Raw genomic sequence first — 130,776 nt, forward strand, 5'->3', positions numbered from 1 at the left:
CGAGGCAAAAACATAACCTCAATCAACTTCTTTGGTGGACTTAATTATCTATTTTTAACATATTTATTATAGAAAAAAGCATATTATTTTAATTTTTACATATTAACACTTTTAAAAAAAATATTAGTTGGATATAGACAATGAATGCTCTATTCTACTTATAAACAAATTAATTTAAATTGTATTATTTTGTAGATGCCTATTTTTATACTAATCTTTCTCTTATTTGTATTCGTATCGCTGATTAGTTAAATTCGAACTAGCTCGCTTTTTAAGTCGTTAAAAAATTGTTATTAATAAAGGAATAATATTTCAAAAAACACAAATAATTCACTAAGGAATATTCTGTTGTATATAAATTTATTAGTAGAATATTTATTAAATATACTTGTCCAAGTCTCCAATGTCGTAACTACGGAGAGTCATAAGAAGGCTGCGTTCGCCAAAAACGATGCTTATGCCTCCATTGAATTAAAAATATATACATAATTTAAATTTTATGTTACTAAACCTGGATTTTTTATATTACAATAATAATTTTGAATTTTGTACTTTCATAAATAGAAAAACGTTATTTAAAACTAGTCAACCAACAAAGGAAAAAATTGAATTAAAATAGTTGTGTACTCAATATGTAAAGGAGTTTAAAAAAACTTTTATTATTATAATTATTTTGATGACATAGTATATACATTTATAAAATAGAGTTTGTGTGTTTGCTTTATGGGTGCCCACATCCTTGTACCTAGGAGCCTGAAACTTTGCATGGGTGCCTTTTTTTAACCTGGGCAGGCTAAGGTATATATAGTATTGCTAAATACTATAAAGGACATGTCTTGTGTCCCTATCTGACAGGAATTCCTCCCTCAAACCCATCTTAAGAATTTCGTCATCATGAATTATACTTGTATTTATTAATAGAACAAATGGTTCCTCTGTCTTGAATAAATATTATTTTTGAGAAATATAATGTTTAAAAAAAATCAAAGTTGAGCATTTTTTCAACATTATAATTAAAAAATCCTATTATTCCTTATATTTCGTCAAAAAACCGTAGATAGTTATGTAATATATTACTGTTAAAACAACAAACTTGACTATTCTCTACTTATTAAATTGTAAGGACTCCCAAGGGCTCAAGATATGAATGATAAAATCAATTGAGAGTATACATTTTGCAAAAACTGCTAAATTAAATGTTGATCATTTACTCGATACACTCATTTTTTATTTTCATTCATGTCCTGGGGTTGAATTTAAATATAGTATGTCTGTAATCTACATATTATATTTAAGGGTGAATCAGAATTCATTTTTTGATATAAATGGCGGATAATAATTAGTTGAAAAATATAAATTTATTCCAGACTAATTTTAGAAACATATTTTTATAGTTTGTTTATTTCTTCATAAGCCTCATACTATGAAACTCATACATAAAGTTGTAAATCCTAGGCATTGTTTGAATGCAAGTTTTGGTTCTTGTTGTTCGGAATCTAAGCAGGGTTATTTTTTTATTTTTATAACCTTTTAGTATGATTCTTGGGCAGTGAAATTCCTTTTCTACTATGGAGAGTCACAATTATGGTTTGCTCGGAAGATATAGTTGTAAGGCCTTGTTGTACTACGAGTAGAATTGAGGATCAATATTTAAGTAATTATTGCCCATATTCTTGTTTTCCTCCCCCTCTTCACAGGTGTTGTATCTAAACTTCTCTCCCCAAAAACATTCTTCAATTTTCAGGATTACCATGTTGATTTTCGGTTTTTTTTTTTTTAACAGTCCCAAAATGCAACCAATTAGTAACCACCGATAATGAGTATGGCACAAAATCTTTTTTTTCCCTTGCACTTACTTTGACTCGAGTGTTAATTCATTTCTCAAATCAATAAAATAAATGAAGTAAGTTGAAACTTTGACTCCTAATATCTTACGCATTTGAGAAATTAATTTAACTTATTTTTTATTGAAATTTTACCTTTAAAAAATTATCATTTCAAAGTCATCGAATATGTATTTGTATTATTTAGTTCACTCATTTTTTATAATGAAACACATATACTTATTATAGACCATATATATTTGAAGGTGGGTTAAAAGTACGGAAAAATGGTTTATGTCCGGACTTTAGTCCGTATTCACTTTCGTCTTTACAACGGAATCTAAATTCTCAAGGAATATTCTGAAGGTTAATATCATTAGTACTAAATACTGCCATAGTTATTATTATCATGGATACCAAATGAATTAATGGATCCTAACCGAACACGTAGAAGCTCATTTGTAGAAGTAATTTTGAATTAGTCACCCTACTGAACAAATAACTTCAATGAAGTCAATGAATCGTGTAACTGCAAGTCTCTCTTTCTATTCCATCAATTCCTTTACTATTTCTTATATTAATCTTATTTACTAAATTACTTTTGTTTTACTTGAGCTCTCCCCATTGGACCCCATCTTAAAAAAGGCTATTTTTGGACAACCTAAAATTGAAAAACTTTAAGCTTTAATGTTTTAATGAGTCTATATATAAGTTATAGTTAATTTTAACGTTAAGTTACAAGAACTATTTATAATTCGGATCATTTTTTTGTCAATATTTTTTAAAGGATATATTGCCCCAAGAACATACAAGTAATTATATAAATTTGAAGTCACTTATACAGCTTAATAGCCTATAGTATTGGCTACATTTAAGTATTTAAAAGAACATTTTATGATATTTGAAAAAGAAGAATTATGAGCAAAGAACTAAAATTAACAACCTATCGTTTTATCTATAATTCAGTGTGTTTCAGGACATATGTAGCAAATGGTTCACATTTTAATATCTTTCTACCTCATTTATCTTCTTCTACGGATTCTGAAAAACTAACAATCTTATTTAATCAGGTATTGTATGCACTTCACAAACGAGTGACTGTTTTAATTTTTTTACTTAACTTTATCTAATATATATATACGATAAAACTGTCCATGAGTTGGGAAAGGATCTCTTTGGATACCTTCAAGGTTAGTATAGAAATAGTAAGCTTCTTTGAAGGGAAGAAAATCTAAATGATTAATATAAGATGAAATGTTCTAAAACACATCCTTATCGATAGCTCTTTGGTACTTTGTAAATAAACTCATGAATTATGGGTAGGCTTTGAGTTTGTTTATATTTTGTGTTTGGATACTAAATATCCATTAAGTATTTCTTATATTATTTTATCCATTAAGTATTTCTTAGTATGTCACGATGATGAGGCTCGCTCAAATTACTAGATAACTTAGTATAAATTTACCAAAATACATATATATAAAAGAACCTCAAAAAATGTCAATATCTACTTCATAGGCTGTTTATAGTGATGCGCCACAAGTAAAACTCGTAAATTGGTACACTACTTGTATGAAAAAAGATACAAAAAACTCATCTCATGGGCATAGAAAGACGAGTGTTACTCAGAACTCGTCAAACCCCCCGGAACTCATCAGAACATAGGATTTAATGTTTTTCTTTTTCGAGCCCATTATAACATATAAATCTTCCTAGACTGATTTCCATTTTGAGTTAAATTTAAAATATATGTTTTCCCCAAGGCAACACTCTAATGATGAGGAAAGTAATGGTGAAGTTGATGATGACCTTTATGACTCTCACAGCCCAATTTATCTTTTAAAATCTCTAGTTGAAATTGTCAACCTTGCACATTGCATACCGAGTTTTAATTCAAATTCTGGAAATAATTCCTCTCCATCTACTCATACTCTATCCTCTAAGAAAAAGGGAGAGGGTCAAAAAACAACCATCAAACGATGGTTTGCCGATTTCAAACGTACGGGCACCGATGATACTGAACGCCCTGGTCGGCCAAATGAGGCGATTATTCCGGAAAACATTGAAAAAATCCTGAAAATCATCATGGGCAATTGCAAAGTGAAGTTGCAAGAGATAGCTGACACTCTGAAGTTATCAAAAGGCAGTGTTTACACCATCATAAACGAACATTTGGGTATGAAAAAGCTATTTTCCAAATGGGTGCCGCGTTTGTCCACATCAGAGCAAAAGCAACAACGAGAAGATGATTGATCTATTTGGAGATGTTCACACAAAATAACAAGGAGTTTTTGCGTCGCTACATCACAATGGATGAAACATGGATTCACCACTTTACTACAGAATCTAAGCGGCAGTCTGCTGAGTAGTATGCAGAAGGAGTATGCCGTCCAAGGAGTCAAATATCTCCTGGGAAGGTCATGGCCTCTGCATTTTGGGATTCTGATGGTATTTCATTCATTAACTACTTGGAAAATGGAAAAACAATCAACAACGACTATTATATCGGTTTGTTGGATCGATTGAAGGCCGAAATTACCCAGAAAATACCTCATTTGAAGAAAGAAAAGGTGCTCTTTCACCAATACAATGCACCGTGTCACAAATCAATAAAAAGCCGCAAAATTGGTCAAATTGGGTTTCGAATTACTACCGCCCCCCACATATTCTCCAAATCTGGCCACCAGCGACTACTGGCTCTTTGCAGAGCTCAAAAAGAGCTCTGTGGAAAGAGATTTAGCTCAGATGAGAAAGTGATTGTTGAATCATAAGCATATTTTGAAGGTCTCGATAAATTGTTCTACACACGTGGTATCAAATATCTAGAGAAACGTTGGAATGATTGTATTGTTCTAAAATGAGCTTATATTGATGAATAAAAATGAATGTGGGCAAAAAAATGTTCTTTTCCTATATAGGACCGGTACTTATTGACCAATGTGTTATACTGTATTCTTCATAATGGTTTGTGAGGGATAAATAGAATTCAAAGCTCTGGCAAAAATATTTGACGGGCTATGTCAATACTTTTCTAATGTTTTTTATTCATCTGTTTACAATTATTTATCAAAAATCTTTCTTGGGAACCAATTCAAACCTCCAATCTAGCCCTAAAGCACTTACATACTTTTCGGATATACTCTTCTGACATGTTGTTCCATTTCTTTACGATGGATAACTTTAAGTTGTTGACATTATGATGAGAAGTAAGACAGGTTCTAGCTTCCACATGCTGTAATATACTGAAGTCAAGTGGATTTAGGTTTGGGCTGGATAGTGACCAAAATTTATCCGACCAAAATCCAATTGACTACAGTTTCTTCCTCGAGTAGGTTTAAACTGTGTTAGTGGGATGGTGCAGAATCACCATCTAGCAACCAAATAAAGTTACCTATACCATAGGTAGCTTCAGGGAGTGGTATCATTTTTTGGATGAGGAGATTTTTGATGTGAATGCATTTTTTCTGTGTCCTCAATAAATATGGGAGGCAAATTTTTTCCATAAAAGCCAACATAACCTAACATCATTACTCTGGCAGGTTATTATGACTTTGCACATATCTTAATTATGTTGGAGTAGCCTTGGCCGAGGCGCAGAGATAATTATCTGAGAAAATGTTGAGAACAACATCGCCATCGTCAAGCATAGACGTGACAACAGAATGGTTCCTCGTCTGTCCTAGGGGAAATCTTGGGCGACAACCTCCTTCCCTCAGGACATGGAATTGAAAAGGCCTCGTATAATGGATATTCCAGCACAACTATGGACCAAACAAAATACGGCCATGGCTGCAAAGGAGTCACTCAAGAAGTAGCACATACAGGTCATTCAGTTGCATAGCTAGTCTCTGGACCTCAATCCAATATACAATCTATATTATTTGACAAACTTTCAAAATCGTCCAGGGATCAAATACTTATTCCCTCCTCTGTTCGTCATATCTTTCTGTTTGATAAATGTTGTTATTTGACGCTCCAGATCATGAATAAGAACACTGCGGAAGCCACTCCATGCTTCGGTGACTGTTTTGTAAGACTTAGTAGGAATTTATTCTCGAAATATGGAGATGAGACTGGCTATAACCCTTCAGACCTCTATGTGCTTCTTCTTGAGCCCCTCCTTTGTAGCCATGATCGTATTTACTTGGTACATTGTCGTGCTGGAATATGGATTACACGAGCACTTTTCAAAGCCTGTTTTGAGGGAACAGTTGTGGATCAAGTATTTCCATCACTTTTTCTAGTAACTACCATTCTATGATAGCATTGCCTTGATTCCTCCATTGGTACACGTACATAGGCATTCTCTCATCATTTCTTAAATTTTATTCCACTTTATCTTTCCAGTAAATGGGTACTAGTGAAGGAGTATACAAAGAGATCTAAGGATTTAGCCTGGTTCTAATAGACTTCTATTCTGTGGACACTCAACATTCTATAAATGTTTAAGTGGATATGTTTTAAAGGTAGATATTGTATATCTGTCAATCACCTATTTTCTCATGAGAAGGAACTTTCAATTTGATTACTTAAGGTACGGCACTGAACATAAGCTATTTTTTTTTTTCCTCAAACGCAAGGTAAAATGCTGCTTTAAAGTAATTAACTAAACATATTTATGACGAGAACTAGCATCAATTACATGAGTTACATTATGGCTAAGGTTGACTTCAGCTGCCCATGACCAAGGGGGTGAATTAACAATCTGAAATCATTAAGGCTTCATTTTTACAAATTATAATACTACTGTTATTAAAAGATTCATCTTCTTCTAGAAAAATTTCAAAAACAATATTAAATAATATGTATATTTTTATAAATAGAAACAATATGTACACATAGCTCTTATGTAAAGGGAACATCTATATATCTATATTTAGGGGGGTTCCTTATTTTTCATTTCGTTGAAATGTCCAAATGGTCGGGTCAAAATCCATTCTTTTTGATAAAAAAATACAATTGGCAAAGTTAAAGCAAAATTTTACAATGTTTAGAGCATGCTCAATACCCTAAAAATTTTGAAAATTATATATTTTTTCAAAAAAAAGTGCCTTTATTCTCGATTATCGTGATAATGATTCTTGATCCGGCTTTTTATGTTGATAACTTTTTGAAGATGATCTAATTTAGTCTAAAAATATTACTGTTGTTCTGGGAAAAATGCAAAAAAATTATGGAAAACACGTTATCTTTGTATTAGTTTTATCGATTTGGCATTGTAATTTACATTATATATTGATTTTTCTCAATACAGCATAAATATTTCATGAGTCATTTAAAAAAATTTATAAGAAATAAAAATATGAATTGCCATCTATTTTCACGATAATTGAGAAAGAAGTCACCTTTTTTTTAACATGGCAATTTTCAAAACTTTGAGATAGTTGAGCAACCTCAAAATATTTTTTAATTTTTCTCAAACTTTGCCAATTGTATTTATTTACCAAAACGACCGGATTTTGAGCCAGGGATTTGGACTTTTTAACAAAATAAAAAACACCCTAAGTACATATGTATGCATAATGTTGATATGTTACATATTTCTATACATATATTATATATATCAGTGTGAATTGAAAATGTTCATTGCAATATTTCAATTGATATTCAATATACAACGCTATTACAAAACAAATTAGTTATTTTACATAGATACAAAATTTAATTTTTGTATGCAAGAAGTATGTGGAAGGAAATAAATGTCATTCTATGTGTTGGGGTATCCAAAGGATTGTATTTTGAGAGGGTTAATTTTTTTGAGAAAAAAAATCCAAACATTCAATTGTTTTTTTAAAAATCAATAGTTATTTACAGAAAATTTAAAAAAATTATGGAATAACTGTGGATTTCTGATTTTATTTTAAAATTCCGAATCAGAATTGGAAATCGATTGTGTTTTTAAGGAATCGAGACTGGCATCAGGAAAATAATGTTTTATTTGCTATTCCAATTTTATTTATTTCTCGTATTTAATTAATAATTACTTTTCTAAGTTATGAAAAAAATAACTTCCTCCAAAATTACGAAAATTTTTACTGGATAATTGTATATTTGCAATTTAATTTAATTTTTCAAATATTTTTCCAAGAAAACTAAATTTTCTTTGTATTTTTAATTTTTCTCGAAAAAATGTAAAATTTGAATTTTTTTTACAAAAAAATTTATTTATTTGATAACAGCAGTTGATTTTTGAAATTTTTTCCAATAAATTTTATTTTTTTGTGAATATATGTGGATTTTTCAATTATTTTTTTTCTTTTCCAAAAGATTTCATTTATGTAAATAGAAGTAGATTTTTGAAAAAAGTTCCAACATCAAATTGTATATTTAATTTTTTTCCAAAAATCAAAGTATTTGAAATTTTTTCTAAGAAATTTAATTTTTCAATTTTTTTCCCCGTTACTAATAAATATATAAATTAATACTATAATTTATTTCATAAATATATTTGAGTCAACTATAGACTTTGCATTCAAATTTGTGGGATGAGTTTAAATATTCAAGAATTTTAACTATAGCTTGATTTAAGAGTTAATAAGAGATTATAAAAATTATTTGTTGGTAGAAATCGACGAATATTTGCATAAGAATACAAATTTAATCCACAACCAATTTCAGAAAAAAAAAATTACAAAAATCACGAGGTATTCAAAAAAATTATAATATCAAATATTAATTATTCGGAATCATGGGGCAGGGACTGGAGGGGCTGTAGCCCCCTTCAACTATTCAGAATTCTTAGCTTTTTATTTGATTTTTTTTTTGCTCAGGATGAAAAAATTAAAAAAAAATTATCTTTAAAAAAAAATTTTGAAATATTAATTTGTGCAGAAAATAATTTCAATTATTACATTTTTGGGAGAAACAATTAAAAATCTATAGCTATAGACAGAAAATTAAATTTTTTGAGAAAAAAAAATTTGAAAAATTAAATTAAATTTATAATTTTCTAGTAAAAAGCAAAAAATCCTTAATTTGAGGGGTCTACAACCCCTACAGCTCATCCCCGCAGACGCTTCTGTGAAGTCAGAAAATCTAACAGAACACAAGTTTCTTATGAAGATAAGTCTAAACGAATTTGAAATTAATATATCTGAAGATGGAAAAAATAAGGAAATCCATTGGAAGAAGGAAAGAAAAGATTACAAAAAAATATACACTCTGTTGCATGAGTCCTCCCTGAATGGGAAGTAGAAATTGAGATATATGGAAGAAAAATTAATTGTGCTTGAATCCTCAAAATATTTTCACTATAAGAAAATTTGATGAATGGACATGTAAAAACTTTAAAATACATTTTTCACAGAAAGAAATTCATGACGGAAGGAAATTCCCTTCCACTATACAGTTCTCAAATTATATAATTAGTTTTTTTAAGACATGCAAAGAATACTGTAGAAAATATAGAATGATACAGTTTAAACTTTATAGACTTTTTCTCTCTATGGATTGTCATGAACGTATGCTAATATTAATATATTTAAAAATATGAAAAAGAAAGAAGAGACCTTAAATTTTTCTTTCATGTTTTTTTTTTTAATTTTAATTTTAACCGTCTAACGATAAAACACCATTTACAAATCTTTTAAAAAAGTATAAAGTGAAAAATTCATGGAATTGGGAGTAATAATCTGACTTATAATAATGGTAATTTCTTTTTTATAATATTTTGTGTACATTGACTATATTAGTGTTGGACCGTTTAAAAAAATTAAAAAGACTACAAGTCGTAACGTCCTGTCATAATAAAATCTGTCAGTCTTAGGTTTATGGTAACTAAAACAACTGAAATGACATAGTTAGTAGCATAGCATTGGCTACATCCAAAGAATATATTTAAAGAACTAAAAGGAAAACTTCTCTACCGAATCAAGGGAGAGAGCAACATAATGCAGAAGTGAAGTGTTAATGTATTAAAGTTTTTTTTTTTTTTTCGTTATAATTTTGGAAATAGTGCACCTATAAACATAGTTGTTATTAATTATTGTTTAGTAATTTTATACAAATAAAATTTAAATTTTTCATGTGTTTAATGAAATTATTATAATTATTGTCCTCGGATCACAATATGGGATTTAGAAGAATACATTGATGTTCTAATTATTTATATTTGTTTAATTAATACTCAAACAATCGTATTATCATTTTGAACCATTGTAACTGTTGTCTTCAATCAACTTATTATTAGCTCGTATGGGAGACATTTGGTAATTTTTTTAGTATTGATCGTAGATCATCGAGAAAGTAATATTCCAATATGTTTCCAAGCAATTTAGCTGTTTTGAAGAAGATTTCTTAAGCAATAAGTTTGGAAATTACAACGACATTCAGATATTACAGTAGAAATCCATTTAAGTTAAGAAGTCATTTATATTTATTGAAGCACATAGTCACTTAATAGTTTCCAATAACTATTTAGGAGTGAAGAAAATAAAAGATAGCTAATTCTTACCTATACCCTTGTTTATTTCTTTGCCCCCCTGGACTATTTAAAAGGGGATTTGCATCTTATTTTCATATTATACCTTTGTATGTATGAAAAAGCAAAAAAAAAAAAAAAGAAAAAGAGAATATATGTTTATTAATTATTTATGTTGTAACTATGAACGACTGGATTTAAGTCATGTATGAGTATTTTTCTATATATTTTCTTAAGATGGAGGATATATATTATTTTCTAAATATTAGGTATATTTTTATAATAAAAAATACATCAGTATATCGAAAAAATCAACAATATATTAAGAATAAGTGGACATTATGAACTAAACATGATATGATCATGTGAAAATCCTATACTAAAAATAAAATTTTAATTTGTCATTTAACTGAAATATAATAAATTTAAAGATTTTGACTATTCCCTCTAGATATACATATACATTTCATTAATACTAGAGAAATCAAATTTTTTAAAGCATTCACACTTTCATATTGCTTAGAATAGTTTGTAATATATTCCAATGATAGTTTTTCAACTAATAATAGGAATGATTATGAAATCTCTGTTCACCTGACAACAATCTTAATAATGAAATAACATTTACATGTCCAAATAAAACTGAGTGAAAATAATGGAGAACTCATAAATATGGAATTAAAATTTAAAAGAATATCATCGATGTTCTAATTATTTTTATTTGTTCAATTTATATTCAAACAATTATCAAGACCGTCCGCAGGATTTTATCTTATTTTAGAAAAAAGTCCTTATGTTTTTTTTTTTACTTCAATACCTATTTTTTTAGAAATCCTAATATTGATTTTTATTTATTTGGAGGGGGGCTAATTTTTTTCCAATGGAAGTGATTTTTTTAAATTTGGTTATTTTTCGGGGGGGGGGGGGCTATAGCCCTTACGGACATCCCTGTTCATAATTATTAATTTCTTACGTTTTTTGTTCAATCAAACAATTTATAATTATCTCATATTGCACATATTTTTTAGTTAATTTACGTAAAGATCATGGATCTTCGCAGGAGTAATATTCAAGCAATTTAGCTGTTTAAAAGAAGATTCCTGAATCAATAAGTTTTTGAATTGCTCCTTGTTAAACCTGCTTGTAGCTGATGTAATGAAATATTTTCACACCTAAGCCAGGAAACACTGAAATGAATATGGAACGATATTTTCTTTTTGGCGTGCGCTTTTTTTACTAGAGTGCATATGGAATTATCATTAATCATATTAATAAAGTAAACTGAAACTTTAACATTTAACTTTAAACTCTAACTTATGCTTTTTAAAATAGTAGAAATTTAATTTTTTTATTGAAAACTTAAAACATATTTTAATTGAACTTAATTTTATAAAGAAACAAATATAATATGTATAATATACAAATGACATTGAAGACAAAAAGGAGCTAATTCACTATTCAATCTGATTTCAGCTTTGAATTTTTTTACTATTAGAAGAATATTCGGAAGCACATTTCCTTTTTTTATTTACATGAAGATGGTTGTTTGCTTCAGAGACAACATTTTTTTACAAATTTATTTAACACTTTTGATGCAATTTGATTAAAGAAAGTGCTGATAAGAAGATGATTATTATTACTGCATGAAGATTTTTCAAACCATGCTGTAGTTTGATTAGAAGTAAGAAATCTTCGTACACCTTTTACAAAAACACTTCTTGGAGTAGCCATAGGTGAAATAACATTTCGCCTTTCTTTAATATTTATTATTTCTTTTTTAGACCACCTATATTAATTTCCTTAACAGAGGAGTCTAATTCTTGATATTTTCCCAATTCATCCATTGAGAAAGTAATATATCCATCCGAAGAAAAGAACTTGGTGTAGCACTCCCAATTTAACGGCTTTAAAATAGAATGGGTAATATAGCCACATACAAAATAAATGAGTGGCTTCAGACCTTTAAGCGAATCTAAATTCATTGCTGAAATCGAAAATATAAGATGAATAGATGTAAAAACATGTTCTTCACTTGTATAATTAGACTCTTTTGTAGCGATTAAAATTGATACAATTGATTTTAAAAGTAAGCTAACAGGAATTTCTTTTTTCAGACTAAAAAAAATTGTAAACAACTGATATAGTAATTTCCCCCAGCAGGTTGTCTATACCATCCAAAACGCATTCCTATTGGGTCCGAATTAATTTTACGAAGAAAAATAAACTTAACATTATTTTTATCCAGTAAATATATAGCTGGAGGCAAGAAATGTCTCGGAAGATAAACCCCCTCCTTGTTTTTTTTGAGAGTGTCTCCCATTTTTTATTCCATTCTGCAAACTTAATCAAGAAACCAATTTGTTCCCGCTCATTTACAGAAATCGGCTTTAATGAATTGTTTCTCTTTTGGACGTACATAGTATTAGAGTTCACATTTGTTCCATTCCAAAAGGGTTTAAGAATATCCATAACTTGTGTTGTTTGTTTAAAGTTTCTGAATTTATCATCTTTCGACACATAATGGTTAAGTGCATTCAGAGTGGACTCGTAAAAAAACCTTACAGATTAATATTATACTTTTCCATGGGTTGAAGGTAACTACTTTATGATTAAGCTTGCGAGCTATATTTTGAATTTGTGTAATTTTAAACAAATTATGAAAAAATGAATTTTGCACCGTTTGGAGGGCTTTACTGCTCTTCAAAGTCGTGTAAAAATTTATGTCTTCGCCGATTTAAACTGAATATCTAAAATAACACCAAAAATAATTTTGAGAATTATTTTATTATTAAAACAAGAATAGGCACTCGTTAGAGTGCAAAACCTCCACCTATGCTCATGTTTTAGTGTGTCTTTGACCTTGGGGGTTGACCTTGGACTTTGACCTTTCAAATTGTAATGGCCTCTTACTGTGACCATATGTAATCTTAGAATAAAGTTTTCTCAAAATCGATCCTTAACTTTTATCATAATATATTATTTTATTAAATAATAATCTCCAGTTGCTGTTACTTCTGCAGTTTTGGCTTACTTTGGCTTAGTTTCTGTCAAAAATTCAACTCTTGTCATTAATAAAAACAAGATTCACGGAGATGTATCTAAAGCTCGCGTTGAAGCTTCAAAAGCTTTTGAAGGAGTTGACATTAGAAGTATTTACTTTGATGGACGAAAAGACAAGACTCTTGAAAATGGGAAAATAGGGGACCGTATTTTCATAGCAAAAAAGTATTAGAAGATCATGTCTAATTTCATCAGAACTTGGATCATTTTATTTGGGACACACAACGCCAAGTCGTGTTACAAGGAGACCCATTTTTGCTTCGATCACAAATTTATTACAGTGACAAGGTTGGAATTTAAATGGTATAATTTCTATTGGACTTGACGGAACTGCAACTAACACCTTTTAGAAAGGTATTGTGATTCAATATTTAAAGACACCGTTACAATATTGCAGTTGTATGCTTCATGCCAATGAGTTAACCCTTCGTTATTTATTTTTGAGTTTGAATGGCTGCACTTTGGGCCCTGAAGAATATTCTGGACCAATTGGAAAACAATTGGCTAGCTTTGAAAATGAAACTGTCGTTCCTTGTTCTGTGGTGACTGGTAATTTGCCTAACTTGCAGAAAAATGTGGTCAATCAACTAAGAACAGATCAAAAATATCTGAACAAAATGTGTCAAGCCGTTTCAACTGTTTTCAGTACTCCCTTGCTGGCAAACTATAAACCTGGAAAATTGTGACAATACAAATGGTTTACTACTGCTAATAGTTTACTCAGACTTTATGCAAGTACTCATAATCTATCGAAAAACTTGCAAGTGCTTGTCAACTACGTGCTACGTGCTTTAGTGTGGCTTCTAATCAACTAAAAAACGTTTTTTAAAGATAGACTTATGCATTTGTTTTTAACTGATTGTTTGCTCTAGATTTTTACACGAAAATCTTAGGTTTGTCGTGTATTCTTTTATTGAATGAAATGCTTTTTTTTTGCACCCAGAATACCTACTTGTCATTATGCTGTTTGATGAGTGGGACCACATTCGGGAGTTGGCATTGCGAGGAATAATTAAAGCTAGGGAAAGTTAAATTAACACTAAAAGAAGAATATTTAAACCACAAAAAGTAGAATATTTAAACTACAAAAAGTAAACTTATGTGCAAGAGACTAAACTGAGATTATTGTGTGGTACGAATGTCAATTTACAGCACCCCGGGTTTTTCGAAATATTTCTAATAAGGACTTTCAAATCATGGCCATAAATAAGAAATTAGAAATTGTTGATTTTCCTTGTCACACGCAATCAGTTGAAATATGTGTTAAGCTGGTAAGAGATGTTAGCTAGTTCTAGAGATGGTTTTATAAGAAATAGACTGCAATTTCGAGCAGAAATGCCAAATTTTGGACACAAAAATAAATTTAAATTGTGAGTTTTGTCGTGGATTATAATCTTTAATTTACTTACATTATTTTTCTAAACTTTGGATAATTGATTTTAATATTGATATACCTTTCAATATTCATTTTTGTATTATTTTAGGCAATTAGTAGAAAACTTAAATGTTCACAAAACTTGAACACCGGTAAAGCCCTCCAAATGACTCAAAATTTTAGTATCATTGATTTTAATAATTAAATAAAATATAATAATACAAGTTAATGGATCGATTTTGATCAAACTTTGTACAAAGATTATCAATATATGGTCACTGTAAGAAGCCATTACATTTTGAGAGGTCAAGGTCAAACCAAAAAAAGATCCTAGGGGGAGGGTTTTTGCTTTACCAAATGCCCATTCTTGTTTTAACCATAAAAAACTGTCAAAATTGATTTTTGTAAATATTATTTTATACATACGGTTTAAATCTGGGAAGACGTAAATTTTTACAAAACTTTCAAAAGTAGTAAAGCCCTCCAAACGATGCGCATTTTTGTTTTACTATTTTCATAATCTGTGTAAAATTATGCAAATTTTGATGTCCCTTTTCTTGCATAGTTCAAAAAATACATTAACGGGACACCCTAATGTGTATCCGTAATGGTTGCAACGGATTCTAGGCCAACTTTGCCAACTACTTCAATAATAACTATCATTTAATACTGTTTTATAATGGAAAATTTAATATTTGTGATGGGGGACATAGCTACCATGTCACTGATTTTTCCAAATACACTCTTCACCATAAATCAATGTATGGTTTGAGAATAGTTTCCATTCCTATCACATCCAAAAAAAATGACACCACAAAATTCTCTGTGAGGAATAGACTTCGTCAATTATTATAGAAACACATTTTGTCTTTCTCATCCAATAATTTAAATCTAGATTTTAAATAATCAATTGTTGAGTCCTTCAATTGAGAACACACTTGTTATTTTTCTTATACGCAATTCAGATGGCAAGTAAATAATTCCGAATTCTCTAATTTGATTATATAAAGCTGGGCTTGTATTGTGCGAAAGCATTGAAATTCCTAAAAATTCAGGAGGGTATTTTCGCTTGTTTGCACTTACAGAGTGAAGGTGAAGTTGTTCTATAATAGAGCTGATATTATTTTTCGAATTAATGTCTTGATGATGTACTCCTTCTTCCAATATCTCAATGCCATACTTTCTGCTTGAAGCTTGTTTGGGTTCATTCTGTTTAATTTTTAAATATGTTGAAATGTTATTGACATCAGAATAACGGTTCAGACTCTTTGATGAACATATATGATTCACTTCGACAATAGGTATAGGAAGTCTTTTTGAAAAAATTGAGAAAGGAAAGTTCACTTTTAAACCAAACAAAATGTAAGGAACGAGATCTTGTGATGATAAGGAGAAAAAAATGACGAATTCGTCATTATATATTACATTAGTTTCTTTGAGTAAACACGATTTATGCAGGGTTTTTTTATATCCGTGAAGTTTTTTATCTCATCTTCTTGAAATAAACATTTAATTCGAGAATTAAGACGTAAATATATCTTGTTCAAATCTGACAAATAACAATAGACTTTAAACTACTTTGAAATGTTAATATGCCTTATCTAAAGTATAACCATGTTGCTGATGGTCAGAGAGTAACTTCAACTGACTCACTTGCATTGAAATTCCTTCTTTTATCTATATTTATTTCCTGTTCCTTTTGATCCGTTTTTGTTCGTTTGTTAATAATAAGCGATGTCCTCTATAATATTCTGAAAAATAAAGTAATAAATAAACCAAAATCCTTTGTATCATATCATTCGTCTTTGTCAAGAAAAGGGGTATAGCTTATGCTATTTCTCTAGAAAAAGCGGATTTTGTACAAAAGCCGCAATAAAACTTTTATTACAAGTAGATAAAGCTGTTGAAAAATTTGTTTTCTCAAGTTTTTTGGAATATCCAGAAATACTGAAGGATAGAACATCAGATTTTAATTTATATCGTTTAAGTGGAATATATATTTTTCCCCGAGTTGAATTTGTTTCCGTTTTTTCATGAATAAAATGTGATACATGGAAATACTTACTATATATATTCTTGAATATTGATTTGGCTCCTAGTTTTTTCTTGTGATTGAATTGACCCATACTTTAATAAGTTTAGGATCTTTTGCACACATAGAAAGATAATGTTTTCCCTCTAAAATTTCTTCCTCACTCTGATTTTGATGAGTTTTTTTTTCTTACGATAACTTGGACAACAGCAAATCATTTTTGTCTAAAATAATAAATGCAAAATATAACTTTATTTAATGAATTTTTAATAAATTCATTAAATAATTGCCAAATTAAAGTAGATATATAACAATTGTTGAATACAAAGATACGTTAATAACTTTAACCACGAAGTGTCTCTAAGTATACAAAAAACTAGAATAATCCTTTGGAATCCAATGAAAAATTTGCCAGAAAAGTTTAAAATAAATTAAATATTCATAATTAATATTAAATTAACATATAATATAAATATACAGATTAGAAAAATAAGTATTTCATCTCTTGCCGATTTTGTAAGTTTGCCCGCTTATAAATATTTTATATGGGATGGAGGTACGGAGACTGGGTAGGCCACTCCATGTTCTTAATGTGCTTCTTCTTTTTTAGTCACTCCATTGTTGTCATGGCCCTAAGTTTTGGGTTATTGCTGTGCTAGAAGATCCATTACACGGCCTATTTTATGTCTCTTGCTCGGAGGTAAGGAAGTTGTTGCCCAAGTTTTCCCTCAGGATGGTCCATCCTTCCGTCGATGTGATGAAGTCGTCCTCTCCGCTTGGCAGATAAACACTTCCAATACATAATGTTTCCATGCCATGCTTCACGGTTGAGAATTTGAATGGTGTTTTTGGGGTTATGGCCAGCATTTTTCTTCCTCCAAACACTCGTTTTCTTAATATCATCAAATATCCCTCACTCTTAAAATAAGCCTACTATTAAAATTATAAAACATTCTTTGCCTTATTAGTAGGCAAACTTACAAAATAGGCAAGCCATCCTATACTTATTTTCTCCTCTGTAGGTCGTTTTTTAATTATTATCATAATTTAAAATTGATTATAAATTGTAATACTTCATAGAGACGGACTATCGTCAATACCGTAGTATTTTACTTTCAAAGCCAATTGGATCTTGTTTGGGACTGCGTCCAGATTATGATAATGATCTATCCATGAGGATGCCAATGAATGTGATATTGTATTATTTTTAGAATTACACTATATTATTATATAATATTCCTATAAAATCAACTTTAGAACCCAAGGGATTAATTAAATATAACTTTGGAATATTTATATTATCATAAAGCGTCTCACCATCTTTTGAAATCATCGGAAACCAACTATTAATGGATAATAATGTGGATATGAATAATAGTTATATGACTATTGAAATTCTATGATTTATATCGAACTTATATACGAAATTAACTAAAAAAATTAGATTGTTTACAACTTTACTTGATATACTTATCAATTTATAAATAGGAACTCAATCGAAATTTATAAATGTAATGATCGAAGATTATTAATTTGTTTTTCAGACTTACTTTTATCTGATAAATTCTTTCTTTTCCGAGCAGAATGATTTTGGCTGTTCATTTCATAACAATATTTTTTCACAAACAAATTCTCCATTTTAAAAGATATCTTATACTAAAACATATTAAATTTGCTATTATTTTTTACGTTCCGCTCTCATTTTCCCAGACAAATGTCCTTCTTTTTTAATCAAAATAATTATAGTAATAGCAAATAAATGTCTTGGATTCTTAAATGTACATAATGTGCTTCTTATAGCATCTAATTGAAAAACGTTATCAATTATTGTTTAAAAATGAATTGTAGTCAAGTATATGACATTTGTTAGGCTTTTGAGCTCACCTCTATCCATAGTATCCAAAAATGAATGAAATATATCCCATTTTCTTTGACATAAATTATAATATCATTGTCTAATGAACAGACCAATTCAACGCAAAAATTTTGTTGTAAACATTTCATTATGCTAACGTTATAAATTACATTTTCTACTCTGGTAATTTCATTTAAGTATGTTACATCTGGATATATCAGAAATCATTGACAAAAATGTTTTTGCATCATCATTTTGTAAAGAGGATTGGAGGGGAACATTTCTTTTAATGAACTAAATGACCTAAAGTTTATTTTCAATAATGACTTCATTTGATTTTTTTTCTCTCTCTCTCACTAAAACTTGTCCACAACTCAAAAACTAATTACTACCACCATGTTGACGATATTTTCCGAATCTCCTTTCAAAAAGTAAGACTTTATTATCCTGAGAAATATAAACTTAACGTATTCTATATGTAGGAGATAAGTCCTCGGCCAATCCTTTAACTTTATAAATTGCAGTTTGAAATGTTCAATTTGATAAAATGTTGCACTTACAAAATATCTCCGAATGAAATTAGATACTATATTTGTGTTCTTTGATAGTTAAAAATTGGGCTTCCACTGTCTTTCCTTAATGTTACATGAGATATGGTTGAGTCAACATTAACATTATTCCAAAATCTTTTTTTTTATTATTATTATAAATTTCACAGTTTCGATGTAGCCATATAATAATTCTCCATAATTTTTACCATCATGATTTAAAACCTCTATTATTGATTCATCAAAAATTTTTATTGATAAGTTAACTTTTTTTTATAGGAAGTGGACATATTAATAAAGTCAAATAGAAAATTAAAACTTTAACAGTTCATATTTTAGGCATGTCAAAAATGGGTGCATCTACTTTTATTGACTTTTTAACCATTAAACAATTATCATTTCAATGATAATGAATGTATATTATATATTTTTAATTTAAAGTGCAATATACCCTGGCGTTAAAATGGGACTAATTCACAATTAAATCAAACTTTTTGAAAATAATTATGAACTGAAGAATTTTTTGATACACTTATTCTTCTTTATTTGTATCACATTAGATGTTCCCTTGTGAATCACATATGTTTGTGTAGACATAGAAGAATTTTAATGTATTTTATTAGAAATTGATTTACTCTCACTTATTTGCAGGCTTTTTGATTGGAGTTTTTTCTGATGGGAAATCAATTGTGATATGGCGATATTATATCACTGACCGTAGTATCGCAATCGGTTTTGAACTTTATATCGCTATATCGTAACAGAAATAGAAAAAAAAATCCGATCAGTTTGTACGAAATTACATATCAGCTTATCTCTCTCAATTCAATGTAGCCTTTATTACTCAGGAGACTCAAGAAAATGCAAAAAAATTATTTAAAGATCCGCCATTATGCAAGTTATCTCAAGATGTGCAGAAAGAGAATAATTTCTTCTCCAAACTTCCCGAAAAGATGGATACGGCCAAGTAGACTCTGAAGGTCTGGAAATAATCTTGGCTTACCTAGTAGTGCCAACAGTGAGTGTTTGTTCTCCCAGGACAACCAGATCCTGAGAAGGACTAAACAGAGGCTGAGAAACGATAAACTCGTGAAGCAACTCCTGTTAATGTCAAATAAAAACCTTTATAATTTATGTGGATATAACATTTAATTATTCGCCAGCAAGCAATATTTTAGTTTTTTTTACACAAATTATATTTTTTTTTATGATAGTAAAATATTGTAAATAAATACATTTGAAAAAGGCGCATAAATCGTTTATTTAAGTTAAAAAGGTATACATATATATTTATACACATTTATAGGTTTAAAGAAATGGTATATTTGAATGTGATCGTAATTAAATTGATCGGATCACTGATCGTGTTGAACCTGATCGTTATATCACAGTTAGTTTCTGATTGCAATTTTTGATCGGATCGCTATTGTATTCCTGATTGCTCACAAGCCTGCTTATTTGCAGCAATATGATTGGATACATATTTTGTAAGAGTGTATAATACTGTACTTAATATATGTTACTCATTTCAGTATTCCCTGCATTAGGTTTTGGCTATTATGATATAGGTAGAGAAAATAAATCAAAATTCTTGTAACTTTGTTTCAAGTATTTATTAGCATACATGAACAGAAGTAGTTTGAATTCATTTTAACAAATAACAAAATATGAAAGAGGTTCAAACATGTTTAATCATGAATACGAACTCAATGGTAACTGCGAATGACAGAAAGAGATAAAGAGATAAATATGTATTTATGTAGAGGTAAAAAGAGCTAATTGGAATGTCTCAAAGAATACAATATAATAATATATAATATAAGATGGAGTAGAGTGGTCAGATATGCAGAATTTGGTTAACGATAAATTTGTTTAAAGCATTAATAGTAAATATTGATTCATATTTTAGGTATATAAAATGGAGAACGTATTAAAACATGACGTTGAACCAATAAAATGATATAGTATGGCTTAAAAGAAGTGTATGTCTCAATTAGTAGAGCATAAAAATAGACAGAATCATTTATCAAAAGTTTGTTAAATAATAAATAATCAAAACAATTATGAATAAGGCTTTTGAGTTTCACATGTTTTTTTGTTTTGTTTTTGTTTTACTTTACTCTTCTAATAAGATGTTTATTATGTATTAATCTTACTGTTTGATAATTAATCAAATTGTCAATTAAAAAACAAAAATCATTCTACTCATTAACTCAGATACTATAAGAATAAAAAACAATAAAGCAAAGCTAGATGGTTAGAAAAAATTTCCAAAAGCTTTTCCTGCCATTCCACCGAGTCCTTTGGTCATCATTCCTCCTAATTTCACAGCAGATTGTTTTCCCATATCTGCCACCTTGTCCACACCTCCAGTTGCGAGTGCATCTTTCACAGCTCCAGCAGCAGCAATGGGATTTGGTGGTACCTTTCCAGAGTCGGATTCATCATCGTTGAAATCCCTACAAAAAATAAATGGTAGATATAGTGATGTATTAAGACATGAAAGCCTCTACTTGTACCTAGATTGTGGTAAATGTTGAAATACCCTTGTACAATCTAAAATTTATGTAACTACATACGTGGAAGCTCTTATTTTACATTTACAAACATATCTAGATTTGTTACTATTGTTATGAAAGTAATATATGAATGCATATTATAAGAATGAAAGTATATACCTAGGATGTGCGTTATACAACTCATAAGTTAGGAGTGCATCATAAATGAGTCATGCTACAAAGTGATTATGCACGCCTTGCTAATGTAATCAACTAAAGAAATTAAACTATGAAATTAACTAGTAGGTACATGCAAACTACATAATACAGCTAACTAATAATTAATTTAATGATTAAGCATTCATTCTAAGAATATATATAAGATACAAATATTACAGGTATGAAAAACATCATAGAATGATGTTACTTATGATGGACTTGGAGAGTAAAGGCTTGAATTTCTTCCGAAACAATAGTCATATTGTTCAAAAAGGTCAATATTATAATAATAGAGCGTTTTTACTGATTTAATATATAGGATCCTACGACATCCAGGGGCTCATAGTTAATATTTTTATAAAATAAAAGTGATAAATTGAGAAAATTCTCTAAATTCCTTTAATATTTAAAAAAGACTTAAAATCTTTATTGAATAGTACAAGTTGATGCCAATGATAAAAAGGGATATTTGAATGACATATAATTAATATGTACTAAAAATCTATATAAAATGGCTAGAATTTTTTTAGAACGTTTTACGACGAGGAAAGTAGAATAATTAGATAAACATATCTTATTATCGCCACTCTAATATTTCATTTATTATCTAAGTCTAAACTATGGAAGTAAGATTGTATAACAATGAAATAACATCTTCTACATACAAATTAAGATCTGATATGTAATAAAATTAACCATTAGAGAGATAGTTTTTTGATAGAAAGTAAAGGTGTAAGTCTTTCTATTTTTCAGTCCTACTTTGACACCTATATATATACAGAAATAGGTAATTATTTCACAAAGTACTAATGAAAAAAAAAAGAGATTTTATCCTTATAAAACTTGGTTGTTTAGGTCCCTAACATAGCTGACATTAACATTGCTGAATGTCAAATGAAAACGCTCTATAGATATGTAATACTTTATGAAATATACTTTATCGTCTTCCCTTCTTTTTTAATTCCAATCTTGTGGGGTTCAATTATGATATATATTTATGCAGTAGGTTATTACGTATGTGCATAAGTAAATAATGAAACACTTTCAACAAACAGAGTAATGATTTACATTTAAAAGTACTTTCAAAAAGCAAATGTTCATTTCATTCATATATGATGATGCAATTACATATTTCTAAAAATAAGCATAAGTCGGTTTGTTTTTTTCAAAGTGTGTCCTAATTCAAAATATAAATAATATATGATTTCAAGACTTCTACGATTTATTTATTGTATGTATGTGTTGAAATTCACAAACATGTTGTTAGGATACGTTTTATTATGCATGATTGTACTTTATCAAAAACAGAATAAAATAAAAGATGGAGGATGTCTACCTACATTTGACCAAATCTTACCCAGGATTTTGAGAGTTAGCCTGCTCTCCACTAGCCCCTTTAGTCGATGGCTGATTTCGAGACTCGTTGTCACTTAAAAAAATATAATTACCGTTCTTTTTTTGTTACATATTTTTTTTTCAAATTCGCAATTAAAAGGAAACTTTTTTGGGTGATTTTTGGATGGAAGGTTAATGGGAATATTTAAAAGTGCAGCTTGGGTGATGAACAACATAGCATACTAACAATAGTTCCTATTTTCCAAAAGGCCTAACACGTAAACATTGACCGGATTGAGAAAGAGAGAGGCGGAACTCATTGTTATATATGTAAATAATCATTGTTTACAAAACAATGTCATGTGTATATAACAATCAATTCAAAAAGGAATTGTTGGGTGCTCAAATTCATACAAATTTTTTGGGGATTTATGAGTGAAAAAAAAAAAAAAAAAAAAGATAACAGGACACAATCAAATTATTAGAAAAAACTCGTTCTTACCCATTATTTTCTTCCGCTTCAGCTCCTGTAAGCACACAGGCTGCTTCTTCTGTTGTCATTCTTTGAGTGATGGCTTGCCAATGTTGAGAATTAAGTTTATCTTCTTCGACTCCTTGGAGCTCGTATTCGTTGTATATTTTCTAAGTGTATAAGAAAGTGAGAAATACTTTAACGTCATTCGTAAATAGACTTTTAAAGTAGGTAATAATTATTAAACAGTTCAACCAACTACTGACTTCTTAGTTGAACAAAAGAAAAACAGAGTATGTATATAAGAATGGAAGAAAAATATGAAAAAAATAAACGAATATAACTCACTACAGTTTAAAAATTAAAGTAATATAAATCTATATTTGTTACTAAGGAGAAAGGAAACTACTGATGCACAGGAGTGGATACGGTCGTAATGGTGGTTGATCCAGAGGAAGTAGATGAGTTTGTGTTTTGAGGTCCACCATAGTGAAGGGGATTTGCAAGCTCTATTTTTCCTTTTTTTGCTAATTGGTGGTACTCTGTTGTGAGTCGCTCCACAACAGATTGATATAGACGAGTTTTAAGGTTATTCTTGCATACACCAATAGCTTCGGATTCTCCTCGAATAGTCTGAGAACGTTTAATCACATTTTAATCACATGCACATATATTTTTAAGAAAAACAAATTATGACGAAATGACATGCAAGTAAATAAAAAAGAAAAGTTACCATACGATGCAAAAAATGATGGAGATTGCAATATTTTAAGTAGGATATTTGTTTAATGATAAAAAAATAAGTGTTTTGACTACAGGTATTTAGTACTTATTTCGTGCTTCTATAATTAGATTATGTGCATACCCACAAGAGTAGTAGTAGGTAATAAATTAGCACATGCTAAAAAAATGTTTATTAAATGAACAAGATATAGCTACGAATGTTAAATGTATTAAACATTAAAGGTATAACAGTTTATACATATTCCATAATATTCATAATTATTGAAACACATACCTTGACAATATGAGCAAGGCAAGTACATTGATAGGGATGAAGTGAGCGATCGAGTCTATCAGTCAACCACGTACAAAGCATTTGAACCTGCTCTCCATGCCATCTTTCCATGACATTCAGAACCCAAAGATCATCGGATATTTTCTTTGCTATTTGATCCATATTTGCACGGATGAAGGACATGTACTGCTTACCAAGGTCTGAGCCAGTACCCGTTACATTATGCTTATTCTATTAATTTGTATTCATTTTATAAAAATAAGAAGTATGAATTCAATCATATACCGTAAATGATAGAATGGATCCAATCACACTCCCTTCATCATAGCGTCCCAATTTGGACAAAACACTCTCTAGAACGGAAACTAATTTTGAAACTAAACCAACTTTCATACTCGACAATGTTCTTTCGATGATTTCGTCTATTTTTGTATGATATTTGTGCTGCAAAAAAAAAATGAGATCTCATCAAATCGTGAGTATTAAATATGCAATTTTTTTCTTCAAAATATCATCAGAGTATTTATTGTGTATACTATTGACAACATGGTCCATTTCTTCAACATATGGATTATCTTTTATACATAATTATGTACATATTTGTAAATATTGTACAGTTCTACAGATTATGAAAAAAAAAGTATCACTAAAATTTTACACCAATGTCATGTTGTTCAGGTATAAAATTTTAATCAAATTCTACTTTGTAATGCGTCTCATATATGTATGTAGGCTTGTATGATAAATCCGCACTTCAATAATATGTACATTAATGTAATAAGTAATTCAAAATGATGTAACATGGTGATAGCGCTTCACTAACACAAAAATATACGGAGTATGTTCATGTGATCAGACGATTTTTTTTCTTCCTTTTCCTTAATCAGTATTCTAAACGTTGACTGGTAGAATTTTAATTAATTCTTGCAAAGCTTTGACACTTATCAATAATGATTCCATACTTGGGACAAGTTGGCTAACTACATAACATATGACTAACTCCCAACTCATTTAGGACCTTTCCACCTGTTTCCATAAGTATGAAAGGTTGTCTAGAGATACATACACATCATTACATTAATATTTATCACTTTATGCAATTTACTACAAAATCATAATGGCAAAACAAATATTCAATTTCTAAACTAATAGAAAATAATTTAATTTTCAATTAAATATAACAAGGAAACATTATACTTTTGAGATACCAAAAAGTAACTTTATTACAAAATAAAATACATATTTATGTCTAATTAATTAAGCATTGCTTTTTGAATTAAAATTTTGCAAATTAATAATATTTTAATAAATACATTAACGTGTAGATGGTAAGGGAATGTAAATGTCTTCCTTAATTTAAGTAATCAGGGGCGTACTCAGGGGGAAGCCTGGAATATTTTATTCTTACAAGCATGTTACATATTTTTTTTTTTTTTTCAAAAATTTAATATTTGAAATTAATTGATATTTTTCATTTTTTTCCAAAAATTTTAATCGTCTGTAAATAAGTATAGATTTTTGAAATTTTTCTCCAAGAATTTTAATATTTGAAATTTGTTTTCAAAAAAATTTAAACATGAAATTTTTTCTCTAAAAAATTCATTTTTTGTTAACAACTCTGGAATTTGAAAAAAAAATTCAAGAAATTTTATATTTGTGATTGAATTTTAGAAATTTATATCCTAAAATTTTATTATTTTTTAAATAGCTGTGGATTTCAAAAAAAAATAATATTGAATTTTTTTTTTCCTGAAAAATTTTCAAATTTAATTCCAAAAAATTATAATTTTTTGATTTTATTTTGCAAAAAAGTCGAAAAACTATGCCTTTCCACCCCTTCCCCCCCCAAAAAAAATGCCCAGATGTAATATTTAATCTAGGACATGGTTTTAGATTTGACCCCAATTTCAATGTCAAAAGGTGGAAAAACTATTTATGGTAGAAAATAAACATTGAGAATTGTTTAATAAGTCTTTTCTAGGGTAAAAATGTTTGTAGATTTTGATTTGTAGTTTCAATCCATTATTTTGTGTTGTTTAGCCAAGTTGTGACAAATTTTCCTACAAAAATGTCAGTTTTTGCGTGATAAAAATTTAGTATACCTATAGAATCTACAATGTACAATAAAATAACCATTATTTATGTTCAAATGTTAGATAAAGGCCAGAACTTTAAAATAAAACTGGTTGTTTAGTTGTTTCTTTCATAACTTTTGTGCAATGGCCGTTTAAAAAATAAGTCTCAAGTGACAAACAGAAGCATAAATACACACTTTTAGATAAATCCTATTTAAAATAAGTACTATTTAATTCGAGAACAACTTACTGATGCTTAAAAAAATCTATTGCAAATGACTTCAATAATTCAGAAGTTATTCCTAAACAGTTTTCTTGTTCATATATGAATAGCTTCAAGGCCTCACACGAAACTGATTAAATCATTCAGAAGTGATAATCTGATTCCAAATAATTATTCTATGAATATCAAAATATGTACTAGTTAATTGTAAGGAATGGTCAAAACCAAAATCTGCTTCTTTTTTTCAAGAATTTAAGAATTGTTTGGTAAAATAGTCTTCATTGCCTCATTTTTTTTTTTTTTTTTGAGGGTTGGGGTGTTTCGATTTTTTTTTTTAAATTCTAAAAAAGAAAACTTTTCACAGAAAATAAACTTTTATTGAAAAATATTTCAAATATTAAATTTTTGAAAAAAAATCCAAAAATCTAAAACGATTCACAGAAAATTAATAAAGTACCATAATGAATTAAGAATTGAATATGAAGTTATTTATTAATTGACATATTCAATTTTAATCAATTCAACCTTTATAGGGTGGATATGGTTCAATGCGTCTAATTTTCATCAAATGCTTCGATGATAACTTTTAAACTACATTTAGCGAAGCAAGGGTTCCAAAGACGTAACAAGAGATATAAGATAAAATACTTCATACATCTGTTGGATTTGCCCAGCGATTTTCTTGTCGCCTAACCTTGTTCTAATAAAATTACTATTATTGATCTATGACTATGTACTAGCTAGATATGATATATTTGTATCACGTATGTACATATTAAAGTAATATTATCATTGATGAAAATAATAATATCCACCGCTATGTAAAGAAATAAAACATAAAAAATTAAGATGTCACCCTGACAATTTGAAAAATATTTTGGAAGTAGTGTTGGATTGACTTTTACAAGAATAAAAAGTCTGTAGTCTTGTCCTAATAAAATTTGTAAGTCCTAGAACCGGTCCTTATTGGTCTTTTGTAGAAACTACAACAGCTGAAATTACGTAGTTACGAATAACTACGTCATTTGAGTCGCTAAAGTTACATCATAATTCATAACCTCTTTCAAAGAGACAAGGTACTTGTAGGAGATATGTGACTACAACGTTTTCATTATTGTATTAGCTCTAATATTCTTCAATCTTAGCTATGAGTAAATAAAATAAAAAGATAGTTAGGACTGAAGGACCAACTTATCAGTTATTAGGACTCTTAAATGGTAAAAAAGATTAGACTGATAAAAAAAAAAAAAAAAAAAAAAAAAAGACTGAAAGGGGCAAAAAAAGACCGATAAGGCGATCATTCTTATGTGGATTCAATACTATATGGAAGAGACTAGATTGGCTGTGATGGTGTTTCGTAGAATTAGCTCTGAAGAGCTATTAGATAATGACCCTTCCCACTCCGTATAAAGAAAAATGAAAACAGCTTAAGAAAAAAAAAAAAAAAAAAAAAAAAAAAATATATTCAGTTAGCAACTACAAAAAGTCCATTAAAATAATATTTTCATCAATGAATATAATATCTAATGCAGTGTCGTCCCTATGGAAGCGTAAATTATAACTTTGAAATAAGATACATGTTTGTCCTGAATTAAAACTAAAGCTTCAAATCACATATGTACAGAAAAAATATGTCCATTCATATTTCCTTAGTCATGCATTTTGTATGCTTTTGTACAATGTTCATCTACATACGAAAATAAAGATACTTGAAAACAAAAAAAATAAACACAAAAGCAACGGCTTTCTTTTGAACATCTTTGCAAAAAGAAAGAGAATTTAAAAAATAAAACCTTTCGTTTATCTCCGGAGTCATCATTAGATTTATCCTAAAACAGTGTAATGACAATGGGATTAGCAATGTAAAAAAAAAAAAAAAAAAATGTTATGAGTAATGATGGAGACATTCAAAGACATTCATTTCCTTATTCGTTCTTATTGTCAAACTTACCCCCATTCCATCCACAGAGCATAATTTGTAGGATTGGTTTTTTGCATCAATAACTACATTGACCATAGCACATATTTCGGAAGGAAGAATATAATCCGTTGGATTCAATAGTATGCCTTTCTTCAGATGATTTTGGAATGAGGCATCCGTCCTATTCAATAAAGAGTTTAGTTATAGTTAAAAAAAGAAGCAGTAAAGTGTTTGTAAGTCTAAAGCAAAAGTCTATTAAGACAATGATAATTTTGCCTCACATTAATAAATTATTAAAGTTGCAAGGGAAGAATAATCCCCTTGTCAGGCCACCACTGACTTTAATTTCTATCTTTTGCTACAGGTCATTGAAATGATGTAAAGTAAATGAGCTCTGTTTGGAACTTCCAAAAAAACAACGTTTATATTTTCATTATCTCAGCATCTTAATCGGTTCTATGTGTGGAAATGTATTCCTATGCCCAAAAAATAATGTAACAATTCTGTAACACTCAGGCGTGACCTTTGAGTTCTTAAACTTTCGACTCAAATTTTTTCACATTTTTATTAATAAAAAAAAAATGAAACGTAGAATAAATGTAAATTTATTCACTACACAGAAGAGAAGAGTACAACAAATAATGGATAGCTTTGTAGATAAAGTACCCTGTAGTCTTTTCGAGTTTCTATAAAAAAAACCAAAAAAATATTCAAGGAATTTCGAGTTTTACTCGTTACTCCCCCAACACCGATTGATCGCTAACAAACTTGTCAGTCAAAAATCATGTTTTTGAATGAATTATTGAAAACCTCTCATTTAATTTTTTCCCTTTGTATTTTAGGTTTAACTTAAAAATTAGCTTAACTTACTATAATTGTAGTCGGGTTTTAACCAATATATTTTTATTGACACATTTGCTTATTAATATTTAATAAAAAATGATTGTAGACAAATAATATATTTGAAGCGGCAATGGAATTCTAGACACATAGAATAATCATGCATGTACACAACCTTGTGTTCTATATTTCCCATCTTGAAGGAGTGGAATAAAAAATGACGTTGAGTCTTTCTTTCAACCAATAACTCCTTTTATATTGCCCTCATATGGAAATAAAAAGTATGCGTGATTATTCCAGGTCTCTATAATTCTATGAAACGACTAACTTTTATTATTTGAAATATTCATTCTTAAGGTTAAGAAATTGATTTAAAAAACCCTACTTTAATAAGTAACAATAAAGATTGTCATTAGATACATCAAAATTCTCGTGGAGTCGAAACTTTTTAAATATGAATCAAAGAAAAAACAGAAGCGTTTTGAAAACGTTGCCGGATGGACGGGGCCTTAGAGAACACATTGCTCAATAATCAACATATTATTGTCTGTGAAAAACCTAAATTTATCAGAGAAAGATTTACATGCCATAATGTGTTCAAAAAGGAAAACAGGGAAGTCCAAAGTTTGGAGACGAGACAAGTAAACACTCGCCGTTTAGGAACACGAGCCGAGTTTTTGGTGTACCCTTTTTAGTTTAATTCACGTTACTCGAGCACCAATTGACGAGTTTTCCTCGTGGTACATCACTATGTAAAGATAGTAGCACAAAATTGATGTATATTTACTGGAAAAGCAGGTATTGTAACTTTGATATATATAAAAAAAAATGGAGATATCGATTTTTTCAATTTAGGGTCAAAGAACTTAAGAAGTGAGGCTACCATGAGATGTTAATTAAAGTCAAGAACATATATTGATTGTACAGTGAGGTTTTATTATGAAAGGAACAAAAAGGAAGGTGGAAAAAAGTCAAAGTAAAAAAAATAATTGATTTTTAAGGGGCAACATAGTACTATAAAGCAAAGAAATGACTCACCTTTGAATACAGGATTCTATCATATCACAGGCCATTAGTTTTAAACGAGAATTAAGATGTGATGCAAACTCCGGATCAGGCCAATGAAGATCACGAATAAAGGATTGTAAAGCATCCAATTTCCAAAAAAGATCCTCAGATGTAGCACAACCATTGCTAGAGAATAGGTATTTAAATCAATTATTAATTAATTGAGTGTCATGGATTTAAAATCATTCAATTTATATGTACATATGTTTGTATTTTAGAATAAAAAACCTAATGTATCTAATTACTCGTATTATGTGATTTTTTATAATCCGCCATATATTACAATCGGAATAAAAGAGATCGTTATTCGATGTCATAGTATCTATTAAAGGATAATTTCAGGAGCGTCCGTAGGAAATAGGTTGGAAAAGACGTAGTCCCTCCCCCCACCCCAAAATGTTCTTTACTACAATTTTATTTCGTCATTGAGGGAAATTATAAAGTAGGGCAAAAAATTACATATTTGAAATATTTTTCCAGAAATTTAATTTTCTACTAATACCTATGGATTTTTTAATTTTGTTTACCAAAATATATTTTTTGAAATTAAATTATTGATGATTTTTTTTCGAAAAAGTTTAATTTTTCAAAAACAAAATTTCAAAAAAAGGGATTTTCTACGAATAGCTATAGTTTTTGAATTTTTTTCAAAATGCATTATTTTTTGTGAATAGCTGTGGGCTTTTGAAATTTTTTTCTATGAATTAAATATTTGAATTTTTTTTTTTAAATTAAATTTTCTGTGAAGAAACTATAGATATAAGAACTTTTTTGAAAAAAATTTAATATTTGACATTATTTTAAAATAAATTAAATTTTCTGTGAGAAACTATAGATATAAGTAATTTTTTGAAAAAAATTTAATAATTGAAATTTTATTCTTGGAATTTTTTCCAAAAATTTAATTTTTTAAATTTTTATCCTAAATATTTTTATTTTTTATGCGAATGGCTATGGAAATTTGAATTTTTGAAAAGAAAATTTAATTTTTGGATTTTTTTCCAAAAATTATCAAAAACCAAGCCCTCCCCAAATTATAATCCTGTGGACGCCCATGAATTAATATAATATATATATCTTAATGAAGCTATGATTAACTTATTTAAATTATAAGTGAGACTCGAGTAAAACTTTTTTAAATTGAAATAAATATTTAAACAGAAGGATGTAAATGATGAACACTAAACAGAAACATAAATTCAATTAGTCATTGTATGAAACATAAGCATATTATGTGCGTGCATAGACCAAAGCTATTCAATTACAAATGGAGTTGGGCTAAATTTCCAAACCAAGGCCTTAAGTTGGGCCTCAAAAGGGAATAATAATTCCTAAGGAGGAAACATTTACAGTTACAGACTAATAATACAATCTTTGACTGAATTCTAGACCACTAAAATGTAGTTGTCGGATTGCCCTTGAATAACCCTTTAGATGGTGGAGGGCGTCCGCAGGTTTATATATATAAAATTTCAAATATTAATTTTTTTGCTCTCCTACATAATTGCCTACCATCCCCTCCAGGACATCCCCAGCAGACCCCCCTGATATACGTAATTAGATATTTTATTCACTTTATACAGGAACTAATTTTAGTATCGTAACAAAGAAAAATTTAATAGAGGTCTCATCAAAATTCAGAACATGCATGAAACTATCCCCTACGTAGGGCCCGACCGATGTATAGGTGAGGTGATTAAATCATCGGAATTTAGGAAATTTTTGAATAATTGAAAATGGACCGAATTTGTCGCTCATTACTGATGTTTGATTTCGTTTTTCCATTTTAAAAAATAGGATCTTTTTTATTAGTGAAATAATACATTTTTTTCAGAGAAAATAATGAAATTATTAAAAGAGTTAATTTCTTAAAAATTTTAGCAAATGATCAGGTTTGCCACAGTCATGAGGAAATTTATATAGTTGCTGAAAAAGTAATTTTTAGGCTTAAATGGGATTATTTTTAGAGGAATCTAAAAGGCAAATATGGGGAAATATCAGCTTATTATTGGGTTATCTGTTTTTAACCTACAATCGGTCCTTACAAATCCATATCGGCAAGACCCTGGTCCATAATATTAACTCAAATACAATTATTTTTGAATGCTAGACATGAAAATGATTCCTTTTAAATAGTATTTGTATATTAGATACAAAATATCCGTCAAGTATAGAATACTTAGAAAACTATATAATGATATTTATCTTTTAAAAATCATTTGGTAGGTTTGATTGATAATTAATTAATGAAATGTCTGTAAATGAAACCCTACACTTATGTCCTATGCTAAGTGTTCGTACAAAATAGCTCGCGAGAGAGTTAAAAACTATTTATTTATCTATATATCACAGTAACAGTAACCTTGAATTGAATTTTTTAAATATAGGAAAAAGGCAAGAATGAAGTCACTACGAATTACCTATAAACTTCAGGTAATAGAATCTAAATCTATGAATTAACTAATCAAAAGCTATAATATCAATTATGTTGCAGAAAAAATAATATACACTCCATATATATATATATATATATAAATACGTATCGCTACTTTAGGATAAAAATGTCCGATCTCGATCAAATTTCAAATATGGAGGAGTAACAACTACTTACTTAACCTCATTCTGAGCAGTATGTAAAAATAATTTCTACATTATTATTATTGATATGGTTTTTATATATGGATTAATCTGGCAAATATTACAGCTATATTACTAAATTTAGCCATGGAGTACTTAAACACTTTACTAATCCCTACTGCATAGTGTTGGATCGGTCTAAAAAAAACTATAAACTACGTGTCCTAATTAAATTTGTCAGTCCTGGGACAGGTCCTGACGGAGTTTTTTAGAAACTACAACAGCTGAAATGACGAAGTTACAACTAACTACGTCATTTGAGTCGCTCAAGTTACATCATAATTCATTAAATCTTTCAAAGAGACAAGATATCTATAGGAGATGTGTGACTAGAACGTATTATTATATGTTCTAGATATCATTCATTTTTTTCTTAGTTCAAATATTCTTCAATCTTAGCTAAGAGTTTAAGGAAATAAAAATATAGCTAGGAAATTCGGATTGAAAGACCGATTCATCAGTCCTTAGGAGCATTGAATGGTAAAAATATGGGACTGATAAAAAAAAGATTGAATGAGGCGGAGGAAAAAGACATTTAGTTCTAGGACTGATCCAACACTAATTCTATGCCTTACATTTTAGTAGGGATGTATTGGCCCAAATATTTTGACGTTGGAACAATCTTTGGTTCTCATGACGTCATCATCAATCAACATTCACCAATGTTTATAAAGATTATTTGCATAATTTGACCTAAATTAAGAATAATGACAAACTATCATTTGCAAAAATGATGCCTAGTAAAGGTAGTTCTAAAATTAAGAAAGTGTTTAAAGGAGCAAAAATAATGACGTTATGTTATTGTCCCGTGACTGTTATAAAGTCCATACTAAGAAACGATACAGTCCTATTTTTTGTGAGATTTTTTAAAATACTGTTTTTCCTGAACAATTTAGAAATGTTTAAACATTACTTTTTTATTCTAAAGAAGCGATAAATGTACAAAAATAACATTAAAACTAAAACAAGAACAAAAATGCAATGATGCTACATCCCTCTAGCATTTCAACAATGCTGGTCAATATCTTAAATTAAGGGCCTTATTATGAACATAAATGACTTGTTACATCTGCAAATGCATAATGTTAGACCAAAATTAAAAGTGTATTATTTTTGAAAGACCTTGATGTAGCGGACAATTGTGTCAATAAGTCTGACAATCAGGGTATGTTTTATTCTTAAAACGTTCAAGGTTTTAGTAAAACGTCTCCACACCAAGGGATTCCAGAATTGAATATTGAGTTTAGAAATACTAATACTAAATAATATGACTAAATTATGTAGAAAGGTAAGTGATGAGAAATAGCATATCAGACAGCGTTCTAAGACTATGATTCGAAATTATTTTGAACGATTTTGCTTCTTTTTAATTAAATGGTTTACCTTGGCTTGCCAACACAGGGCCTGGGCACTTTTCTAAAGAAAATTTACAAATAAAAAAAAATGTAATGAATACGTGTGTGTAACATTTCAGGGGTGTCCGCAAGGGGTAGGCAAATGAAGGAATCTCTTTTCTAAAAAGGTCATTCAAACAAATTATGCAATGGAGCAAATTTTTAATTTTCGAAATTTTTTCAAAAAATTCAAAAGAACAAAAATATATAATCCTGTGGACGCCCCTGCAATTGTTTCATTGTTTTTTACTCGATATAAATTATATTAAATATAAATTTTAAAAATATACCCTTTGATCTCCCATCGTTCCTTTTCAAATCCTTTATGAATGGATTGTGCGATGGAGGACTCCATCAAATCAACATATCGTACAACTTGAGGCGCAAAGGTGTCTCGAATATGCTTATGAAACTTTCCATTCTTTAAATTATCATCTTCCTTAAGGTAATCGTTCAGGATTTGAAAAAGAGGGAATGAGTCCCATCTGTAACAAGGGATTAACATAGTTAATGAAATAAAAAAACCTTACATATTCAGATAACTAATTATACTCACGTATCCGGGGGTTGCTCAGCCAGAATTGTATCCATATCCACTCCAAAGAGAGACCAAAATATTTCTGAATGCTCAACCAATAAATCAGAGAACCAAGCAAAAGCCTAGAATAATTAATACATGAGAGAGACTACTTTAGAGATGATTTGAACAAGAATTAAAAAGTTGTTCAACTAATTGAATCACATATACGTAGTAGTACTTTATATGTATGTGTATTTATGTTTTCAATTCGTTTTGGGTAGGGAGAGTTTCTCACACATCAAAAATTGATTTGAATCAATCTATTTTTGTATTTTTTTTTGAGACAATTAATAAGAGAGTGTTATTTTTAAAGGAAAGGGGAAACGGATCATGGTTTGGAAGGCAAATTGTACCAGGGGCTGACTGCAGGGGGTGGGGTGGAGGTTTCCCCCCTAAATTATGGAATTTGCCGAAATAGAGAAATGTTTTTTTCGGGCAAATTATACAGTAGAGGAAAAAATTTGATATTTGAAATTTTTTCTTAAAAAAATTTGTAATTTTAATCTTTTATCAAAAAATTTAATTTTTAAAATTTTTTTTCCAAAAAATTTAATTTTCTATAGATTTTTGAGATTTTTTTGCAAAAAAAATTAATTTTCTGTGAAAGACTATAGTTTTATGAGATTTTTTTCAAAAAAATTAGGAAAAAAATTAATATTTGAAATGTTTTCTGAAAAAATGTATTGTTTTAAATGTTTAATTTTATGTGAAAGCTATGGGTTTTAGAAATTATTTTCCAAAAAATTCAATTTTTTATGAAGAACTATGGATTCTTGAATTTGAATTTTTTTTTAAATTAATATTTGATTTTTTTTTTAATGTAATAGTCGAAATTTAATTTTTGAGCTTTTTTGTAAAAAATTTAAAAACTGAATGTATTGGTCAAATTACATATAAATGAATCAAAAAGAACCCTCATGTTATATTGTCTAATTTGTAAATAATATAATGAATGGATTTGAAGTGAATGGATTTAAAGAATCAAATTTGAAATTCATCTGATCAAAAAACTACAAACATAAAATTTATATTGTAAGTAACTCCGTCCTACTCTGAAACTTACAAATCAAACAAATTTGTTAAAAGAAAGTATGTAGGGCAGTGATTTTTTTACACTGTGTTTGTTTATTGATAATTGAGGTAGTTATGTCAACATAAGAGCAAGCTAGGATTATTTTTCTGAAAAATGAATCAGGATTGATTTGTATCAACTCAATATCAAAAGTTGATTAATTATTTTTAGTTATTTCCTTTTTCCATCAATTAATTACATCATTTATTCGGATTAACACAGCTAAAGTACACTTCCAGATTACAAAAATTACCGAGCATAATAAAATAATATATGTCATATTGGAGACAAAACAAATGAAGGCTCTAGGCAAGATCTATTTAATTAGCGGCCAAACAAAAAAAACTCTTACTAGCCCAGTAATTTCTTGTATTTACCGGGCCGTGCAAAATTATTTACCGATGATGTAAATATACTTTTTAAGAGGTTTTGTGGCAACCAATCTGATTGTTTCGTATTTTTAATGTTAAAATAAACAAAAATACTTCCTGTGAGAGAGTAACAACTTCCAACCGTGAGACCATGTCCAATCAGGAAACAAAGAGGATCGAAATTGCAGCCCTCCTCCGAGCGGGAGTGCCTCATAACAACATTAAGGAACAGGTTGGGGCCTCGTTGAAGACAATTTACAACGTTTCCAAGTGCTTGGAGGCTGGGGGTGATCTCAACCATTCCCCTGGGGCTGGCAGGAAGCCCACTGTCTCAACAAGGCAAGTAAAGGCAATGTTTAAGAGGACTCCCAACAGGTCCATTGCCGACATGGCCAGAAAGATGGGAACGTCGAGATCAACTGTTTCAAGGGCATTGAAAAGGGCTGGATGAAAGTCCATGAGGCGTACTGAACACCCTCTGCTAACTGAACGTCAGCGAGAAGGCAGATTTGAGCGTGCCAAGAAAATCTTGAATGATATCAAGAGCTCATCTGGACGCATCATCATTTTTTCCGGTGAGAAAACTTTTACGGTCGATCCTGTTTTCAACAGGCAAAATGACTGTGTTGTGATCTTTGAAGATGTCCAAGATAAACACGGCCCTGTGGTAACAACAAAGTACCCTGCTTCGGTGATGATGTTGGGTCTCGTGGCCTCCAACGGGAAGGCCATGAAGCCGCTATGGTTCCCCACTGGCTACATATTAACAGCAGAGTATTATGTGAAGATTCTGGCGTCCAAGGTCCTTCCGTGGATCAAATCCAAATGCATTGATTAAATTTGATCAAAAACTATTTTATTATTCTAAAAATGTATGAATAAATTGTTTCTCAAGTCATTCGAAATGTCATTATTGTCCACGATATGTTCAGAACAAAAATCGGTAAATAATTCTGCACGGCCCGGTAATTCCTACTGATGAATTATTTTTTCGAAAAATTTGGCCCTACTCCGTTTGTAATTAACACACTGAGGTATCTCAAAAAAATTACCTATTCTGACATTTAATTATTTTTAAATTGCCATTGGGAAAATCTTATCTTCTCGTCTGACAAATTGCGTAGCTTCTGATTTAAACTCAGATTAATTCGGACATTCCTTTATGAAACAAGAATATGTATTTAGTAATTAATATTTAGAGTTTGTATAAGGGTGCTCTTTTCATGACTATTCAGTCTTGAGTGTGTCTGCAGTGTGTGGCTTGAAGAGACTATAGCACCCAAATTATGAATTGTTTGCTTTTTACTAGATTTGTTTTTGGTATGAATGAAAAAAAAATATGGGAAAATAGAGGGAATTTCTTGTTTTGTTTTTTTTAGATTTCATTTTGTTACAAAAAAAGATAATTCAGCAGAGCATTTTTAAACATTTTTTTCCTAAAAATTTAATTTTTGAATTTTTTTTCTATTTTTTAACTCTAAATAGCTATGGATTTTTGTACATAGCCAAGAATTTTTGAAATTTTTTTCCAATATTTGAAATTTTTGTTTAAATTTATTTACTCAACTTTTTTTTACAAAAAAGTCAATTATTTGCAAAAAAATTTAATATATCAATCTTTTTTTCTCTAAATAGCTATAGATTTTAATTTTGTTTTAGAACAAATTTTAGTTTTTGTAAATAGCTATAAATTTTAGAAAATTTATAGCTATTTTTTTAAAATTTGTTTACTTAAAAGTTTGAAATGTTTCTTTTTAAGGAAGAAGTTAGAACATTACTGCTCTTAACTTTGTAAAGCTATATATCAAATCCCGATGGGAAAGTCTTGGTTTTAATTGATCCAAATGAAATCTCCATGAAATATAGGAAAAAATAGTCAGATATGGGTAATTCTCATCAATTTGTGATGATGATTGCTTTAATGTTGAACCACCACATAATGTCTGTAGTACACTTAGAGGTATACAAAAAGGGTGTAAAGTTGCAACATGGTGCAAAAAGAGAGAGACAGAATTTGGGAGAGATGTGGAGGGTTAGAATTCTCAAAAGAGTGTTTTGATATATATGTATACTACTCTGATGGAAAAGAAAACATTTTTTTTCTTCTTCCGAATTCAATTCTCATTCGATTTTCAAATTAATTTTTTACAAGCCCAGAGGGAATATAAACAATATAAGCCATTTTTCATTCTTAGTTGGTAAGGTTCAAGGGCGTTTGCAGGGGGTGAACGAGATGGGTTTTAGCCAAATTAAGGAATTTTTGCTTCTTACTAGAAAATTTAAAGTTTGATTTTTTTTAAATGTAATTTTCTGTGAAAAGCTGTAGATTTTTGAAATTTTTCTCCAAAGCATGTAAAATTTGCAATTTAAGTTTTGAAATTTTTTTCCAAAAAATTTAACTTTTTGTGAATAGCTGTGGATTTTTGAAATTTTTGTCGGACAAATTTAGTATTTGATTTTTTTTTTTTTCAAGCAAAAATTATATTTATATTTTAAGTTGTGAAATTTTTTACAAACAACTTAATTTTTTTGTGAACAACTGTGAATTTTTTAATTTGATTTTCCAAAAATTAAAAAAAATAAACCAAGCCCGAAATATAATCCTGTGGATGCCTCTGAGGTTAAACTAAATTTCCATGTGCTCTACATTTTTCTATTATTGAGAAAGAAAAGAATCAATTTAGGGGGAAATTCATTCAAAACATTGAAAAGATTCTTTATTTTTTAGAAAATGCTAAATTTTGAAGAGTATGCAGTCTTTCAAAAGTTTTAAAAGAATTTCCCCCTAAATTGATTCTTTATTTCCATTTTTCTCAATAATAGAAAATTGCGGAGGAAAGCAAAAAAGGGTTTTACATTTTAGATGTAAAAAATGTAAGCATTGTGTGGGGTTGGTTACCAGTATAATAATAATAAAATAAATAGTAGAATCGATATAACATTGATTTCGAAATTAGATTATAGCTGTATCTACTTGATCAGATCTCGTCGATATTTTCAAAAAACGATCAGATAATAAAATAGTACATATTATGTATTCCGAAGAGAATATGTCAAATGTTGGTTTATTAACTCTTTGAGCCTCGATATACACAACAACTATGAAGATAGGAATCATGCAGGAAAATATTTTAATAAAAGACATAGATAGCGGGAGGACAAAATATACATACATACATATATAATTTAACTAGTAACACAAATACATAAAGCGTCATCACTTACCGGTTCCTTGAATTGATAATGAGTGTAAATTCATTATCATTATTTTTTTAAATTATTTATTGAAGAAGTCGGGTGATGATGGATATATACAATCGTGCACAAACAAGCAGTAGCAGAGCAGAAGAGTAGGTGTTGAGTTGGTTGTAGTAAAAAAATTAATAGGATGGGAATAAAAAAGAATAATTTACTTAAATGTAAATAAGCTTATCGTAGTGTTTGAATTATTTTTTTATGAAATTGCAAATACCTAAAAATCATTGTTTTTAAATGTTACATTTATTTTTTTGTATTTTACGAAATTAGAAGTAAGAGGAATATGAAAAAAAAAAGAGAATTAAAATGAAATATTAATTCACTTACATTTTGAAACTGAAGGGATTCAAAATCCAATTAGAGTTGAGTATTGAAGGTGATTATAGAATTACCAAAAGACAAATGAGAAAAAGAAAAATACCAGCATTAGAAACCAATAGACTAATGACTTAATGATTGTTTAGGCGTGTGTTCTTGTATAATAGAAAAGGGTCAAAAAGGTCGTTTAGAAGAGTAAGGATCAATTACATAATGAATATTATAAATATGTTAAGCTTAACTTAAAAAAAACCTTTTTCCTCTCATATATATATATATATATATGCATTGAGGATGCGCTAAAATGCGTATAAGGGATCAGAACTAAAGTAGTTATTTATAGTGGGGCGAATAAGTTTTCGATACCTTGTCAATTTTGTGAGTTTGCTCACTGACAAAATAAGGAACGGTCTATAAATTCAGTAGTAGATGTTTGGAAGAAGAAAAATACTGAGTACAATCCCAAGAAAATGATCCCCATCGTCAAGTATGGGGATGTGGCTTTTAGGAGGGGTTTCTCTCCTAAGGGGAAAGGATGACTTCCCTGCATCAAAGAGAAAATGGAAGGATCCCTATCCTAGGAAATCTTGGGCTGTAACCTCCTTTCATCAGGGCAGGGCACTCAAAATGGGTAACGTAATGGGTCTTACAGCACGAAAAGGACCCAGAAAATATGCCCATAGTAACTAAGGAGTGGCGTAATATGCAGCACCATGAGGTCGTGCACTGTAATGTCAGTCATTATTTATTCGGTGCATCCCAGGCTTAGGACCATTCCAATCAGGTCATTCGGACTGTTAGTACCAGAGCTGATTAAAAAAAAAAAAATAAAGTTGAGTTACGTCATCAAGAAACAAACTTTATCAGTTTTAGGACTAAACTGGACCAGACAGAGACCAAGACTGAACTGGACTGAAGTTTTCAGTACTAATTAAGGATCAGCACAACACTAAGCCATTGGCCTAGCCAGTCTCCGGATATCCATTCCATTGTACACACTTATCAGTGGGCAGACTTACACAACATTGGCAAGGTATCAAATACTTATTTCCTCCATTGTATGTGGTAATACCAAGAGGGAGGCGCATAGCTTTAATCTAAAAGAGTTTTTATCATGAAGGGTGTCTATCTAAATGGGGTATTTTTAGTAAAAAAATAACAAATATAACTTGTTAATTAATTCATTTAACACTGTAAATGTTCTTTTTTTTTTAATTTCTAATCTTATGCAATTTTTTGAAACCATTATATTAATAATATTAATCAATTAATTTTGAAACAAAATAAGACGTAGAACTCCAAACATCTTATTTAGTTCCATAATCTGTCACCATTAATTGATGCTATCATATCTTTTTGATTAATTTAAATTACTAAGTTATTTCTGTATTTACGAGCTACATAACTAGGATATTCCAGCTTTATAATGTACGTAAAACACAAAATGATGTATGTTGAAACATTGAACAAATTGAATTCCATTTTCCATCTACACATATTACCAGGTTAATATGCATGCAGATATCATCAAGTAGCATAAGTCCTATTTTTTTTTTTTTTTATTTAAAACTTGAGTGTTTCCTATTGATTTATAACTCACATTTACTGTAGAATAATTCTTATTCACTCTCTCCAGAGCTCAATGTGGAGGCAAAGTGTTTAAAAAAGGTTGGAGTAGAAATAAAGGAAATGTCATCAAATAGAATGACACAGTTTTTCGATCAAACTCTCCCAATCATAAATATAAAATTTTACTTTATTAAAAAGTAGGTAGGGAGTACGATACATTCTTGTTCCCTCAAGGTCTACCGTGCATGGTCATACCTTGGACTATCAAATACTATATTTGATATTTCTTTGATAGTCTTAATTATCACTTGGCTCTAATTAAATTTCAGGGTTTTGCTCTTGAAGATCCTCCAATCATATGTATTGTAATGTTTGACATGGTAAATTTTTTCAGGATATTAATTTTCACAATTTTTGTTCTAGTTGGTGTCTAAAATTCTTATAATATAAGCTGTTCTAGAATAATAACAAGATAATTTGAAATTTAACTTCAAATTGATGTTCAATTCTAGATCCGAATGCTTCAATTTGAAAGTTAAATTCCCATTTGTCTTTTACACTCCAAAATGAAATATAATTGGAGGCTCTCCAGGAATATCCTCTGTTTACGTGGAAGAAAAAATAGACTTTTAATGGAAGCCCCTTTTAATTTGTCTAAAGAAATGATAGTATACAAGTAGACCTCGTGTTATTTGCATACAATAGCAAATCAAATAACACTTAGACTTGGCATTTAGCCAATACTTATCAAACTGAGGGATATATCCCATTATAAGGAGTGCGCAAAAGGATTTATAGCAAACATGTTATTAAAAATAGTACATCCAAAATTATATTATGATATTTAGAATGAGGGAATCCTAAATGCTGCCTTGGGATGGGAGTGCACAACTTTCAAAGTTTGAAAAGAACGGCTTCTATCTAGAAGTTCTTTAAATATACATATGATGGTATTATTTTAATTGATTAGCATAGGCAAAGAGATAAAAAGGTTTTTCTTTTTCAAACTAATACATTTTTAAGAAGGGAGTAAGGAAAAATATTAAAATAAAAAGGGAAAACTCGCATTTTAAAAAAAAGAGACAGTGAAAGGGTAAAACTTGAACACCATTAAAATAAAAGGCAAAACAAGACCAAATTATAACTATTGTTAGAATAAAGGAAGAAAGAGAGAGAGAGAGAGAGAAAGGAAAAGGGGGAATATATATATAATAGCATAAAACATTAGGTATCGAGGCCAATACATGAGAGAAAATACCTAAAGTTATTATTATAGTGTATTATATATTAAAAATGAATATATAAAAAAAACTATCTATATTTAAATAAAATGCAACTGAACTTGGATAGAAAATACAGAGAAATATATGTCGTACATATAAGTTACACGAACCCGCTTTCAAAACTTACCCAAGTTCAGAGTTCATTTAAAAATAAAGATACACTTTGTCAGATAAATACTTAACATTTATTCAAGGGTCATCATCAGAACGGATTGAAATAAAAACAAACAAAAATCAATTACCTCCGCATAAAATTCCTCGTTTTGCCTCAGCAAATCAACACAATGCTCCGTAAGGCGAATGAGATCCTCTAATTTTTTACTAGGAGGAATAATGATCTCTCCAATGAGCTCTTCTTGATTACTATTCAAGTCAGCTGAAAGTTTAATTGGTAGTTATGCTAAGTTTTAAAAAATTAAACAATTATTCAAAGTTGACTATTACCCTCAATCCTTGCTTCCTCTGAGAGTCTTTCATAATTGACCAAAGCCGCATTTTCCAAACATGTTTTAATCACACCTCTTACCTCAGCCTGGGGTACAGGAGTTGCAATGTCTTTCATGAGTACTCTTTCAAGTAAAGAAAGCGTTGCTTTCAGAGCTCCTTCGGGTCGTCCAAAAGGGAAACAAAAGCGGAAATTTGTGATTTGATGCTCTAGTAAGACTCGAAGTCTCTCTTTGATTTCATTAAAAGTTTCCTTCTCCTCCTGAGTCACAGTTCCAACTCCATCAGATCTATAAGCAGATCAAGGACAGAGTTTTAGAGTTAATGTCCCACCAATCAATAAAAAAGAGGGATACACCATTGCAATGAGTTAAGGGATCATTTCCTTGTAGGAGAGACTTAGAAAAAGGTCATGCAATGCTGATTCTAAGTCAATGCTATTCACAAACAAGTTATTCTGAACACCGTTATTCAAAGATACAAAATAAAATTATTGTTGTAAGTAAAAAGAGCCGATTGATCAGAGTTTTAACAATCAGGATGAGAAAACAAGGAATCCTTAATTATAAATTGAGACATTACCTAGTAGATACAAAATATGTTTCAAAAATCAAATATGAATATTTGTACAATATCCATTTGCTCATTCTGGCAATACCTACTACTTGGTATATCAGTAAAAGGGGTTTAGAGAAAATTAAATGTAAATAATGAAAATATAGATATACGCCTTTCAAAAAAAGACTTGCTAGTTCCAAGAGAATTATGTGTCATTCTTATTGAACGAAAATGGTATTTATTCTAATCATGTAGGATTCATTATAATATATAAAAACGAATTAAACGTATGAAACTATTTTGGTCTTAATTCTATTCAAACATAAATTCTTATTTATGTACTAATAGATAATTAATCAACATGCAATCATATGTAAAACTAAATAATTATTTATCAATTTATTAGGGAAAATTATAATTATGTAAACATGAGGAATAAAACAATGGATTTTTTAAATTCTAAGTACTTAAAGAACAATCCATAACCATGCATGATTTGTCACCCCAAGCTAGAGGGACAAGAAATAATAGAATATTCAATCAAATAGTAGTATTTTTTTAATATTGAGTCATCAGAAGTCCCTCAAATCAGGCCTTCTTTCCTTCCAAATAATATAATTTTTATTACACCCCTATGAATATAAATATCCGGTGTTTTTTAGACTATATAAAAGTAAAATACTGATAAATTTATCTATATAAAAAAGAAAGAAAAAAGAACTACATATACATCTATTTAGACATCTCCAAAATGTATTTTCTATAGCAAAGATTTTGATTCATATGAATGTTCGAATGATGTATTTTTTGAATTTAGTATGCGTCTTCACTTTGTATAAAGGCATATGTTTCCTCAGTACATATTGAGAAGAATGCTTTGTATGACAAACGAGTATATTAGATACTAAGAACATAATATATTGAAAAGTTCAGAAGCGTTTGAAAATAATGGGACAGTTTTTTGAATCTACAAAAATATTGTAATGGAGGTAACGAATTTTATACACTATATATGTTCAAATCGGAGAATGTCTCCCTCTAAATCTAGTATCTTAATTAATTACACTATTAATTATTAAAAGTATATATATAGTAATATAGAACCTCAATACATTTATTCATATATAAGATCCTAATCAAAACATTCAGAGCGTCATCATATTGATTGAACGCGATAAAATGAGTTTGGACTCACAATTTATATATTAAAAAATTACACTGAAACAGTAGTTTTGTTATTTGAATTAATTGCAGTTTCGATTGTAATGTAAATGACCAATAATCATAATATAAATATAAGTAAAGCTCTTTGAAAAAAATTCCATGAATATAAGCAAGAAAATGCTGCAGCAGTCGGATAAAATAAGCAAACGAAGCAACAAAATATTCAGCAGCTAGAAAAATAGCAAATTAAAATCAATATTGAAAAAAAGTATTAATCTCATTGAGTCAGTATTTGAGATATATATATTATTGCACCCCCAAATAATTCTGTTAAATATAATATTTATAATTGTTATGGCCTAGAAGAGTTCAACACGAAAAAATTCATGTTTTTCGGAACTTTTTATTCTTTTCACTCAACCTTGATACTTTCTTTCAACAAGGAATTCAAAATGCCTTTCAAAACTTCAGTATATTATTTAAATATTACTAAGCATTGAATCTGACGAGCTTGTAATTAAAAAAAGTTGAAAATGAAACCCAATCTTAGTCCGTGTGTAAAATTAATTAATTAAAATGTAAAATACTTAATAATAAAAAAAACCACTCGATACAAATATTACAAAAAAAGAAGTTGTTTTTTTTTTTGTAAAAAGAAATATTGAAAAAATAGTTGAAATAAGATAAACTGTCTAAGCTACCAACTCATACTCAAAAGGAATAAGAATATATTTAAAAAAATATGCAGAAAAAATAGTAGAAAAACTCTTCAGATTCGTCTTAATTGATTTCTTTTGTTTTGATTTTTACCTGTTTGGCTCAAGTGATTGTGGGTTGCTCACAAGAGCTTGAGATATATCCCCCATGGGATTACTCGGAACACTGTAATATAATTTTTAAAACATATATGAATATCATTCCTCGTAGATTAAATACAGATGCGAAGATTATTTTATAAACAAATTATATATGTACTAGATCTAAATCTATGAGCAGTGTACATAATTATCATGTCCCTACTATAAAATAATTAATTAATATCGATGTCTCCACTCGATTTTTAAATCTAAAAGAATAAATAACTAAATATAGGATGTCTTCATTAATGATATGATAACCATGAATTAAAGAACTGCTTAGAGAGTGAAACCTTCTTAAGAAAGACGTAAAAGCTGATAAACATTTATGAACATCTTTAATTGGTTATTTAATAGGGTATAGAGTTATGATCTTTGTTTAAAGTGAATCTATCTACGACGGATTTTCGATATAGTGGATGAATATTTGAGGATCGTGGCAAATCGCAAAGCACCAAAATTCAGGCTTTGGAACGTTTGCCGATTAAAACCCACATTTACTATTATTATTTAAGCGGTAGAATACAAAAATTACTGTTAAAACCTTCAAATGCAATATGCTTTAGAGCCTTTCAAAACAACAACAAGTTTTTTTAGAGTATACTTTAGATTTAGAGACATTTATTTTGACGTGACATAAGTATATATATATATATAAATTAAAGCTAAAAATATTTTTTGATGTATTATTCATTAGTTTAATAAATTATCTAAAACTAAATAAGTAACCTTATGCCCATTACAACTTTAAAAGATTTGTCGTATAAAAAAGTGGGATTTTGATTGATTTTTTCACTTTAATTTTCCTACGGAATATTTAATAAATAAGCCATAAAAAAGGTTGCATGAAAGTTCAAAAAATTAATAATAAAAATGCTGATCAGATGACTTATATTTATTAATTTTCCCTCTAAAAGTCATCGAAATAAAATAAATACAAGATACAATCTTGCTTGTCTAATAAACTCTTCCAAACTGCAACATATTACTTTTTTTTGTATTTTTTATGTTAAAAACACTGATATTTGAATTAAATTAAAGGAATATGTACTAAAAATGTCGAAATTTGTGAAGAAACATATATCGATTTGGGACGTGAAGGGTAGTATCTTATTATTTCCATTTTGTATAACAATGTCAATCAAAAACTTGGAAATTTTTGAAAAAACAAATTATTCACAAAAATTGAATTTCTAATATAAAATTTTTCGAAAAAAGAATCAAAAATTGATAGCTATTCTCAAAAAATAAATTTTGCATAAATCCAAAGCTATTCACAGAATATTAAATTGATTGCTCTGCTCGATAGTTTGGCTTAATGACGATAAAAAAATGTATAGTTAAAAGGACAAATCCTTAATTGGGGTGAGGGGCTACAGCCCCTCCAGACCACCCCTGCGGACGCCCCTTGCTATTTAATAAAACTAGGTAATAGTAGGAACCTATTTCCTTTAATGTTCATAAAAAAAGGAACTGTTATACAATAAAACTTACTGTTTAGGCCTACAACATCCTTGACATCAACAGTGCTGATGACACGTGAAAAGGCTCTCTAGTGAATTTATTTTATAACAGATTAGGCCGGTTTTTCGGATTCTGGCTTAAGCGGGTTTCACTCTATGTATACCTATGTAAATAACGGAGTCCAATACGTATTTTTTTAGGGTATTGAATATGTCTCATTTAATGTACCTATGTACATGGTAAAATTGATTTTTTATAAAACATGACCATCATTTTAAATTTGTAATCAATGTATAAATATATATATTATAACAAAGAGAATGAATAATGTAAGCGTTGATATTTTGCTGTAAAATGAAAAAAAATAAAATAAAATTTAAAAACCAATCAAGGATTATATGATGTTCCCAAAATAAATTAATAAAAGCACATAGAATTGAAGCAGGATATTGACATACTCATGTAAAATAGAAACAAAAGTACCGAGAACTTTATTTTAAGAGAGGGTTCAGAAGAGTTTAAAAGGAATTGTTTAAAGGCTTGACTTTTTTAAAGGAACAAAGATTGGATTTAATTCGAATCATAAGGAAAGGAGGGTTTTTTTTTACGTTGAATAGATTTGAAAGCAGATTAAATAAATTTTGAATTGTGAGTTTGGGAGATAAAATGTAGTGAACGGGAAGGAGTTAAAAACGCAAGGGCGTCCGCAGGACGAGATATATTTTTTTTAAGGGGGCTTGGTTGAAATACTTTTTTTGGAAAAAATATTTCAAAAATCCACGGGTATTCATTAAAAATTACCTTTTTCGTTCTGTTGCATAATTTAACTTAATTCCCTTTTTTCTAAAAAGATTAATCGTTAAAAAAATTAACCCCTATTTTTGCGTAAAATTTTTGCATCTTGACCATAAAAAAGTCTAGTAAAAATGTTTTAATTTCGGGAGGGTATCTACAGCCCCTTCGCCCCACCCCTGCAGACGCCCCTAAAATAAGATACAACGAATGAAGGATACATATTCAGAGGTCTTTAAGTTTAAAATGGAAAAAAGTTTTAAAATAATAAGTTTAGGAAACGAATAGAGGTTTGTTGTTCTTTTCTGCTTCTGTTGAATAATTTATACGTACCTATCCTTCGAACTATCATCCAAATATATAATATATATAATTAGAGTATATTTAATATGTACTATTCAAACTGAGACATCGAAATACATTTCAGAGTTAAATGATAATATAATTATCATTATTTTAATGTAATATAGAAACTGAATCCTTTACTTATAGGAAACTTTTGAATAAACAATAATAAAAAAATCAGCATCATGTAATATAAATCATGTTGAATACATCTTCTGGATTCAACATAATTCTCTTTACTAAGTTCATAAGAAACTTACCTATTTCCATGAACATGGCTAGCACAAAAGGCGTAGCTAAAATGTATCAGATTAGGATCAATTAAAATATTTTTCTCAGAGCGGTCAAGTAAATCAGTGATATATTTCAAATGTCGAAAGCACCCACGAACTCCATAACGAGCACAATATTCATCTAGTACAAATATTTGTCCAGGTGTGAACCAACCCTATAAAAAAGGGAGTTAATCTCGTAATTAATTACAACTCCTTGAAAAATCAAAAGACAAGGACCATCGTCCCTAGACACCTATTTGCTATACTTTTTATAAGATGCTGCCTGAATTGTCACATCTCAAACTTTGGGCATTTAAATACGGATTTTCAAAGGATAAATATAGTGTCATGAAGTTGATAAAGGAGCAAATAGATAAAGTAATGACTTTATCCCGACTGTATTCATCAATACATATTGTTACATTAAATTATCCTCCAAATAGTTGACACTAAAAATTGTAAGTGTTTATCTTCAACTTTTACAAAAGTTTTTGATGATAAACTACTGGAACTTATTGTCAGCTATTTGTACTATGATAAATAATTGGATTTTACTCAGAAATGACAAAGCAATACCGAAAATGAATGGATATTTATGCACTCCTCCATGCATGATTGCCTTGAAAGAGTATTACTTAGCAGACTTTAGACTCAATTTAAGCTAAGAATAGAGTGCATTAAAGCATTAAATAAATGAAGAAAAAAAACAATTAATATTTTGCAATGGAGCAGATAAATTATGTTTTGTTGGTAATAGGTATTTTAGGGTGGTCAATGACCCCTTTGATTAAAAAAATGTAGTATTTTTCCATAGTTAACTATAGATATCTTAAAGGCGCTGTCGTCGCAGTATTTCATGTCGGCTATTGTCGGGAGCAGTAAATTAATCAAATTTATTATTATAAGGAAAAAAACAATATGAAGTGATCATACAATACTTTATACTTTTATAATAATGCAATAACTTTATGTATGACCTACCTATGAGTTATAAAGTATTATAATTTGGAGTGAAGAGGTCTTGGAGGTAATTATCATTTATGTTTACTAATATTATCTATTCACTTATTTAATTTTGTATTGCCCAGATATTATAAAATAAGTCCTTTATCTATCCGTGATTGAATTAAATAATTCAAATTAGTGTCCAAATGGTTCATAGTTTACCATCTATGCGATATTTAAACATTTTAGTTGTTACTCATAACTAATAAGCGATACGTATTAATAGCTCTCAAGATTCAATTCATAACATAACTTTGCCCCCGACAACAGCTGACTTATAATCCACTACATCAGTGCAATCAACTTAAACTTTGTAACTCTATAGATTTTTACGACTGTTTTTTTTTAAAGACGCCCTGTAATATTTTAACTACTAGTAGTAGAGATGTCTTGAGATCTGGTCCTTGTTCAAACTGAATTAAACTCCTAACCAGTGATGCAAAAGGATCTAATAACCTCCAATCTAAGGCTTTAGCTTGTAGATATGAAAAGTGTTTATCATGGTCATATGTAATTGGCTCTGCTGCGATATATTCTTCCATTCCGTGTTTTCGTGCCCGATCAGCATCCGCTATTTCCAAAAAAGAAAGAGAGAATGAAATATTATTAATTCATGTCTAAAAAGAGCCTTACCCCCTTGAGCCTTAGCAGCTGGAGATATAGATTTCCCAGTTGAAACGGGTGGCGTGGGCTTATGAGCTTGACCTGTTGCTCTGTAGAAGGCCATAACCCAGTTATGCGCGTCAGACTCGTCCTCAGTTGCGAAAAGAACAGAGTCTCCCTCTCTCACCGTGTTGAAGAAAAACTTTCCACCTTCCAAATCTTGAGTGAAATAATAAGTCAAAAGGTATTAAATGGAGTTATGAGTAAGTAGACAAACTGGATATGTGAGACTTAAAGACTCCCTTTCCTTTCTTTTTTGTACATCAATCTTTAAGTCTCTTTTTGATAGGACTAAATAATATATGGATGGTATGTATGTATGAGTATCTGAGCATATGACTAATATGACGACTAAATGTAAGATATTTTCTTTCCTTATGAATTGTATGTTAAGTATATATGAAAAAAATAATGAAGAAAGGATGTAAGGAAGGTAGAAATTGAAGGAGTAGTGGAGAAGTTGTTGCCATACAACCCCCATCCCCACCACTACAGACTACAAATGTTACATTAAGAATCTAATGAGTAGCGTATAGGAAAAGTTTAAGCGAATAAATGAATAAAATGCTAAATTTTGTTGCCTTTTGCAAGTCATAGTTAAAAAAACAACATGCAAGCCTCGATTCACTATATGTAAATATTAGTATTTTTGTCTGCCAACTAAAGATTATTCTACAAAATATACCATTACATTTCAAATCCTGAAGACACAAAAAATGAAAATACTTTCATTACATCCTGTCATTGGAATGACTACTACTCATTAACGCAAAAAATATACTATGTATTTTGTTATCAGCTGCTGATGTTCCTGCTTCTGTTTACTTAGTCAGTGTAATGAACGTTGATTGGTTGAATCAGTTCTTGTTAAGTTCTGAACACTTCTCAACAGTTATAGAATAATAATTGGGAATAATTGCTCCACATTTCTCTGGGATTTCCCCCTTGTTTTCTTTTCCGAGGAGAAGTTTCGTGATACAATAAAGGTGAAGTATACCATATCCTTACTTTTGTTGTATCTTGCAACCTTTTGTTCCCAAGAAGAGACAGGAAAAAAAACCCCCAAAATCAGTCAGTAGTTATCCAATTCGTCGCCAATATAAAGTTATTATTATTCAATATTTGTTGGGAATGGTTTCTCAGCTGAACAAGAGCTAATACTAAAACAACCAGTCAATTTTGTTAGAACACTAAACAGTAGTGATGTGAATTGTCTTATTTTTTTTACTACTTTATTTTCTCTAGCAGATGTCATTATTATTTAATTCCTGACTAGTGAAATTACTATCTTAAAAAGATTCAATTATATTAAAAACCTAACTAGACCTTCTTGTAAAAACTCATAAAAGACGGAGCTCAACCCTGAGGACTTGTTTCGGAGTTATAATTGTAAGTCCCTGTTGAACTCAAAGTAGAATTGGGGATCGATATTGGAATAAATTGTTTCAATATTGTTGTTTTCTTCCTTCTCCTACTTCTCCATTGTCACAGCTGATCTCCTCCAAAATATTCTTCAAATTCTCAGGGTGAACACGTTGGCTTTAGGCTTTATTATTATTTTAAAGGCCCATTATACACACTTCTAATCAGAGTAAAATAAGAATAAACATCAATAGCTGATAAAAAATACAATGTACACTTTTGAGTTAATGATGTAACGCTGTGATCTGCGCATGTTGTATATCCCAAAGTTAATAGAAATACAAGGTGATATCATAGCACATGTACGACTGATATTTAATATCCACCACGCCTTTTAATATTGACGGCATAGTGTATGAGTGGTTGTGTGTTTTGTCAAAATATGTTTTTCTTGCCCAGCAGTCGGTACGATCCATTAAATTGAAAATTTTAGCAATAGTGACGTTATAGACTATGAGTGGGTTCGTGCTTTGTCAAAATCTATGTGTCTTCACCAGAAGTCGGTACGATAGATCAAATTGAAAATTCTAGCAACCCCAATTACATGATGGTCTAACCTTGTATGTCTATTAACCTTGGTATATCCTATCCAAGGAATACTCTATACATGGAGCGTGCACTCTTTTTTATTTCCCTTTTGTTTAAAGCAGCAAAGAGCTATTTTTCAGAAAATCAAGGAAAAAATTGAACTATAACGATTATTTAATGAATATCTGAAGGAAGTAAAATATTTTTTTATTTTATATTACCAGAATAATAATCTATAAATAAAGTTCTTTTTATTCCTTAATATTTTCAATCACACGATTGATTAATTTGAATTTTTCATTCCATAACAATTTTACTAATAGGAAGAAAAAAGAATACACCTTTAGTTTAAAAAAAAAATGAAAATAAAAACTCTAATTACATATAAAGTATGACTTGGTATGTTGAAAAAGTATGTAAGTAAGTAAAATTCACGTATGTGCCATCATCATTTGTAATTACTTTGTTCTGTCTCAAGGAATTTATTAAACTAAAAAAATATATTTTAAAGACGTATTTTTCAGACAATTATATATGTGTACAAGAGGCCAGATCTTTGGCATACATATATTTATAATTTGTCGTAGGCTTACAATATAAAACTGACCTATGGACAAAAACATTTTCGACCGAAAACAGAAAAAATTAAGTCAAAAAATTCCTTTGCTGCCGTAAAGATTTTTCATAACAATTGAATTAAACTTTTATTTTAGTTAACTATGAAAACGATGGTTTCATATCCGTTTAATTAAAAAAATTGCATTTTAAACTAATTTTTCACAAAAAGATGATATTGCTGCATTGGAATAAAAATTTAATTTTTAGATTTTCAAAATTGTTTAAGAGATACAAAATATTTTCTCGCTATTTAAAATTTATTTTATAGCAGATAAAGAAAGTTTTTGCCAGAAGGGACATTATCACATTTATAAAAACCACAATAATAAGAGTATTGAAAAAAAATCTTTTACATACTCTTTTAGACAAGCTGAACAAAAACAGAGTAGTGACAATCAATTTTTGAAATTTGAACAGATAGGCCATTTATATAATAAAGGATTTTTTTTTACAAATATTTCTACCCTAGGTCAGTTTTATGTTGAATCTTGAGGTATGTGTTTACTCCATATTTTTAATCATTTTGTTTGTATTATGCTTGGATGGGCTCTTCATCGTCTGGACATGAGGATCACCATATTTTACAAATAAAAAGAAATGAGCAAATTACATCTGTCAAAGTGCCTTTCAATCTATTTAGAAATACATTGATTATTATTTTTTTAAATATACAGATCCATGTTTATCAATAACTGCTTAAACACAAATGAAGAATCTAGGACATATTTTTTGGAAGTACAAAGTTATACTTGGGAATTGTTCCTGTTATGGAGTAAACCCAATTCATGTACTTATATCTATGGGTATATCCTTTTTTTTATTTAGTGTGTCACTGTAAGTATAGACAGGATCGTCCTCAAATTAAGGCTGCCTATTTGATGTGAAGTGTCAACAGTTCAAAGGGGGGGAGGAATATTAATTTACTGATAATAAATGTTTGATGCTTCTTACTCAAAGCTCCGTTTGAATTGAGTAGAATATAGAATATACTAAGTAGGTAAGGACTAAAGAGGTGCTAAAAAGTAGACTTGCTAGGTATTTTATTTTAATTCAGTTAGTATCTCATTTTTCAAGGCTTACTTATTTTTTCCTTCAGCTTCTAATTATAAATTGATTTCCAGAGTGGATAGTTGATAAAGAGTACTGATAACACTAGCCAAGAAGATTTTACTCATGGATTCAGATGGTGTGCTCCTGAATAATTTTCCATGAAGAAACTTGAATTTGAATTATAGAAAGTTTTCCTTACATTTTTCATCATTTTTCGTACTTGGAAGTTATTTTATTGAATTTAAAAAAAGATACAGAAATAGTTGGAGTACTTTTTTGCATGTAGAAACATGTTTGTACATGCAATGATTTTCTATTTCTTTTAAATCCTTTAAATTCAAGGAAGAAATAGTACATGCGCGCTCGGTAGAGCCCACCTCTCTGGGTATCCCCATTTTTTCTTCATTTAATTTTTTGATATATGAGCATCTCTATCAAGCCTACATAAGGACATATGTATCTCTGTATGTTCCAAAAGTATAGACGATTATGTATTTTAACGTTATGTGCACCCTTGACTTTCACTCCTCAAATTTCAATTGCATTTTAATGTGACTAGATATAACTTTTGTAGCAAGTTAGATCAAAATCGGTCAGTTACTTTAGCTTTAATATTTGGGACCAACATACAGACAAATAAACAGAGGCAAAGCCATATAATACAAATTTGTTGGCGAAGGTAGTTTTTTTTAAACACTCTGTAGGACATAGAAGCAAAAAAAAAAAAAAATCGCAAAATGAGTTATTTTCTTGAGATAAAGGAATAAGAGGCACATCATCTGAATCCAAAGGCAAAAGAAAAAAAAAATTGAAATTTTCTTGACTAGTTATGGATAAATAATGACTAGTAATATGGATATATAATACACATTGACATAAAATATTATCACAACAATTATATTGTTGACTGGATAAAACATGTATTGTTACGTCATTATATTCATTCCAATGTCTTAAATCAAGACACACAAGGAGTGAAGAAGGATACAAAAAAGTAGTAAATACCCGTATTACATTTGAACTTCATAATATAAAAGTGAGAAAACAATTTTTTGATCTCTTGCCGATCCATTGACTTGATTTAATTTTAATGGTATGTTTATTTTGAAAGTGATATGCATTATAAAAACATACAGAAAAAGGTTTGGAGGAAGAAAATGCTGAGATAACCCCTAGAACATCATCCCCGCCGTAAAGCATGGGAACATAAATCATATGTTTTAAGAGTGTTTCTCTTCTAAAGGGGAAAGGACGATTTCGCCACTGAAAGAGAGGATGAACGGGACATTGTACTCTAGAAATCTTTGGGGACAGCTCCTTACCTTTGGGAAGGGCACAGAAAATGGGTCTTTTTATAGGTCCTCCAGTACGACAATCTTCCCAGACGTACGACTATGACAACAAAGAAGTGGGTCAAGGATATTATTATGGCCTAGGTCGTCTCTGGACATCCATCTCATAAACAATACTTATCAGGGGGCAGACTTACAAAATCGGCAAGGGATCAATTACATATTCACTCCACTCTCATAGTATCTGCATATAATATGTAAATGATTGTAAGTAGCAAAAAATAGCTATCTATTTTTTAGGATAAAATCGACGTCTCTAGGTTGGGTGAGCAATGATGAATTAGATTACATTTGAGTGGTTTTGGATCTATGTAGGGAAACCTGAATACATTAATTGATCTTAGTAGAGGAAGAGAGATGATATATCATATTATGATGTACTAAGTTAATAATTAATAAGATGGAGAAGATTAAACATATCTACAAAATAAATGATAAAATCTATTATAATCTAATGATGATAAAAATAATTATATAGTTATTATTATTATTATTGATGGCCTAAATATGATTACAACTTTGAAATTCTATGTATGAACTATATTTGAATTTACCCGCGATTTTTTTTGTCTTCCCAGCACCTATTATTTGTTTTGGATATTTTATCAACAAAAAGAGAAAAAGAAATGAAAATCGTATTAACCAAAAAAATATCACTGAAGGATCATTCATTCTTAAAAGAATGTATGTTAATAAAAATTTGTATCTAATGGCAGGGCATACTTCAAAGCAATATTATAATTGCCAGGGGCGCAGATATGATTTTTAAACTGAAAGAGGTGGGCATTTGGAACATGAGTAGTTTGACTTTTATCAAGGAGAAAGGGCATGTGTAATTGGTACTTATTCTTGATTGCAGACTTACAAAATTAATTCTCCCTGTACAATATTTTAAAGAAAAAAATATCCCAATTTGCCAACCCCTTAAAATATAACGGCAAATAAAAGTATTCTGGGCGAATGAAGGGGAGCCACGGCTGACTGCCACTACTAGAGAAACCACTTAATCGAAGTTTCATAAATATATTAAATCTGAGGGAGACATGTCCCTCTGCATTCTCCCTGCCAACTGCGCCCATGAACTATGTATATCCCTTGTATGCATGTTTGAAGAATCAAATGTTTGCATGGAGTAAAAAAAGTATTCAGAAATATATGAGAAAATACTCACTCATGTGAAAAAACATGGCTGAAATAAAAAAATAAAAAAGTATTAAAATGGGCAACTCTTTCTAAAAAGGTCTGAAGAGAGAGAGAGAGAGAGATAAAAGAAGAAAGAAAGAGGTGAAACTCACCTCCGGCAGGCTCAATATAATCAACAGTGTATCCATCCAACTGCATCCTTTCCCCTGGATCCGACTTCTTTGGTTTATACGAACAGATTGCAAATGTGTATTGTGACACTTGAATTAAAACAAAATAACGTTTTTTCCATTTTTTCCAAACGGACTTTCCCATGGCATACATGTATCCACAATGCTTCATGTTCATAGGTTTATCCATTCTCACAGCCACTTTGATTTTCATTTCCTTATCTGGAGAATTTTTTCCAGTTTCGAGCTTATACCACTCTGGGGCCTACATATGCAAGTCAGATAAAGTATGCATATGCAGAGTTTCAAGGAACGTATCTATTGGATCCTTACCTTGGAACTAAGGGGCGTTGGATGTATGATTACACGTCCCATTTCCTTATCATCGAGGGATAGCATACCCGGATTCACAGTGTTCAATTTGACCTACAACATAGATACATATTCACAGGAAATGAGAGAACGTATTTCCAAGAAAATATTATAAGTGTGGTATAGGATTTTCTTTACTTTAACTATTGGTAAGGGATGGGTTGTTGTAAAGTCTCCTTGAGTGTCCCACATGGGTTTGCTCACTTCAACTTGATCTGTAGCAAGTTTGGAAGAACCATCGACTTCCATTGTGCAATAAATAACGCGTGTGGAGGGCAACGATTTAAGATTTCTAACTTCGAGCACTACGACCTATGTAATTAGAGAGATAGATGATAAATTATTAATTGATGGCCTAAGTTATGTAAAGTAATCTATCATTACCTCAATTTGAAATGAAAGAACAACATCAGATTTGGAAAGCGAGGAAATGACAGGTTCGTCTTCATCATTGCGAGATATCGATGTAGACGATCGACTGTAAAAATAAATTGTATCATCCATCAAATTTGTTATTTGAAGGGAGTTAAGACAATAATACCATAACACAAACAGAGCAAAGAGTCTCTCTACAGAGATAGAAATTTAAAAAATATATAAGTATAAATATGTGTATTATTGCTTTAACTTTAGAATGCGAAAAACAATAACATCAGAGATGAATGGTTGACAAATAAAAAATATAATAAACTTTTACCTTAGTACGGATGATCTCCTAGAAGAAGAAGAAACGCGATGAGGATGGAAGAGTTGTTTAAAAAAAGCAAATAGAAATAAAGGAAGGGAAAATAGATACAAAATATGAAATAAACAAGGAAAGAGAAAGAATCAAGGAGAGAAAAATTACGACACCAATCTATCAAAGACAACCAAAATTCCACTAATTAACAAAACCTCTCCCTCTCTCTCTCCTTAATACTCCTCATCAAGGACTCCCAAATTATTCCTATCACCATCTACATACATATATAATTTAGACACAAAGATCTCCTTCAATTAATACATCAATGTGCAGAAAGTTCACCATGCTCAGTTCATCGCCGGACATGTCACCGTGGAAAAGATTCACTGCAAATAAATTTCATCGCAGGAGAAACTGATATTTTGGAATATGGTTTTTTAATATAAATATATGGTTATTTTCCTATGTACTAGTAACATAGTGCTCTTTATCATAATTAAGTAAGATTGAGGAATACTCAATTTAAATATCATACTTAATCATATTTACTGACTTTATTAAAAAGTAGTGTTCTTCTAATGCATTTATGTAAGAATATGAGAAAGAAAAGAGGCTTTTATACTTAGTAAATCAACTTAAATTTCCCTACCAATCTATTATATGATAGGTACATACCTTATAAGTCGATATAATTATTAATAAACTGTTTAATTATTATTCTTTATTATTACGAGAATCACAATAAATTTATGAACAGGGAGGAAGACGTTTTCTAATGGGTGAGGTTTTCGAATGTGATTTGAGCGTAGCGAACTTTCACTCTAACCAAATGAGTTTCTCATTATGATATTGGACAAAAAAAAAAGAAAAAGGAAAACACATTAATGGAAATATGTCACGTATAATGTAAATACTACTGTGACTACAAGTTTCAGTATATTTCTTCCCTACTAACCAGCAAAATAAGTATAATATTTCACTATCAATAAAATATTCTGCAGGAACATATCTTTTAAGAAATCGATTCGTTTTAGTGACACTCGGATTGGAAGAAACGTGTCTACAAACAGAGCCCAATCTATAAAAAAATAAAACACACATCGTTATAACGATAATTACATACTTATTGGCATAAATATTTGAACTACATTTATTTACCAAGCAATCTATTTAATTGTACTAGAACTGGGCTGAGAATCAGGGAAAATATCCAATATCTGGGCCACATTAGAGAAAATACTTTAGATTTTCGATATTTGCTCCAATATTGATTATGATACAATTATAAAAAAAAAAGGAGTGATTGGGAAAAAAAAAAAGCAATTTTTGTAGACATGGATTGTTTAATATACTCACACTTGGATAAATGAATTAATGTATCGGCTAGGGATGTGAACATTGTCTAAATCCCCGTGAGTATAAATCAAAAAGAAAAGTGTCTTTTGGGAACTTTTAATTTGATAGAGAAGATATCTGCTATATAAAAACTATAGTGATCCTTGCTTTCTAATACGTCAAAATAGAGGGACATAAAATTAAAAAAGCACAAATATCTTGCAGGTTAGCAAATTATACTTTTTTTTAAAATGTATTCTCATATTTAATTTCGACAATTTTCACATCTGAATGTTCATCTAAAAAAGTTTGCAACGGAAAGTTTGCCTCCCCAGGCTAGGCAAAAAAAAAAAAAAAAATAAGGTAAGGCTTGTAAAAATTCTCTTCATTTAAAATTTACTTTTTTTTTTTTTTAAATGTTTATTTTTGCTAACAAATGGATGAATCCGTACTTTATTATTCAAATATTTTTTATTCAAATAAATATGCCTTTCACAAGTCAGCCTTTTTGATAAATTAATTGAAACATTGCATATTTTCATTGCTGAAATTGTATAAATATATGTATGTCTCTCTTCGGCTAGATATGTTTTGTCACTGAGAGGCTACTTATAAATATATAGCTTGATTTTTTTTAGTGCATTCTTAGGATATCTCTTTTGGTTTTTGATTTTCGGAACAAGGGACATCTAATAATTTGTTAAATATTAAATTAGATTGGAATATTGACTTAAAATTTCGTTGATGTTGTACCTTTATGCGTACATACATACATAAAAACATTATATTTTCATTTTAGAAAGCATCTTTTGTTTAGAATAGTGCATTTCTTTGTTATTTATTAATAGAGTAGTTTAGTTTCTCTATATTTATAATGGTGGTTGTTTAAAAAATGAAGACGAGTGTGCGTAACTAAAGCTCAACATGTTATATTAGATAAAAAAAAGGTAGTAGGTTATATACTCAATTTCCGTTTTAATATTATAACTATAGATGGAAATTCTAAAATCCACCGTATATTAAAAAAGAAAGAAACAGATAATTAACAGGCTCACGTCTTACAGTTTCAATAATGTTGCGTAGGAGAGTAACTTAGCCTTCATTACGTTTTATTGGATCAGCTACTAGCAGTCGTGAGAGGAAGGAAATAAACACAAATCCAACTCCTGATATAGATAAAACACATAGGTTATAATTAATCCGATATTGATCCTCGATTCTACTCCGAGTCTAACAAGGACTTACAATTTATCAGCGCTACTCGGCGAAATTCATGTAAAAACACATTCGTGGTTAAACTTTATAGTTTATACGTATAATATGTTCCCTCCTCAATTAGTAAAGAATAATAAGAACAGCTTTAGAAAATAACAATAAAAATATATTCAGGTAACAGCTAAAGAAAGCTGATCCTACTTTTATGAAAATAATATTTTAATCTATAATTATAGTACTTTCAACTAAAAGATAGTGCTTCTAGAATGTTCCTAAATTAAGTTTAAAAAAAGATTTGTTGTCATAAAAATAATCATTGAATAAGACTCGAGTTGTCTCACTTCCACATAATTTTTTTTTATCCATCAAGCATTATATATTTATAGTATACATTTGAATTAGGTAATTAATCTAATCGTTCAACTTTTTATCATGTTATGGATAGTGAAGGAAAATTGATAATTTACTTACATATATCAAATAAATAATAATGAATGTGACTTAAAATGAGGTTTAGAAATGAGTGCATGCAGTTAAAGCTCATTCAGGGAGTGTTCTAGAGAATAAAGTACGCCCTGGCGTAATCATCGTCATCACATTATATTAAAAAAAAAAAAAAAAATGAGAGAATATATAGTAAAGATTGTAAATAGTAAGCATTTTTAGTTTTTTTATTTTATCAATTTGATATTTTCATTCTCAAGGAGAGAATATCTAAGTATTGAGTATGCCCATAAAAAATGGAGACTAACACAAAGGATATGGGGGAGTTATCATTTATATTAATACAGCAATTTTTTTCTGTTCATCAACACCTGATTACTCTGTGCAATAACACTAGGTCAGTAGTTATAAATAAATTTCCAGCAACTCTCCTAGTACAATAATTTTTGTACATATATCTAGTTATATGTATCTATAAAATATTACTCGAACTATTAAAGAGAAATCCCTTTATTAATTATGGTATAAATGCAACTGTATTGTACTTTAACTAATTTCCAACGAATTGACTCCTTCAAACCTTTTTAAAAATTGAAATATCTATCCGGTTTTACAAATGTATATGATAAATATTTTTATTAAGAAAATCAATTCCTAACAAATGGAATCATATATTTTCATAACGTTTTCTTACAAAATGTTGACGATGATTTAGTAATTTAAATTTGTGAATGTTTAGGATAAAATTATACCAATAAGAGAAAATTCAAAAGGAATAAAGTTGATTTGTCTATTTATAGCAATTTTTGACATTAGAAATGAATGAAAAACATTGTAGAACCCCCAAAATTTTGAATATATATTTAAAAAAATCAAATATTAAATTATTTGATCTGCTATATAATTTGCCCGAATGACTTTTTTTAAGAAAATACTAGCCCTTCCAGCCGCCCCTGTAGACCCAGCTAATTTTGTTGAAAAGTGTTATGATATTCATACATTTTGTACTTTTTTTCATAGCGTATTTTGAAAAAAAAAATCCTTAAACGTTCCTTTCTTGAACTGAGATATTATACACGCAAAATTTATAAAAATTATTCTATTATCTTGAATCTACATTTTATCTCCATTACTCCCAAAAATATTAAATCAGATAATATAGTATTTATCTTCATAATCTCTTGTTTTAATCGAGGATTAGTGAATTTAATTAACTGTTTTGTTCAGAAGCAGTTTCTTTAGTTTTCCTTTTGATTTCTTGAAATATTTAAGGACTGAGGCATAGAATAGTTTCTACAAAATGTAATATACTGTAATTATTATTTGATATAATACATGCAACCTCGTCAAAACGGACTAATTTTATTCCACAAATTGGCATAAAGTAATGAATATTTCAATGAAATTTGTATGGATAATAATTTTTTACTAAAAAAACCCCAAACTGAGGTTGTAAAGAATATTTGAAAACGAATAATTTTTTTATCGATGTCTTTAATTAGAGGGGGGTTTATATTTAGCAATATGAGAAAATTAATTTTTAAACCAATTTTTCGAATATGTGAGCATCTTTTATGCACACTAAAAAAAATCTGGCCAATGAAAAAACCCTACCCTAAAAATTGCTTTTATACACACAAATGCGAATTTTTTAAATCTCCTTTCAAAGTTATAAGAACAAATTCGGGAATGTTATGATCATTAAAGCCTTTATATGCTTAAAGCAATCGTTATATAACATTTAAAGTTGATAAAGCACAGTGTTAAGGCCATATAAGAAATTAAACGTCACAAACAAGCTCAATTTCTTTTAAATTTTTATTTTTACGTGTACTAGGCTGTCCAATTTTTAGAATTACCTTTTAATTCGAACTTTTGTTGTATTTTAATAAAAAAATTATGTCTTTAAGGGCGTTTTTTGAACTCTACAGACTGTCATTTGGAAATAACTTTTTTTTAGTGACATTCTCTATTTGTAAAAGGATTCAAAAGTTTGAATTTTAAAGTTATGTTGTTGAATTTAAAAAGCTTCATTAAAGTTTTTTTTTTTTTCGATTGATACATAAGAATATAATCCTTATTTTTCATTTTGAAGGAAAGCAAATTGGAGCCCAACGAAATACTTGAATTAATATAAGACATATAAGTTATATAGCTTATATTTGTACAAGTATTTTAATTATATTTATGTGTGTAATAAGACTGGAATGGTAAAAAAAAAAATGATACAAAAGTTTAACAACGTAATTATTATTACCGTTCAACTGTTTATCATTTTACTGGCTTCATTGTTTCACTTGTTTACCCAGTTCACTAACTGAGTTTTAAGAATGATGTTCATTAAAAAAGGGTAATATGGGGGAGGGAGGGGGGAGGTCGGTTAGGCCAATACGTCATGCATAAAATTAGGATTTTGAGAATGAGATTGATTTTCTTAAATAATTTTTGTAGTTGATATATACAAGAAACTAATTGATTAATCTATAGTCTCTTTACACATGCACAAGTATATAGGTAATAGTATCCTTTGATAGCGAAATATACTCAAATATAATATTTATTGAGTCTAAATGTGTTTATAGTGATGATATCACAGCACGTAGCAAACGTTTCACATTTAAAAATAAAAAGTTATCTATTCGAATTTGAAAATGCACGGGGAAGAATTTATTAAAAAGGGGAAATTAATTATTAAATTGTATATAGTTTTGACCTCAATATTCGATCCAGAGAAAATCCTTCTCATGGTTTGATATGTCAATAACTTTGAGCAATTTATTCAAGTAGTATGTTCTTCAAAAATGTCCATCAATGTCAGTTCCACTTTACATCTTATAAAAAAATTATTTAAACACAAAATCCACATACTCGTTAGAATATATTGAAGGAGTGGACCCGGATAATACTTCTACTATGCTGTGGATTTTTGATTTTTTTTTTTTAATTTTAATTTTTTTGGAAGTAGCTATTGGAGACCGAGCAAACGAACGTTGTTTTTTCTGCAACATCAGCATAATCAAGCAGCTGTTCCATTTTACTTCTCTATTAAAAAAGTGGTGTTTTGGCAATACATTTGCCTGGCTCTAGGGCGTTGCTAGCTTCATCATGGGGGAGGGGGGGCTTAGCTCCAAAAAAATTCAACACCGTATAATAAATATGTTTATTTTATATGAGAAAACGGGGCTGGCGACGCGTTTGTCAATGCTTATTCTCACATAAGTAACTTAGGTACATTAATTAGTTTTATTAATGTGTTATTCAGTACTTTTGAAGGTTTTCTGTAATAAAGGATCAATATAAATTCCAACAAATTACATGCAAGCATTCAAATACGCGATTCTACACAAATTCAAGATTTAATAATCCGTGTAAACACGGTTTAAAACAAAATATTCCAGGCCTATTCCTATTCAGGTGCTGAACATAAGGGAAGAGAGTATGATCACCAGTTCTTGAGTTTAACTACAGTTATTATACAGCCTCCCTTCCCCCAAAAAATGTTGGTGTCAATTATCGTCCATTGGCATCCTCCTTTGATGTTGACGTCATCTATCAATAATACAACCAAGTTATAGTGGATAAAATAATTGACAAAAAAAAAAAGTCTATAATTTCAATGGTAACTTTTAAGGTAAATTACATTTAAAAAAGAAATGTTTTTGGAGTGAAATAAATGGTGAGAAACCCCCGAGAACACTACCCTGACTGTCAATTATGTGGGTGGAAACATTATTTTTGGAAAATGTTTCCCTGCTAAGCAGAAATAACGGCTTCACTGCATCAAAGAGAGGATGGTCATGCCGTCTAACAAGAATTATTGTGCTACAAACTCCTTTCCTCAGGTCTAGGGACTGAAAACGGGTCGTGTAATGGGTTTTACAGCACGAGAATTGCCCAAAACTTTCGGCAAGGTAACAAAAATGGGACTCAAGAAGAACTTTATTTAGGTCATTGAGTGGTCTAGCCAGTCTTTGGACATCCATTCCATAGAAAATCTTTATCAGTTTGTAAATTTACAAAATTGGGAAGGGATCAATAGTTTAAATAATTAATACCTGGAAGGGGATTACTTGAATCTCACGGGATGAATAAGCTTGTTATTAAACGAACGTAGATATTTTCTTTTAATGTTATCTACGTACATAGATATCATCGTGCATGTACCTTTGGATTATATGTAAGTAACATGATAAATATATGTTTGTCAATATCCTGACAGTTGTAGAGTTTCTTTGAAGTAAAAAACGTTTTTCTTGAGATAAATGATGAGATACAAAGCAGAATAATTATAGAAAAATATTGAATTGTAAGTACATATGTATAACACTCAAGGTGTTTTGAACTCTTTCATGCTTAAAATCTAAACATCATATATTGGTAATTAACATCACATGTCAAATAGGCTCTAGAGGCTAAGGTTTTTTAGCTAGATTTCAATTTTTCATTTTTTCGTTTTAGTTTGATGTTTTACAGTTAATTCTTCAGGGCCGTCTACAGGGGTGGGTTTGAGGGACTGTTGCAAAGTTTTCCAAAAAAAAATAATTTTCTGTGGAAAATTATAGATTTTCGAAACTTTTCTCGAAAAAGCTAAGTTTTGACAATTATTTTAAGAGAATTTTATAATTGAAATTTAACTATTTGGAATTTTTTTTTTTAATTAAAATTCAATTTTTTAAATTTTTCAAGAATTTTTTTTTGTGGTGAATTGCTATGTATTTTTGAATTACTTGTAGAAAAAAGTTAATTTTTTGTTAACAACTGAAAATATTTTTTTTTAAATTGTGAACAGCCGTGGTTTTGAATTTTTTTTCCTAAAAATTTAATATTTGCAATTTTATTGCTAAATAATTAATTAGGTGTGAAGAACTCTGGATTTTTGATTTTCTTTTTCCAAAAGATTTTTTTTTTTTTGATAAAACCTACAGATATTTGAAATTATTTTATAAAAAATTGACTTTTTCTTTTTTTTAAATAAATCCGAAAACTAAGCCCTTCCCCAAAATATAATTGTGTGGATGCCCTTGTCTTTTCGATATGTGATCGATTGAATAATGGTCAACAGTTAGATAGGTGATTCAATTTTGATCCACGGTCTGAGACTGATTCTTAACAGGAATATTTGTATAAATGGAATAAAAGAAATGAGTTTTAACACTTGTACAAATCTATGTACAACTAATGTATAAAAACCCGTGGTCCAAATATATTAAGATTATCTAGCCAGCGGAATAAAGGAAGAAGAATATATCTATTTTTAAAAGAAAACAAGTTGGAACTCATTTTCTGCATCTTACTTTTTAGTCGACGTGTATTTTCAAAAAAAAAAATATATAAGTGAATCATCATTGAAAAAAACAAGTATACCTATTCAATAAAAGTTTTAAATACTCTTAATGCAAGCATAATAATATGTTTACAAAATAAGACGTATTTTTTTTTTTTTTTTTTTTTTGTCGTGTCATGTCATGAAATTTACGTACTTAGAAAAGAAAGAATACAATTTGAAGAGAATGTAAAGGATGTAAATGATTTCAGCAGTCGATAAATTCACGAAATGTTTATTGAATAGTTTAAAAATAGAAGATTCTTTTTTTTTTTTTACATTTCTATAAATATGTTGTCAAATACAAATAACATTTTGATTCTTTGTTCTTATTGTTTCAATATTTAAAGCCCCCCCCTCCCTTGACTTATAGATATTATATTAAACACATTTAATTCTGGTTGTCTTTGAGGTAAAACAAACTCTTATACATAAAATAGAGTCAAATGTAAACTTTACTTACTTTTTCTTAAATTTAGGAAGACCTAATTTAGAGTCGGAGGTTGGACCTTTTTGAACTGGCAAGGATTCTAAGTTGGACTTGAGAGTGTTGATGGAACTATTTAATTCCTCGATATACAGGATTTCCATCTCTTTCAGCACAAATTTGGGCATTAATTTGCGATTCTGTTGAAGAAGGAAGAGTTAGAGAAACTTGACTGATTGGTGTATAATGTAATTTTGATATAGATTTATGTGGAAATAAAATGCCAAATAAGGGAAATTGATTCAAAGTTGGATACATAACCTTTAAGAGTTGACAATGAAGAAATGAATTACTCGTTCAATTCAATTGTACCTCAGCAAATCATAATAAAGAGAATGTTTTTTTTTTGTTTTTTTAAAGAAGCATTATATGTCGAATTTTTGATTGACTAATAAATATACAACTGTTATTCCAAGCAAGTTAAAATTCACTTTCTATTAGAACTTTATTCAAGTTAAAAATTATCCATAGAGTATGAAAATGAGTATTTAATTTGTTACAAAAATTTATCAGTTATAAAAATCAGTAATTATGTTATTAGAACAAATAAATATTGGGATTATTTTTTTTACTTTTGGAGTTCTGACATCAGAAAACATAAACTGTTTTGATTATTTTCCGATTGACTGGATCGCAATTTTGTGAGAAAACACCCTATTATCATAAAATCCTTGTTAGATTCAATATGTTTGTGTTTCATTCTAGTTAAAATAATTCAGAGCCCATCAATTCTGATTTTTTAAGGTTTACCTTAATGTTTCCATCTGAAATAAAGTCCTTAGCAAATAACTACAAAGTTACTTGATGGATTACATACATACAAGTGGGAATTTTAAGTCCGGAATGTTTAAGGATAATGTATATTATAATTTATTTTCCCAAATTAATTCAGCTGTTCGCAAATATTCTGCTCCTACATGTAAGGGTCTGTAGTCACTCAATAAATCACCTCCAGCTTCAACCCCAGCCTCCAAACTGGCTCAGAACCTGTCACAGGCATTGATAAGGAACTCCTTCTCCATATCGGCAAAAACCTTGAGAATGGAAGCCCCCTAGGAGTCAAAAGTGTTATGTGTACGTTTATTGAACTCTCTCCAATACGCCCCTCAAATAATACTACACGGAGTTCGGATCCAGTGAGCTAGGAGGCAACATTTCCTTTGCCCCAAAACATTAAGGTCTAAAAAATGTTGGTTTTCCCCGAATAAATCCAGTTTCAACTACCCTATTAGACAAACTGCCCCTATGTAAAATTCTAGCATGACACTGGATCTGTTAATATCAACTTAAGCTCCTGTGGGAGTGCGCCCGGCATGGAGGACACAATAATGGACGCACAGAGTATGTATTCGGAGGAGTTCTCAAGGATTTTGTACTTTTTCTTATATATTTGGGCCGGCTAAATATGATGAGCATACTTTCATAAACATAGATTTCAGGGTTACCAAGATATTGAGGACTAAACTTGTTCCGGATTTGAAATCCCCACCCTGTATATATATACAGCTCATTGTTTCACCAATATTTCGATACCAAAAAGCAATATACTTATACATTGCCTCTATGGTATCGATACTGGTTTGATTTCACTTAAATATTTCATGTTATTGTTTCTATTCTCTCAGGAACGGCATATTTTTTATTTACATACAATTAATAAAATAAAATATTTACATGCATCATCTTTTTTATTTTGTAAAAAAGTTTTTATCAACATATCCAACAAATTCAAAGTAACTTTTAAGGATTGTATTGCTTAAAATAAACTAAAAACTAATTGAACAATTCATTAATGTCCAGATAGTAAGTATTAATGCTGGATAAAATATATTGCAGGGGTGGAGTTTCTTAATATATTGTTTAAAAATTCCACTAAGATTCGATAATTAAATATAATTTTGTACATTTTGAAAACTTTTTTGCAGTTTATTAGAAATTATATTTTAATAGTAAATGACCGCTTTTCTAATAATGACCTCATGTACACCTAATAGCAATGTATGAACTTACTCTTTCCATCTCCGTAACCTTTTCTTGCCTAGCATCTAGTTCTCGTCGAATGGCTGCTGCTTGCTCATCAGTAGATTCCAATTGCATTGCATTGTACAAAAGTTGATGTTCAAATTTTTTGACATTGAGGATTTGTTGAAACAAGTCATAGAGTTGTTCCTTTGTCATAATCTCATTTCCTAACATGGCAGTGGAGGGTCTTTGTCCAGGTCTTCTCGTATCCTCATCTTTAAAAAAAAATACAATAAATTAGCCTTGCATTCATTGATAAGATCGATGAGGTTATCAATCCAATTGAAGACTTTTACTTGTAAGAGTTAAATATTAGTGTTAGTTTATTATACATGCGAATAGAAAATACAATGGATCTTTCTAATCTTATAAAGCTTTAAAATGTTTATTTGTTCAATTTATTTGTAAAAAAAAAAATAAGTAAGAAAAAGTTTAAGTACAACTTGAACAATGTTTTTTTATTTTCTCAAGCTGTTTCTATTATTTCTTCATTCCTGAGGAGATAATATTTAAGTATTGGGTTACTAGTTTTGAGTGTGCTCAAGAAAAACTGAGGGTTTTTTGGTTTTAATTAATTGTTAATAAAGCAAAGTTTCCTTGTTCTTCGACGCCTAATAACTATGAGTAATGTCAGGTACTCTTGTTAGTAATACAATAGAAATAAATTTTGCAATATAACGTAATATTTGAGACAAAGTTGAATGAATGGTGAAAAAAACCGAACCGATCTAAAAAAAAAAATGAGAGTGGCAGGAGGGGGTTAAGAACGCAGTACTAGGACCGATCCAATACTGGTAGATAACCATTTACGTCATTTTCTCCAATTATGGCATGATTATTTCTTTAATAATCGTAAATATATTCACTGTCTAACAAGAAATAATTTGAAATCAATGATCACTGAGCACTTATAAGGGAAAATGCGGAGAGATCAACAGCTGACAAAACAATCAGTAGTAGTTGTTGATGTTTTGGGATATTGTCCTACATAGGGTGAACTACTTCCTCCAAATGACTCATTCATCGTGGTTGTTTAAAAGTGCTCAATGTTATCCTAGAAATGATTCTTTTTTTCTTTTTTACTGGACAATTCCTTGCCCTGAAAATAGTCTGAGAGAATTGAAATATTTATCTCAGTAGTAAATGTGTTGATGCAGTCAAAAAAATATAAAATCTAGAAAATGGTGCATGGTCTTCTTTTTATAGTAATAGCTTCTTTAGATTATGAAGGAGGAATACGAATTATCTTGATCATGTGTTTGAATAATTTTATTTCTAAATTTGACCTTAGCAAAAGAAAAAAAAAATATATATATATATATTCTCCTGTTTATTACATATTATATCTATATTTTTAAGACAATATACTGTTGATATATTTACTATCTATATTTTCCAAATGGGATTATTATTATAAATAAATAGTTTCTGACACATCAGATAAAAGAAAATGTTAACAATGAACATACTCGTATATATAATGAATGTTGTACCATTAATAAAATTTGAAAAACAGTTCATCTTACTTTTATGAAAATATCTTAACGGTATATTCATATAGTTTTAAAATAAGATTGACTATCAAAATTAATATTTTAACCATGTAGATGTTTTATTTTGTACGGAAAATATTAGGCTAAAAAATATGTTAAAGTATGAAAATATCATGGAATTTGCAAAAACAAACAAGACTTTACTGATGTAACAATGAGAGATTTAACAAAAATGATTTTTTATCCATTGTTATAAAATATATATAAGTTTCATTCAGTATTCCTGGACCCATAAAGTGAGAATAGCAACTCTATAAAAGACCTATGCAGTGATGCTGTACAAAACTATTGGAAAGGGAAGGATAATTGAAAAAAAAAAATTAAAAAGTTGCGTGATTATCCTTCTAAGTCGCTAAATGTATTTATACTATTATCTTCATTGAATTTTCTTGTTTATCCTAAAAAAAATAACTCAGTGAGTTTCACCTATTACTCTGCGAAATGTACATATTTGTTTTGCTTAATTTTTCAAATCTGAAGTACTAGTACTAAGCCAAAATTGACATGAGCTATCAATGATTTTACCTATAACGTTTTATTGATATTTTTCAGCATGAAATACAAAAGTGAAGTAAAAAAAAGGACAATATAGAAAAATTGAAGTTTATTTTGATTTTTTTTTAATATAAGATTGTAAGAAATGATTTTTACATTTTCAAAGAGCTTTTGTAACTGGAGATAGTTAAAGATGGAATATCTACTGAAGCCAATGGCTCTTCTTTTCCTCAATATTTCTCGTCTATGCTCAAGAAAGTTACAAAAGTAAAGGGGAAATTAATTAATTAATATTTACCCTTAATTTTCACATGCATTTTATTTTAAATTGAAACATATTTTAAGAATGTATAAGTAGACATGAAGATTAAAAAAATATCCATGTGATGTCGCACAGCATGACAACAAAGAATTTATAAAATCTTTAAAAATATTAAAATACAAGTCTATTGTATATTCCCTTACCCTTCATTAAGGCATCATATTTTGCGAGCCAGGATGTAACCACAGTTTCTTTACTTAGACCATCAATTTCTGGAAGGGTACGAATTCTCTTTTCAATCTGATGTCTGTAATGAAAAAAACGCCAACATATGTAGATCTCGTTTTCTATGACGTAGACTTGATCCTTGTGACAAACCTGAAAACCTCCCGACAATCATGCTGACTTAAGGCTCCTCCATTCACAATTTGAGCAACTCTATCACTTCTTAAAAACACATCCATATAAATTTGAACAGTGTCATGGAAAGCATCATCTGATGGGATCTGCGTTTCACCCCGTAGAAATGCCTGGATAAAGGACAAAGGAATATGTTAGACACTTAAGGAGGAGAATACATATGTAGGGGAACACGTACTTCTCCCTGGGTTTTCATCTTATCCAATTTATCCTTGGTTACTTTGAGATGACGTCGATTCATATCCGAGGGCTGCTTGGCATTGAAGGGATAGGCAATGGATCGAAGTACAAAAACGTAGAGCTGTATCCGCATTTTACGATCCTCTTCTTCCCTCTCGTGTTTTTCCTAAATAATAACAAAAAGTTTAAGAGAGTGATTATGAAGGATAATTAAGTTCCCTTACGTTAAGTTCTGCCTCTGTGAGGTGTTTATCTGAAGTCAAACTAGGAGAGGGTGATCCATTTCGATCTGTTTTCCCTTGACCCGGAGTTGTTGATGACTTGGCACTCCCATTCTCCAAAGTTGACATGGGACTATTGGATCGAGGAACAGTGGAGGATGAATTTGGAACTTCAAGATGTCCGCCCCCAGGCCCTGAAATCCCTCCAGGACCTCCTTTTCCCATAGATGAAGCATTATTGTATCCCTGGCTTGCAAGTACGTCCTCATCTTCTTCCTCACTTGAACTTGGCTCCAACATGGTTCAAGGGGTGGAGAGAAGAAGACAGGGGGAATCCTTCTGAAGGGAATTTGATGATGAAATATATCTGTTTCAAGACAAAAGGAGAAAAGATGAGAAAATTATTTTTGAAGTGGTAGAATAGTAAACATTAGATAATTGAATTTCGAATGGGTTGTTTGCTATATGGGATATATCATTAGTCTTCATTTGGGTATATACATAATATTTAAGGTAGATATATATATACCTAATGATATTTTTTTAATTTTTCAGTTATAAGTAAATATGATGTAACAAAATTAAAGCCTCCATCTTTTTCTTAAGTTAGGAATCAACAAACCTTCATTATTTCTTTGTTTTGTTTTTTCTCCCTTTTACTAAGCCTATAAAAATAATGTCCTCTTTGTTCCATTGTTCAAAATTAATTGACAATGGATTTAAAATGATGATTTAAAGAAATTTATTTTATTTATAATAAAAAATAATAATAATAAATTAGTTCACTTGGGGGATCTACGACACTTGGCATGCCTAATGTATATACAGGGATGATGATAATTATTATGAGTTTGAATGGCAACAAAGACCTATCATGGAAAAAAATCAAAGCGGGAGAGTCTCGGTCACATGTGTATTATTTCACAAACACATTCTTAAATATATTTTAAGTCATCTCAAGATGGCATTTTCCGGATTTCTTTTGGTTGTACTATAGGTGGTGTGGTGCTTGCAGAAAGACGAGGAGGACCAAACCTCCACGATTCTCAAGATTTACTATGTAAACATGCATAAATAGCACTCCACCCAGAATCCCCTCTCCCCCCATCGGCTAGAACCTACATTTAATATTGTTATAAGCTATAGAACACGAAAAGGACCATTAAAACCTTCAACTGGAATAGATATTTTTTTTAAAACCACAATTACAGAGTATAATTTCGATTCCAAGCCATATTTGGAAGGGAAAGAATAATAGAGATGAAAATTAAAGTCTAAATTAATGGATGAAAACATTGAAGCATATGATAGATTCATAATTTATTTTGTTGTTATGATTAAAACTCCTACAAAATGTGATGAATCTTTAAAAAGTTGATTAAAATGAAGGATCGATCTTATTTAAAAGCTAATTTTTTTTTCTCAATTGCATTATATTCTAGCTGAAACACAAGAATACACCATTTATTACAACTTTTAAAGATTTGAAGTAAAAAAAAGAAGGTCGATTCTGATTGCTTTTTTCAGTTTAACTTTTATAAATGCGAGGAAGCAAGGGATAATTTTTTGATCCGATATCTTTAAAAAATTATTTTTTTCACCGGATTCAATATTTGCCAAATGATTATAAGTCCTGAAATTAAATATAATTAGTCGATTATTTGACTCATTACAAAAAGTAATGAATTAGAGGCATGGAAATGTACTTTTATGTAATGTATTTTATTAGTATTTATTATAGATTTAATAATCTATTCGACATATTTATATTTAATTTCGAAATAATATTCACTCAATCCTTCATTGTTTATTTAGTAAATATTCCGTAAGAAAATAATAAAAAATTATTCATATAAAGTGTTTCTTAATCTTATAATGCCATAACAGTTTTGGGAAATCCAATAGTCTACCAAATAATGAACAAGTTTGATCAAATGTGGCATTGATACAGTATGATAAAATGAACTTCTTGTTGTTTACGGAGCTTTATTTTATAGTTTCATCACGTCCTTACCTTTATTGTATCACGCAACCTTTCTTCTGTAAAGAAACAAAATATAGGTCCGAAATAATCTGGTAGTAAGTCAAATAAATTAATCATACCAAGTACTATACATCTCTTATACATTCCAAGACTATCACCGTCATATATCATTTCTTTGCCATTTTAAAATATATTTTGTAATATTTAAATCTACATTGTATTTTATTTAATAGAATATTACTAAGCAATACTATAATAATCTATTAAAAGCGTAGCTATGAATTTTTATTACTATATGATAGTCAAAATTTCATCATAAAAATAATAAAATGGCCAATATATATCCTATAAAGAACCTGGGATCAACAAGAAATTGCATTTATATTTTCTTTTGGAAAGGGATCAAAAGTATAGAATAACTTATTAATTTGATTATTTATCGAAAAGAATACATTATGAAATAACCATGACGTATCAAGCGAGACGAGAGAATTGAGAGCTGACAACAAAATACGTAGGGTATTTTTGTCGAGGTAATGCCGTGTCATTTGTTTAAATGGTTATGAATTTAAAAATCTTTTTTTTTAAATTTTATTAATCGAATCCCTTCTATGAAAATACATATTGACATTTTGCAGAAATTAAGTCCAATCAGTCTATTAATAAAAGTAGTTATCTACAATTTTTGAACTATTTACTGGCTCTAATTTAAATATTTATTTACTTTATACTAGCGTAGAAAATTAGGTGCGCCAGTCAGCCTATATTAATCAATGAAATTCTTAATTTATATGTTTGAAATATGTGTATTATACACTTTGAACAATGAACTAGGTTGGTAGAAAGGTTGAATAAACCTTAAAGCCTTGATAATTCATTTGTCTGGTATAGGATTATTCTTAAATATGAGAGATAATATATGTAAAGCCAATAAAAAAGATTTCAAAAATATTCCATTCTAAATAAGATCCTTCATTGTACTTGATTTTTGTATGATTTGATACATTTTGTAGGAACTTTAATCAAGATGACATGATCAATCATAAATCTTTCATATGCTGTAATGTTTTGATCAATTGATTTTAACTTTTATTTTTATTTTATAGATATTTGACCATAAAAACGTTAAAGGGTTCTATTAGCCACACCTATGTAAATAAGTTTAAGATAAATATACAATGATTTTGATTTATAAAGAGTATCTCAATTTTTTTAGAAAATATAGTGCGGATCCTCTTTTTTTTTTTTTTTTTTCAATGACATTTTATTTTTAGAAGAACAAAAAATAGTTTCGTTGGACTTTTTTAATAATATTTGTTAATATGTATATATTTTTTTTTTGGGAAAACGATACATCTTTCTACTTTTTAATACTTTTTTATATGGATTTCTTTGATCTTTGATATCCACAAAATTCACTCAAAGTTGATTTAATTACAAATCCATTGTTTAATAACTCAGTTTTATTTTTGTATAACATATTTTCTTTTTAATTAGATAAAAAATGAGTCATTGTCCTGGAGTTTTGAAAATATTGAGTATTTAACCTCAACCAAATTCTGCACCAATAAAATTAGAATCATATTAATAATTTTTTAAACTAGACCCCCTAGAAACAAATTCCTTTTGTAAAATGAAAGATAAACTAACTATTTATGCTTCAAATCAATATATTTTGCTAAAAAACCCAAATGAACAATAATACCCTGAAAAGGTGGTTTTCTTATCTTTAAATTTTGACATATAACTTTCTGTTGAATAAATATAAAATTTTGATGACAAAAAGTATATTTTAATGTGAATTAATCTGGTTTTCTTACTCAAAAGTCAGTTAAAATGTATAACTTTGCTAAAAAATTCAAATAAAAAATGTTTGAAAATCGGATTTGATGAAATAAAAGAAGTAGTTAGAAGTTAGTAATATGGATATGAAATACGTTTGAAAACATAATATTTCGCTGACTTGTTTTATTCATTTATTGTAGTACAGCCTTTTAGTTCCACCACAAAAATATGATCAATGCTATTCAGAAATCATGAGCTTAATAAATCCACTAGATAATGCCGTTATGATGTTTTTTTATTTTATTGGTGTGCCTGATTGAAGTGCTTATGGATGACTTATCACCAGATAACCAATAAAATACAACTATTGAACAAATTGTTGAGGAGCCAGGCCCTTTCTCCTGCTAAAATATATGGGATTAATTAATTTATTTCGTAAATACAATTCACAGGTTAAATTATTATCTTTATTCAACCAAAAGTTTAAAGATAAAAATTACATTAAACTTTTGACATTTCATTATATATATATATATATATCCTTCTAATTTCCCAAGAGGAAATTTAAAGTTTTTCATTCTGTCTAATTCCCTTCAAAGTAGAAATGGGTGACATAGAGTAAGATAATAAAGCTATATAGGTATGTAGATACAATCAATATAGTATATAAAGTAGAAACGACCAACATCTATGTGTGAAATGCGTTTCATGTGTGAAGCTGGTTTTATGTCATTTATTTCCCAAACATAAACTAAAATTGTACAAATTATATATGCGTTCGATTAGAGATTATTTTTGTGACCTCAAATGACTTTTAATATCATATCTTGATATATAGGGCGACCCATGAGTCTTAAAACATCTTTAACAACCAAGAAAGTACACAAATATTTAATTCTTGAAATATATTATTACATCATTGCAATCAGGGTTAACTTTCCACCATTGGCGGCAGCTACCTCTTTCCACACTAAGGAACTTCTTTACAAGCTATACGAATAGTCTTCTCCAAAAAGTTATCCCACGAAGACACTATGGCATCCCTCAAGTCTTCGACACTGCGGTAAGAAGTCAAACTAACCTCCCAACTCAGAATGAACTATATGGGACAGTCCTTTACGTTGAGAACTTGAAAAAAAGGGAGCACATCTCCGTGTTTTGGAAGAGATTTTGCAGTATGTAAAGGTGCTCCGTCGTCCTGAAAGCAGTAAGGCCCTTGGCAGTGCTGTTCCTGGATCCAGGGAAGTAATTTGGACTTTAACATGCACTGATAGACACGCTAATTGACCGTCACACCCTCTGGAATGAAGATCAAAGGTGTCTTCATCCTGCATGAGTTAATATCTACCAAGACAATCACCTAGGTCAGATTTTGTCCATTGAACACGCTGGAGCCGTAAGGTTAATGCCCTCATTGTTCCAACTGAGCAACCAGTCATTGTGGCTGTTGAAAGTCAGCTCCGCCACGAAGATGTTATGGTCAGGCCAAATGATTGAAACGTGCGTATAAGAATTGAGAATTTTATATGGTCCTTCACCTGGGCCTTCCTCTTAGCCATTGTAGACGTACGTCTTCCTCCTCAGGTCCTCCGAGACCACCCTACGCACGGTTTCTTCAGACCCACCAGTCTCATGAGCCACCTTTCTCATGGAGCACTTCTTTTTTCTGTTGATCTTCAACTTCATGTCTGGATCAACCTGGGTATCCCCCAGAATCATGGGTTACCCCTCTTGAACATATTGAGGTCTTTCAGGGCCTTGGTAATGACCCTACAGCTCTTCCCTCCCAAGACACAAAGATGGAGGTCGTATGAATCATATGCAACAAACAGAATTGAAAAAATATAAATCCGTCTATACCAAATATTGAGTTGAAGTTGATGTCCTAAGACTTATGGGTCACCCTGTGAACTACTTGTAATACAAAAATAAAGGAAACTTTATTTTTTATTAGAGGCGACAATATAACCTCCTTTTTCCATAGGGTAATAAAACAAGTTTTATAAATCAAAAAAGTTTTATTTTTGTTTCATAATGAAAGTAAACATTTAAAGTTTTGTTTTAAAGGGTTTTGAAGATAATATCAGATAGTCTATTGTCCTTTTTTGCTTATCTTTGTACAGACATGTTTTATTGAGAGGTTATGGAGGCATTGTAGTTAACAGAAAAAAAGATACAACATTTTATTGGGAATATATCTGATATTTCATATTTGTGGATAATTAGTTATCTGGTAAATTATTGGCATATTTGCAAGCGTCTTAAAAATGTTAGGTTTTCTGGAAGAAATCCTCTTCTAATTACCCGATTGGAACAAACGATACTAATTCAGAATTCTGGCATGACACCAAATCTAAAAAAAAAAAAAACAATTTTATCGCCTTAACAATTCTCCTACAAATTCCCAATTTCAATGATTTAAGATATTATGTAATAGTAAAAATTACAATTTAACTATCAGTGCGTACACAAGATTATATTTGAGTGGGGGCTTGGTTTTTGGATTTTTTTTGGAAAAAAAAATCGATAAAAATTAATTTTTTGAAAAAAATAATTCAAAAATTATATTACAAATATAAAATTTAATATTTTTTTCAAAAATTCAAAAATGTTCTTTAAAAATTTATTTTTTGTGTGGAAAAAAATTTCAAAAATCCAGGGTCATTCTCAATAAATTAAATTTTTTGAAAAAAAAAAAAATTCTCAGTAATTGACATTAAAATTAAAATTTTGGAAAATAAATTTAAGAAATTCCTAGCTGATTTCAAAAATATAATTTTTTTGGAAAAAAATTTCAAAAATTAAATTTATATTATAAAAATTTTTCAAAAAAAAATCAAATGGGATTTTTTTGGGAGAAAGGTAGAAGTTTGGAGAGCTTAGATGGGAGTTTCTATCGAGACCCACTGTATAGTCTAGACTTGGCACTAAGTGATTATAAACTTTTCAAATATTTGAGAAATTTGATATGGTACTAAATTGTCCTCAAGAGAGGCTTGTGAGAATGAGCTGGTCATGTTTTTGACCAATAGGAGCAAATAATTCTTCAACTGCTGAACTATGAAATGTCCTTCTAAATGAAGAAAAATTATCAAACAAAACGGCACATATTTGATGTTAATCGGATAATCCAAACTATGTTCATTTTATTGTCAAAATAAAGAGAAAAAACGCTCAGAAATCTTTACTTCACCTCTTATTTAGAAATTATAAGAAATAAGCTCCACCTTAATATTTACCTATTTAAATTAAATAGGTAAATATTTGCGGCAAAGAGTGACGGAAACTACGACATATTGAAGCAGCGGGAGTATTAGTGTGCATTTTGATTATGTCTGTAGTATAACTACATATGCGTAAAGTTTCTAATAAATTTATATTTATTTTATGAGAACATTTCCCTCTTTATTTGTAGCAAGATGTAAGATCCTAATATACATTTATTATATAAGCATATAACCAAGTGATCATCTAAGCAAAGGGGTATAGCATAATTAGGATATGCATTAATTATACAGTATGTCGTTAATAGTAATCATTATTACCCTCGGAATAATGGGTAATAAGTAATATGTAATATTTTTAGTAAAAACATATAAATACTCAATAAAAGTATTGTATGTAAAAAAATAGATATCTATTCATTTTCAGACAAATTATATACAAATTAAATGTGTATACAAATTCTTCTTTGATGGAGAGGAGAATGTTTGTGTTTTGAGATATGAACTGTTGAAATGAGTGATGCCCTACAATAGATAATATTTGAAGCATTTGCCTTGATTTAGTAGAGCTTTAATGTCTTTTTTTTAATCATTAAAAAACCTTGGCAAAAAATTCAAATTCAAAGTGTTCTTCCGTAATTAAATCCTACCTAAAAAGCCGGGAAAAGGAAGAACAAAAGCACTTTTGTACAGGGTGATGTCTTTCCCCCCTCTGAGTCATTTTTTTGTAGAATTTGGTTGTAAAAGTGATTTAGAGCAAAAACATCACACATAAAATGATTCCAATTTTATATTATTTGTTTATAATGATATAATTGTCTATTTACAGAATACATTATACTCGCAAAATAATATAATCACAAAAAAAAAAAATAAACTTAGATCCTTCATAAATTCAAATCTGTTCAAATACAGTCTTTGGATGGAATGAATCTCAGCAATGAGTGTTTTTTGACGGCGAGATCAGTACAAATTTAATTATACAAACCCCTTACAACACGGGTATCTGTCATTAATATTTATTGGATACTTCTCATTTTTCCAGTGGTCTTTGCAATTTTGCAAACACATAACATCTTCAGAAAGGTGAAAACCCAAAAACTAGCCCATGCATAAGAACTATATATATATAAATTTTCGCGTGATCTAGTCCTTGAACAGGGCTGGGATAGTTAGATATTATATTTCCATTTTTTATCTTTTATTTACTACGTAACTTTGGATCCGAAACCAACTTTAAAATTGCAAAAAGAGAAACACTAATCTATAGCATCATCCTATTTGAAGATTAAGATCTATAAAAATATATACATATGCAATGGATCCTATTTTTGAAACAATCAAATTAAAATATAAATATTTTTTTGAGCCTCCAAAATATAAAGCACTTTAAAATTTTACGCTTAGTTTTAGTATCTCCATATCGAAATGGTTTATGAATAACTTTTCAATTAAAAAAAGGTTATTTTAGCTAGATTTTATCCATTGGCACTTCACAAATACAATTTTGAAAAACAGTTCAAAACTAATCACACTAACTTTTATCCAAATGAATCAACATTTCCCATAATTTTTTCCCCATTTGTATTTATCCAAAAAAATTGCAATTAAAGATTTAAATAAACATTTAGTTTATGATTACTTTCCTAGAAAAAAGACGACTTCATACTTCAATACATTCAAACAAACTTGTTTAAACAGAAGACAAAAAATGACTCACAACTAGTTTATAAAGATTGAAAAAACAATAATAAGATTAATAAAAAATCACAGAATAACAAAAAAAAACTAGCAAAAGACTGTTAATATCTATAAATTCTTATTTTAATCGTATAAATATTCAAAAAATAGCGTAATCAAAGATACTTGAATTACAAAAGTGTACAATTGGAGCAATTGAAAATTATAAGAATGTTTCAGAGGCGTCAATCTTGACTGACTTGACGTTTCATTTGATCAGCATCTGGACCAACCGTTATGAATTACTCCTCTTTATTATACAAATTTTGAGAGGTTAAAAGTCCATTTTTTATAGTTTTCTTACGAGCAATGTTGTAGAACACATCATTAGCTGTAGAATACTAAGAGAAAAACATTGTCCTAGTGCCATCATGAGCCCACTATACCAAAAAGGATTGAGATCACAGCGCTCCTCCCCGCGGGATTGTCCCAGAAGGCCATCTGACTGGGCCCTCGATGAAGACAATTTAGAATGTATGCATACATGGGACCGGTTGCCCCTTTACAATCAGATGTGACGAGGGAATGTAATTCCTATTCGTCCTTGGGACGGATCCTTAAGACTGTCGGTTCTTTAGACTGCCAACACTAGACCTGATTAAAAGTTGATTTAAATGATGAAGAATCAAACTATCAAAGTTTTAGGACTGAACTGGACATACAGCAGTCTTGAGTCATAAATAAGAATCACACAACACCAAATTTCCGTATTAGAAAAGGAAGTCTACTTCCCAAGAGTAAATAATGTTGACGAAAGCTAAGAAAAAGAAAATTTACTCTTCAGTTTTCCAATTCAAAAAAAAAAAAAAAAAAGCCAGCTAAAAAATACACACAATTTCCAACACTAACAATCAGTGTATTAATATTATATCCGGATTGATGTTATTTATGTAAATATGTATGCACATCAAGTGTTAACCATAACTCAGAAGTAGATGTATATTTATTGACTTAACGATGTTGTGCGTATCTAAAACTTAACCGTACACAATTTATGTATAGTTGAGTTTGAGTAATTTCCATTCTCTTTAAGTGTTAAGTATATACATTATACATTCTATGTACGAAGGTACAATATATGTATGTTCTATTACATATTATATAACTACCTCGTTAAGTTAGATCAATAGCTTTTCTCTTAATTAATAATAATTTTAATGAAGATTATTATTAAGTGAACGACTTCAAGGAGTCACTTTCCTCCTTTCGGAGTAGATATTTAGATATTTTTGTATATACCTTCCTACAATCTAATTTTTAATGATGAAACACATTTTACGTGTAAGATTGATTTGCATAATTATTAGTAGAGATGTTAATATTTGCTAAACTGCTGTCTTGAAGCAGTGGTGGTAGTTCTTAATCCCTCTCGAGAGCCCAGGTTTATGCACAACCCTGTTACTTGCGGTATAGCTATTCTATAGAGATTACTTGGAAGTGAATGTGGTGGTTTTTAACCTCTCTGGAAGCCCCGCGGTTATTTTACACATATCAGGTGTACCTGGAGTGCAATTTGGGAAAATAGGAAAGTTAATTAATTGTCGCTCATCTGCAGATGGGAAGAATATCAAGGGATCCTTAGATGGGTCAGACCTATCTGTAGATGGGACAGATTGCTAATTGAATAACTATAAATGGAGTATGTACAGGCAATTTTTCTGTGGGTACGCACTGTACCTTCTATTTATCTGTACAAGTCATTTAAGGAGTTGAGTCCGTGGCAATTAAGAAAATTATCATTTGTGAGGGATTTTTTTTTTGAGGGGGGAGGGGAGATATGTAAGAATCAAAATACAAAAGATTTAGTACACTCTATAAAATCCGAAAAAGTTTTCAGTGTTGAATGAAAAATTATTGAATTTAAGGTAAATAAATTTATTATACTGGTCATTAATATGACACTTAAAATTGATTCCGTTCCATGCATGTAATCAAATCTTGAAAAACTTCACAAATAAGGCATAATTATAACAGACTAAAGTACTTCAATTTGTCAATAGAAACGTCGTTCAGTAAGACTTTGAGTACTTTTCATGAACGTGCAAAGTTTACCATTATTCAGATATATTATTCATCAGAGTATGTATTATTTTATAGGGATTGGATGTTAATATCTTCTATATAGCTGGGATTGATATCACTGACTCATGCTTGGAATCCACTCTTAACACTACTTTTGGGAACAAGAAAAATCTATGTTACCAGAAATTTATTGTGCTTAAACCCCTAAAATGGGATAAATTATTTTTCAAGGTCCACATTTTAATATTTTTCCTTTGTTTTTTTTAAGCATGATTAGGAAAATAAAACATTTTATTCAGTATAAATTATTATAAGAAGTGTATGCAAAACAAGATACTTGTAAAATTTAATCTTAATCAGATATTAAATTGATTTTTAATTCTGTCAAATTTAAATTATTTGAACTTATTGAAATTTATTATTCTAATATATTTTTTTTTTAAATGCGATATTATGGGAGCATACGTGGATTCCGAACAATTCCAATCACTGCGTTATGCAAAATCAGCAGTGCTTGAAACGGCATTATGCGGGGATCTCCTAAGTGTATAAATAATTATATCATTATTCCTTCAAGATTTATAATTAGACATTTAAATTTAAACTGATACATCCTTACTTTGTAAAAGAAGAAGAAAAATAAATAAGCAATCAATTTCTATGATTTTGTATCAAGATAAAAAGGATGAAAATTAAATTCCTTTGATGTAAAAAAAACTTTAAAAAATAATAATAATAACAAATATCTGGCTTTAACTGTACCTCCCATGGATTTTACCATCTTTGGGTTTTGTTATTATTATTGTTCCCAAGTAGAATCAATACCAGGTGGATCACCTCACGTTGTTACATTTCTATTATGCGTGAATAAATAATTACCCCCTGTAATGAATTGAGTCATTTTCTTTTTAATCATATGACTTTATGAAACCTTATGTATGAAAAGTAATGACTAGATATTATTTAATTTTTTATTTGGAATATAGACTTAATATGTTCTTTTTGATAAAAAATAAAGAAATATAAATTTTGGGCCATGTTCCTTAATGTTTCGACATTGTCAATTTCACAATTTTATGGAAAAATAGAATTCTAACCTACAAAATAGTCATTGTAAGTCAAAATTGAGCATCTTATAAAAAATAATTATTTTTTAGAAAGATATACAATCATTTAAAGTTTTTTCCAACTTAAATTATTGTTTCTTGTCAAGAATAAAAATTAAAAGACCTAGTTTTTTGATGTATATTTTAAAAAAAAGATCCAAACTTTTTTTGAAAAGCGTTTTTCAATCTGGAAAATTACCTAGGATCATTAAATATCTCCTTTAGAACATCCATTTGATACTGTAAATCCCTCCAGTAAGACTTAATTGTATTCCTTGTTGTGGAGTATATAACAGGGGTATCAACAGAGGGTGGGTGTGGAACTTTGCTTTTTACTAGAAAATTTAATGTTTTTTTTGTTTTTTTTTGAAAATTTAATTTTCTGTCAAAAGCAAAGAATTTTTCAAATTTTTTTCCAAAAAATGTATTATTTGAAGAAAAAAAAATCTATAGTACTCAGAGTGCTTAAATTTTTTTTTCCAAAAATTTTTTTTCTCAATATTTGAAATATAAATTTTGAATTTTATTGTCCCAAAAATTTACTTTTTCAAAAAATTTAATTTTTGATTTTTTTTTTTTTCAAAAAAATTCCAAGCACCAAGACCCTCACAAAATATATATATATAAATCCTACTTACCCCCTTGTATAAGTTCGTACTAATAACACCCATAATCATCTCATATCTTTCACGTCTTTATATCGTAAATGACGCTAACGTACAATTACAATAGTAATTACTACAATACAAAATATTATATTTGAAAATAATATGTATTTTTTCACATTCGAATACTCTTTTCCAAAAATGGGCTGGGAAGGGGAGTTTTGCACAATACTTTATACAGCAATACATTAGTTTATATCCCATTTTAGGGAATAACTTTATGAATTTTTTTGAAAGACTCTGTATTCAACTATAATATTCCTTCGTTATATTATAGTAATACCTTATTTTTTGACAAAATACAATAGTGAAATTTACAATTTCAAAGGCTGTGCGCAACCTCTTAACATTGATCAATATGACTCAAACCTTATATTTCTTCATTGTTTATCAATAAAAACATTTGATGACTTTGTATTAACATTTTGAAAAAAGATATAATAAGAACCTGTTTAATGAACATTTTTCATATACAGCAATAGGGCATGAGCGTTGTTTATTTGTAAACAAAGCAACAGAGAGGCAAAATCCAGCAAAATAAGACGACTCCATGAATGATAATATTATTAATTAAAATATAGGTGTCTGTTACTCAGATAGAGTACGGTGTGAAACATTTTCTCAGGCTGCACGATTTGCCTTTAGCATCTAATTTAAACAACAACCTAAAGTCTGTCACACGACATTTTCCATAATATATACAGGGTGCAGTTTTACAATTAAGAATTTTTTTAAACCAACTTTTCTGGGGAACCCTTAGTCGTACAGCTTTAAAAATCAGTTTATCAGATTCAGCAGACAATTTTATACAAGTTCTGTTTACAATGTGTTGAAAATATCAACCGAGTACGACCGTCGTGCAACGATCATTGCCACCCTCCGTGCAGGCCGTGCACCCGAACAGATCATCGACTTTCTCAAGTTGCCCCCTGCCCTCTTTGTAGACGGTGTACAAAGTTGCAAAGGAGTTCAAGGAGTCTGAAGGATGGGAACACCAGCTAAGAAGAAGACAGATCAATCTGCGTACAAAATGGGCTTTCAGGCAATTTGGAGATGTTCTGGTCTAAGGAAATGTGGCCCCTATTTTCCCCGACTGCAACCATTTGGACTATTTCGTGTAGAGGGGCTTGGAGAGGGAGTCCAACAAGCGTCCTCACAACAATTTGGCTTCTCTGAGATCATCCATTATTGAGGCTGTGACCAATTTGAATAAAGATCACCTTATCAAGGCGTGCAGTAGGTTCTTTGCCAGGTTGGAGGCCGTGGTAGAGGCTGAGTGTGGTTGGATTGAATGATTAGGTTTATGGAGGGTCCCTACGTTTGAAAATAAATGGATTTGTAAATATCTCTACTAATTTAAGAAATAGAAAGGTTTATTTCCTGGTCTCAAAAATTCTTAGTTATAAAACTGCACCCTGTATATATTTAGTTTGCTTCCCCCTCCCCCCCCATCCATCAGATTAACAGGACTTTTATCTTGGTGTCAATAACAACTTGTAGAAAACTCACATTTTTATGATCAAATATTCCTGCATTTGAAAGACTTGTTTGGTGAATTTAATATCCATTTTTTGGATTATAGTTCTAGCCTGCTTATTAAAACTTTCAAATAAATAAAATACTCAAAACCTCGATTCATTTATGTAACGTAATTTCGATTCATTTTTTTGCGCAAAGCTAAGAGTATAAATATATAAAAAAGAAAAACGTGGATAGAATATGAATGGCAATAGGTTTTTGTCAGTTTTAAAGAAACTTATCCGCCATTTACGAATATGTATCCTACATATGTGATCCATCAACACAAAAACAAGCTAGAAGGATTTTTCTCAAAATGGAGTGTGGATTACATTTGTATTCTTTTACAAATTATCATGAATTTCAAACAACAAATTATTCCTATTAACCCTTTGGCTGTGCTGTAAATTGCACTTGAGCTTGCCAAAATTCATCATCACCATAAAAGAAGGAGAAATTGATAAATTATATTTGATAAAGGCCATAACATGGCCAATATATGTATCTGAAATCGTATAAAGGCTCTACACTATAGCTAATATTCATGGGTATCCTAACTCATTTGATGTACATAAATATCGGCCTGGATGTAAAATATGTATATATAAACTAAAAAATTAATTGAGATTTTCTGCTTTTCTGGGTTTTTGTTCAAAACTATTTTTATGTTGACATTCCAAATTTGTATATTTCTTTTTTTTATGTCTTCAAAATTATAATTATAGGATAGTATTATCTTTTATTTTTTAATCACATACTTAATTATGTCATCATTATCGCTATAAATATGGATTATATAAAGGGTTCTCAACTTGGCTTTAACAAAAAAATAAAAAAATTCTAAAATCCTTAGAATTTACAAAAAAAATTCAAATTATTATAACTATTATATTTTTTTGTAAAAAAATTTCAAATATAGAATAACAAATTTCAAAAATCCAAAGCTGTTTGCAAAAAAGTTCAAAAATTAAATTGGAACAATGCGAAGGGTTTATTCAAATCTTAGGTAAATCAATTCAAAAAAATGAATAAAAATTTTAAACTCAATAACTGACGTAGCGGTTCCATTAATTATGTCGTCTATAAAAGTCGCCATATGTCATAAAATTTTGTTTTTACTGTGTCTAAGTATGTGAGGAATGCACATACATTTACGAATGCAAGCTGCGATTATCAACTAAAATAGAATAGATTCTTCTACTTTCGGAAGACAAAGAATGTGTATGCAAATTTAAGTAAGTTAAAGAAATTATTATTAAAGTAATTATTTTATTTTTTCATAATAATTAAGCTCAATAAAATTATTATTTTAGTATTCATTTATTGTATTAAGTTCTTATTGGGCTATTTGATTTCTGTCACAAGGGGTGCTGATATCTCGTGACGTAACTCTTCTTATAGGGCCCTTATGTAGAACCATAAAACCTATAATATATATATATACAACATTTTATTTAGAGGTCGGCACTCATACACTAGGATCCAACACTTTGAGTTTTTACATCTGATTTGTTAACAAAATTTATTTATTGTGATATTAAATCGTAAGGATGTTGTAAAAATCTTTTTAGACTGAGCTCCTCTTTTATTCTAATAAAATGACTTTTTATTATTTTAAAGCAAATTACTATTTTTAATCAGTTCTCCATGACTCACCTCTTTTAAAACACTAAAAGTAATACATCATTTTTTATAAACTCATTTAAATCAAAATTACATAAATCCAGCCACAGACCGAGTGGTTCATTAAAATCTGAACATTTTGAATTTTAAACTTCATAAGGATATAATGTATTACTTTACAAAATAAATTGTAAACAAATTAATACTCTAAATAGATGTTTATCTGAGCTATCTTCTTCATTAATGTAGCCTTCTTAGTGCCAATGATGGCTTCCAGGGGGCGACGGAAGGCCTGGTAGCCATTGTGGATTTAGTTGTCTGTCATGGCATCCCAGTGCTGGCTGGCAATAGCTTTGAGGACCTCGGTGTTTGGATGACGGACACTGCAAGCCTTCCTCTTGACATGCATCAAAAAGGTGTAGTCGAGGAAAGGTCGGAATCAAGGCTGAGAAGGGAAAAGGGAGGGGGGGGGGAATGTCAAAAAAGAGTTCAAAATATTCTGATAACGGAGTATTTCTTGGGCTTCTTTCACTGCTGGTGTCAAAAGTAGCCTTTCCATCCTCACAAGCCTCTTTACACCCACTTTTGTATAGATCTCTAGACAATCTGGTGTGAAGCCCCAAGATCTCTTGCGTGGGCTTGAGAGGATTTTCCTGGGCTGTTTTCTTTAACTCATCCGGGTCCAGTTTGGCCTTTTTGATAGAACTCTTCTTCCTCTCCAACTTTTTGGACTTGCCGAAGCTAGACGCTGCTCCTGAAGACACTGTACAACTTGGTGTGCTCGAATGGAAATTTGATCAATCACGTTCAAGTATCATTTTCTCAACTTTTACGTAAACTAGTGAGCTCTGGTTTGTTCTTTAACTAATTATTTATGTCTTAATATATCAAAATATGAATTAGTTTCAATAACTCAACCTTCATTAATTATTGAATTAGTAAGCGTTCAGATTTCAATTGACCATCCAGTATTTCGCAATGTCATACTCTTTGGATTTACTCATAAAACAAATTCAATGATACGAAGTTATTTTGCTATTATAATTGTTACTTATTTATACATTCATATTTCATTTATTAAGCATTAGTTAATAAATATATATCCATTTATAGGTATGATATGTCTCTAAAAATAGACAAAAAGAATAAATATATTCCATGGGTATTTTGTTAGAGGAGAAACAAGAAATGCAACCTGCAAAAATCTCTAACTCTTTAACAGTTTTTGTTTCTTGTACCTGTTTACAGCCTTCCTATAATTATATGGTGGATGATTGGTGCACTCTTACTTTGTAAAGGCCTCATGTTGGGACGGGTTCGTCGATTTACTGGACATCACTCTCATTTTCAAGTCTCACCACAAGTTCTATATTATATTCTGGTCAGAAAATTGGCCATTCTAGGAGCATTATTTCATTTGTAGGTCAGAAACAAATCTTAAAAATACTTGAAACATGCCATTATTTTCATCACAACGATTAAAAACCATCATAATTTATACGGGTATTAATAATTTTGAAGGCAAGTATAATATAATAAAAATATTGTTAAACTATATTTTTTCCTCCATTAGTGTTATTCGAAATGTTCCTAAATTCCTCTCAATACCAGTAAAAAAATTATCTCTTCCCAATATGATGAAACAGTCAGCTGATGTTTACGAAGGGTTTAATTAAGTAATACCAGAAGTATTTCTCACGCCTATTCCTTACACTCTGTAAAATAACCATTCCAAGTTATTGAGTAATATTCAGAGCTCCTAGCTACTACCACGTGCACAAATATTGACCACGTGGTCTTCGTTCCCCCACTTTGTCTACAAGCTTTATTTAAGTATAGCTATATAGTTAAAATATTCATACACAAATAGTTTTATATTAATTTACTACAATCATTGGTGGAATTAGAGTGAGCTCTTGATAAGTTATCAATAGTTCTCAACAATATTTGAATAATAACTCCATAGTTGGGAAGAATTGGCTAACTATCACCTTATTTTTGAAAAGTTGCATGATACAATCAAGATAATAACTTAAAGATTATAACTGAGGATTTTTAGGAGAGTTAAAAGAGTAAATTCCTGTTAGACTCAAAGTAAACTTGAGGGTAGACATGAGAGTATTCCTTAGCAATGCCCTTGCTTGATACAGAGTGAAATTTGTGCTTATTTTCTTATTTGTATAGTTGCTTATAGTTAGTTTAATAAAATGTCAAGATGGCTAGGTTGCTCTCTTCCAAAACACTCCTCAAATTGTCAATATTACCATGTCACTTTTTTTTACATACTGACAAGGCTTAGAATTAACAGTTCTAGTTAAATGCCTTGGTTATTTATGTAGTGATACATATTTATCTTTGTTTGACTTTTATTATTTTATTACAAGCGCCAATAAAGTTTATTGCTGTCTAATTATGTTTTATATTAGGTAAATATAGGTATGTAAAATGTACATTGTAGAAAAGATTATTGGGGACATTAAAGCACTTGCCTTAGTATCCCTATCTTGATTGTAAATAAAATAATGACCCACATACTGGGGATATTTCCTGTAAAATGATCCTGATATTTTTTTATAAACTTTTTTTTATATAAAAAAAAGTTTTTTATCTAAAATATTTAACAAAAATCTTTCAAATTGCTACTTTAATTACATCTGAAACAACACTGTTGGTAAGTGTTAATAGATATTAGTTTAATTTAGCATAAAACACCTTAAAAAAGGGGCCCACTTAAATTATCAAGCTTGGAGAGAAGCCGTTGATGCTAAGACTCCAAAAACAACAGATTAATAGGGAATATCCTCTTTCTCACAGAAGCACTAGCCCCAAAACCATAACTGGAGCTGAATATTTTGCCAAAAACAGACTTTAAAAAATCAATCATAAGATAATGACAGATTATGTCACTAAACTTTTAGACCGGATCAACTGCAAATATATCTTTAAAAAAAGTTAAAAAATTGACTTGGATTGTGCAGTCCGTTCTTTCATAAGAATTTTGTCAGCATTTTCCTTAGGGCCCGTATATACGACCGCAAACATAGTTATTGGAGCCATCGTGAAATATTTGACTTCCATGTTTCTTTCCATTCTTCCATGGGACATCCGCGCGATGTTTACCGGCCCCTCTTGAATAGATGACAATCTCCTTATGTTCCTCTCATCTTTCATGTGTTTTTTAATCAGCTGGACGGACCGGATATTTACTTATATGATGTCAGCAATTATCCAAGTTGACAATTGCGCTACAATGATATGTACTATCTTTGATGTCTTGCATCGAAAACTTTGTCCAGAAGGGAGATATCATTTGAGAGCTGAGATGCTAAAAAGCTATGGGAGTTTACAGAAACTTTGATCAAAAAGTATTTAATTTAAAGTTTGAAAAAAGGACTGTAAATATGTATCACTCTGTATATTTAAAATGAACACATGGGCTCTAGGGGTGAAGAAAATACCTCCACTGCAATAATTAAAAATAGTCTTCATTATTGTAAAAATGTATCTACATATTTACCAATAATATACTCGGATTAATAATAATAAATTAAGACCTCCAACCTGGTTGCCATGTGCAAAGAGGGATTATAATTCCTATAAAGGTATCATAATTGTTTTTATATCATTTTAAGTGAATCAATTCTCAAGTATAGGATGAATCAATAATTGTTCTTGCATTTCTAGTCCAAGTCAAGTCTAAAGAATGAGGCCTCAGTGTGACTTGAATCTAAGTTGACTTTGATTTCCGCATAAACATTATTCAAATTCAATCATGTTATACATTAGGGCCATCAACTCTGATATGTTTCATTTTTTGTCGGTTTCATTCGACTTAAAATAAATGTCAAATCAAAAATCAGGAAAGACCAAAAAAAATCATTGTTATTTATTTAATACAACATGATTTCATCAAGAATCATAATTTATGAATGTCTAAGGTATTTTTAGATTGCATTAATTGCAAAATATTAACAACATCCCAATCCTCTCCCCCCCCTTCTCTCAGTCCTAAAGCCACCACTGATCAGCCCACCTGTCTTCTTTTATAAATAAATTTATGGCGATTATATCATATCCAATTTTTTTTTAATGATGGATGTGTAGAGTCTCAAACTTCAAGTCTGAATATATCAAACTCGAGTTCTAACTCGAGCAATATATACTTTATATATCATACATGAAAGACAGTTTAAGAAATTTTTATGAATGTTAAATTGGGTCACTGAGTTTATATCTTTTTTGAAGGGGATCAAAATACAGTTGATTGATGGTCGTATATAAGAAAGAATTATCTACCATCAAAATATCTTACATCCATAAACATGTTTTGATAACATCTATGTGCATTTCAAGAAAAAAAAAACCCTTATTTTTATAAGTATACAAAATAAAAGACACGTTATTATGCCTTTCATACTTGAAATAAACTTAATTACAACTTATATTATATGTGACCCGTGAAAGAAAAGAAACAATCAAAAATGATTTTTCTCAAAAATTGAGTGTGGATCACATTTTTATTCTTTGACAAATTATCCTTAATTTCTATAGACAAATTATTCTTCCTGCAAATTGATCGCCACAATAACAAAAAAAGAAATTGCCTTTTTTTCATTTTAAAGGCCATATCAGGCCCAATATAACTCTTTAAAATAAAATAAAAGTTCTAAGCCATAGTTTACATGATTTAATTTCTTATTTCATCCAAATAATTTGAATACAATGCCTCGCATAAGATATTCAAATATGTCTATGTTGTTTTATGTTGATGCAACACATATTTACTATACAAAAAAATGTCTTCACTGTTATAAAATATTATATAAAAGGGTTAAATAACAACTTATAACTTATTTGATGCATGGGAGTATCAGGTACCCCCATGATGCTAAAACAAAATGTTTAATGGTGCTGCATCGTTTATCCCATAAATATATATTTTTTTAATGAGAATTTTTATATCTTCTAACGCATAAATAAGCATTTATTTTCATTTTTTATCATTTTTGGATGTAGATAAAAGCTGGTTGTTGTCCTTTCTGAAAGGCAAATGAATATACTCATCCATACGAACACTTCATTACGACATACTACTCTGATAAAATAAAAATACCTTTATTACCTAATTCCGAATTCAATTATCATTCAATTCTCAAATTTATGTTAGTACGCGTGTCCACAATCTATGTTGATAACGTAAGCCATTTTGTATTTTTAGCTGCTTTTAACAAAGTTAGAGGTTATACCTCTTTTGATGTCCTCTCCAATTGTCTACTATTGAAGAAAAAAAAATTGGAAATAAAATATCAATTGTGGGAAAAAATTCATAAAACTTTCAACAGATTGTTTATTCTTCTAAAATAGCCATTTTTGCAAATACTAAACTTTGAAAACTAAACATTCTTCCAATTTTGTTTTTATAGTATTTAACAATTAATTGATTTTTCCCCAATTTTTTTCGATAGTTGAAAATTGCAAAGCTCACCAAAATAGTTCAAACCTTTTTTATGAGTGAAAACTAACTAAAAATGTTAAATTTATGGACATGTGTACCAACAGAATAATAAAATTAATTTGATAATCGAATGGGAGTTGAATTAAGAACAAGAAAAAAACAGTTTCTTTTTGACCAAACCTCGTAATTAAATGCAGATTTTAATATTTTCTACACTTTTAAAAAATAATCCTTATTTATAAAGTACTTATCTTTTACACTAAATAACTCCAATGTTACTACTTAAAAGTACTCACACCTATAAATAAATGTAATTGTAAATTTGAAGCACTTTTGGTATTATAAAAGGAAACAGAAAAATGACAAGGTAATTCTGGCAATATAAATCATGTTAAAGAGGAAAGCAGTTTAGCCATCATGATGTTTTATTTGATTAGCTACAAGTAGCAATGAGAGTAAGAAAATACATACAAATTCAACACCGAATCTACTAAGTACACAGACTGCGATATTGATAATCACTTATACTCTGAGTGCAACTAGGATTTACACTTGTAACTCCAAATCAAATCTTCAATGTAAATCAATGCCATTCATGAGCACACGCAATCGTTGTAACTTTATACTTACACTTAGATATGATTTCTTCAATAAATAAATAATAATAATACTAGCTTTGGAAAATAAAATGAAAAACACAGCTCAGATTTCCAACTACAAAAACTCTGCCCTAGATCCAAAAATCTTTTTGCAGCTATATTCAGTACCATGACTCACGTATGTTTTTTAGAATTTGTTTTAACTATATAATAATGATGTAATTTTGACGTAGCGGCCAAAATCTTTAGAAGGTATCCGAGTTAGAAGGAAACGACGTCCATGGAAGAATCTTTGCTAAATGATCTCCTCATGGATATGAACCAGTTAGGTCATCATCTTTTATTTTATACTCTTCTGGAGTTATTAATATCCAATGATTATAAAAACTAAGTTTTAATTCAGAATAAGGGTAAACTATTATTATTGCGAAAGAAGGATACTTTACGTTGTATTGAATGAAGTAAATTTATAAATTAACATAAGTACTTTCATACAAAATGTGTTGCGGGGTTTTTAAAATATGGCACTTTTTCAATGATTTATAATTGGAACAGGACCAATTTTAAATCCCTTGTAAAAGGCAAATACAACCCAACTATTCCTTAATAAAATTCCAGCCATTTCATTCATACTAAACTTGACTTGAAAGTCAGTTCTGAACACTCATTATATGATATTAAATTTAGAGTTGATTTTTCCTATATTGTAGTCACACTCAATATTTATGATCTGGCCTGAAATACGGGTCTGGAAAAAGAGTTAGTAACAATATAACAAAAATACTTCTTAAATTGAATAAATATTTTAATTTAGAATTTAGTAAGGCGTTTCCTCAGAAACACAAAAATATACTATTTATTTTGTCGTCGGCTATCGATATTTTTGCTTCTTAGCTTAACTTGTACCGAACGTTGATTAATATTTGAATAAAAATGATCTCTCGTAAAACTTTAAACAAACGGTGAATATTACTTCAATTTTTGATAAAGAATGTTCAAATACCAACGGATTTTGGTTTTTTTTACTGTTTCGCTTATGATGAAAAGTTGCAAAATATTTTGGTTTTCCCCATGTTTTTATGTGAATGTTATGTGAGAGTAAAAAAAATTATAATCAAATTGTACAAGTCGCAATTTCTTCGTTTTAAATACATTATTTATTTACAACATTGATCTTTCTTATAACCAACTATGAGTTGATACCATAATTTCATTTATGTCTATTAAAATTACAAGGATATAATTTAGTAATATGTAATATAACAGTAGCATTTAAACTTCATTATGCGCTTTTGTTTGTGACATGTAAAATTTGCTTATACAAGCTACAACTTACACAAAATTGCGATTTGTACATCCCATATACAGGTCAAGTCTGATAAAGACGATAATAAGAATAATAACATTTAATTGAATGCCGGATTTCTTCCTTAATCAAACTAGTTCAAACCATGATTTATTGAGCCTTCTTAATGATTCAATAGGGATTTTGTTTTTCATTACTATATGATGTATAATTTAGTTTCAAACTTCATAGATGATTTATTTTAGAGAACTTTGACGAAACTTTTCTAGAATAAAAGAGTTTGTATAAAAATAAATTCTAATTTTCATTTATGAATGAAATTATTTACAGTAATTGATCATTAATGAACCTAAATATAATCAATCATATTGTAGGTAAACTTGAATGTAATCAGTATAAAGTACGTTTTAATATTGTTTTAATAGTGTACATAAATAGGTATAGTTCCATAAGAGCAAGTTTTATTCAAATTGAAATATGATTATAATTTTAACTCAGAGAGATGTAAAAAAAATGTATCACTTGCATACATATTTGGTTCACATACAAAAATAAATCTTTGTTTTGTCAAAAAAAACAACAAACAACTATTAAATGATTATTATTTGACATATGTTTAATACATACAATGCATTAAAACAGTCAAACCGAGGGATTTTCCACCTGAGACATAAACAAAAGATTAATTAATTATGATAATTCACTTTTATACATGTACTACTCTGATAAAAAAGAAACCATAATTTTCTCATTTTTAAGTCAATTCTCCTTTGATTCTTACATTTTTTTAAATTATGTTGGTACACATGTCTACAACGTAAGTAGAAATTTACGAAGAAAACTAATTGACATTAAGCTTTTTTATTGTCAAAAACAAAGTAACTCTTGGACATGTGTACCAATATTCTAAGAAAAAAAATCAGACTTGTCTTAAAATTAAATTTTGAACTTGAAAATATTGTTTGTATTTTTATCAGGCCTCGTATATACATTTACTAACAGAAAAACTTTTTTAAGGCATCAACGCTTCATATGGACATTCTTTTAAAATTGGCATTTATTACAATTGCAAATTAGTTAATATTTTACGTCTAAAAATCACAGTTTATAGCAGATTCGAAGAAGTTTGAAAATAAAATATATCATCTTACCAGATGTATTGTGTGTACACGTATAAGTTTATAGTACATATAATCATATGAACTTTTGTATTTCTTTCTTTACAGTAACCTTGTACTTTTACTATGCATGTACATTTGTGCTGCGTCAATATAAAATCAATCCTGAACAAATGCCAAAAAAATGAGAAAATCCCTATATATGTTTTTGCTTCATATATACAAACAGGCTAATATTTCAATCCCATATTCGATTCCAGGCTTTGCATTCCAATTTGGGATATGAGTTGAGATATTCAAATATTTTAACCTTTTATTTACGGTAAAAAAGGCTTATATCAATTTATTTTTATTTTATTGGACGACCAATTTTGTTACTTAAAGTGTAATTTGCAGGTCCTGCAATGAGTTAATTAAAATAATTCTTGGCAAGAAATTGAGGAAAATTTGTAGAAATAAACAAATTTAAGCCTGATTTTGTATTGACAAGATACATATATAATACGTTTTGGGAAAGTGCTCTTTGGAAATACAAGACAACTAAAGGAAAAGTTATGAAGGTAAAAACTCTTATTTTAAGGATAATGAACCGGAAAATGATGTTCTCTAATGTTTTTTGCTTCAATGAAGTATTTTTGAAAGGCTTGAATTATATTCAACGGATAATATCAATATTTATCTCCTAAATTGAAAAAAAAGTGGAATCGCATCATTAATTATTATTTTTGTTTGTTTTCTCAAAGTACATGATTAGGTCTATATGTCATAAATATTTTGGGTATGTAAAAAAAACCACGGAAATTAAGATGGTTACCCGGACAAATTGAAATATGTTTGAGAGAAGAGCAGACTAGCTATCATGGCATTTCATTAAATTAGCTGCAAGCAGCTGTGAGATGTAGAAAATAGACATAGTTCCTACTTTTTATCAAAAAACAGCTCTAATTTCCATCCTCAATTCTACTTTGAGTCCAACAGGGACTTATAACTCTCTGTCATTCATAAGCACACACACACATACACGTTTGGTTGCTCTTTATAATCATAAGTTATATATTCTCTCCTCAAGAACGAAACAATAATGATAACAGCTTTAGAAAATAAAAATAAACTACCGAGGTTGCCAAAAAACAAAAAACTCGCACTCTAAAATTACTTAGAATCTACAACCATATATATAATCATTTTGTATACAATATGAAGAGTAGATGGGTTCTACTATATTATTCTCTATTAATACATACACAGAGAGATAAAATTAAAAGAAATCACATAGGGATGCCCTTTTCTTTAATTTTAGAAGCCATTAATGATTTTTTTTTTTTTTAATCAAAGACTCTGATAAATAACTGAATATGAAACAACAAGTTCTTTTATTATTATTGTTGTTGTTTTTTTGGTTGAGGGTGAAGCAACTCAATTAACTCTTATAGAGAAAGCCAACAAAAAAAACTACAAAATAAATACATCCATGTAGACTTGTGATTCAGACTTGAGACACTCCCTACTTTTTGGTGGCATGAATCCTATGTACATAGGAACTGCATAATTGTACACAATAGAAAAGTATTTATCTAATTAATGGGTATAAAGGAGACGCAGGGCTGCATGATTTTTGTAATGTCTTTTTTCAAATTGTAATTATCTTTAAATGATTGTTAGGAGTTCTTTCAGTAAGAAGTAGCAGGTATTTAGATGTGGTTGCCTTTATAGAATATATATATTTATTTACTGTGCCCTCCTACAACATTGTTTAGGCAGGTATACATATAAATATATAAAGTATATATTTGTAAACAATACATAATACACCTGTTAAAAATAATTGTATATCATAGATGTGTATCTCATTAGTCATGCCATAATGCATAAGTAACCCATTTACCAAAAGACACATGTAAATAATAGGAGTGTCCTCAAACTAACTTCCAAAAGATAACTTCCACTTACCCTTTAAAGATTATGCAGATCCTTTCGAGTCCTTTTCTTAGTATTACATCTAACCTAATCAACCTTTTGCACAGACTCATGCAAAAGTACAAAATAGCATCACTTGGAAGTGGGGGAAGGGGGGAGATTTCTTGTAGTGAGGAGGAACGAAGAAGGAAAACCTCGTGACTTTGGTACTATTCAGTTATGCTCCTGCAGAAGGATGTAAAACCACAACAAATTGCATCACACAACCTTTTCTTCTATTGACGTAAAGTTGAAAATCTATTGGATGGAAGCTTCATATTTCCCTTTCAATTTCCACTTGCATGGATTTATTTCACTTTATTAGAGGAAAAAACCTTTATTTACATTAACATAACATTAATTGTCAAAAAACCTCGGTATTGACGTGGAGGAGCAAGTTGACTACTATTATTAGTTATACGTCCAAGGCCTTTTCATTTGATATTTTGTTATGTATAATGTGTGTTTTTTTCTGCTCGAGAGAAAGGTCCCTTCCTAAGGATTTTTTCTTTCTTTCCATCACTATGAAAAGACCCGCCATTTTAGCCTATAACTCCCTGATAGAAAGGCGAAAGGGAGAGAAGAGAAGTAGTGTGTATGTTGTACTTGTATAGTCGTCGTAAATGCATGGAAAGAGAAGTACAGACAGAGGAAGTGAGGGGGGCGCAGAAGAGAACGTTTAAAATGAAGATATTCCTACATAGTACCTTCTATTTCTCATACAATTATTATTTTTTTCAAATTAGGATAACTTATTACTCTAAACTCTTCCTAATCAAGAGTAAGGATTTATGCTGACAAAAGCCATGAATATTTAATATAATGCTCCCACTTAAATCATATATCCTTTGATGTATAGCAATGGAAGAATCAATGAATAGGTGTATAAGTTCTATCAATAATAGTATGACCGAGGGATTTGAACTAATATATAGAAGACCAAATCGATTAGGAGTGTTACATATTTGATATAACTTCGAATAAACATATTTAAAAAGCAAATTTCTCTATTTAACTCCGAAGTTAATATTTCTTCTGGATCGTCTTCACTCTTTTCAGTGTTGCGTCAAAACTTTGTGGAACTATTCTAAGGTCCTAATTTTAAGGACTCTACACTTTTTTCTACAATATCCTTCCTCTCAACAAATTGAAGATTTTGTGTGAAAACAAAAATACACTGCCTTTTTATGGCGAACCACAACTACAACACTAGCAAATTTTACAAATTTTTGTGCCAGCTGTTGATCTGCTTACTCATGTCTTCTATTAGTATTTTAAAGTTTGAATTAGTTATGTAAAATTACATCTCTAAAATGTGTATATCTCTACTATTAAATAAATTAAAGTGTAGGAGTTGGGAAGAATGACAATTAAGCTTAGCACCAATTTAACTTTGGGCCTTTATTCTACCTCTTCTCAAACGAAAAACACAAAAAAACTTTTTGCTAAGATTAAGACCTTTTTACTAAGATTGCTTATTATAATAATTTTTAATTTTGAGAATTGGAATACATGTTCATTTCTATAAATAATTTATTTAATAGAATTTTTTTAGTTTTTGGCCAAATATTACGATTTTTATTCATGAGAAATGATTGACTGACTTATTTTGCTGATTTTAATAAAAAAAAGACTTTATTTCTAAACATTTCTCAAAATTAGATTGTCATTTGTTTTAATTGCATTCATGAATTTTTTGAGATAAAAAGTTCCCAGACTACTCAACTAGAGGATTTGAATGCTCATTCATCAAATTTAATATATTAGCTTTATAGTGTTGAGATGATTTTGCAGAGCAAAAAAGATTTTTAAATTTGGTAACCCATCACTCCCTTTCACGGTTCTAGTACAAAACCTCTCGAAACAAAACCCATCAAGAAAAATTATCACAAAATAACAAAACTTTTTGGTATAATTTTTTAATCATTTTCAAGCTTTTGTAGAGTATAAACATAGTGAACGGAGCTTTCTACGACAGATATACTACAAAATGGATTCATATGTAATAAAATGGCTACTCCCGGGTAAAGATTGTTCCTTCCCCGATATATACCTAAAACCATGTTGTAATAGCTAAATACTTTTTTACATTCCAGTTAAGAGTTTTCAACGTGTTTTCAATGTTAGTAAATTATTACAAAAAATATTTAGGTATAATTTTAGATTTGTATAATAGTTATCATTAATTATGTATTTCTTAACTAACTGTATTATAAGATAAATTATTAATAATAAATAAGTATAATGAAATCATTTAGAAATTGAACAAAATCTTTCTTGGATCAACAGTAGAAGTTGGTCACCAGGCTTTCTCTTTTTTTTTTTTTTTTTGCCTAATACCTATAACTCAGACATGGTTATTTTTAAGGATCATATACTTTATTTTATTTCCAAGAAGAGTTTGAATACATAAATTTATTCGGGAAATCAGTAAAATAATAAGAGAGCCCATTTTATACAAAATTTCATAAATGTAGTAAGTCTGTAGATAAAGAAGAGATAAATTAGGATTGCAGAAAATTTGAATGGGATCCTTATTGCAATAAAACCATAATTTAAAAAAAAAAGAAGATATTTTCAGAAAATATTTGACAAAAACACTAAAATACCAATTTAAAATTGTCTAGACAAGACTGTATTTCAAAAGTTGCCTGAAGTTATAAATAATTTTGCTACAATCCTAATATACGTTTATAAAATATAATTTTAGTACAAAAAAAATGAGACAATATAAATTACATCTTGGAATCTAATAGGCATTATTTAGGTTAAAGCACACAGTAAAATTGACATATTTCAAACTGAAATATTGAGCCAGAATTTTAGAATTTTGAACCGGGGTCAAAGAAAAAACTAAAAGTATTTTCAAATTATATGTCAATAAACATAGAGAAAACCTTTGGGTCATTATGATTATATCAACTTTTACGAAATGAGGATCATCCGAAGTATGTAGCATTACTATACAATGTTATGTTTTCACGCTACCAATATTTTGGGAGTTTGAATTAGTATTTCGATAATTTTTCGACTAACAAAGTTATCAAAGGACAATTTACTACAGCTGACACAGGCGTCCGTAGGGTTTTGTTTTGGAATGGGAGAGAAAATTGTTTTGTTAATTACAATTTCTTTCTTCTTTTTTAAACAACTTTCATTCTTGATTTTTATATAAAGGACAAAATTACTAGGGTTAAATAATTTTTGACCTGTTTTTGAAAATATTTAGTGCACCTGAACGTACTAGTGTTCTTATTAATTTAATATTATAGCGTTTTAAATGCATAAGTACCCTGGTAAAACTGAAGTACCGGTATACCAAATAACCTTAGTTTAATAGATACCGGGTCGTCCAAAAGTTTTGATCTTAAAATAAACAAATTAAATCACTCCCTTCTCAGCCTTCAGGTCATCGACATTGGAGTGAGAAGTCTTGTTTTTCTTGCCTCCAAGACTTACCAAACAACAAAGTCCAGGGGGTTCATGTTGGGCGAGGACAAAGGCTAGAAGTCTTCCGGTCAGAAGGGAGCCATGTTTTCCCTGCAGAAATGCTACACCTTCTTGGACGTGAGTGCAGGGTGCCGTCTTGGGTAAACACATAGTTGTCCCTGGGGAAAGTCCTGTTCAACTATGTCAAGACATGGTACCTGAAGACCATGTAGTAGATGTTCGTGTTAACTTTCTCGTGGTCATTGAAGAAGTAGGAAGGTATCTTGCTGCCGTCGGACGCCACGACGCTGAGTACCATGACTTGACCTGAATATGTGGTCCTGAAGATTCCCTTGAACCTGAGCTCTTGATTCAGCCAAGAAGCCATCATTTCTTCAGTTCAGAACAGCGTCCACTTGTCGACATGTGCACGGAGGAGGTCATACAACCTCTGCCGTTTGGCTTATTGCCCGGACATTTTTCATCGTAAGAAAACAAAACTAACATCAAACTGTTGCTTTCAGTCAGTTCTTTTGAATGGTGCCAAGTACAAAATTGTCATACTTTGAGAACTGCGGCTAGACGTCCTCGAATACGATTCTAATTTTTGAGAGTACATCCTATACACAATGAGTTATTAAGTTTATAAATGATCGCAACCCCAGTATATCCATGCACATAGGTACAATTTATTTATTCAAGGATCTGCCTATAAGATATATCGGGTAAATGTAATAAAATAAATAATAAAATCACCCATAAAAAGATTTAAAAACCAAAACGATTTACAGAAGAATAAACGGTCTACAGTCTGAAGACCATTGCTTTAATATATTGAAAATTTGCCAATATTGACAGTAAATGTATTTTATTTAAACTACGTATATAAATATTCAAATACTTTGTCTCCATGGTATTTTGATTATTCTTAATATAAAGTTATGGCGTATTAAAAATATACAACACAAGAACAGGATATTCCTTTTATATAAATGATGAAATTTTTGAAATTTTTTTCAAAAAAATATAATTATTTTTGATCAACTTAGGATTTTTAATTTTTTTGTCCAAAAAATAAATGTTTGAATTTTTTTTCCAGACAATTCCAAAAACCATGCCCCCCCCCCCCCCTCCCCCTTAAACAAATATTATATAATCCTGTGTGGAGAAAGTTTGGAATAGGATAACATCTTTATATATATAAGTTTATAAATTGTTCAATAATATGTCTATACATAAAATAGCGATTTTCATAAAAGTGAACGATATATATAGATATACTTTGTCAATGTCATGATTTCAATAGATGCTTATCCTAAATAGAATATTTTTTATCATGATACAACTTTGTCAAATTGAATTTGTATCCTCACTCATGGTATTACAATATTTTGATAAGTACAAACTCTTAAATAATCCTTCAATCTTAATAATCCAAATGCATATGTATATAACAGCAAACTGGCAAACATTAATTGAAGATTTGCTTCCAATTGCAAAATATTTCGTCAACAAATAATTACTTTAAACCCACTAAAAAAAGATGAACAAATATTTCTTTTGATACATTGAGAGATGTTCATATCCTATTTTATTTGAGAAATATTTATGATGAATTCACTCTTTGAATTGTTAATAAAGTTGTTTATCTCAAATATTTATTAAAAACGTACAGAAATGTTCAACTGTTTTTTATTCGACTTGAAGATTTAAAGAGAGAAATATAATTACTTTAAATTCAACTCATTAGAACAACTAAACAAATATAAGGTGTATTAATATGTTTTTCATGAGTACCAAGAAATATTATTCATATTTATTAATATGTGAGGCTTTCCTCATATGATTATATTGTAGATACATTGCACAGTAGATCTCTCAAATTACGAGATACTTTGTTAGCGAGGGCATTGGAAAGTAAGTGTTTATTTTCAATTTTGATCATTTCTGTATAGTTTCTGTCCTTAAATCCCCCTTCAATAATCAAAAAATCTCCTTCAAGGAACACTGATGCAATAAACATTCAACTCCTGAGATTACATAGACATTCTCAGTGATTCAAAAAATATGTCCTGTTGGTATTTCTAAATGAAATAAACCAAAAATTAGCGTGGTTTCCCTCACAAATGGAAGAACTTTTGGGAGGAGAGATGCTTAGCTGTCATGACGTTCTATACAATCAGCTGCAAGCAGCCGTGAGAGGATGGAAATAAATACAAATGACACTCTGTATATAGTAAGCACATATAGTTTGGAATTACTCAATTCTACATATAGTTCAACAAGAACTCCTGAGCAAACCTTATTTTCTACTCTCTGTCTTTCATAAGCACACGCACTGATTATTACAGTGTACTTAGATATTATAATTAAAGAGATGATATTAGTTTTTTTCGACTTCTTCGAAATGTATGAGGCTCCTAATGATATAATTGAAAAGTGTATATGAACGCTCTTTACTTCTAGTAGATTGTAAACAAAGGCAGAGAGAGTTGCACCGTCTCGCGGTAAAATAATACAACTCTTTGAATGATATAATTATTTATTATAAACTATAGGTCCATGTTACTTAAATAAATGGGCTGTGAAAACGGATAACATATTTTTTTTTAGTGTTCATTCTGTATTATTTAATTATAAAAGTATTTTTCTTGATTTATTAAGTTCCAACTAATTTTTGGGACATTCATTGACAAAAAAAACAACCTGTTTAATTGTGTCATTTGCTAAGGAAAGGATAATGTTACGAGCTATACGATGATGAATGCAGTTGTTTTGAAGAGTAAAGCCATCGACGTTGATACCAGCATGTTCTACATATGTATATAGGTATGTGTATTTGTATATATGTATATACATCCTTTTATGTATGGGATGTTCAATATCCTATACAGTCAAGCAAGTACCCTACATGCATATGAAGGTAATTTCCTTTCGTTTTTAACAGTAGGCTTAGTCTTCCACGTCATTCCTTAACTATTAGATCCCTATAATTGTATCAATTATTTACATACATATATTTACAACAATGTACACATACATTTCTAATTGGAGAAAATAATATCAATGATCCTTAGCGATAAATAATTGGGATAAAAAGAGTCCTTTTATAAATGTTAGTATAAATAATTAGTTAATTAATGTAACTGATAGTTCTTTTAAATGTTAACAATAACATTGCAGTAAGTCCGGTATAAATGTCACTCTACCACGGTAGATACTCATAACTCCTAACAAGTGTTCCATGAATGAGGAACAAAAAAAAAATTGTACCTTTGTGCATTTAAATGTTAAAACAGAGAAGAGTTTTGGGCTGAAGCGTTCGTGTCCACTACTCGCTTCGACCAAAAATTGAGAAAAAGTGGCTAGTAGGATATAAAGAGGGGGGATTGAAAGGAATCCAAACCAATCGATATATGCAATTACTGACAACATCAACGTAGGTCCTGTTCAGCTGTCAGTACCACAGTTATGCACGTCGCAAGTGACAGCTTCAAATCCCGTCAAACAAGGAGGAAAGGGTAACCCGAACCAAGGCTTTGATCAAGCTAAAATAGAAGCCTTCCATGAGAGATCTTGTCTTTTTTATTTTTCTCAGATGAGAAACATTTCTGTCAAACCCAGAAGCATAACTTGAGGGGCAATAGATGTTTGGTAAAATATCCTTATAACATCACAAGGGATATGAAAGTCAAACCCCCCACAGCACCACAAGATCTCTGAGGGCTGAGATAAGGAAGGATTTCTAGACCCTGTAGAGAGAAAGCAGGGGACGCTTCTGGGGAAGTTGTAAGCGTGTGGTCCAACATAACGGCGATTTTATTGATTTAATGTCAAATTTACGTTATAATTTTGATTTCTATAAGGTTTTTTTTTTTTTTTTTTTTTTAAATAAAGTCGTTTAAGAAATAAAGTCAAAGCATTGTTTTTTTTCTATCGGCTTTCAACCTTTAGATAAACCACCCTTTAAACTAATTCAATTTAAACTTTTATTTATATGAAAGGATAAAATTATATTATAACACTTATCTGAAGATTTGTTTGGGCTGTACTAGATTAATAAACCGAATTTACGTATTCTTTCTACCCAAAGTGCAACTCTACGTACATTTTTGTACCCAACATGCATAAATATTATTCAAAATATCTAGAAAAATGTTTAATACATTATGGTTAATTGAGCAAGGTTATTTTATTCCTATTAGGCGGGCTGTTTATCCATCCCAGATGACTAACTTTCAAAAATTGTATGTTTACTGAAAACGATATAAATGCCTTGAAAAATATTGATGATAACGTATTTGTTATGGAAGAACTTATATCGTGCGTTTTAATTAGAGAACGTTTAAAAAATGTTCTCCAAGTGGTTTTTTTTCTATAATTAAGTAATATTTTCGTTCCAACATGTGAAAAAGTTATAGATGAAAGATCAAAAAGCAGGGAGTCCATTAAAAACTATGTTTTTAAATTAAGAGAAGATTTTTGAAAAATGTGCAAACCACTCTTTAAAGGCAGTGCAAATTCCAAAACTGTCCTTGATTCATACATAAAAAACTTGAATCATAGCTCAACAGCCATAATTTTTTGATATTTTCTATATAAACTAGGTATATACTAAGCTTTTTGATTAAAATAACAAATATTTAATAAATAGCACTTAGTATTCACTTATGCAAGAGAACGATAATTGTAGTTAAACAAATTATAAGCTTCTATCAGTTAGTCATAAAAATGTATAAAATATTTTGGATTGGTAACGTATTTAACTAAATTTATTATTGTAATATAACACTCTATGCATAAAAAAAAACTTTATCAATGATGGTTTTAGACCAAATGAAACAATTTGAGATTCTAAGATCCATTTCGAAAATTTACAAAATAAGAAGAAGAAGAAAGAAAAAAAGAGTGACTAATCATATTATTTGGCACTCTGATTTTTTATTCTTCAAAAATATAATTATAAGGAATTTTACACTGAATTTGTATATAAGTGAGACGCTAAATATATTGAGTGTATATTTAGTGGGATACATATCACACGGTGTGGAATAGTTGTGAGAAAAAAGTTACTATGTAATTGTCGCAATTTATCTTTAAATTCTTATTGACAACAGTCAGGTGGTAAGAGGTTGTATATATTTGTTTATTACTTCATATAAGAAAAAAGTTCCGAGAAATTTACGTTTTAATAATGAACGAATCATCTAGTGGGCAATATAGCTATTCAAATGTATTGAAAAAAGATTTTACTTCAAAAGCAATTAGAAGGAAGATAACTATTCATATTAAAACCATTGATGGGGGTCGTATTCCAGAAGTTGAAAACTTAATTTTTAGAACTCTGAAGATAGATACACTCCACTCCTTCTTCAAGGAATTCATATTTGTCCTGGATCTCGCCTTATAGTGGTTATAGTTCTGAAAAAAGAATTAGATATTAGTATTGCCTTTTATCACGTAATGGATAACTTTCCAATAAAGAAGCAAATGAAAGGGATGGGGGGAATTAAAGGAGTTGTAAGAGGGTTAAGAGCTCAACGTAAAAACAAATCTGGAAATCATTGTATTTTAAACATGGATTTACTTTTTCAACGAAATGTAACTGGTGAGTATTATCATTACTTCTGGATTGCTGTAATCGCCGAGTTAGAAGCGAGGGCCAAGATAGAAAATGAAAATAATCCCCTTCTAAGGATTAAAAATCTTACCAACAAAATTATTACTCAGCTTCAGTAATAAAGAGAATAGAGTAGGGGGTAAAACTTTAGAAAATCAAGAGGACATCGCAGAGACATTTCGTAAAACCTACGAGAAGTTAGTTGGTGGGTTCAGAAGTAATTTATCTAAAAGGAAAAGAACCTCTAGATTCTTTAACTAAATATTATCTGAATATATTCGGAAAAACTTAAAAGATAATAAGGCCTCTGGTCCAGATGGAATTGGGGGAAAGATATTTACGAGATGCAGGGAAAAGATTGTCCCATATTTATATAAAATGGGAAACTTTATAGAAAATAAGGGATATCTGCCAGAAGTTATAACTCAAGAACGAATTGTTCTAATACCCAAAAAGCGAGATGGGTTAAGCCTTGACAATTGGAGGCCAATCACTGTACTAAACGAAACATACAGAATACTTTGAGGAGTGATATCAAGTTAAATTGAACCTATGTATTTTAAATTATATGATAGGATCAGAGCAAAAATGATTTTTAAAGGAAGAAAAATATCTGACATTTCCCAGAATATTCAGACAGCGCTTGAAGCAGTGGATAGGAACAAGAGTTTTGGAGCTATTATTGCCACAGATTTTTCAAAAGCATTGGATTTGATGTCTCATTCTCAGATTTTGAGATTGGTTAAAAAAACTACTACCAAGCCGAAGTTTACTTTTCCTCTCATATGACATTCCAAGCTATACAATATGCCCTTCCTTGGCATTTGAAAATGAATTTTTCTAATTCAGAAGATGACTTTGTGTCGTCAAGGTGTAGTGGATGGATTAGGGAATTAAATCTATCTAGTAATTGGATGCATAGGATTATGTCCTCGACATCCTGAATAGATAGCTGATGGAAGAAAATTCACAGCTCAATTTGAAATAGCCACAGGAATTTTATTGTCAGCACTCCAGGTAAATTATTCAATACTATACGACACACTTTTTCGGAATGTCCACAATTACATATTCTGAGTTCATTTATTAGTTTAAACCTGAGGGGTCTGGAGGAGAATAACGTTAATATAATAAAGGCCATAATTATATTCGGTGTGTCATCAAAAAATAAAGAAAGTACTTCTAAGCTAGGTAGATAGGGAATGCTTTATTAAATGTAAAGAGTGACCTAGGTAAGAATATAACTTTAGGAGAACCAGTAGTTGCAGAGGAAATTCCTGCTATTTTAATTTCGGCGCTGGTAAGATATGGAGCGTTCGACTTGAAAATCCCCAAGGCGATCGAGGGTACTTGGAACTGGGCCTCTGATATCATTAGATATCATACATCAAACGAATCAAGACATTTTCGGACTTTGCAGAAGATGCTCAAATTTTTTAGGAAGAGCAAAAAAAAAAAAAAAAAAAAAAAAAATAAGCTAGTTGTTGGTTTGAAAGCAAATTAACTATTAATATTATCTTTGTATTTTATTGATTTTAGATGCTAATGTTTTTAGTTTAGATATATGAATATTTTATGTTTGTAGGCCTTAATCTGGTGAATAAATTTTAATCCATAACTTTTAATTATACTTTTGTAAATGCATCTTAATCATGCATGCATCAAATTTTAGATCATTCTAATTTTTATAAATTATTTTCTGTCTAAATAAAGTTTTAAAAAAAAACAACTCCACCTTAATCGGTACTTTTTATAACTTCAATCTCAATTTAATATAATTTTTTTTGTGGAGTAAGTTAGTATCATTAAGAATATGCTTGCATGACTTGGTCCATAAAATTCTTTAATATTCCCGAATTTCGACTATTTCATTATTTGAAAGGAAGGAAAAAATATTTCATAAATTTTCTGATAAATATAAAAAGTTATTAGTTATTACTTTTATTAAACCTCATTTAAAATTTAGAAAATTTTCATATGAAAAGTATTGTATCATGGATTCAAATAATATATGAGCTGTCGGTATGTTTAAAAAATCGAAAATGAACAAGTTGAAGAACGTTTGAGGGATGAGCAGCTTAGATTTCATGACATTTTTTCAAAGCAGCTATTAGTTGAAGGAAATAAATAAAAAACATGCACGGTATCTAGCAATGATATATGCCGTTATAAGAATGATATCGATCCTCAATTCTCCTCTGAATCCAATAGGAACTTACCAAGGCCGTTCGCAAGGGGTGGACATAAGAGGCTTGAGCTCCCTCCCAATGAATAAATTTTTATGATTAGCATCCAAAAATTATCGCTTTATAGGAAACCTCCTAAAAACCTTCAGTGTTACTTTTCGTTATTCAAACACTCGTGGTTACTTTATACTTAAATGTTCACTCCTCAAGAATAAGGATAAGAGATTTGGAAAATAAAATATTCCGTTGAAGGTGCAATTACAAAAAGAGCGCGCTCTTCCATGGCACAATTTTATGAACAGTAACATATTATGGTCTTAATCCCTATTATTTATATTTCTTAGAATTTCAAATAATAAGTGAAGAAATGAATGGATTTGACCTTTAATTGAAAACCTGGGACAGTTGCAACACTTTTTATTTTTGGCTAAACTATAAATTTATGCAAAATATCTCAATTAATTTGTCCATGATACATATTTCAAGATTTTATCCGTGTCAGTAGTTTTTACACAAATTACACTTTAATGCGATACATAAAATGTCGCACCCCATATCCAGAGACGTTTGCAACATTTAAAAAAACAATATGAGTAAGAAAATTAGGCAAAGTAATATTTTTTGAAGAGTTCGTTACAAAACTTTTTAGGCTGTTGATTTTTTAATGTATTATATATTAAGTATGAAAAATCAAATGAAATCAAATGTAGAATAAAAATGAATATAGACCCTATACGAGTAAAGTAACAACATTTTGTCAAATGATGCCTTTCTATTGAGCATTAAGGGTGTGTTAGTAGTTATTATATCTATCATGCTTTAACACATAAATTATGGGTGTACCAATGTATCAGAATCGGTAAGATGCAGCTTTTTTTTAACTATTGGAATCGGTTATCAGAATTGGATTAATATTTCCAATTCCATCGATACCGTTGTATAATTATTCATATGGGTAATATGACTTATTCCAGCTCCTTTTTGGAAGCAAAATTACGGTTAAAAATCAATAAAATAGCGAGACTGGAAAACTTCGTTTACACAAATTCAAAAAAAAAAAAAAAAAAGGAAAGGAAAGGGGGGAAGTATTTAGAAAGATTTTACAAATTTGCAGGTTTGTACAGGAAATCTACTTGAAAGTAACAATTTAACACATTTTTATTGTATGTTTGTTGAATAATATTTATTATAACATAACTGAAGTCGAGATCATATTTTCTGAGTCAAGTTCCATTCTTCAGTACCCCTTCTCCATTAAAAAGACACGAGACCAGACTCGAGGACTGTAATAAAACTCATTTATGAACTTGACACAGATCAAGACCATTGGATCTCATGTGGGCCGAACTAGTAAAATTATAGAAATAGCTATCAGTGATGCAAGTATTATTTTTTTTTTATCAACGAGGCATTTGAAATTATATGAGAGGCCGAGGAGCGATGAGGATGACTTTAAGCAGCTGTTTACAAACCATTGAAGTTTTTTGGGAAAAAAATCTAAAATCCCCAGCTGTTCTCAAGAAATTAAATTTTTTGAAAACAAATTTCAAAAATTAAATTTCTAATATAAAGTATTTTGAAAAAAAATCAAATATTAAATTTTTATGAAAGAAATTTCAAAAATGCGTAACTATTCTCAAAAAATTAAATTCTTTGGTAATCAATTTCAAATATAATATTTTCTAGTAAAAAGCAAAAATTTCTTTATTTTAATAGATAGACGATGGAGATAAAATGCATTGAATGGAATTTCTTTGATGTCAAAAGTTAGTTGACCAAAACAATAGAAATTGTTGTTATTTCATAGATTACTCAGCATCTCAATGGACCTCTTCGAAAATAAATAATAATTGTAGATGAGAATAATTATTCTTGAGGAAAAAGTAATGAATCATCAACGGGGAAACAGGAATTTATCCATCGTATTGTAAAAGATTTTGTCCGAAAATTTTATTTTTCGGAGGTAAAACTTGAAAGAGTGCTCTAAAAGCAATTGTCAAGTATGATTAAATTCATTAGAAGAAAGAGCTAATTTTTTAGACAGGATTTCTTTTCATCCCTTTCAGATCTAACTTTTAATCACAGATTGTCTTTATTAGTGAGTATGAAGGATGGACCTCTTATTAAACCTCATCGATGGAAGACATTTTTTAGGGAATATCCTGCTATGACATAGTAACAAGATTGTCAGTTCCTTCGTAATTCATCATATTTCATAGAAAACGTCTCTTGATCAACTTCTTTTTATCTATAGATGACTTCACATCAAAAAGTTCATGTCTCACCTGCTGTAAAACTGATTTGATATCCCTTTTCTAATTGATTAAAAGCGTTAAAAACAAAATGTTTCTGATTTGATTTCTAGGATGAATACATGTTTGTGGTTCATTTTTGCATAATTTATTATCAAGTATGCCTCGTTCTCTCCTGTAGGTGTATATATAGATATATATATCTGCTTGAATATGTACCTTCAACCTCAGGAATTTTAAGCTTATATTATGGATTATGAACCGAAGTTGTGGATTACTTAAAATGTAACAAATGAATTATTTCATTTTTTCTCTACTTTGATAAAACAAATCGTTATTATTGTCACTACTCAAACTGAAGACACCGCACTTAATGAAGTTGGTTTGATATTCATTTCATTTCAAATTGATGATTTATTGTGACGGCATGTTCAACTTTTACTTCATGATATTTATTCATTACATTATATTTAGATGCGGCTGCTATGAATCTTCTTCAATTAGAATAACTCATGATTACATTCATCATTGAGCACTCGATGTAGACTAATTTACCTGTAAAATAGCATTTTTTTTCAATTCTATAATAATTATTATTATTTCAAAATCCTATCATAGATTACTCAACATCAGTTTTGAGTAATCCATGATTAATTACAAATAATGGTACCTAATTGTCAATCCGTTATTTATTATTTTTGCTGGTAAGTTGAGTTTTTATTTTTCTAGATTGAACAGACATTTATGTTTTCATTTTGTTCTACTAAGTTTTTTTAATCATAATATTGGAAAAATTATTTGATATTACGGACAAAAAAAGAAAAATATAAATGGTCTGATTTATAGGACATTGTAAATATTTGGCAAGATTTAAGAGATTTACAAAAAAGGCGTTGAGGACATGGATAACTTAATAATGTTTTGAATGCATGATATTTTACCACAAATATCTCATTTTAAAGCCTTATACTAGGCTCATCTTCACCCCAATCTACTCTTATTATTGTAGGTACACAATTTATATCTAATTTTTGTTTAAGCTTTGACAATTTTGAAAATTCATGTTGTCTCAAAAACTTTTTTCCTCATAGTTATATTCTATCAATTTTCAAATTACGCCTCACCTCATTATAATAGTCCTTTGTTTAATTGTCAATTCTGTTTTTAATCCTAAAGAGAGTATAACATTTTTTTCTGAAGATACGTTATATATGGGTCATTCCACGTATATTGTGTATACTTTTTTGCAATTTACGGCATAATCATCACCGATTTTGATGATTTTTGGCAAGCTGTTGGACTAGTGTTTTTCCTTTCATAGTGGCTTGATTTTAACAAAAATTACGTCAAAAGATGCACAAGAACACAAACTACAATTTATATTCAATCATAATCTTATTTAAATCAAAAATAAAAGTTTGATTTATGAAATAAATTTGGATTCTTACTTAAGTAAGCATAATATAACTGAAAATTTAGATATTTTATAAAATGATATTGTGATAGACCAAATAATTTTTATTTTAAACTTAAATTATATCACAAATTCAAATTGTGACTCCTCTGATTCACAATTCATGCGAACTCTAAGTGATTCGTCTAATTCAAGAACAAATTGATTAAGTTTTTGTGTACCATAACTAGTTTTTAGAAAACTTAACCTTGTTTTAATAATTTTCTTTTAGATTTTTGATAATCTTCTTTTGTGCAAAAATTTATCTTCATAATTTTCATATTGTCCTGTGAATATTCTATGTAATAAACCATTTGGATTTGTAATTTACATAAGGACGTCGCAGGCTCTATTTCATAGCTTCTCTTTTAATAGTACCACCTACGTATACCATCTGAAGGTCCCTTGCCGTGACTTGTTGCAAAAAAAAAAAAAAATGCAACTCAGCAGACAATTGAATGTCTTCTTGATGAAACGTGAGGTTCAAGAAGGCTTAAGGCTTCTATATAGGTTTACACACCCATCAGAAAAGTAATAAATCATTTACAAGTCGTTTTTGGTATAAATGTATGGATACAACATCGTGATGGCTGTTATCAGATATAATAGTGCAATAGATTTTTATAATGGTAAGCCCAAGGGTGTACTGTTGCCTTTGCTTTATTCCAATGAAATCCCTGAGTCAACAAAGTCTTGTATTGGTAGTATTTTAGAAGTTAATTCACATCTATCAGTAGATACCCACTGTCGAAATTGTACATTGTCAATGTTGTTGTTTTCAAATTTGCCGAATAATGCATTTTTCATGATTATCACTAAGTTTGAAGGCTTCACATGTAGGAAAGTAGCATGTAGGTTATGCAGTGTTGCATACAATAGATGCAATAACATGATAGTACGTTTGATGAGTTGTTATTTCGGCCATTCTCGATCCCATGATCATAAGTTATTTATAGTAGTAGTATTGTTATTTAATAAAATGTCTAAATTTTCAATTACATTATACTTACCTATTAAGAATCCTAATATATTTCATTAATCAATAGAAAATATGTTTATTAAATAAATTACGAGTTTAAATATAGAGCAATAATTATTATTAATCTATATTTAAACAAACTAAATTATTACGCCATAGCCAACCACCTCTTCTTCTGACACATCCTGGATCATGACGAAGTGATAATCGCTGCTGCTCTTGCTTAGTACTATGTAAATCCTTGTCCAACAATCCAAGAATCTTGTCCAATATGAATAATCCATAATGTCTAATGATATTATAATTGATAATGGATAATTAAGTGATTAGCACTTTTTTCATTGGAACCGCTGTCGTGTTTCTTTATTTTTATTCTCCTTAATATATATTATATTGGTGATAAGATTGGTGTATAAGATATGAGTTGAGAACTCATTTTTAACGACGAGCGTAAGTAGCAACAGCTCATATTAAAAAAAAAGATATCGGGAAGTACAATATATAAAATAAATAACAATGAATGTGACTTTAGACTGGGATTTAATAAAGAGGAATGAAGCACGCTTGAAATAACCTTGAATAACATCTGAGGACTCGATGAAAATATTCAAGGACTTGGACATGACATGAGATTTGAAGTGGATTTGCAGTATAAGGACTTTTCCCTTCCTGTGATTAATGTTGTGTCGTAAGCTGCAGGCGTGATACCGACACTCCTAAATCCTTGGAGGCTATGGGTTAAAGATATCCGTAGGAAGAATAAGACACTTACTAGAATTTAAGTGTGGACTACTTACATTTTTGAATAAGGACTTTGAAGACGACCTATGGGATAATAAATCCTGCCGTTTTGTATCTCACATTTTGTAGGTCATAGCCTATTAAAATGAAGCAAAGTAAAAAAGATATATACCCATCTAACTTTGTACCCGAAACACACTCCGAAAAGTGAAATGCAAATTGAAGCAAGACGCAGTAAAAAATTGGGATTATTAAGTGAACAAATATTCGCGTTTCACTCCTTTAATCAACTCAAGCATTTGTCAGATATCCAATTAAAGTTTGCTTTTTTTAGAGCAAGAGGTTACTGTTTATCCTTATCAATGTCATAAGAAGCTTCCACGGTCAAAGGTTGTGCATATTGTGAGGTCAAATAAAGTTCAGATTGTTAATGCAATTCATAACGTCATAGCTATATTTGAAAGTTATTCTTGAGTAGGAAGACTATAATATGGAACCAAAGGAGACAATTAAGAAAAAAATTGAGCAATTGATTTCTTCTAATGTATCGTATACTAATATGTTAAAATTTGCGAATTTTCTTCTCTTCGCCATCAATTAAGATAGAAGACGACTAATGTATACAATGGACCTTGTTTATAAGTGTTATATATGTAGTAAAATTATATGTTGATTTCTAAATTGATTGAATTAGTAGCTTAGAAATGTATAATTTCATAGTTAAAAGCTATGGTCCTCTATTAATGTGCAAGAAATATTTATATACGCATACTTCACTTTGTTCCTTCGCTCGTCTCTAAATCATGCCAAATATCAAAGATTTATCTATTGAAAGGTTCCCCTCAGTAAAAACGAGATTGTGCTTAATTTCCCTCTTTATATATCCCAGCTTAAGATTAGGTTTAGCTAAAGCTCAGCCAGGGAACACTCTAGAGATCAAAGTACTACCTGGCTCATCAGGCATTACATATGCCTAGGTTTGCGTTTCAGTCTGCTCCTGGAAAAGGAAAAGATTCCTAGGTCAGATGGAGTTATTGTAATACTGTAAGTTTATTAATACTTAATTAGTACAACTCTATGACTCCTTTTGGCCAATATAAGAAACATTAAAAAAAAGAAGATAAATCATATATCTAGGATGCTAAATAAATATTATTGTCAATATTAATATTGAAAGGTTTGTCTGTTTGTGAACGATTTAATATTTCAGGCAATGCCGGATACTTCCGCGTAGATTTTTCTTCAGTTAAACTTTATGACTCATCTTGTAGTATGTATTTCTTTCTGTATGGATACACCATATTCCCGGTCTAACTAATTATAAAACCTTTGTTTTTAAATATGAATTTACATATGTACATAACTAATAATAAGTAGTTATTTTTAAATTTATGTAATTTAAATATACCCATTTTGCCATATTTTACGATTGAGATTTTCTCCTTCAGTGGGCCCATGGAATTTCCGCTTGGTATTTTTGGTTGTTTATTTACAATATGTATATTGTTTATGCAACGAAGTTATTATTTATTTGAAACGTACATTATCCATTTGAAAAATCTAGTGCCTAATATTTGATAGCAATATTTATATTTGTACCAAAGTATGTAGGACGTAGATTCTATCTAATGTGTACAATGTACATGTATTGTATCTACATAATATGTGTATTTTTGTTGTGTGTCAAATATTTGTTTAGCCAGAAATAAGAATGACGAAACTAACTAATATTGAAGGTAGATGATAAGGAGAGGTCCTGGAATTTATTGTATCACTTAATACATTTCAATATTTATTCATCCATAATCATAGAGTTGTATAAAATATTACTGATGAGGGGCGTCTTATTCTGAAAAAAAAAAAATTGAAAAATTAAATTCCAACTCAAATATCACATTTCCTAGTAAAAAGTAAAAATTCCTCCATTTTTTACTATAATCTATATTAATAAAGCAAAGTATGTCTTTCTGAATGAACATCTAACGTCTGTATATATGAAAACAAGTCATCGGGTACACTGTATATACAGGTGTGCGCGTCTAAAACTGAACACTCCTTTAAATTTTATGGCTTGACGAGGGGTTCTCTAGTAGACCTTAAGGCCCAGATCTTTCTTAACTAGTCGGTCCATGGTCCTTCTGCTGACATTGAACTCCCTGGAGAGGCCGCTGACGGTGACCTTGCCTCTCTTGTTCTCGACAGACTTTTTCACGGCAGCAACCATTTTGTACGACCTTTTAGGCCTTGACTTAGATCTTGTGGGTGCCTCAGGAGTCCCTTTGGCTACCACACTGTAAATGGTGGTCCGGCTGGAGTTCAGAACATCCGCAATTTCAGTGGGAGTTTTCCCCCGCGCGGAAAGTTCCAAAATTGCGACTCGACGTCTCTCCATATTATCGGCTCTTGTTTCACTGTTGCTATTTAGATTTTCCTGGAGCTTTGTTTATAACTAGTCAAGACCCTTGCCTCGAAATATAAACCGGTTACAACTCAATAAAATTACGTAAAATTTAAAGGAGTGTTCAGTTTTAGACGCGCGCACCTGTATTGCTTCTGATGTATATGATAAACATATTTTGACTTATGTTGTAATAATGGGGGTCTATTAATCAAATATTGTAGTATACAGGGTGCACTCTATGTGGTGCATGTGGTGCACCACAAATAAATGCGTTCCAGTCCAATCCTAATTGTCGGTTCTTATAGAAGGTAAAATCCATCTCTTGTGACGTCATTTAGGGTGTCTTTCCTTTTTTTAAATTATTCCGTTATATAATAATAAAATAAATTATATGACTAAGTAAAAAGATAATATGTTCGTAATATATTGAAAATATAAATATTTTTCGCAAGATAAATACAATGATCACAATGAATATTTTTCCTATCTAATTTCGCTATATAAACCATCGATATTTTTATGAAAAATTTCTAGGACCGGTCCTTGGACGTTACTGGACCGAATAAAATAGGACCCACACAACACTAGTGTGTGCCCATGTATAAAAGGGCACTGTTTCTGTTTTTCTTTGTTATTAGTATGTTAAATATATTTTTTCAGTATATGTTAAAGATTTGAATTAAATATAAACCCTGGTATGTTAAAATGAGCTTTGTTTGCGTTTATTTTCAGTAAAGATTGAAAGTCCTCATCTGTCATTCCAACATATTAAAAAAAATCTCATTATTATTCTTTCATTCTTGAGGACAGAACTAGGAACACATCTGAATTGATAAAAGTATTGAGTAGTTACGTGTAAGCTTGCTCATGAAAAACAGAAAGTAACACTAAGGATTTGTGGGTGAGTTATCTTCTATTTTATTTAAGCAAAATTTGCTTCATTACTCCGACCAATGTGCAGCAGGGAAGTGTTATATAATAGAATTTCTACATTATATAACAAAGTAAAAATATAATATTATGTTCGTTTTTTATTGCATTATAATGAAAAAATAAATCTTGTTTTAAAATATATGTATTGCTCTTTTAATATATAGCACATATATCTTATTTGACTTAATAAACCAAGGACCAGTAGGACGTGACTAAACTGGCGCAAATGAATAAGGATATCTGTATATAAAATAAAAGAAATAGAAAAAGGACATTGTAAGCTTGACATTTTAAGGATTGACAGCCACGCTGTCATGGCGGTTTAAAGGAAGAAAATAAATATAAATCCGCCTCCTTATCTAGTAAATGCATTGATAGGAATTAATACTCTTATGTCAATCCTTAATTCACCTATGAGTCCAAAAATGACTCATAGGTGAACGAACCCTTTTCCCTTTAATATAAATTATTATTCTTTTGCCTTCCGTCGTGCTGTTCAACGTGCTAATAAATATAATAACAATCATCATGCTCAAGCTCTTATAATCTTTCCAATCCCTTGTTCCTCTATGCTGTGAACGGATGGTGTTAACTTTGGATATAATATTAATTTCCTCTTCTTGCCCAGTTCCGTACAATATTTGTAATCTGCGACACCTATGTGGTACAAATACTCCTGGTTACGTAGCACTTAGACTAGGGATAGCAAGAATTTTCAGTTGATGTTACAAATAACTTTGGTTTTTTTTCTCGTTAGTTGTCACTTCTAATGAAATAAAAAATCAGGAATGTATACTTTTCTATTATTACACAACATAGAGTTGACCCGCCAATTAATATAACAAAAGGATTAATATAAATATTATTATTAATCAGAGTCATGAGTATGTTTCATATTTATAAAAAAATATTTATTTATCTCATTTCAGCATTCAACAAATCGTTCACAAGACGGATTTTATTTTGAAGGGGTATGTTTAAAAGAAACAAAAATTGCTCGATTTCTACGGATCCCCATGTAGTTAATGTAGACTATTGTACATTAACTACCTATGATAAAAAATTCCGTTTATTAAAAAAATAACAATTAATACACACTACAGATTTCCAAGAAGAAAAAAATCTCGGTAATATATTTTATGGAACTCTACCTATTTATATTCATACACTAAAATAGATGCCCCTTATTTTTTAAGTCTCCTACTTCAAATTAAGAAACTATTTCTTTATGCTAATGTATACATTATGTCATTTTTAGTTCAAAAACTGAAATGACTCTGGATCATACTCCAGTTCATATGTCCCATGCCATTTTGTCTGTGATGTGGTCTAATTTGACTGCAAAAATCAACATTACCAATTGTCGGAACATTTATTAAAGATTGATGTTTTTCTTGTGAAGTGAAATAGATACTTTGTCCTGGGATTGAGTAGTGGTTGAGGTCCATAGAAGTCACATTGTAAATTAATATGCCATTACCATCTGAGAAATTAAATAATGCCCAAAAATACATCACATTATATTTGTTCAAGATCTGGATGTATTCAAAGTTTGTTCCAATTGGAGTGCATTATCATGTACATTCCAAATATCATTCCAAATAGATGGATGAAATACCCAATGACTTGAGTATTTATTTAGTAAATAAGTCAAGCATTTGTTTGATATAATAAACAATATTTCAATTTTTCTTATTCATTGTATTTCTTTAGCAGAAAAAAAGAGCCAAAGTAATGCCAAATTTCGTAATTTTTACCAATTGTTGGGATGTTCTTGATATATGTTTAATTAGAAATTGTTCACAGTTTTAAGTTTGAGCTTATTTGATTTGGATACATCAACGTTCAAAACACTAAATAAATTTAGTACCAAGAATATAGAGATGACAAAAATAGATAGGAATTGTTAATGTTGTGTCGATATGGTAGGGATTTATTTAAAGAACACATATGACCATGGAGTACCTGTCTTTCTTGTATTTTTTCACCTTTCTAGGGAAAAAGGCACGAAAGTAATCTGTAAAACAAACACTAATTCCAGACGCAGCAATTCATACGAATAAAACACACGAATAAAATGCAAAAAGTGTAATTAACAACTAACCAAAATACATAGAAATCGAAGATGTTTTGGAGAAACCATTATGAGAAGACAATGACTACGTTTAGAGGTTGATGCCGATTTATTGTTATTTTTTAACGAACATTGATTACAGATTTTGATTTTGCTAAATTAAAAATTGAAAACATAATTAAGAGCTGTTAATCAAATATATATATTTTTTTCATTAAGCATGGTTAAATGAATCAAAAAAAGAAAAGTAATGAACTATTAATGAACTGATTAATTTGATTTGCTAATTAATTCAATGTTAGTTACTAAGATCATTATTGAATATCAATTGTATCTATAGGAGCGGCACATGTCTTAGAACCACTGTGTCGATGCGTAATTTCATAATTCATAATTTCCAAATAACGTACTCTTAAAACTCTACAATTTATTTTGGCAACTTTGATTTATTACCACTGAACTGTATAACTAATTACCTATAGAGAGTGACATTAAATCCTATCCTTGCAGCCAAGTGGGATTGCAGAAAGGTTCATTAAATCGAGGAAAGTGGTGGAATATGGTCAATAAGTTTACTTGCGGGAAGTTCTACACGCACTGACTCAAGAGTCTTTAAATCTTGTGAATTTCTTAGCTGGCCCGGGTTTTTTTTGGTAATCTGAAGAATGAATTTTCTTTTCCTTAGCAGTTGTTATTTTAATTTAATTCCTGAACATCCTTTCCCTGCTCTTGTTGGACTCCAAGTAGAATTGGAGATCTACTTGGGAGTAATTCCAGCAAATACCCTTGTTTAAATCCTTTTCTCCTTCCTCTCTTGTTACAGCTGATTGTAGCGGATCTAATGAAACGTTATGAGCATTATTATTTCTCTTCTCCTAAACAATCTTCAAATTAACAAATTTATCATGTTGATTTTTGGTTTCTTTTTTTTAACACGTCCATTCTACACTAGATTTTCCTCAATAACTATAACTATTATACGAACTGTATTTACATATTAATATGAATACACAACAACCAACGACAACGGAATGGAAGAGGAGAGAAAAGGTCATTCTACTTCAACTCCAAGTTGAGTTTCAAGTCTTTGATCAGAAGTCTGGATCCTTGTCTTGTTTTAATCGAGTCCAGTTTAAGTACTTCAATAGTGAAATATACTTTGAAAAAATTGAAATGACATTCGAGACCAAGTCGAGTCATTAGTCTTAGCTTTCGAGTCAAAATAAAATCTCGAGTTTTTAATTGTGCAATAAAGTCCAGTTATAAGTCTTCAGAATAAAAACATTAATTCAAGTCCCTACCTCTGATTAATAGAAAACAGTAAAACCATCATAAGACCTCTCGCAGAATGGAGAGAGTAATGAGGGAATTTCAAAATCCTTATGAGTAATTAAAACTTTTAGAAAGCACCATCCGAATCATTATTAAAAAACTAAGGAAAATAGACCAAAACCTGACTGTGCAAGATTCAAGAGATCCAAAATTATTTTCATGAAACTGTGAGGAAAAGGATTAAAGGCGTCATAGTGGCTGAAGGAGAACATTTCAAATTTATTTTTTTAAATCTATAAGCATATTATAGACCTTTTTCTTCCTGCTAAATCATTGTGTTGTAAATTAATGGTGCAAAAATTATTTTTATTGATTATTGTTCTAAGACATATGACACACACCGTATTTAAAAAATGTGGTGGGCGGGTGTACTTTCTAAATAGAGTTACATAATACTTACGACAAAAATTACGAAAGTTATGGTATTTATCTATGATTCATCAAATTGTATTCAAAAACGCCCTTTGTTATTTAATCATAAAGTAGAAAACTTGGGCACACAAATTTGATAATATCGGAGATCATGTAACTAGCTCATTTTTATACATATGTAATAGACTATATAAAATTGTAACAAAGGTGTGGACATACAAAAACTATTTTTTTTGTTAGATAATCATTTTTTATTGTCTTATTCATGAGTAAAATAGGTATGCTGTTGCTACCAAAATAATGTTTCAAATAAAAAAAGTGATTAATAAATAGAGTGTGTATTGATTTGTCTTTAAGTCTCATTTCCACCTCTTTTAGGGTTTGAAACCATTCAATATACATGATTTAATCGATAATCTTTAATTTGATCTACGTATATGTACATTAAACTGAGACTAATGTCCAACAAGCTCTTAAATTTTTAAGGATAATGATTTACCTTTTTTGGGTACGTTGCAAGTGTCAAATGAACACATATGTACAATTTTATTAAGGTTTGTTATTTATTTATTTTGTAACTAGGTGCCATCACTATATTCTATGCTATGTCTCTATATACCAGTGATTCCTAACTGTTGGGGAATTTCCTACAGGAAGGGAATGGTGGAATTGCCAAGTAGGGAATGACTAGTCAGAGAGAATAACCACTGCTTCAAAATTTCGTCAAATTCAATTTCAACCAATTTTTCCTAATTTTCAAGCAAATTTCACATCACAGCCATTTACAGACTGTTTTAATAACAAAACCTAACAATATATAACATCATATTTGGGTAAAACTAACAACAGTGATGGATTATAGATCTAAAAGGGGTTTCTTCTATAGTGTCTTTCCTTGGTGTAACAGGTGGGTAATAGCTCACATTATTAAGAAATTACTCAACCGTGTATGTATACATTCTTATGTTTATTTTATTTAGTGTGCGTTTGTTGTGATATATAGTATGTTAAATGTTAAGATTTGTGAATGCACTCGAAAATGCGTGGCAAGTTCGAGACTAGCTGCAGAGGCTTGTTGTTTGGAATTTTTTTGGAAAAAATCTAAAAATTAAATTAAACAACCTATGTAAAGCCAGTAGAAAAATATTTCTTCATGTTCCTGATTGGAGCTACTAGAAAAACAAGTTATACACAGGCATACATGTGACCGACGAATTTCCATTTTTTTCTTTTTTCAAACGTACTTTTTGATGAAACAAGTAGATGTTCATTTTAGAAAACTTCTTTTGTTATTAGATTAAGCATGTGCAATACTACTATTTACTAAATATATAATAATTTCTATATACATAGTTTATCCCAAATAATTTACATCTACATTTATTAAGAAAAATTTGTCTGCATGAATGTCGCAATATCTGAAAACGAGTCAGGGGGGCACACTCTATATAGTGCACCCCGATGTATATCATAAATATATTTGGATCTAAGAAATAACAATGAAGTTTTATTAATGAAATATAGTAGACTGTGCGTATTGCATCAAACGGGGATAGAGTCTACACTGTATTTACATAGTTCTCCCTGATGTAAATCATATAAATATGTTTGATATAGGAAATAATAGATATGTCGTATTAATGAAATACTGAAACCATGTATAACAATAGCACTATTTCTTATATTTTTATTTGTCTCTTATGTAAAGATGTAAAGGGTCATTCTACGCCAAATCGATCAAAAAATGGACTTTTTTTTCTGCGCCATCTCTGATTTTTTTGAAATATTCAAAATTTCTAAATTTTAGTCTTTTTTACCTCCATATGAGGAGTTGGAGGCTCCTAAAGTTCTAGCCTCAAGGCCAGCACCCTTTATTTTAAATAGCTATTTCTCTTGTTTTTATAATGATATCCATCTATTTTAAACGTGATTAAATAGATATTTACATATTTATTATTCTGTATTTATAGTTTTACCCAATAGAAGGCCTCTTTGACTTTGAGGTCACAAGGTCAAATCTTTGACCTTAAAAATTTCAAACATGATATACTTTAATTTTTCTCAAATTTTCATGAAATGGCCGTAAGTATATATTAAATAATTACAAAAAAGTTGTCGGGGCTGCAATCAAATTTGGGTCAACGCTATAAGCGAAATACTTAGAAGGGGATGAAAAAACTTGGTTAAAATATTAGAAAAAGTAAAATGAATATAGAATTACGGCAATACAAATTTAAACTTATTTATATATTTCTCCAGTTATATTGATTTAGTATACTACATTGGTCTACAGTGTTTTTGAATATATAGGGTATTATTATAAGCCTAAACAGCTACGAATTTTAGACGTTAAATAAAAAATTAAAGGTTATTATAATAAAAAAATACAGACTATTAAAAAGATCACGAGATAAATTTCTACCTTTTTTTTAAAATCAGAAATTCACAAATAATTTATAATGGCATAAGATATTTTTTCCCCCCCTACGGCTGCTGTATTTTATATATAATTTCTAAATCAATATCCTTCTCATACTTCAGAAGGTGTAAAATGTTTCACCCATAAGGAAAATTTTGACACAGGGATAAATAAGTGAAACTTTTGAGTTCCAGGTATACCCTCTTTTGCCTATCGCTTAAATGTACCCATTCTTGATCATATTTACTACATTTAGAATTGCCAAATTGATATTCTTAATAATTCCTTCACAAAATTTATAAAATTTCATAGGAGGCAAAATTGATTCCGAAGAAATTTCCTTTTGAACTTCTCTGTAGATTTTCTTTACTCACTAACCGTTCAACTGTACCTCCTAAACCATCCCATGCTACTTTTCCATGACTTGTTGTAAAAAAAAAAAAAAAAAAAAAAAACATTCTGCTGATATACCGAAATCACATTTGTGGTATGCAAAGGGTTAAGAAGTTCTTATAGTTCAAATATTTTATCTAATTCATGTATAGAAAGGTGTCTTTAACAAATTGGATGATTTTTTATATATATATAAATGTACGCTCACAGTATCGTGAGGGTTACACTCAGATATCAATGCAAAGTTAACATGTTTTAAGCTGGTGTTTTGCTTAAAATATCCGATTAATGGCGGAAGTGTTATCATATAATTGTTACAATCAAAACTTTGCACCTTGCCTTGAACAACGAAAGACAAATTTTCATCAAACTCACAAATCACTACCATTTCTCCATCTTTTAATCTGTCTTCATTCTTTTAAAGCTGAAGGATTGTATTTTGGTTATAAAAGTATGATTTGGATAATTTTAAAAACATTTTGTAAAATCTTCGACGAAATCTTGAGTAGATTTCACTCATGTGTCCATCACGGGATCTATCTGTATGAGTTCACCTTCTATAGGTTATTTCATTAATCATATAATCTTCCTAAACCTGAGACATTACATTTTAAATTTATATTTCGTCACTACAGATTCCACATTGACGAAGACAGCATTCTATAGAGACTTATAGATTATATTGGAGGAAATTATCAAGTGATTGGAGTCTAATATTATGACATTCTGAATTCGCCATCTAACGCAATTTATCAAATGATGAGCTTCATATTTTGTGAATTACGCAAACCCATACAGAATATATCCCGTAATTTCCGACGTACACACACATTTGATAGAGCTAAACTCGGCAAACTTTGAAAAACCAATTTTGTATCCTGGATATGTTTGTTTGAAGAGGTAATGAGCTTCTTGAAGGTTACATAATATTAGGTGATTTTGCTCTTTGATCTTGGCTCCATTCTTATAAACGCTCAGGGTATATTTTGGTCCTAGCATTATCCTGCTCACATCTTCGGATTTATCAAAGTTGATCATGTCTTGAGTAGCATATTTATCAATCCTGGAGTCCCTTCTTGGGTTTGGATCCATCAAAATTTCTTTGTAGATGGTTAACTTTTTGGCAAATTGATATGTTGTGTTGAAAGTATATTGGACTTTCCTTAAAGGCCAAATATGTGAAACGATAGTCAAGACGTTGATTTTTTTTTTTTTTTTTTTTTTTGTAGAGTTAATAAATTTATTCTGTTTATCTATAATCAGTTGAGTAAACTCTCGAGCTTTTAATGCGTTTTCAGTTTCTTTGTCAAGATTTATATTCGTCACTAAATTCATCCCTTGATAAATATATATTAATTTGTTTAGAATGGCTTTCGATGTTTTTTGTGTCTTTTCTTGGACATATTTTGAGGTCATACAAGTAACCCTTTTTGTAGGAATTTCTCCTAATGCAGAAAGTCATTCCTTGAAGTACAAAACTGCAAGTTTGGGATTCCTAGGTTCTTCCGAATCATTTTTGTTGGAAGAATTTAAGTCAATTGAGTCTTTTTCAATGACAGTATCTATTTGTAGAGATTTTTCGTTATTTAGCTTCTCCTCAAGTGGACGGCAAATATTCATTGATGTTAACTACCATCTTTTTTTTTGACAAGGTCCTCAGAAACTAATCAAATATTTTTCCTCATTAATGTTTTATGCAGATTAAATGGATCATTGCAAACCTTTAATTCATATCAATAGCTGTAACGCGGATGTTCCATTTTGAAAATGATTTGCTATGTCGAAACTAAATAATTAACTGTCCAGATGTTTGCTAATACGCAATTAAAATATTCTTCCCAATCATTAGTTGCAATAAAATGCTTCCTCTTATTTATTTTCCTAACTCTTACATCTTGACCTAGCTACATTTCCCCCCCCCTTCCCCGTCCCCCCTGTGTATTCCTACAGTATACATATGAATATAAAAAATATTTCAATCTATACACATATAACTATGAAACTTGCTGAATAAACTTTATTTTTTGAACTAGTTACTAAAATTTGTAGTAGTTTAGGCTTATAATACCCTATATATTTATAACCACTTGAAGCCAATGTTCTGTACCAAATCTAAATAAACTGGAACTAAAAAAATAAAAAATCCAATAATAAAAATGGTCTACAATGATAGTTTTTAACTACAACTAGACCATAATAGTTCTTAATTACGACTATTACGAAGGTTTTATTTAAATAAGATGAATTTTGGTTAAAAAGGTTTTTATTAAAAAAAAAAGGTCAGTAAAAGGTCAAACTTATTGTGATTTAACCAGTTCTGTCTACTTCAAGTAAAAAAACTAACCTTTGCTTATGATTTTGGAAGCATAAATTGTAAATATATAAATAATAACTTTTACGAGTAGAGGGTTGGACATAAAACAAAAAATGCAAGTTATGGGAATCTCTGCTCTTTTTGACCCATCAGAACCAAACCTTAGTAGAAAAGTTGAAAAACATTTTAGAATGCAAACATATTCAGCTAAATTCCTTGTATAAAAAGATTTTTTGTAACACAAAGTAGTCATATGAAATTTAGGTCAAAACACTCATTTTTGAAAAAAAACAAACAGTAAAATTTCAAAAACATTGTCGTTGAACTACCTCTACATATTTTTCAAAGCCGTTCAAAATTTATAACCTATGTCTTTCGCCTAAATAGAAAAATTTGCGACCCCTTAAGCACCAAATTTTCACAAATTTAAAAAATAAGCTCCATCTTTATGTGTAAGTTGTGCTTTACGTATGTGCAAAAGTGATAGGCAGAAAATAGTGGCTATCGATGTAAATTTGTTAGAATAAAAAAGAATCCAATAATTATAGGGTAACTATGCCACATGTCACAAACAAGCTTATTTTGGGATCACTTGTCCGTTCGTACAGCATACATACACAGCCCGACAGAATAATTTTCCTGTCCTGGACTGTCGGACTGGTGTATTGTTATACGTCAATTTATTATAATCTCTCCTACGATTAGCAACATCCCCAAATGTTTGTACAATAAATTAGTACATGAATTGAAGGAACTTTATCTTGATTTGAAAAAAATAAATCCTAGAGATATTCTAGATATTTCTCGTACAGTCTTTCAATTAATTCACACAAAATTGTAAAGGTAATTGCTTTTCTCAAACTCACCAAAGGATTCCATCGACATATTTTTGGATTTGGTGAATTTGATGCCATCAGAAAATGGATCATATCTAACCAAAAGAAGTTCAGAAATGTATAAAATGATTTCTAAGACAAAGTAATGGAAGCGTTATTAAATACAATTTCAAAGGTTCCTGATAGTGATGTCATACAAGGTTGAAACTATCATAAAATGGCAACTTTCATTTGATACTATTTGTATCATGGACATTAAAACTTGAATATAAATCAACTGGAATCAATAAATCATTCGAATCAAGCCAGATGTTTTATCAATTTGTTAATATTGAGCGATTTACTTCCAAATAGAAATAGGTTTCTTTTAAAAGAAAGCAATGGACTAAATAAGTGGAAATTCATTGCATCGTACTAGAGATTGAGGTTTATGACGGCATATCTATGTAGATTGAACACCTTTACTTATTATTAATATGGATGTCATCTGGTGGACGAATTTATACATAACTACATCAACCCACAAATATCCAGAATATACATTACCAATATTAAAATTTGTATTACCAGAGATATCCTTTAGTATATTTATTTCCAAAGAATTACCAACAAATATGTAAATACAAATTATTTACTAAACACTGTATGTAGAACGTAGGTGCATAAAGGTATAAAAAGGAAGAAGGACGTATGACTCAAGTGGATGAAAAAAGAAAAACGAAATGACGTCAATAGACTTCCATGTATCCAAAACTCCGTGGATGGACCATCAAGTATGGGCACTAGTAATGTGATAAATACCACTTAATCTAAATTGAAGACTTTTAATCGTCAATATCACTAAATATTGGTCTTGGGACCAAGATTGATCTCGAAAACTTCCTCACTAGAGATTAAAAAAATATGTAGAAAAATGTGAGCCTTAAATTAATTTTTGTACACAATATTTATTCAAAAAATGAGAACAAAATACAGCTTTCAAAGAGTTTTTAAATCATAAAGAACATATTTATTATTCAATATATATTTCCAAGTTTCATTTTTTGCACCAGTCGGAGATATTTTTTCCTTTTATTTATAAATATCTTTATTGTATCAAACAACCTTTTCACCATGAAAAAAAGGAAAACAAATTCATATCAAAACCAGTTGGTAGTCTGTAAATCATTTCCATTTGTCGATTAATTATTATTCATTTAATAGTAGAACATATTAACAAAAGCTAACTAGAGTTGAATTAATGAATGACAAACACACTAATAAAGAGGAAGAAAGATAGAAAAATATATAGAGCTGATAAACAAAAAAAAAAACAGCTTACATACATTTTTTATGTTAGTAAGATAAAAAAAATTATTATTTTTTAAATATGTATTCTAATAGATATATAAAAATATAAAAAACAGACGAAAAATACAATATGTAACCATGTACAGCACCTAACCATTAGTTATATAGAAGAATAGGGCCCAAAAGCTACTAAAAGTCCGAAATATTGTATCTTTTTTAATACACTGACTGATTAATCTAGGATAACGAACAAAATATGTGTGGGTGAAGTATTTGAAATCAAATGGCTTTAGAACCAACACTGACTGATAACTCAGTTGCTTCTAAAAAAATTAAGGTAGTATTGGGTGGCCTTTCTCAGAGCAACCTACCTCTTTTGTCTCGGGAAAATGTTTTTCTCAATTTTAGGTCCCAGCAATCTCACTTTATATCTAATTCTGGTAGTATTTGGCGCTCAAATTAAGATTAGACAAAAGTTTTTTGTATCCAATCATGTTTTTTCTGTTTTCTATTTTATTTTTTGAATTAGCTATATAATTTTTATGGAGTTAGTTGAACCCTTTTTTAAATCCAATATTTACAAAATTAATTTTAGAAATCTGCTTATATTTTATTTGATACAATCCAATTTGAATAAAAAATAATTTTCAGAATTAAAAAAAAGCACAATCTTTTTTAAAGCTTCGTGATTAATAAGTCTTTTGTTTTTCATTTGCTTAAGATTAAAAGAAGTTTATCTACAATGTAGGTAAGAAATAATAATTATTATTCATAATTTTTTTTATTTCCAAAAGAGTACATTAAATTAACTGTTAGTTAGGGGAATTTGAGATCTTCTTTGATCAAAATAATTTTTAACGGTCTATAATATATTCATCGCAAGCGGGCATGGACTCCATGGTTCCCTGCATGTAGCCTCCTTCTTGCCTAAATATTACGAGACAACTAAATAATCTCATACAGGGTGTCCACGATAAATTGTAACTACTTTAAACTTCATCCAGATCAATAATGTGGATATTCGGGGTTAAATCATACTAATATAAAAGGTTGCGTGAGCAATACACTATAACTTCCACCACAATTGTTTTGACAACAAACAATAGTGATCATGGAACAAGCAAGGAGAGACGCCATCCTCGAATTGGCTCGAGCGGGGCACAAGCCCTCTGCTATCTACAAGCTTCTTAACTACCCCAAGACCACGGTGTACCGGGTCTTCAATGCCTGGGAGGTTGAGGGGAAGGTCAGCTGCAAGGCTCACAATATGAGAAGTGACCGAATCCTCACTCCCCGCTTCCCTGAAGGCCTCCGGAAGTCCACCCTTTGCTTGATCATTCAGAATTTTGGATCAAAAATAAAATAGTTGGCAACACCTTGTCTCTGGATAGTGTGTATGGGAAAACTTATGAAAATGAATTTGCTTCTTTAGTAAGGCATCAAGGGAAACAGATAGGATTTTTTTATTTGAATGTGAGCATATATCAAATGCCTGGGATCCCTTAAAGGGTTTTTGTATGATCTAAA

General features: G+C 29.7%; 1 protein-coding gene across 23 annotated transcripts; it reads right to left on the reverse strand.

The window, feature by feature from the left end:
* Positions 1-20,710: 20,710 nt before the first annotated feature.
* On the reverse strand, positions 20,711-98,751 carry Cadps (calcium-dependent secretion activator 1). 23 transcript variants are annotated; one of them, XM_071893061.1, is made up of 32 exons: positions 98,599-98,722; positions 98,220-98,541; positions 72,128-72,491; positions 71,902-72,069; positions 71,682-71,833; positions 71,507-71,610; positions 68,982-69,208; positions 66,948-67,111; positions 58,183-58,200; positions 57,870-57,963; positions 57,624-57,797; positions 57,447-57,539; positions 57,096-57,378; positions 56,972-56,989; positions 56,355-56,381; positions 50,801-50,989; positions 50,599-50,738; positions 49,148-49,335; positions 46,240-46,311; positions 43,708-43,997; positions 43,506-43,639; positions 35,369-35,472; positions 35,103-35,297; positions 34,802-34,834; positions 30,752-30,907; positions 28,904-29,054; positions 28,746-28,781; positions 24,940-25,098; positions 24,655-24,885; positions 23,667-23,806; positions 23,187-23,258; positions 20,711-21,571 (listed from the first exon to the last, which is right to left on the reverse strand). In XM_071893061.1, exons 3-32 carry the CDS (start codon positions 72,422-72,424, stop codon positions 21,370-21,372), a joined length of 4,311 nt encoding a protein of 1,436 aa, XP_071749162.1. In that variant the 5' UTR covers positions 72,425-72,491; positions 98,220-98,541; positions 98,599-98,722; the 3' UTR covers positions 20,711-21,369. The 23 variants fall into 23 exon arrangements, 17 of the variants coding, with proteins under 17 accessions (XP_071749162.1, XP_071749165.1, XP_071749163.1 ...); XR_011783404.1 differs by lacking the exon at positions 23,187-23,258 and adding an exon at positions 23,988-24,269 and having other exon boundaries at positions 98,220-98,751; XR_011783403.1 differs by lacking the exon at positions 23,187-23,258 and adding an exon at positions 23,985-24,269 and having other exon boundaries at positions 98,220-98,751.
* Between the last annotated feature and the right edge of the window lie 32,025 nt (positions 98,752-130,776).

The sequence above is a fragment of the Lepeophtheirus salmonis genome, chromosome 13 (genome assembly GCF_016086655.4).
Source record: "Lepeophtheirus salmonis chromosome 13, UVic_Lsal_1.4, whole genome shotgun sequence".
NCBI classification, from domain to species: Eukaryota; Metazoa; Arthropoda; class Copepoda; order Siphonostomatoida; family Caligidae; genus Lepeophtheirus; species Lepeophtheirus salmonis.

Excerpts from the sequence above, each read along its gene's own strand:
- Cadps (XM_071893061.1), bottom strand. The coding sequence starts at position 72,424 with ATGTTGGAGCCAAGTTCAAGTGAGGAAGAAGATGAGGACGTACTTGCA. Across the intron at positions 49,336-50,598 it reads TAGATCCTTTTGCATCACTG|GGTTGGTTCACACCTGGACA; the intron begins GTTAGGAGTTTA and ends CCTTTTTTATAG. Across the intron at positions 34,835-35,102 it reads GAACGATGGGAGATCAAAGG|AAAAGTGCCCAGGCCCTGTG; the intron begins GTATATTTTTAA and ends AATTTTCTTTAG.